The sequence below is a fragment of the Borostomias antarcticus genome, assembly GCF_949987555.1.
Source record: "Borostomias antarcticus genome assembly, chromosome: 2".
Classification (NCBI taxonomy): domain Eukaryota; kingdom Metazoa; phylum Chordata; class Actinopteri; order Stomiiformes; family Stomiidae; genus Borostomias; species Borostomias antarcticus.
In genome coordinates this window covers 16795916-16940094 of record NC_140235.1, presented here as the reverse complement: position 1 = coordinate 16940094, position 144179 = coordinate 16795916, and the positions used below count along the sequence as shown (strand labels likewise).

The 144179-nt window shown below is 44.3% G+C and overlaps 1 protein-coding gene across 10 annotated transcripts; it reads left to right on the top strand.

Moving 5' to 3' along the window:
- Window positions 1-73625: 73625 nt before the first annotated feature.
- Window positions 73626-136127, top strand: LOC311319843 (uncharacterized protein). 10 transcript variants are annotated; one of them, XR_014630833.1, is made up of 10 exons: window positions 73626-73741; window positions 78579-78634; window positions 80239-80346; window positions 83597-83661; window positions 83753-83863; window positions 83978-84305; window positions 84543-84589; window positions 84749-84846; window positions 85074-85148; window positions 85296-88419. XR_014630833.1 is itself a non-coding variant. In XM_084451461.1 (10 exons), the coding sequence occupies exons 5-10, from the start codon at window positions 83984-83986 to the stop codon at window positions 85493-85495; spliced, it is 645 nt and encodes a 214-aa protein (XP_084307587.1). In that variant the 5' UTR covers window positions 74251-74483; window positions 78579-78634; window positions 80239-83661; window positions 83753-83863; window positions 83978-83983; the 3' UTR covers window positions 85496-88419. The 10 variants fall into 10 exon arrangements, 9 of the variants coding, with proteins under 9 accessions (XP_084307587.1, XP_084307581.1, XP_084307586.1 ...); XM_084451461.1 differs by lacking the exon at window positions 73626-73741 and adding an exon at window positions 74251-74483 and having other exon boundaries at window positions 80239-83661; window positions 83978-84085; window positions 84183-84305; XM_084451455.1 differs by lacking the exons at window positions 73626-73741; window positions 80239-80346; window positions 83597-83661; ... (4 more) ...; window positions 85074-85148; window positions 85296-88419 and adding exons at window positions 74251-74483; window positions 132542-133498; window positions 133660-133779; ... (1 more) ...; window positions 134364-134531; window positions 134745-136127.
- Window positions 136128-144179: the final 8052 nt, after the last annotated feature.

Sequence of the window (144179 nt, the reverse complement as noted above, 5' to 3'; positions counted from 1 at the left end):
TGAGGACTTCCTATTTCACCAATAGGTGGCGCTATAAGTATGATGCAATACTGACACATAGATGTATTCAGGACAGAACCGTCATGAAGCGTGAGATATATCGGACGAATTGGATAATGTATGTAGGAGTTATGAGGACTTCCTGTTTCACCAATAGGTGGCGCTATAAGTATGATGCAATACTGACACATAGATGTGTTCAGGACAGAACCGTCATGAAGCGTGAGATATATCGGACAAATTGGATAATGTATGTAGGAGTTATGAGGACGTACTGTTTCACCAATAGGTGGCGCTATAAGTATGACGCAATACTGACACACAGATGTGTTCAGGACAGAACCGTCATGAAGCGTGAGATATATCGGACAAATTGGATAATGTATGTAGGAGTTATGAGGACTTCCTATTTCACCAATAGGTGGCGCTATAAGTATGACGCAATACTGACACATAGATGTGTTCAGGACAGAACCGTCATGAAGCGTGAGAAATATCGGACAAATCGGATAATGTATGTAGGAGTTATGAGGACTTCCTGTTTCACCAATAGGTGGCGCTATAAGTATGATGCAATACTGACACATAGATGTGTTCAGGACAGAACCGTCATGAAGCGTGAGATATATCGGACGAATTGGATAATGTATGTAGGAGTTATGAGGACGTACTGTTTCACCAATAGGTGGCGCTATAAGTATGACGCAATACTGACACATAGATGTGTTCAGGACAGAACCGTCATGAAGCGTGAGATATATCGGACAAATTGGATAATGTATGTAGGAGTTATGAGGACTTCCTATTTCACCAATAGGTGGCGCTATAAGTATGATGCAATACTGACACATAGATGTATTCAGGACAGAACCGTCATGAAGCGTGAGATATATCGGACGAATTGGATAATGTATGTAGGAGTTATGAGGACTTCCTATTTCACCAATAGGTGGCGCTATAAGTATGACGCAATACTGACACATAGATGTGTTCAGGACAGAACCGTCATGAAGCGTGAGATATATCGGACAAATTGGATAATGTATGTAGGAGTTATGAGGACTTCCTGTTTCACCAATAGGTGGCGCTATAAGTATGATGCAATACTGACACATAGATGTGTTCAGGACAGAACCGTCATGAAGCGTGAGATATATCGGACAAATTGGATAATGTATGTAGGAGTTATGAGGTCTTCCTGTTTCACCAATAGGTGGCGCTATAAGTATGATGCAATACTGACACATAGATGTGTTCAGGACAGAACAGTCATGAAGTGTGAGATATATCGGACAAATTGGATAATGTATGTAGGAGTTATGAGGACTTCCTATTTCACCAATAGGTGGCGCTATAAGTATGACGCAATACTGACACAAAGATGTGTTCAGGACAGAACCGTCATGAAGCGTGAGATATATCGGACAAATTGGATAATGTATGGAGGAGTTATGAGGACTTCCTGTTTCACCAATAGGTGGCGCTATAAGTATGACGCAATACTGACACATAGATGTGTTCAGGACAGAACCGTCATGAAGCGTGAGATATATCGGACAAATTGGATAATGTATGTAGGAGTTATGAGGACTTCCTGTTTCACCAATAGGTGGCGCTATAAGTATGATGCAATACTGACACAAAGATGTGTTCAGGACAGAACCGTCATGAAGCGTGAGATATATCGGACAAATTGGATAATGTATGTAGGAGTTATGAGGACTTCCTGTTTCACCAATAGGTGGCGCTATAAGTATGACGCAATACTGACACATAGATGTGTTCAGGACAGAACCGTCATGAAGCGTGAGATATATCGGACAAATTGGATAATGTATGTAGGAGTTATGAGGACTTCCTGTTTCACCAATAGGTGGCGCTATAAGTATGATGCAATACTGACACATAGATGTGTTCAGGACAGAACCGTCATGAAGCGTGAGATATATCGGACAAATTGGATAATGTATGTAGGAGTTATGAGGACTTCCTGTTTCACCAATAGGGGGCGCTATAAGTATGACGCAATACTGACACATAGATGTGTTCAGGACAGAACAGTCATGAAGTGTGAGATATATCGGACAAATTGGATCATGTATGTAGGAGTTATGAGGACTTCCTGTTTCACCAATAGGTGGCGCTATAAGTATGATGCAATACTGACACATAGATGTGTTCAGGACAGAACCGTCATGAAGCGTGAGATATATCGGACAAATTGGATAATGTATGTAGGAGTTATGAGGACGTACTGTTTCACCAATAGGTGGCGCTATAAGTATGACGCAATACTGACACACAGATGTGTTCAGGACAGAACCGTCATGAAGCGTGAGATATATCGGACAAATTGGATAATGTATGTAGGAGTTATGAGGACTTCCTATTTCACCAATAGGTGGCGCTATAAGTATGACGCAATACTGACACATAGATGTGTTCAGGACAGAACCGTCATGAAGCGTGAGAAATATCGGACAAATCGGATAATGTATGTAGGAGTTATGAGGACTTCCTGTTTCACCAATAGGTGGCGCTATAAGTATGATGCAATACTGACACATAGATGTGTTCAGGACAGAACCGTCATGAAGCGTGAGATATATCGGACGAATTGGATAATGTATGTAGGAGTTATGAGGACGTACTGTTTCACCAATAGGTGGCGCTATAAGTATGACGCAATACTGACACATAGATGTGTTCAGGACAGAACCGTCATGAAGCGTGAGATATATCGGACAAATTGGATAATGTATGTAGGAGTTATGAGGACTTCCTATTTCACCAATAGGTGGCGCTATAAGTATGATGCAATACTGACACATAGATGTATTCAGGACAGAACCGTCATGAAGCGTGAGATATATCGGACGAATTGGATAATGTATGTAGGAGTTATGAGGACTTCCTATTTCACCAATAGGTGGCGCTATAAGTATGACGCAATACTGACACATAGATGTGTTCAGGACAGAACCGTCATGAAGCGTGAGATATATCGGACAAATTGGATAATGTATGTAGGAGTTATGAGGACTTCCTGTTTCACCAATAGGTGGCGCTATAAGTATGATGCAATACTGACACATAGATGTGTTCAGGACAGAACCGTCATGAAGCGTGAGATATATCGGACAAATTGGATAATGTATGTAGGAGTTATGAGGTCTTCCTGTTTCACCAATAGGTGGCGCTATAAGTATGATGCAATACTGACACAAAGATGTGTTCAGGACAGAACCGTCATGAAGCGTGAGATATATCGGACAAATTGGATAATGGATGTAGGAGTTATGAGGACTTCCTGTTTCACCAATAGGTGGCGCTATAAGTATGATGCAATACTGACACATAGATGTGTTCAGGACAGAACCGTCATGAAGCGTGACATATATCGGACAAATTGGATAATGTATGTAGGAGTTATGAGGACGTACTGTTTCACCAATAGGGGGCGCTATAAGTATGACGCAATACTGACACATAGATGTGTTCAGGACAGAACAGTCATGAAGTGTGAGATATATCGGACAAATTGGATAATGTATGTAGGAGTTATGAGGACTTCCTATTTCACCAATAGGTGGCGCTATAAGTATGACGCAATACTGACACATAGATGTGTTCAGGACAGAACCGTCATGAAGCGTGAGATATATCGGACAAATTGGATAATGTATGTAGGAGTTATGAGGACTTCCTGTTTCACCAATAGGTGGCGCTATAAGTATGATGCAATACTGACACATAGATGTGTTCAGGACAGAACCGTCATGAAGCGTGAGATATATCGGACAAATTGGATAATGTATGTAGGAGTTATGAGGTCTTCCTGTTTCACCAATAGGTGGCGCTATAAGTATGACGCAATACTGACACAAAGATGTGTTCAGGACAGAACCGTCATGAAGCGTGAGATATATCGGACAAATTGGATAATGTATGTAGGAGTTATGAGGACTTCCTGTTTCACCAATAGGTGGCGCTATAAGTATGATGCAATACTGACACATAGATGTGTTCAGGACAGAACCGTCATGAAGCGTGAGATATATCGGACAAATTGGATAATGTATGTAGGAGTTATGAGGACTTCCTGTTTCACCAATAGGTGGCGCTATAAGTATGATGCAATACTGACACAAAGATGTGTTCAGGACAGAACCGTCATGAAGCGTGAGATATATCGGACAAATTGGATAATGTATGTAGGAGTTATGAGGACTTCCTGTTTCACCAATAGGTGGCGCTATAAGTATGACGCAATACTGACACATAGATGTGTTCAGGACAGAACCGTCATGAAGCGTGAGATATATCGGACAAATTGGATAATGTATGTAGGAGTTATGAGGACTTCCTGTTTCACCAATAGGTGGCGCTATAAGTATGATGCAATACTGACACATAGATGTGTTCAGGACAGAACCGTCATGAAGCGTGAGATATATCGGACAAATTGGATAATGTATGTAGGAGTTATGAGGACTTCCTGTTTCACCAATAGGGGGCGCTATAAGTATGACGCAATACTGACACATAGATGTGTTCAGGACAGAACAGTCATGAAGTGTGAGATATATCGGACAAATTGGATAATGTATGTAGGAGTTATGAGGACTTCCTGTTTCACCAATAGGTGGCGCTATAAGTATGATGCAATACTGACACATAGATGTGTTCAGGACAGAACCGTCATGAAGCGTGAGATATATCGGACAAATTGGATAATGTATGTAGGAGTTATGAGGACGTACTGTTTCACCAATAGGTGGCGCTATAAGTATGACGCAATACTGACACACAGATGTGTTCAGGACAGAACCGTCATGAAGCGTGAGATATATCGGACAAATTGGATAATGTATGTAGGAGTTATGAGGACTTCCTATTTCACCAATAGGTGGCGCTATAAGTATGACGCAATACTGACACATAGATGTGTTCAGGACAGAACCGTCATGAAGCGTGAGAAATATCGGACAAATCGGATAATGTATGTAGGAGTTATGAGGACTTCCTGTTTCACCAATAGGTGGCGCTATAAGTATGATGCAATACTGACACATAGATGTGTTCAGGACAGAACCGTCATGAAGCGTGAGATATATCGGACGAATTGGATAATGTATGTAGGAGTTATGAGGACGTACTGTTTCACCAATAGGTGGCGCTATAAGTATGACGCAATACTGACAAATAGATGTGTTCAGGACAGAACCGTCATGAAGCGTGAGATATATCGGACAAATTGGATAATGTATGTAGGAGTTATGAGGACTTCCTATTTCACCAATAGGTGGCGCTATAAGTATGACGCAATACTGACACATAGATGTGTTCAGGACAGAACCGTCATGAAGCGTGAGATATATCGGACAAATTGGATAATGTATGTAGGAGTTATGAGGACTTCCTGTTTCACCAATAGGTGGCGCTATAAGTATGATGCAATACTGACACATAGATGTGTTCAGGACAGAACCGTCATGAAGCGTGAGATATATCGGACAAATTGGATAATGTATGTAGGAGTTATGAGGTCTTCCTGTTTCACCAATAGGTGGCGCTATAAGTATGATGCAATACTGACACATAGATGTGTTCAGGACAGAACAGTCATGAAGTGTGAGATATATCGGACAAATTGGATAATGTATGTAGGAGTTATGAGGACTTCCTATTTCACCAATAGGTGGCGCTATAAGTATGACGCAATACTGACACAAAGATGTGTTCAGGACAGAACCGTCATGAAGCGTGAGATATATCGGACAAATTGGATAATGTATGGAGGAGTTATGAGGACTTCCTGTTTCACCAATAGGTGGCGCTATAGGTATGACGCAATACTGACACATAGATGTGTTCAGGACAGAACCGTCATGAAGCGTGAGATATATCGGACAAATTGGATAATGTATGTAGGAGTTATGAGGACTTCCTGTTTCACCAATAGGTGGCGCTATAAGTATGATGCAATACTGACACAAAGATGTGTTCAGGACAGAACCGTCATGAAGCGTGAGATATATCGGACAAATTGGATAATGTATGTAGGAGTTATGAGGACTTCCTGTTTCACCAATAGGTGGCGCTATAAGTATGACGCAATACTGACACATAGATGTGTTCAGGACAGAACCGTCATGAAGCGTGAGATATATCGGACAAATTGGATAATGTATGTAGGAGTTATGAGGACTTCCTGTTTCACCAATAGGTGGCGCTATAAGTATGATGCAATACTGACACATAGATGTGTTCAGGACAGAACCGTCATGAAGCGTGAGATATATCGGACAAATTGGATAATGTATGTAGGAGTTATGAGGACTTCCTGTTTCACCAATAGGGGGCGCTATAAGTATGACGCAATACTGACACATAGATGTGTTCAGGACAGAACAGTCATGAAGTGTGAGATATATCGGACAAATTGGATCATGTATGTAGGAGTTATGAGGACTTCCTGTTTCACCAATAGGTGGCGCTATAAGTATGATGCAATACTGACACATAGATGTGTTCAGGACAGAACCGTCATGAAGCGTGAGATATATCGGACAAATTGGATAATGTATGTAGGAGTTATGAGGACGTACTGTTTCACCAATAGGTGGCGCTATAAGTATGACGCAATACTGACACACAGATGTGTTCAGGACAGAACCGTCATGAAGCGTGAGATATATCGGACAAATTGGATAATGTATGTAGGAGTTATGAGGACTTCCTATTTCACCAATAGGTGGCGCTATAAGTATGACGCAATACTGACACATAGATGTGTTCAGGACAGAACCGTCATGAAGCGTGAGAAATATCGGACAAATCGGATAATGTATGTAGGAGTTATGAGGACTTCCTGTTTCACCAATAGGTGGCGCTATAAGTATGATGCAATACTGACACATAGATGTGTTCAGGACAGAACCGTCATGAAGCGTGAGATATATCGGACGAATTGGATAATGTATGTAGGAGTTATGAGGACGTACTGTTTCACCAATAGGTGGCGCTATAAGTATGACGCAATACTGACACATAGATGTGTTCAGGACAGAACCGTCATGAAGCGTGAGATATATCGGACAAATTGGATAATGTATGTAGGAGTTATGAGGACTTCCTATTTCACCAATAGGTGGCGCTATAAGTATGATGCAATACTGACACATAGATGTATTCAGGACAGAACCGTCATGAAGCGTGAGATATATCGGACGAATTGGATAATGTATGTAGGAGTTATGAGGACTTCCTATTTCACCAATAGGTGGCGCTATAAGTATGACGCAATACTGACACATAGATGTGTTCAGGACAGAACCGTCATGAAGCGTGAGATATATCGGACAAATTGGATAATGTATGTAGGAGTTATGAGGACTTCCTGTTTCACCAATAGGTGGCGCTATAAGTATGATGCAATACTGACACATAGATGTGTTCAGGACAGAACCGTCATGAAGCGTGAGATATATCGGACAAATTGGATAATGTATGTAGGAGTTATGAGGTCTTCCTGTTTCACCAATAGGTGGCGCTATAAGTATGATGCAATACTGACACAAAGATGTGTTCAGGACAGAACCGTCATGAAGCGTGAGATATATCGGACAAATTGGATAATGTATGTAGGAGTTATGAGGACTTCCTGTTTCACCAATAGGTGGCGCTATAAGTATGATGCAATACTGACACATAGATGTGTTCAGGACAGAACCGTCATGAAGCGTGACATATATCGGACAAATTGGATAATGTATGTAGGAGTTATGAGGACGTACTGTTTCACCAATAGGGGGCGCTATAAGTATGACGCAATACTGACACATAGATGTGTTCAGGACAGAACAGTCATGAAGTGTGAGATATATCGGACAAATTGGATAATGTATGTAGGAGTTATGAGGACTTCCTATTTCACCAATAGGTGGCGCTATAAGTATGACGCAATACTGACACATAGATGTGTTCAGGACAGAACCGTCATGAAGCGTGAGATATATCGGACAAATTGGATAATGTATGTAGGAGTTATGAGGACTTCCTGTTTCACCAATAGGTGGCGCTATAAGTATGATGCAATACTGACACATAGATGTGTTCAGGACAGAACCGTCATGAAGCGTGAGATATATCGGACAAATTGGATAATGTATGTAGGAGTTATGAGGTCTTCCTGTTTCACCAATAGGTGGCGCTATAAGTATGACGCAATACTGACACAAAGATGTGTTCAGGACAGAACCGTCATGAAGCGTGAGATATATCGGACAAATTGGATAATGTATGTAGGAGTTATGAGGACTTCCTGTTTCACCAATAGGTGGCGCTATAAGTATGATGCAATACTGACACATAGATGTGTTCAGGACAGAACCGTCATGAAGCGTGAGATATATCGGACAAATTGGATAATGTATGTAGGAGTTATGAGGACTTCCTGTTTCACCAATAGGTGGCGCTATAAGTATGATGCAATACTGACACAAAGATGTGTTCAGGACAGAACCGTCATGAAGCGTGAGATATATCGGACAAATTGGATAATGTATGTAGGAGTTATGAGGACTTCCTGTTTCACCAATAGGTGGCGCTATAAGTATGACGCAATACTGACACATAGATGTGTTCAGGACAGAACCGTCATGAAGCGTGAGATATATCGGACAAATTGGATAATGTATGTAGGAGTTATGAGGACTTCCTGTTTCACCAATAGGTGGCGCTATAAGTATGATGCAATACTGACACATAGATGTGTTCAGGACAGAACCGTCATGAAGCGTGAGATATATCGGACAAATTGGATAATGTATGTAGGAGTTATGAGGACTTCCTGTTTCACCAATAGGGGGCGCTATAAGTATGACGCAATACTGACACATAGATGTGTTCAGGACAGAACAGTCATGAAGTGTGAGATATATCGGACAAATTGGATAATGTATGTAGGAGTTATGAGGACTTCCTGTTTCACCAATAGGTGGCGCTATAAGTATGATGCAATACTGACACATAGATGTGTTCAGGACAGAACCGTCATGAAGCGTGAGATATATCGGACAAATTGGATAATGTATGTAGGAGTTATGAGGACGTACTGTTTCACCAATAGGTGGCGCTATAAGTATGACGCAATACTGACACACAGATGTGTTCAGGACAGAACCGTCATGAAGCGTGAGATATATCGGACAAATTGGATAATGTATGTAGGAGTTATGAGGACTTCCTATTTCACCAATAGGTGGCGCTATAAGTATGACGCAATACTGACACATAGATGTGTTCAGGACAGAACCGTCATGAAGCGTGAGAAATATCGGACAAATCGGATAATGTATGTAGGAGTTATGAGGACTTCCTGTTTCACCAATAGGTGGCGCTATAAGTATGATGCAATACTGACACATAGATGTGTTCAGGACAGAACCGTCATGAAGCGTGAGATATATCGGACGAATTGGATAATGTATGTAGGAGTTATGAGGACGTACTGTTTCACCAATAGGTGGCGCTATAAGTATGACGCAATACTGACAAATAGATGTGTTCAGGACAGAACCGTCATGAAGCGTGAGATATATCGGACAAATTGGATAATGTATGTAGGAGTTATGAGGACTTCCTATTTCACCAATAGGTGGCGCTATAAGTATGACGCAATACTGACACATAGATGTGTTCAGGACAGAACCGTCATGAAGCGTGAGATATATCGGACAAATTGGATAATGTATGTAGGAGTTATGAGGACTTCCTGTTTCACCAATAGGTGGCGCTATAAGTATGATGCAATACTGACACATAGATGTGTTCAGGACAGAACCGTCATGAAGCGTGAGATATATCGGACAAATTGGATAATGTATGTAGGAGTTATGAGGTCTTCCTGTTTCACCAATAGGTGGCGCTATAAGTATGATGCAATACTGACACAAAGATGTGTTCAGGACAGAACCGTCATGAAGCGTGAGATATATCGGACAAATTGGATAATGTATGTAGGAGTTATGAGGACTTCCTGTTTCACCAATAGGTGGCGCTATAAGTATGATGCAATACTGACACATAGATGTGTTCAGGACAGAACCGTCATGAAGCGTGAGATATATCGGACAAATTGGATAATGTATGTAGGAGTTATGAGGACTTCCTGTTTCACCAATAGGTGGCGCTATAAGTATGACGCAATACTGACACATAGATGTGTTCAGGACAGAACCGTCATGAAGCGTGAGAAATATCGGACAAATCGGATAATGTATGTAGGAGTTATGCGGACTTCCTGTTTCACCAATAGGTGGCGCTATAAGTATGATGCAATACTGACACAAAGATGTGTTCAGGACAGAACCGTCATGAAGCGTGAGATATATCGGACAAATTGGATAATGTATGTAGGAGTTATGAGGACTTCCTGTTTCACCAATAGGTGGCGCTATAAGTATGATGCAATACTGACACATAGATGTGTTCAGGACAGAACCGTCATGAAGCGTGAGATATATCGGACGAATTGGATAATGTATGTAGGAGTTATGAGGACGTACTGTTTCACCAATAGGTGGCGCTATAAGTATGACGCAATACTGACACATAGATGTGTTCAGGACAGAACCGTCATGAAGCGTGAGATATATCGGACAAATTGGATAATGTATGTAGGAGTTATGAGGACTTCCTATTTCACCAATAGGTGGCGCTATAAGTATGATGCAATACTGACACATAGATGTATTCAGGACAGAACCGTCATGAAGCGTGAGATATATCGGACGAATTGGATAATGTATGTAGGAGTTATGAGGACTTCCTATTTCACCAATAGGTGGCGCTATAAGTATGACGCAATACTGACACATAGATGTGTTCAGGACAGAACCGTCATGAAGCGTGAGATATATCGGACAAATTGGATAATGTATGTAGGAGTTATGAGGACTTCCTGTTTCACCAATAGGTGGCGCTATAAGTATGATGCAATACTGACACATAGATGTGTTCAGGACAGAACCGTCATGAAGCGTGAGATATATCGGACAAATTGGATAATGTATGTAGGAGTTATGAGGTCTTCCTGTTTCACCAATAGGTGGCGCTATAAGTATGATGCAATACTGACACAAAGATGTGTTCAGGACAGAACCGTCATGAAGCGTGAGATATATCGGACAAATTGGATAATGTATGTAGGAGTTATGAGGACTTCCTGTTTCACCAATAGGTGGCGCTATAAGTATGATGCAATACTGACACATAGATGTGTTCAGGACAGAACCGTCATGAAGCGTGAGATATATCGGACAAATTGGATAATGTATGTAGGAGTTATGAGGACGTACTGTTTCACCAATAGGGGGCGCTATAAGTATGACGCAATACTGACACATAGATGTGTTCAGGACAGAACAGTCATGAAGTGTGAGATATATCGGACAAATTGGATAATGTATGTAGGAGTTATGAGGACTTCCTATTTCACCAATAGGTGGCGCTATAAGTATGACGCAATACTGACACATAGATGTGTTCAGGACAGAACCGTCATGAAGCGTGAGATATATCGGACAAATTGGATAATGTATGTAGGAGTTATGAGGACTTCCTGTTTCACCAATAGGTGGCGCTATAAGTATGATGCAATACTGACACATAGATGTGTTCAGGACAGAACCGTCATGAAGCGTGAGATATATCGGACAAATTGGATAATGTATGTAGGAGTTATGAGGTCTTCCTGTTTCACCAATAGGTGGCGCTATAAGTATGACGCAATACTGACACAAAGATGTGTTCAGGACAGAACCGTCATGAAGCGTGAGATATATCGGACGAATTGGATAATGTATGTAGGAGTTATGAGGACTTCCTATTTCACCAATAGGTGGCGCTATAAGTATGACGCAATACTGACACATAGATGTGTTCAGGACAGAACCGTCATGAAGCGTGAGAAATATCGGACAAATCGGATAATGTATGTAGGAGTTATGCGGACTTCCTGTTTCACCAATAGGTGGCGCTATAAGTATGATGCAATACTGACACAAAGATGTGTTCAGGACAGAACCGTCATGAAGCGTGAGATATATCGGACAAATTGGATAATGTATGTAGGAGTTATGAGGACTTCCTGTTTCACCAATAGGTGGCGCTATAAGTATGATGCAATACTGACACATAGATGTGTTCAGGACAGAACCGTCATGAAGCGTGAGATATATCGGACGAATTGGATAATGTATGTAGGAGTTATGAGGACGTACTGTTTCACCAATAGGTGGCGCTATAAGTATGACGCAATACTGACACATAGATGTGTTCAGGACAGAACCGTCATGAAGCGTGAGATATATCGGACAAATTGGATAATGTATGTAGGAGTTATGAGGACTTCCTATTTCACCAATAGGTGGCGCTATAAGTATGATGCAATACTGACACATAGATGTATTCAGGACAGAACCGTCATGAAGCGTGAGATATATCGGACGAATTGGATAATGTATGTAGGAGTTATGAGGACTTCCTATTTCACCAATAGGTGGCGCTATAAGTATGACGCAATACTGACACATAGATGTGTTCAGGACAGAACCGTCATGAAGCGTGAGATATATCGGACAAATTGGATAATGTATGTAGGAGTTATGAGGACTTCCTGTTTCACCAATAGGTGGCGCTATAAGTATGATGCAATACTGACACATAGATGTGTTCAGGACAGAACCGTCATGAAGCGTGAGATATATCGGACAAATTGGATAATGTATGTAGGAGTTATGAGGTCTTCCTGTTTCACCAATAGGTGGCGCTATAAGTATGATGCAATACTGACACAAAGATGTGTTCAGGACAGAACCGTCATGAAGCGTGAGATATATCGGACAAATTGGATAATGTATGTAGGAGTTATGAGGACTTCCTGTTTCACCAATAGGTGGCGCTATAAGTATGATGCAATACTGACACATAGATGTGTTCAGGACAGAACCGTCATGAAGCGTGAGATATATCGGACAAATTGGATAATGTATGTAGGAGTTATGAGGACGTACTGTTTCACCAATAGGGGGCGCTATAAGTATGACGCAATACTGACACATAGATGTGTTCAGGACAGAACAGTCATGAAGTGTGAGATATATCGGACAAATTGGATAATGTATGTAGGAGTTATGAGGACTTCCTATTTCACCAATAGGTGGCGCTATAAGTATGACGCAATACTGACACATAGATGTGTTCAGGACAGAACCGTCATGAAGCGTGAGATATATCGGACAAATTGGATAATGTATGTAGGAGTTATGAGGACTTCCTGTTTCACCAATAGGTGGCGCTATAAGTATGATGCAATACTGACACATAGATGTGTTCAGGACAGAACCGTCATGAAGCGTGAGATATATCGGACAAATTGGATAATGTATGTAGGAGTTATGAGGTCTTCCTGTTTCACCAATAGGTGGCGCTATAAGTATGACGCAATACTGACACAAAGATGTGTTCAGGACAGAACCGTCATGAAGCGTGAGATATATCGGACGAATTGGATAATGTATGTAGGAGTTATGAGGACTTCCTATTTCACCAATAGGTGGCGCTATAAGTATGACGCAATACTGACACATAGATGTGTTCAGGACAGAACCGTCATGAAGCGTGAGATATATCGGACAAATTGGATAATGTATGTAGGAGTTATGAGGACTTCCTGTTTCACCAATAGGTGGCGCTATAAGTATGATGCAATACTGACACATAGATGTGTTCAGGACAGAACCGTCATGAAGCGTGAGATATATCGGACAAATTGGATAATGCATGTAGGAGTTATGAGGTCTTCCTGTTTCACCAATAGGTGGCGCTATAAGTATGATGCAATACTGACACAAAGATGTGTTCAGGACAGAACCGTCATGAAGCGTGAGATATATCGGACAAATTGGATAATGTATGTAGGAGTTATGAGGACTTCCTGTTTCACCAATAGGTGGCGCTATAAGTATGATGCAATACTGACACATAGATGTGTTCAGGACAGAACCGTCATGAAGCGTGAGATATATCGGACAAATTGGATAATGTATGTAGGAGTTATGAGGACGTACTGTTTCACCAATAGGGGGCGCTATAAGTATGACGCAATACTGACACATAGATGTGTTCAGGACAGAACAGTCATGAAGTGTGAGATATATCGGACAAATTGGATAATGTATGTAGGAGTTATGAGGACTTCCTATTTCACCAATAGGTGGCGCTATAAGTATGACGCAATACTGACACATAGATGTGTTCAGGACAGAACCGTCATGAAGCGTGAGATATATCGGACAAATTGGATAATGTATGTAGGAGTTATGAGGACTTCCTGTTTCACCAATAGGTGGCGCTATAAGTATGATGCAATACTGACACATAGATGTGTTCAGGACAGAACCGTCATGAAGCGTGAGATATATCGGACAAATTGGATAATGTATGTAGGAGTTATGAGGTCTTCCTGTTTCACCAATAGGTGGCGCTATAAGTATGACGCAATACTGACACAAAGATGTGTTCAGGACAGAACCGTCATGAAGCGTGAGATATATCGGACAAATTGGATAATGTATGTAGGAGTTATGAGGTCTTCCTGTTTCACCAATAGGTGGCGCTATAAGTATGACGCAATACTGACACAAAGATGTGTTCAGGACAGAACCGTCATGAAGCGTGAGATATATCGGACAAATTGGATAATGTATGTAGGAGTTATGAGGACTTCCTGTTTCACCAATAGGTGGCGCTATAAGTATGATGCAATACTGACACATAGATGTGTTCAGGACAGAACCGTCATGAAGCGTGAGATATATCGGACAAATTGGATAATGTATGTAGGAGTTATGAGGACTTCCTGTTTCACCAATAGGTGGCGCTATAAGTATGATGCAATACTGACACAAAGATGTGTTCAGGACAGAACCGTCATGAAGCGTGAGATATATCGGACAAATTGGATAATGTATGTAGGAGTTATGAGGACTTCCTGTTTCACCAATAGGTGGCGCTATAAGTATGACGCAATACTGACACATAGATGTGTTCAGGACAGAACCGTCATGAAGCGTGAGATATATCGGACAAATTGGATAATGTATGTAGGAGTTATGAGGACTTCCTGTTTCACCAATAGGTGGCGCTATAAGTATGATGCAATACTGACACATAGATGTGTTCAGGACAGAACCGTCATGAAGCGTGAGATATATCGGACAAATTGGATAATGTATGTAGGAGTTATGAGGACTTCCTGTTTCACCAATAGGGGGCGCTATAAGTATGACGCAATACTGACACATAGATGTGTTCAGGACAGAACAGTCATGAAGTGTGAGATATATCGGACAAATTGGATAATGTATGTAGGAGTTATGAGGACTTCCTGTTTCACCAATAGGTGGCGCTATAAGTATGATGCAATACTGACACATAGATGTGTTCAGGACAGAACCGTCATGAAGCGTGAGATATATCGGACAAATTGGATAATGTATGTAGGAGTTATGAGGACGTACTGTTTCACCAATAGGTGGCGCTATAAGTATGACGCAATACTGACACACAGATGTGTTCAGGACAGAACCGTCATGAAGCGTGAGATATATCGGACAAATTGGATAATGTATGTAGGAGTTATGAGGACTTCCTATTTCACCAATAGGTGGCGCTATAAGTATGACGCAATACTGACACATAGATGTGTTCAGGACAGAACCGTCATGAAGCGTGAGAAATATCGGACAAATCGGATAATGTATGTAGGAGTTATGAGGACTTCCTGTTTCACCAATAGGTGGCGCTATAAGTATGATGCAATACTGACACATAGATGTGTTCAGGACAGAACCGTCATGAAGCGTGAGATATATCGGACGAATTGGATAATGTATGTAGGAGTTATGAGGACGTACTGTTTCACCAATAGGTGGCGCTATAAGTATGACGCAATACTGACAAATAGATGTGTTCAGGACAGAACCGTCATGAAGCGTGAGATATATCGGACAAATTGGATAATGTATGTAGGAGTTATGAGGACTTCCTATTTCACCAATAGGTGGCGCTATAAGTATGACGCAATACTGACACATAGATGTGTTCAGGACAGAACCGTCATGAAGCGTGAGATATATCGGACAAATTGGATAATGTATGTAGGAGTTATGAGGACTTCCTGTTTCACCAATAGGTGGCGCTATAAGTATGATGCAATACTGACACATAGATGTGTTCAGGACAGAACCGTCATGAAGCGTGAGATATATCGGACAAATTGGATAATGTATGTAGGAGTTATGAGGTCTTCCTGTTTCACCAATAGGTGGCGCTATAAGTATGATGCAATACTGACACAAAGATGTGTTCAGGACAGAACCGTCATGAAGCGTGAGATATATCGGACAAATTGGATAATGTATGTAGGAGTTATGAGGACTTCCTGTTTCACCAATAGGTGGCGCTATAAGTATGATGCAATACTGACACATAGATGTGTTCAGGACAGAACCGTCATGAAGCGTGAGATATATCGGACAAATTGGATAATGTATGTAGGAGTTATGAGGACTTCCTGTTTCACCAATAGGTGGCGCTATAAGTATGACGCAATACTGACACATAGATGTGTTCAGGACAGAACCGTCATGAAGCGTGAGAAATATCGGACAAATCGGATAATGTATGTAGGAGTTATGCGGACTTCCTGTTTCACCAATAGGTGGCGCTATAAGTATGATGCAATACTGACACAAAGATGTGTTCAGGACAGAACCGTCATGAAGCGTGAGATATATCGGACAAATTGGATAATGTATGTAGGAGTTATGAGGACTTCCTGTTTCACCAATAGGTGGCGCTATAAGTATGATGCAATACTGACACATAGATGTGTTCAGGACAGAACCGTCATGAAGCGTGAGATATATCGGACGAATTGGATAATGTATGTAGGAGTTATGAGGACGTACTGTTTCACCAATAGGTGGCGCTATAAGTATGACGCAATACTGACACATAGATGTGTTCAGGACAGAACCGTCATGAAGCGTGAGATATATCGGACAAATTGGATAATGTATGTAGGAGTTATGAGGACTTCCTATTTCACCAATAGGTGGCGCTATAAGTATGATGCAATACTGACACATAGATGTATTCAGGACAGAACCGTCATGAAGCGTGAGATATATCGGACGAATTGGATAATGTATGTAGGAGTTATGAGGACTTCCTATTTCACCAATAGGTGGCGCTATAAGTATGACGCAATACTGACACATAGATGTGTTCAGGACAGAACCGTCATGAAGCGTGAGATATATCGGACAAATTGGATAATGCATGTAGGAGTTATGAGGTCTTCCTGTTTCACCAATAGGTGGCGCTATAAGTATGATGCAATACTGACACAAAGATGTGTTCAGGACAGAACCGTCATGAAGCGTGAGATATATCGGACAAATTGGATAATGTATGTAGGAGTTATGAGGACTTCCTGTTTCACCAATAGGTGGCGCTATAAGTATGATGCAATACTGACACATAGATGTGTTCAGGACAGAACCGTCATGAAGCGTGAGATATATCGGACAAATTGGATAATGTATGTAGGAGTTATGAGGACGTACTGTTTCACCAATAGGGGGCGCTATAAGTATGACGCAATACTGACACATAGATGTGTTCAGGACAGAACAGTCATGAAGTGTGAGATATATCGGACAAATTGGATAATGTATGTAGGAGTTATGAGGACTTCCTATTTCACAAATAGGTGGCGCTATAAGTATGACGCAATACTGACACATAGATGTGTTCAGGACAGAACCGTCATGAAGCGTGAGATATATCGGACAAATTGGATAATGTATGTAGGAGTTATGAGGACTTCCTGTTTCACCAATAGGTGGCGCTATAAGTATGATGCAATACTGACACATAGATGTGTTCAGGACAGAACCGTCATGAAGCGTGAGATATATCGGACAAATTGGATAATGTATGTAGGAGTTATGAGGTCTTCCTGTTTCACCAATAGGTGGCGCTATAAGTATGACGCAATACTGACACAAAGATGTGTTCAGGACAGAACCGTCATGAAGCGTGAGATATATCGGACAAATTGGATAATGTATGTAGGAGTTATGAGGTCTTCCTGTTTCACCAATAGGTGGCGCTATAAGTATGACGCAATACTGACACAAAGATGTGTTCAGGACAGAACCGTCATGAAGCGTGAGATATATCGGACAAATTGGATAATGTATGTAGGAGTTATGAGGACTTCCTGTTTCACCAATAGGTGGCGCTATAAGTATGATGCAATACTGACACATAGATGTGTTCAGGACAGAACCGTCATGAAGCGTGAGATATATCGGACAAATTGGATAATGTATGTAGGAGTTATGAGGACTTCCTGTTTCACCAATAGGTGGCGCTATAAGTATGATGCAATACTGACACAAAGATGTGTTCAGGACAGAACCGTCATGAAGCGTGAGATATATCGGACAAATTGGATAATGTATGTAGGAGTTATGAGGACTTCCTGTTTCACCAATAGGTGGCGCTATAAGTATGACGCAATACTGACACATAGATGTGTTCAGGACAGAACCGTCATGAAGCGTGAGATATATCGGACAAATTGGATAATGTATGTAGGAGTTATGAGGACTTCCTGTTTCACCAATAGGTGGCGCTATAAGTATGATGCAATACTGACACATAGATGTGTTCAGGACAGAACCGTCATGAAGCGTGAGATATATCGGACAAATTGGATAATGTATGTAGGAGTTATGAGGACTTCCTGTTTCACCAATAGGGGGCGCTATAAGTATGACGCAATACTGACACATAGATGTGTTCAGGACAGAACAGTCATGAAGTGTGAGATATATCGGACAAATTGGATAATGTATGTAGGAGTTATGAGGACTTCCTGTTTCACCAATAGGTGGCGCTATAAGTATGATGCAATACTGACACATAGATGTGTTCAGGACAGAACCGTCATGAAGCGTGAGATATATCGGACAAATTGGATAATGTATGTAGGAGTTATGAGGACGTACTGTTTCACCAATAGGTGGCGCTATAAGTATGACGCAATACTGACACACAGATGTGTTCAGGACAGAACCGTCATGAAGCGTGAGATATATCGGACAAATTGGATAATGTATGTAGGAGTTATGAGGACTTCCTATTTCACCAATAGGTGGCGCTATAAGTATGACGCAATACTGACACATAGATGTGTTCAGGACAGAACCGTCATGAAGCGTGAGAAATATCGGACAAATCGGATAATGTATGTAGGAGTTATGAGGACTTCCTGTTTCACCAATAGGTGGCGCTATAAGTATGATGCAATACTGACACATAGATGTGTTCAGGACAGAACCGTCATGAAGCGTGAGATATATCGGACGAATTGGATAATGTATGTAGGAGTTATGAGGACGTACTGTTTCACCAATAGGTGGCGCTATAAGTATGACGCAATACTGACAAATAGATGTGTTCAGGACAGAACCGTCATGAAGCGTGAGATATATCGGACAAATTGGATAATGTATGTAGGAGTTATGAGGACTTCCTATTTCACCAATAGGTGGCGCTATAAGTATGACGCAATACTGACACATAGATGTGTTCAGGACAGAACCGTCATGAAGCGTGAGATATATCGGACAAATTGGATAATGTATGTAGGAGTTATGAGGACTTCCTGTTTCACCAATAGGTGGCGCTATAAGTATGATGCAATACTGACACATAGATGTGTTCAGGACAGAACCGTCATGAAGCGTGAGATATATCGGACAAATTGGATAATGTATGTAGGAGTTATGAGGTCTTCCTGTTTCACCAATAGGTGGCGCTATAAGTATGATGCAATACTGACACAAAGATGTGTTCAGGACAGAACCGTCATGAAGCGTGAGATATATCGGACAAATTGGATAATGTATGTAGGAGTTATGAGGACTTCCTGTTTCACCAATAGGTGGCGCTATAAGTATGATGCAATACTGACACATAGATGTGTTCAGGACAGAACCGTCATGAAGCGTGAGATATATCGGACAAATTGGATAATGTATGTAGGAGTTATGAGGACTTCCTGTTTCACCAATAGGTGGCGCTATAAGTATGACGCAATACTGACACATAGATGTGTTCAGGACAGAACCGTCATGAAGCGTGAGAAATATCGGACAAATCGGATAATGTATGTAGGAGTTATGCGGACTTCCTGTTTCACCAATAGGTGGCGCTATAAGTATGATGCAATACTGACACAAAGATGTGTTCAGGACAGAACCGTCATGAAGCGTGAGATATATCGGACAAATTGGATAATGTATGTAGGAGTTATGAGGACTTCCTGTTTCACCAATAGGTGGCGCTATAAGTATGATGCAATACTGACACATAGATGTGTTCAGGACAGAACCGTCATGAAGCGTGAGATATATCGGACGAATTGGATAATGTATGTAGGAGTTATGAGGACGTACTGTTTCACCAATAGGTGGCGCTATAAGTATGACGCAATACTGACACATAGATGTGTTCAGGACAGAACCGTCATGAAGCGTGAGATATATCGGACAAATTGGATAATGTATGTAGGAGTTATGAGGACTTCCTATTTCACCAATAGGTGGCGCTATAAGTATGATGCAATACTGACACATAGATGTATTCAGGACAGAACCGTCATGAAGCGTGAGATATATCGGACGAATTGGATAATGTATGTAGGAGTTATGAGGACTTCCTATTTCACCAATAGGTGGCGCTATAAGTATGACGCAATACTGACACATAGATGTGTTCAGGACAGAACCGTCATGAAGCGTGAGATATATCGGACAAATTGGATAATGTATGTAGGAGTTATGAGGACTTCCTGTTTCACCAATAGGTGGCGCTATAAGTATGATGCAATACTGACACATAGATGTGTTCAGGACAGAACCGTCATGAAGCGTGAGATATATCGGACAAATTGGATAATGTATGTAGGAGTTATGAGGTCTTCCTGTTTCACCAATAGGTGGCGCTATAAGTATGATGCAATACTGACACAAAGATGTGTTCAGGACAGAACCGTCATGAAGCGTGAGATATATCGGACAAATTGGATAATGTATGTAGGAGTTATGAGGACTTCCTGTTTCACCAATAGGTGGCGCTATAAGTATGATGCAATACTGACACATAGATGTGTTCAGGACAGAACCGTCATGAAGCGTGAGATATATCGGACAAATTGGATAATGTATGTAGGAGTTATGAGGACGTACTGTTTCACCAATAGGGGGCGCTATAAGTATGACGCAATACTGACACATAGATGTGTTCAGGACAGAACAGTCATGAAGTGTGAGATATATCGGACAAATTGGATAATGTATGTAGGAGTTATGAGGACTTCCTATTTCACCAATAGGTGGCGCTATAAGTATGACGCAATACTGACACATAGATGTGTTCAGGACAGAACCGTCATGAAGCGTGAGATATATCGGACAAATTGGATAATGTATGTAGGAGTTATGAGGACTTCCTGTTTCACCAATAGGTGGCGCTATAAGTATGATGCAATACTGACACATAGATGTGTTCAGGACAGAACCGTCATGAAGCGTGAGATATATCGGACAAATTGGATAATGTATGTAGGAGTTATGAGGTCTTCCTGTTTCACCAATAGGTGGCGCTATAAGTATGACGCAATACTGACACAAAGATGTGTTCAGGACAGAACCGTCATGAAGCGTGAGATATATCGGACGAATTGGATAATGTATGTAGGAGTTATGAGGACTTCCTATTTCACCAATAGGTGGCGCTATAAGTATGACGCAATACTGACACATAGATGTGTTCAGGACAGAACCGTCATGAAGCGTGAGATATATCGGACAAATTGGATAATGTATGTAGGAGTTATGAGGACTTCCTGTTTCACCAATAGGTGGCGCTATAAGTATGATGCAATACTGACACATAGATGTGTTCAGGACAGAACCGTCATGAAGCGTGAGATATATCGGACAAATTGGATAATGCATGTAGGAGTTATGAGGTCTTCCTGTTTCACCAATAGGTGGCGCTATAAGTATGATGCAATACTGACACAAAGATGTGTTCAGGACAGAACCGTCATGAAGCGTGAGATATATCGGACAAATTGGATAATGTATGTAGGAGTTATGAGGACTTCCTGTTTCACCAATAGGTGGCGCTATAAGTATGATGCAATACTGACACATAGATGTGTTCAGGACAGAACCGTCATGAAGCGTGAGATATATCGGACAAATTGGATAATGTATGTAGGAGTTATGAGGACGTACTGTTTCACCAATAGGGGGCGCTATAAGTATGACGCAATACTGACACATAGATGTGTTCAGGACAGAACAGTCATGAAGTGTGAGATATATCGGACAAATTGGATAATGTATGTAGGAGTTATGAGGACTTCCTATTTCACCAATAGGTGGCGCTATAAGTATGACGCAATACTGACACATAGATGTGTTCAGGACAGAACCGTCATGAAGCGTGAGATATATCGGACAAATTGGATAATGTATGTAGGAGTTATGAGGACTTCCTGTTTCACCAATAGGTGGCGCTATAAGTATGATGCAATACTGACACATAGATGTGTTCAGGACAGAACCGTCATGAAGCGTGAGATATATCGGACAAATTGGATAATGTATGTAGGAGTTATGAGGTCTTCCTGTTTCACCAATAGGTGGCGCTATAAGTATGACGCAATACTGACACAAAGATGTGTTCAGGACAGAACCGTCATGAAGCGTGAGATATATCGGACAAATTGGATAATGTATGTAGGAGTTATGAGGACTTCCTGTTTCACCAATAGGTGGCGCTATAAGTATGATGCAATACTGACACATAGATGTGTTCAGGACAGAACCGTCATGAAGCGTGAGATATATCGGACAAATTGGATAATGTATGTAGGAGTTATGAGGACTTCCTGTTTCACCAATAGGTGGCGCTATAAGTATGATGCAATACTGACACAAAGATGTGTTCAGGACAGAACCGTCATGAAGCGTGAGATATATCGGACAAATTGGATAATGTATGTAGGAGTTATGAGGACTTCCTGTTTCACCAATAGGTGGCGCTATAAGTATGACGCAATACTGACACATAGATGTGTTCAGGACAGAACCGTCATGAAGCGTGAGATATATCTGACAAATTGGATAATGTATGTAGGAGTTATGAGGACTTCCTGTTTCACCAATAGGTGGCGCTATAAGTATGATGCAATACTGACACATAGATGTGTTCAGGACAGAACCGTCATGAAGCGTGAGATATATCGGACAAATTGGATAATGTATGTAGGAGTTATGAGGACTTCCTGTTTCACCAATAGGGGGCGCTATAAGTATGACGCAATACTGACACATAGATGTGTTCAGGACAGAACAGTCATGAAGTGTGAGATATATCGGACAAATTGGATAATGTATGTAGGAGTTATGAGGACTTCCTGTTTCACCAATAGGTGGCGCTATAAGTATGATGCAATACTGACACATAGATGTGTTCAGGACAGAACCGTCATGAAGCGTGAGATATATCGGACAAATTGGATAATGTATGTAGGAGTTATGAGGACGTACTGTTTCACCAATAGGTGGCGCTATAAGTATGACGCAATACTGACACACAGATGTGTTCAGGACAGAACCGTCATGAAGCGTGAGATATATCGGACAAATTGGATAATGTATGTAGGAGTTATGAGGACTTCCTATTTCACCAATAGGTGGCGCTATAAGTATGACGCAATACTGACACATAGATGTGTTCAGGACAGAACCGTCATGAAGCGTGAGAAATATCGGACAAATCGGATAATGTATGTAGGAGTTATGAGGACTTCCTGTTTCACCAATAGGTGGCGCTATAAGTATGATGCAATACTGACACATAGATGTGTTCAGGACAGAACCGTCATGAAGCGTGAGATATATCGGACGAATTGGATAATGTATGTAGGAGTTATGAGGACGTACTGTTTCACCAATAGGTGGCGCTATAAGTATGACGCAATACTGACAAATAGATGTGTTCAGGACAGAACCGTCATGAAGCGTGAGATATATCGGACAAATTGGATAATGTATGTAGGAGTTATGAGGACTTCCTATTTCACCAATAGGTGGCGCTATAAGTATGACGCAATACTGACACATAGATGTGTTCAGGACAGAACCGTCATGAAGCGTGAGAAATATCGGACAAATCGGATAATGTATGTAGGAGTTATGAGGACCTCCTGTTTCACCAATAGGTGGCGCTATAAGTATGATGCAATACTGACACATAGATGTGTTCAGGACAGAACCGTCATGAAGCGTGAGATATATCGGACGAATTGGATAATGTATGTAGGAGTTATGAGGACTTCCTGTTTCACCAATAGGTGGCGCTATAGGTATGATGCAATACTGACACAAAGATGTGTTCAGGACAGAACCGTCATGAAGCGTGAGATATATCGGACAAATTGGATAATGTATGTAGGAGTTATGAGGACTTCCTGTTTCACCAATAGGTGGCGCTATAAGTATGATGCAATACTGACAAATAGATGTGTTCAGGACAGAACCGTCATGAAGCGTGAGATATATCGGACAAATTGGATAATGTATGTAGGAGTTATGAGGACTTCCTGTTTCACCAATAGGTGGCGCTATAAGTATGATGCAATACTGACACATAGATGTGTTCAGGACAGAACCGTCATGAAGCGTGAGATATATCGGACAAATTGGATAATGTATGTAGGAGTTATGAGGACTTCCTGTTTCACCAATAGGTGGCGCTATAAGTATGATGCAATACTGACACAAAGATGTGTTCAGGACAGAACCGTCATGAAGCGTGAGATATATCGGACAAATTGGATAATGTATGTAGGAGTTATGAGGACTTCCTTTTTCACAAATAGGTGGCGCTATAAGTATGACGCAATACTGACACATAGATGTGTTCAGGACAGAACCGTCATGAAGCGTGAGATATATCGGACAAATTGGATAATGTATGTAGGAGTTATGAGGACTTCCTGTTTCACCAATAGGTGGCGCTATAAGTATGATGCAATACTGACACAAAGATGTGTTCAGGACAGAACCGTCATGAAGCGTGAGATATATCGGACAAATTGGATAATGTATGTAGGAGTTATGAGGACTTCCTGTTTCACCAATAGGTGGCGCTATAAGTATGACGCAATACTGACACATAGATGTGTTCAGGACAGAACCGTCATGAAGCGTGAGAAATATCGGACAAATCGGATAATGTATGTAGGAGTTATGCGGACTTCCTGTTTCACCAATAGGTGGCGCTATAAGTATGATGCAATACTGACACAAAGATGTGTTCAGGACAGAACCGTCATGAAGCGTGAGATATATCGGACAAATTGGATAATGTATGTAGGAGTTATGAGGACTTCCTGTTTCACCAATAGGTGGCGCTATAAGTATGATGCAATACTGACACATAGATGTGTTCAGGACAGAACCTTCATGAAGCGTGAGATATATCGGACGAATTGGATAATGTATGTAGGAGTTATGAGGACTTCCTGTTTCACCAATAGGTGGCGCTATAAGTACGATGCAATACTGACACATAGATGTGTTCAGGACAGAACCGTCATGAAGCGTGAGATATATCGGACGAATTGGATAATGTATGTATGAGTTATGAGGACTTCCTGTTTCACCAATAGGTGGCGCTATAGGTATGATGCAATACTGACACAAAGATGTGTTCAGGACAGAACCGTCATGAAGCGTGAGATATATCGGACAAATTGGATAATGTATGTAGGAGTTTTGAGGACTTCCTGTTTCACCAATAGGTGGCGCTATGAGTATGATGCAATACTGACACATAGATGTGTTCAGGACAGAACCGTCATGAAGCGTGAGATATATCGGACAAATTGGATAATGTATGTAGGAGTTATGAGGACTGCCTGTTTCACCAATAGGTGGCGCTATAAGTATGACGCAATACTGACACATAGATGTGTTCAGGACAGAACAGTCATGAAGCGTGAGATATATCAGACAAATTGGATAATGTATGCAGGAGTTATGAGGACTTCCTGTTACACCAATAGGTGGCGCTATAAGAATGACGCAATACTGACACATAGATGTGTTCAGGACAGAACCGTCATGAAGCGTGAGATATATCGGACAAATTGGATAATGTATGTAGGAGTTATGAGGACTTCCTGTTTCACCAATAGGTGGCGCTATAAGTATGATGCAATACTGACACAAAGATGTGTTCAGGACAGAACCGTCATGAAGCGTGAGATATATCGGACAAATTGGATAATGTATGTAGGAGTTATGAGGACTTCCTGTTTCGCCAATAGGTGGCGCTATAAGTATGATGCAATACTGACACATAGATGTGTTCAGGACAGAACCGTCATGAAGCGTGCGAAATATCGGACAAATCGGATAATGTATGTAGGAGTTATGAGGACTTCCTGTTTCACCAATAGGTGGCGCTATAAGTATGATGCAATACTGACACATAGATGTGTTCAGGACAGAACCGTCATGAAGCGTGAGATATATCGGACGAATTGGATAATGTATGTAGGAGTTATGAGGACTTCCTGTTTCACCAATAGGTGGCGCTATAGGTATGATGCAATACTGACACAAAGATGTGTTCAGGACAGAACCGTCATGAAGCGTGAGAAATATCGGACAAATCGGATAATGTATGTAGGAGTTATGAGGACTTCCTGTTTCACCAATAGGTGGCGCTATAAGTATGATGCAATACTGACACATAGATGTGTTCAGGACAGAACCGTCATGAAGCGTGAGATATATCGGACGAATTGGATAATGTATGTAGGAGTTATGAGGACTTCCTGTTTCACCAATAGGTGGCGCTATAGGTATGATGCAATACTGACACAAAGATGTGTTCAGGACAGAACCGTCATGAAGCGTGAGATATATCGGACGAATTGGATAATGTATGTAGGAGTTATGAGGACTTCCTGTTTCACCAATAGGTGGCGCTATAGGTATGATGCAATACTGACACAAAGATGTGTTCAGGACAGAACCGTCATGAAGCGTGAGAAATATCGGACAAATCGGATAATGTATGTAGGAGTTATGAGGACTTCCTGTTTCACCAATAGGTGGCGCTATAAGTATGATGCAATACTGACACATAGATGTGTTCAGGACAGAACCGTCATGAAGCGTGAGATATATCGGACGAATTGGATAATGTATGTAGGAGTTATGAGGACTTCCTGTTTCACCAATAGGTGGCGCTATAGGTATGATGCAATACTGACACAAAGATGTGTTCAGGACAGAACCGTCATGAAGCGTGAGATATATCGGACAAATTGGATAATGTATGTAGGAGTTATGAGGACTTCCTGTTTCACCAATAGGTGGCGCTATAAGTATGATGCAATACTGACAAATAGATGTGTTCAGGACAGAACCGTCATGAAGCGTGAGATATATCGGACAAATTGGATAATGTATGTAGGAGTTATGAGGACTTCCTGTTTCACCAATAGGTGGCGCTATAAGTATGATGCAATACTGACACATAGATGTGTTCAGGACAGAACCGTCATGAAGCGTGAGATATATCGGACAAATTGGATAATGTATGTAGGAGTTATGAGGACTTCCTGTTTCACCAATAGGTGGCGCTATAAGTATGATGCAATACTGACACAAAGATGTGTTCAGGACAGAACCGTCATGAAGCGTGAGATATATCGGACAAATTGGATAATGTATGTAGGAGTTATGAGGACTTCCTTTTTCACCAATAGGTGGCGCTATAAGTATGACGCAATACTGACACAAAGATGTGTTCAGGACAGAACCGTCATGAAGCGTGAGATATATTGGACAAATTGGATAATGTATGTAGGAGTTATGAGGACTTCCTGTTTCACCAATAGGTGGCGCTATAAGTATGACGCAATACTGACACATAGATGTGTTCAGGACAGAACCGTCATGAAGCGTGAGAAATATCGGACAAATCGGATAATGTATGTAGGAGTTATGAGGACTTCCTGTTTCACCAATAGGTGGCGCTATAAGTATGATGCAATACTGACACAAAGATGTGTTCAGGACAGAACCGTCATGAAGCGTGAGATATATCGGACAAATTGGATAATGTATGTAGGAGTTATGAGGACTTCCTGTTTCACCAATAGGTGGCGCTATAAGTATGATGCAATACTGACACATAGATGTGTTCAGGACAGAACCGTCATGAAGCGTGAGAAATATCGGACAAATCGGATAATGTATGTAGGAGTTATGAGGACTTCCTGTTTCACCAATAGGTGGCGCTATAAGTATGATGCAATACTGACACATAGATGTGTTCAGGACAGAACCGTCATGAAGCGTGAGATATATCGGACGAATTGGATAATGTATGTAGGAGTTATGAGGACTTCCTGTTTCACCAATAGGTGGCGCTATAGGTATGATGCAATACTGACACAAAGATGTGTTCAGGACAGAACCGTCATGAAGCGTGAGAAATATCGGACAAATCGGATAATGTATGTAGGAGTTATGAGGACTTCCTGTTTCACCAATAGGTGGCGCTATAAGTATGATGCAATACTGACACATAGATGTGTTCAGGACAGAACCGTCATGAAGCGTGAGATATATCGGACGAATTGGATAATGTATGTAGGAGTTATGAGGACTTCCTGTTTCACCAATAGGTGGCGCTATAGGTATGATGCAATACTGACACAAAGATGTGTTCAGGACAGAACCGTCATGAAGCGTGAGATATATCGGACGAATTGGATAATGTATGTAGGAGTTATGAGGACTTCCTGTTTCACCAATAGGTGGCGCTATAGGTATGATGCAATACTGACACAAAGATGTGTTCAGGACAGAACCGTCATGAAGCGTGAGATATATCGGACAAATTGGATAATGTATGTAGGAGTTATGAGGACTTCCTGTTTCACCAATAGGTGGCGCTATAAGTATGATGCAATACTGACAAATAGATGTGTTCAGGACAGAACCGTCATGAAGCGTGAGATATATCGGACAAATTGGATAATGTATGTAGGAGTTATGAGGACTTCCTGTTTCACCAATAGGTGGCGCTATAAGTATGATGCAATACTGACACATAGATGTGTTCAGGACAGAACCGTCATGAAGCGTGAGATATATCGGACAAATTGGATAATGTATGTAGGAGTTATGAGGACTTCCTGTTTCACCAATAGGTGGCGCTATAAGTATGATGCAATACTGACACAAAGATGTGTTCAGGACAGAACCGTCATGAAGCGTGAGATATATCGGACAAATTGGATAATGTATGTAGGAGTTATGAGGACTTCCTTTTTCACCAATAGGTGGCGCTATAAGTATGACGCAATACTGACACATAGATGTGTTCAGGACAGAACCGTCATGAAGCGTGAGATATATCGGACAAATTGGATAATGTATGTAGGAGTTATGAGGACTTCCTGTTTCACCAATAGGTGGCGCTATAAGTATGATGCAATACTGACACAAAGATGTGTTCAGGACAGAACCGTCATGAAGCGTGAGATATATCGGACAAATTGGATAATGTATGTAGGAGTTATGAGGACTTCCTGTTTCACCAATAGGTGGCGCTATAAGTATGACGCAATACTGACACATAGATGTGTTCAGGACAGAACCGTCATGAAGCGTGAGAAATATCGGACAAATCGGATAATGTATGTAGGAGTTATGAGGACTTCCTGTTTCACCAATAGGTGGCGCTATAAGTATGATGCAATACTGACACAAAGATGTGTTCAGGACAGAACCGTCATGAAGCGTGAGATATATCGGACAAATTGGATAATGTATGTAGGAGTTATGAGGACTTCCTGTTTCACCAATAGGTGGCGCTATAAGTATGATGCAATACTGACACATAGATGTGTTCAGGACAGAACCTTCATGAAGCGTGAGATATATCGGACGAATTGGATAATGTATGTAGGAGTTATGAGGACTTCCTGTTTCACCAATAGGTGGCGCTATAGGTATGATGCAATACTGACACAAAGATGTGTTCAGGACAGAACCGTCATGAAGCGTGAGATATATCAGACAAATTGGATAATGTATGTAGGAGTTTTGAGGACTTCCTGTTTCACCAATAGGTGGCGCTATGAGTATGATGCAATACTGACACATAGATGTGTTCAGGACAGAACCGTCATGAAGCGTGAGATATATCAGACAAATTGGATAATGTATGCAGGAGTTATGAGGACTTCCTGTTACACCAATAGGTGGCGCTATAAGTATGACGCAATACTGACACATAGATGTGTTCAGGACAGAACCGTCATGAAGCGTGAGATATATCGGACAAATTGGATAATGTATGCAAGATTTATGAGGACTTACTGTTTCACCAATAGGTGGCGCTATAAGTATGATGCAATACTGACACAAAGATGTGTTCAGGACAGAACCGTCATGAAGCGTGAGATATATCGGACAAATTGGATAATGTATGTAGGAGTTATGAGGACTGCCTGTTTCACCAATAGGTGGCGCTATAAGTATGACGCAATACTGACACATAGATGTGTTCAAGACAGAACAGTCATGAAGCGTGAGATATATCAGACAAATTGGATAATGTATGCAGGAGTTATGAGGACTTCCTGTTACACCAATAGGTGGCGCTATAAGAATGACGCAATACTGACACATAGATGTGTTCAGGACAGAACCGTCATGAAGCGTGAGATATATCGGACAAATTGGATAATGTATGTAGGAGTTATGAGGACTTCCTGTTTCACCAATAGGTGGCGCTATAAGTATGATGCAATACTGACACAAAGATGTGTTCAGGACAGAACCGTCATGAAGCGTGAGATATATCGGACAAATTGGTTAATGTATGTAGGAGTTATGAGGACTTCCTGTTTCACCAATAGGTGGCGCTATAAGTATGATGCAATACTGACACATAGATGTGTTCAGGACAGAACCGTCATGAAGCGTGAGATATATCGGACAAATTGGATAATGTATGTAGGAGTTATGAGGACTAACTATTTCACCAATAGGTGGCGCTATAAGTGTGACGCAATACTGACACATAGATGTGTTCAGGACAGAACCGTCATGAAGCGTGAGAAATATCGGACAAATCGGATAATGTATGCAGGAGTTATGAGGACTTCCTGTTTCACCAATAGGTGGCGCTATAAGTATGATGCAATACTGACACAAAGATGTGTTCAGGACAGAACCGTCATGAAGCGTGAGATATATCGGACAAATTGGATAATGTATGTAGGAGTTATGAGGACTTCCTGTTTCACCAATAGGTGGCGCTATAGGTATGATGCAATATTGACACAAAGATGTGTTCAGGACAGAACCGTCATGAAGCGTGAGATATATCGGACAAATTGGATAATGTATGTAGGAGTTTTGAGGACTTCCTGTTTCACCAATAGGTGGCGCTATGAGTATGATGCAATACTGACACATAGATGTGTTCAGGACAGAACCGTCATGAAGCGTGAGATATATCAGACAAATTGGATAATGTATGCAGGAGTTATGAGGACTTCCTGTTACACCAATAGGTGGCGCTATAAGTATGACGCAATACTGACACATAGATGTGTTCAGGACAGAACCGTCATGAAGCGTGAGATATATCGGACAAATTGGATAATGTATGCAAGAGTTATGAGGACTTCCTGTTTCACCAATAGGTGGCGCTATAAGTATGATGCAATACTGACACAAAGATGTGTTCAGGACAGAACCGTCATGAAGCGTGAGATATATCGGACAAATTGGATAATGTATGTAGGAGTTATGAGGACTTCCTGTTTCACCAATAGGTGGCGCTATAAGTATGACGCAATACTGACACATAGATGTGTTCAGGACAGAACAGTCATGAAGCGTGAGATATATCAGACAAATTGGATAATGTATGCAGGAGTTATGAGGACTTCCTGTTACACCAATAGGTGGCGCTATAAGTATGACGCAATACTGACACATAGATGTGTTCAGGACAGAACCGTCATGAAGCGTGAGATATATTGGACAAATTGGATAATGTATGCAGGAGTTATGAGGACTTCCTGTTTCACCAATAGGTGGCGCTATAAGTATGATGCAATACTGACACAAAGATGTGTTCAGGACAGAACCATCATGAAGCGTGAGATATATCGGACAAATTGGATAATGTATGTAGGAGTTATGAGGACTTCCTGTTTCACCAATAGGTGGCGCTATAAGTATGACGCAATACTGACACATAGGTGTGTTCAGGACAGAACCGTCATGAAGCATGAGATATATCGGACAAATTGGATAATGTATGTAGGAGTTATGAGGACTTCCTGTTTCACCAATAGGTGGCGCTATAAGTATGATGCAATACTGACACAAAGATGTGTTCAGGACAGAACCGTCATGAAGCGTGAGATATATCGGACAAATTGGATAATGTATGTAGGAGTTATGAGGACTTCCTGTTTCACCAATAGGTGGCGCTATAAGTATGATGCAATACTGACACATAGATGTGTTCAGGACAGAACCGTCATGAAGCGTGAGATATATCGGACAAATTGGATAATGTATGTAGGAGTTATGAGGACGTACTGTTTCACCAATAGGTGGCGCTATAAGTATGATGCAATACTGACACATAGATGTGTTCAGGACAGAACCGTCATGAAGCGTGAGATATATCGGACAAATTGGATAATGTATGTAGGAGTTATGAGGACTTCCTATTTCACCAATAGGTGGCGCTATAAGTGTGACGCAATACTGACACATAGATGTGTTCAGGACAGAACCGTCATGAAGCGTGAGAAATATCGGACAAATCGGATAATGTATGTAGGAGTTATGAGGACTTCCTGTTTCACCAATAGGTGGCGCTATAAGTATGATGCAATACTGACACAAAGATGTGTTCAGGACAGAACCGTCATGAAGCGTGAGATATATCGGACAAATTGGATAATGTATGTAGGAGTTATGAGGACTTCCTGTTTCACCAATAGGTGGCGCTATAAGTATGATGCAATACTGACACATAGATGTGTTCAGGACAGAACCGTCATGAAGCGTGAGATATATCGGACGAATTGGATAATGTATGTAGGAGTTATGAGGACTTCCTGTTTCACCAATAGGTGGCGCTATAGGTATGATGCAATACTGACACAAAGATGTGTTCAGGACAGAACCGTCATGAAGCGTGAGAAATATCGGACAAATCGGATAATGTATGTAGGAGTTATGAGGACTTCCTGTTTCACCAATAGGTGGCGCTATAAGTATGATGCAATACTGACACATAGATGTGTTCAGGACAGAACCGTCATGAAGCGTGAGATATATCGGACGAATTGGATAATGTATGTAGGAGTTATGAGGACTTCCTGTTTCACCAATAGGTGGCGCTATAGGTATGATGCAATACTGACACAAAGATGTGTTCAGGACAGAACCGTCATGAAGCGTGAGATATATCGGACGAATTGGATAATGTATGTAGGAGTTATGAGGACTTCCTGTTTCACCAATAGGTGGCGCTATAGGTATGATGCAATACTGACACAAAGATGTGTTCAGGACAGAACCGTCATGAAGCGTGAGAAATATCGGACAAATCGGATAATGTATGTAGGAGTTATGAGGACTTCCTGTTTCACCAATAGGTGGCGCTATAAGTATGATGCAATACTGACACATAGATGTGTTCAGGACAGAACCGTCATGAAGCGTGAGATATATCGGACGAATTGGATAATGTATGTAGGAGTTATGAGGACTTCCTGTTTCACCAATAGGTGGCGCTATAGGTATGATGCAATACTGACACAAAGATGTGTTCAGGACAGAACCGTCATGAAGCGTGAGATATATCGGACAAATTGGATAATGTATGTAGGAGTTATGAGGACTTCCTGTTTCACCAATAGGTGGCGCTATAAGTATGATGCAATACTGACAAATAGATGTGTTCAGGACAGAACCGTCATGAAGCGTGAGATATATCGGACAAATTGGATAATGTATGTAGGAGTTATGAGGACTTCCTGTTTCACCAATAGGTGGCGCTATAAGTATGATGCAATACTGACACATAGATGTGTTCAGGACAGAACCGTCATGAAGCGTGAGATATATCGGACAAATTGGATAATGTATGTAGGAGTTATGAGGACTTCCTGTTTCACCAATAGGTGGCGCTATAAGTATGATGCAATACTGACACATAGATGTGTTCAGGACAGAACCTTCATGAAGCGTGAGATATATCGGACGAATTGGATAATGTATGTAGGAGTTATGAGGACTTCCTGTTTCACCAATAGGTGGCGCTATAGGTATGATGCAATACTGACACAAAGATGTGTTCAGGACAGAACCGTCATGAAGCGTGAGATATATCGGACAAATTGGATAATGTATGTAGGAGTTTTGAGGACTTCCTGTTTCACCAATAGGTGGCGCTATGAGTATGATGCAATACTGACACATAGATGTGTTCAGGACAGAACCGTCATGAAGCGTGAGATATATCAGACAAATTGGATAATGTATGCAGGAGTTATGAGGACTTCCTGTTACACCAATAGGTGGCGCTATAAGTATGACGCAATACTGACACATAGATGTGTTCAGGACAGAACCGTCATGAAGCGTGAGATATATCGGACAAATTGGATAATGTATGCAAGATTTATGAGGACTTACTGTTTCACCAATAGGTGGCGCTATAAGTATGATGCAATACTGACACAAAGATGTGTTCAGGACAGAACCGTCATGAAGCGTGAGATATATCGGACAAATTGGATAATGTATGTAGGAGTTATGAGGACTGCCTGTTTCACCAATAGGTGGCGCTATAAGTATGACGCAATACTGACACATAGATGTGTTCAAGACAGAACAGTCATGAAGCGTGAGATATATCAGACAAATTGGATAATGTATGCAGGAGTTATGAGGACTTCCTGTTACACCAATAGGTGGCGCTATAAGAATGACGCAATACTGACACATAGATGTGTTCAGGACAGAACCGTCATGAAGCGTGAGATATATCGGACAAATTGGATAATGTATGTAGGAGTTATGAGGACTTCCTGTTTCACCAATAGGTGGCGCTATAAGTATGATGCAATACTGACACAAAGATGTGTTCAGGACAGAACCGTCATGAAGCGTGAGATATATCGGACAAATTGGTTAATGTATGTAGGAGTTATGAGGACTTCCTGTTTCACCAATAGGTGGCGCTATAAGTATGATGCAATACTGACACATAGATGTGTTCAGGACAGAACCGTCATGAAGCGTGAGATATATCGGACAAATTGGATAATGTATGTAGGAGTTATGAGGACTAACTATTTCACCAATAGGTGGCGCTATAAGTGTGACGCAATACTGACACATAGATGTGTTCAGGACAGAACCGTCATGAAGCGTGAGAAATATCGGACAAATCGGATAATGTATGCAGGAGTTATGAGGACTTCCTGTTTCACCAATAGGTGGCGCTATAAGTATGATGCAATACTGACACAAAGATGTGTTCAGGACAGAACCGTCATGAAGCGTGAGATATATCGGACAAATTGGATAATGTATGTAGGAGTTATGAGGACTTCCTGTTTCACCAATAGGTGGCGCTATAGGTATGATGCAATACTGACACAAAGATGTGTTCAGGACAGAACCGTCATGAAGCGTGAGATATATCGGACAAATTGGATAATGTATGTAGGAGTTTTGAGGACTTCCTGTTTCACCAATAGGTGGCGCTATGAGTATGATGCAATACTGACACATAGATGTGTTCAGGACAGAACCGTCATGAAGCGTGAGATATATCAGACAAATTGGATAATGTATGCAGGAGTTATGAGGACTTCCTGTTACACCAATAGGTGGCGCTATAAGTATGACGCAATACTGACACATAGATGTGTTCAGGACAGAACCGTCATGAAGCGTGAGATATATCGGACAAATTGGATAATGTATGCAAGAGTTATGAGGACTTCCTGTTTCACCAATAGGTGGCGCTATAAGTATGATGCAATACTGACACAAAGATGTGTTCAGGACAGAACCGTCATGAAGCGTGAGATATATCGGACAAATTGGATAATGTATGTAGGAGTTATGAGGACTTCCTGTTTCACCAATAGGTGGCGCTATAAGTATGACGCAATACTGACACATAGATGTGTTCAGGACAGAACAGTCATGAAGCGTGAGATATATCAGACAAATTGGATAATGTATGCAGGAGTTATGAGGACTTCCTGTTACACCAATAGGTGGCGCTATAAGTATGACGCAATACTGACACATAGATGTGTTCAGGACAGAACCGTCATGAAGCGTGAGATATATTGGACAAATTGGATAATGTATGCAGGAGTTATGAGGACTTCCTGTTTCACCAATAGGTGGCGCTATAAGTATGATGCAATACTGACACAAAGATGTGTTCAGGACAGAACCATCATGAAGCGTGAGATATATCGGACAAATTGGATAATGTATGTAGGAGTTATGAGGACTTCCTGTTTCACCAATAGGTGGCGCTATAAGTATGACGCAATACTGACACATAGGTGTGTTCAGGACAGAACCGTCATGAAGCATGAGATATATCGGACAAATTGGATAATGTATGTAGGAGTTATGAGGACTTCCTGTTTCACCAATAGGTGGCGCTATAAGTATGATGCAATACTGACACAAAGATGTGTTCAGGACAGAACCGTCATGAAGCGTGAGATATATCGGACAAATTGGATAATGTATGTAGGAGTTATGAGGACTTCCTGTTTCACCAATAGGTGGCGCTATAAGTATGATGCAATACTGACACATAGATGTGTTCAGGACAGAACCGTCATGAAGCGTGAGATATATCGGACAAATTGGATAATGTATGTAGGAGTTATGAGGACGTACTGTTTCACCAATAGGTGGCGCTATAAGTATGATGCAATACTGACACATAGATGTGTTCAGGACAGAACCGTCATGAAGCGTGAGATATATCGGACAAATTGGATAATGTATGTAGGAGTTATGAGGACTTCCTATTTCACCAATAGGTGGCGCTATAAGTGTGACGCAATACTGACACATAGATGTGTTCAGGACAGAACCGTCATGAAGCGTGAGAAATATCGGACAAATCGGATAATGTATGTAGGAGTTATGAGGACTTCCTGTTTCACCAATAGGTGGCGCTATAAGTATGATGCAATACTGACACAAAGATGTGTTCAGGACAGAACCGTCATGAAGCGTGAGATATATCGGACAAATTGGATAATGTATGTAGGAGTTATGAGGACTTCCTGTTTCACCAATAGGTGGCGCTATAAGTATGATGCAATACTGACACATAGATGTGTTCAGGACAGAACCGTCATGAAGCGTGAGATATATCGGACGAATTGGATAATGTATGTAGGAGTTATGAGGACTTCCTGTTTCACCAATAGGTGGCGCTATAGGTATGATGCAATACTGACACAAAGATGTGTTCAGGACAGAACCGTCATGAAGCGTGAGAAATATCGGACAAATCGGATAATGTATGTAGGAGTTATGAGGACTTCCTGTTTCACCAATAGGTGGCGCTATAAGTATGATGCAATACTGACACATAGATGTGTTCAGGACAGAACCGTCATGAAGCGTGAGATATATCGGACGAATTGGATAATGTATGTAGGAGTTATGAGGACTTCCTGTTTCACCAATAGGTGGCGCTATAGGTATGATGCAATACTGACACAAAGATGTGTTCAGGACAGAACCGTCATGAAGCGTGAGATATATCGGACGAATTGGATAATGTATGTAGGAGTTATGAGGACTTCCTGTTTCACCAATAGGTGGCGCTATAGGTATGATGCAATACTGACACAAAGATGTGTTCAGGACAGAACCGTCATGAAGCGTGAGAAATATCGGACAAATCGGATAATGTATGTAGGAGTTATGAGGACTTCCTGTTTCACCAATAGGTGGCGCTATAAGTATGATGCAATACTGACACATAGATGTGTTCAGGACAGAACCGTCATGAAGCGTGAGATATATCGGACGAATTGGATAATGTATGTAGGAGTTATGAGGACTTCCTGTTTCACCAATAGGTGGCGCTATAGGTATGATGCAATACTGACACAAAGATGTGTTCAGGACAGAACCGTCATGAAGCGTGAGATATATCGGACAAATTGGATAATGTATGTAGGAGTTATGAGGACTTCCTGTTTCACCAATAGGTGGCGCTATAAGTATGATGCAATACTGACAAATAGATGTGTTCAGGACAGAACCGTCATGAAGCGTGAGATATATCGGACAAATTGGATAATGTATGTAGGAGTTATGAGGACTTCCTGTTTCACCAATAGGTGGCGCTATAAGTATGATGCAATACTGACACATAGATGTGTTCAGGACAGAACCGTCATGAAGCGTGAGATATATCGGACAAATTGGATAATGTATGTAGGAGTTATGAGGACTTCCTGTTTCACCAATAGGTGGCGCTATAAGTATGATGCAATACTGACACAAAGATGTGTTCAGGACAGAACCGTCATGAAGCGTGAGATATATCGGACAAATTGGATAATGTATGTAGGAGTTATGAGGACTTCCTTTTTCACCAATAGGTGGCGCTATAAGTATGACGCAATACTGACACATAGATGTGTTCAGGACAGAACCGTCATGAAGCGTGAGATATATCGGACAAATTGGATAATGTATGTAGGAGTTATGAGGACTTCCTGTTTCACCAATAGGTGGCGCTATAAGTATGATGCAATACTGACACAAAGATGTGTTCAGGACAGAACCGTCATGAAGCGTGAGATATATCGGACAAATTGGATAATGCATGTAGGAGTTATGAGGACTTCCTGTTTCACCAATAGGTGGCGCTATAAGTATGACGCAATACTGACACATAGATGTGTTCAGGACAGAACCGTCATGAAGCGTGAGAAATATCGGACAAATCGGATAATGTATGTAGGAGTTATGAGGACTTCCTGTTTCACCAATAGGTGGCGCTATAAGTATGATGCAATACTGACACAAAGATGTGTTCAGGACAGAACCGTCATGAAGCGTGAGATATATCGGACAAATTGGATAATGTATGTAGGAGTTATGAGGACTTCCTGTTTCACCAATAGGTGGCGCTATAAGTATGATGCAATACTGACACATAGATGTGTTCAGGACAGAACCTTCATGAAGCGTGAGATATATCGGACGAATTGGATAATGTATGTAGGAGTTATGAGGACTTCCTGTTTCACCAATAGGTGGCGCTATAGGTATGATGCAATACTGACACAAAGATGTGTTCAGGACAGAACCGTCATGAAGCGTGAGATATATCGGACAAATTGGATAATGTATGTAGGAGTTTTGAGGACTTCCTGTTTCACCAATAGGTGGCGCTATGAGTATGATGCAATACTGACACATAGATGTGTTCAGGACAGAACCGTCATGAAGCGTGAGATATATCAGACAAATTGGATAATGTATGCAGGAGTTATGAGGACTTCCTGTTACACCAATAGGTGGCGCTATAAGTATGACGCAATACTGACACATAGATGTGTTCAGGACAGAACCGTCATGAAGCGTGAGATATATCGGACAAATTGGATAATGTATGTAGGAGTTATGAGGACTTCCTGTTTCACCAATAGGTGGCGCTATAAGTATGATGCAATACTGACACAAAGATGTGTTCAGGACAGAACCGTCATGAAGCGTGAGATATATCGGACAAATTGGTTAATGTATGTAGGAGTTATGAGGACTTCCTGTTTCACCAATAGGTGGCGCTATAAGTATGATGCAATACTGACACATAGATGTGTTCAGGACAGAACCGTCATGAAGCGTGAGATATATCGGACAAATTGGATAATGTATGTAGGAGTTATGAGGACTAACTATTTCACCAATAGGTGGCGCTATAAGTGTGACGCAATACTGACACATAGATGTGTTCAGGACAGAACCGTCATGAAGCGTGAGAAATATCGGACAAATCGGATAATGTATGCAGGAGTTATGAGGACTTCCTGTTTCACCAATAGGTGGCGCTATAAGTATGATGCAATACTGACACATAGATGTGTTCAGGACAGAACCGTCATGAAGCGTGAGATTCATTCATTCATTTCATTCATCTTCATCCGCTTATCCAGGGTCGGGTCGCGGAGGCAGCAGCTCCAGCAGGGGGCCCCAGACATCCCTTTCCCTAGCAGCATCAACCAGCTCTGCCTGGGGAATCTTTAGCCGCTCACAGGCCAGTGCGGAGATGTAGTCCCGCCACCTGGTCCTGGGTCTACCCCGCGGCCTCCTCCCAGCCGGACACGCCTGGAACACCTCCCTAGGGAGGCGCCCAGGAGGCATCCTCACTAGATGCCCGAACCACCTCAACTGGCTCCTTTCGACGCAAAGGAGCAGCGGCTCTACTCCGAGTCTCTCCCGGATGACTGAACTTCTCACCCGATCTCTCAGGGAGACCCCAGCCACCCTCCGGAGAAAACTCATTTCGGCCGCTTGTATCCGTGATCTCGTTCTTTCGGTCATGACCCATCCTTCATGACCATAGGTGAGGGTGGGGACGAAGATAGACCGGTAGATCGAGAGCTTTGCCTTTTGGCTCAGCTCTCTTTTCGTCACAACAGTGCGGTATAGCGACTGCAGAACCGCACCAGCTGCTCCGATTCTCCGGCCAAACTCCCTCTCCATGGTTCCCTCACTCGTGAACAAGACCCCCAGATACTTGAACTCCTTCACTTGGGGTAAGGACTCATTTCCTACTCGGAGCGGACAGGCCACCGGTTTCCTGCTGAGAACCATGGCCTCAGATTTAGAAGTGCTTATTCTCATCCCAGCCGCTTCACACTCAGTTGCGAACCTATCCAGAGAGTGCTGGAGGTCGCAGGCAGCTGATGCCATCAGGACCACATCATCTGCAAAAAGCAGTGACGTGATCCCCAGCTCACCGAACTGCAAACCCACCTCCCCCCGGCTACGCCTCGATATCCTGTCCATGAAAATCACAAACAGGATTGGTGACAAAGCGCAGCCCTGGCGGAGGCCAACACCCACCGGAAAGGCAGACGACTTACTGCCGAGGACCCGGACACAGATCAAAACATTGACACAATTAGCACTTTTGAGAAAGTCTGATAATTGCTCTACCACCGTTTAGTCATACAATGGATTTGGGTGGGCACCTTGAAAAATCTTTCAAAAACATGTTAAACTCTCAATTTCAAAGACAAGAAACTCAAACCTATTTGTTAAAATTACAACAAATAAGACTAGACACGTTCAATCAACCTATCGCTGCTGTGCTGTGAGATTGTTCATATATATATATATATATATATATATATATACATATGTTACGGTCAATGTGAGAAAACGGGGAATGTGAGCTTTTCCCGGTTATTGCGCACATTCCCCGACCTCGCGGGGAATGTAGGAGAAACATGTGCGTTTCTCACATCTCCCGGGTAATGTGCACATTCCCCGACCTTGCGGGAGATGTGAGAAATTGGTTAGTATTTCTCACATCTCCCGTACGGTCGGAGATTATGCACATTAACCGGGAAATGCTTACAATTCCCGACCTTGCGGTAAATCTAGGAAAGCGCAACCGTATGCAAAACTTCTGCGCAGCCGGGGGGTGGGAGAGGGCTTATGTGACGCCTCAGATGGCGTGCACCATAAGAGGCACCCACGGCAGTTGGGCTAACGTTACTGGCGCACACCTGTGAGAGATTTTTCGTCTTTTCGTCTGTCTTTCGGCTAGCTAACGTGTAGGGTTCCTTTGGAGGTTCCCACCTTCCTGTTGTTGCAATGTTCCTTTTGCGTTTGTTAACTTGATCACCAGTGTAGGCCTATCCTCCTAATACTACTTACACTGTGTGCAGCATAGGCTATATTACTGTTCAAGGTAGACCACAGACTGTTATTAACTGTAGGGGAGGACCGGGACGAATGAAACACTTTTTGGTTTGATCAGATTTACACAGAAATTAATAAAGATGGAGATTACATTTTTTGATGACTAACTAACTAACTTGTACATGTCCTGTACTAACCTATTAGTTGTAAGTTTCGTTCTGTGGTGTAACAGTTCAATTCAAGACGGCCGAGAACAGAAGATGTGCATTGTTTCTCTTGTCCCTGCCGTGCGGGGCGAGTGAAACAGATGAGTGGGACGAGTGAAACAGTGAGATTGTTTTGCTTATTGTGTTGCGTAGCCTCGCGGCTTGTAGGCTAATTATCTTAACTTTCAACACATGTATAATTAGACCTAATTTAATGTTTCCATTAATGCAATTGATGCTATGTATTCGAAAACCATGGGCAAAATGTCAAGCGCCTCTCGTTCTAAGCGCACGAGCCCTCTCCCACCATCCGGCTGCGCAGAGGTTTTGCATACGGTTGGACTTTGCTAGATTTACCGCAAGGTCGGGAATTGTAAGCATTTCCCGGTTAATGTGCACAATCCCCGACCTTGCGGGAGATGTGAGAAATACTAACCAACTCCCGCAAGGTCGGGGAATGTGCACATTACCCGGGAGATGTGAGAAACGCACGTTTCGTGCGTAATAACCGGGAAAAGCTCACATTCCCCGTTTTCTCACATTGACCGTAACATATATATATATATATATTTAATCTTTCTTTTCTTTTTTTTTTCTTTTTTTTTTTTCAAAATGGCGGACCCAGCAGGCTAGCCAAAATGGCGGACCCACGAAATGGTGGACCACGAGGGAAAACAAGAAGTCTCTCACTTTTCTTTTTTCACACAAGCAGCGAAACAGGAAGTCACCACGTGTGCACAAAGGAAAGTTTCGAACAAATAGTTAACCATGCAGATGCACTAGCTAACATGTGGTTGAACAAGCTAGCATGTGGGAGCTAACATTAACAATAGAACAACAAGCTAACATATGGTTGAATAAAGGATTCAACATAGAGGACAGCTAGCATGAACAGAAAAAGAAAATTAGCCAGCATAGAGCGCAGCCAGCATCAAAATTAATCACAGAAACAAACACAAAACAAAGCCAGCATAAAACAAAGAAAGTAGCTAGCATAAACATGGGTTTAACAGTAAACAAAAACAGAAAACACAATCTCAAATCCCAATACAAGACCAACAAATACAGAACGTTTAGCTTTACGGTCCGTGTACAAAGTATATTTGTCATTTCAATTCGTAGTCGCATAAGGAGAATAAGCATGTTTGCTTTCTCATTGTTTGAGTGAAGGACGCTAAAGCAATATCACTGGTGATTTTTTATCTTTCAAATACCAAGTTAGCAAAGGGATCAAGGCAGAGAAGTCGGTTGGCGTGGTTTAGAGTCTGGGCACATTCAATATGCTACAGGACACCGGCCGTCGTCGGCTAGACGGCTACATCAGGTGTGGAACTGCAAAGGCAAGTATTTCAGTATTTTTAGGATGACAAGACGTCCCCACAGTCCCGTTTTAGGTGCCTTGTCCTCTACATGTAGTCATACTTGCAAACATATTCAGCTCGTGCTATATCTGCAACGTTAACATTTGTTGGCAAGCGTTAGCTTTCCACTCATTGACATTTAAGACAGATTAGCCGGGATAGCTAACTGTTCTTTGAGTTTGTGAATTTTGTGCACGTTAGTAGACTCGTTATGCAGGTAGGCCTACAGCAGCACACAGGGGCGGCACATTCATTATCAGTCGGCGGTGCCCAAAGCTGAGTTTATCTCAGGCTACGCATCCTTGCTCTCCCTCAGCTTCCTTGCTCTCACCGAGACATGGATCACACCAGAGAATACTGCCACACCCGCAGCCCTGTCAGATGTGTACTCTTTCTCCCACACTCCCAGAGCTGTGAGGCGAGGTGGTGGTACTGGCCTGCTCATTTCCCCAAAATGGAAATACTCACTCTTGTCACTCTCATAATAGTGGTTATCAATAGGCCAGGAAATAACCACTACAACAAGTCAAAGACTTATTCCAACCAGTCAGGAACTTCAAGAAGGACCCCATTCACAAAGGAATTGACCTCCAACAAGGACCGAATGGGAAATGGAGAGCTGGATGGGAGCTGATTGCCACATGGCTGGAATGTTTGAGAGTAGGTGATGTACCCCTCTACTCCTCTATGAACCTGTCGAACTGTGCTATTGGAAATTGAAAAAGGAAAAGTACTATAGGAGGAAAAGTGCTAAAGGAGGGACTAAGCTGTGAACTCAGTCGAATGTATAAGTATACTATAGGAGTGGATTATTGAATTGTTTGGATAACCTAAAGGAGTAATCAACAAACAAGCATGGCTGATAATGTGAAAACAGGTGAAGAGGAGGAAGCCAAGCTCTCAGACACAGGCTCAGAAGTGGCACCCAAGTTAAAAAATGCCAGGAAAGGAAAACTTTCTCTACTTAACTAGAAGGAAGAAAATTCTGTATGAACTGATGGAAGATGTGTCATGTTTGCAAGAAGTCAAAGAGAATTTTCACAAGTACCAACAGATGTTGGATGACTTTATATCTGTACATAGAGATTATCAAGGATTACTGACAGATGAGGAGGCAAAAATGGATGAATCTTAGTGGGCTGAACCCAAAATGGCTGTAAATTAACTGTTTTCTTTCGATTGTGCCTGAGTGGCTATCCAAGGTAGACAAGGCTGAAACCCTCAAGGAACTCGAAGTTGGCCCTGAGACTGCAACCCCTCAACAACTCACTGAAACTGAGGAGTCAGAAGTTGGCCCTAAGTACAGTGCGTCACAGGTCTCCAGTCACAGGTCAAGTGTTACATCTGAGAGGGTATGTGCAGAAGCGGAAAGAACAGCCCTCATGACCAAGGTGGCATCACTGAGACAACAGCATGACCTGGATAAAGAAATACAACTACTACAGGAAAAACGTGAGGCCTTGGATCTGCAAGCACAATTGGCGGCCTCAACATCCAAATTGGCAGTTCTCAGGTTTGCCAAGGAACAGCGGTGATCCATAGTGTCCACTTCCAAAGCCACAGGCAAGCCGCCTACTCAGGGCCATCAACCCGGCACAGTAGAAAAGCCAGCTAAAACCCCCGACCACACCCCACCAAGTGAAGCAACAGGTGCTATGAGTGCTGGCCAGACATCAATGCAAAGTGACATTTTAGATATTGCGTTTTTTCCTTTGGAGGGGCTTAGTAGAGGCCCGTCCATGTTGCAAACCCCAAGTGTTCGTCACAAAACGGGCGTTCACTTTCTACCCGACTCTGCACTGCCAAAGCTGCCCAGGAGAGAGAGTGTAGGCCAGAAAGGCAGCGCAGCCCAGACATCAAGTCCTCTGAACCCCAAAGCAGCGGGTGTTTCATCTCATGCCTCACATAGAACTGAAAAGGCCCCCGACCAGCCCTTACAGACCTCACAGACCAGTTTGGGCCAGGCAGGCCTAGTAGACATTATCCACCGTCAGAATGATATAACATCTGCATTAGTGAAGCAGCAACAACTGTCTGACCTCCCTCAAAGAGAAATCTCAATGTTCAGTGGTGATGTTATGTTGTATAGGCCATTTATCAGAGCCTTTGAGCATATGATTGAGAAGAAGACTGACAGTAGTGCAGATAGGCTGTACTTCCTCGATCAGTACACTAGTGGACTCCCCAGAGATCTGGTCAGGAGTTGCCTCCACATGAGCCCAGGCAGAACAAGAGCTTTATTGCAGGAACATTATGGCGATGAGTTCAAGATTTATTCTGCTTATATGAAGAAAGCATTAGAATGGCCTTCAGTGAAAGCAGAAGACCCGAAAGCATTGCAGGCCTTTGCAGTATTCCTTGGGAGTTGTTCTAATTTAATGGAAGACATGAGATATTCGCATGAAATTAACTTGTCATCAAATATGAGACTCTTGGTCATGAAGCTTCCCTACAAGCTCAGAGAAAGATGGCGAACCTGTGTTTGTGACTTTCAGGAGAGGCAAAAAGGTAGACCTCAGTTCACAGATTTTGTTTCATTTCTGGAGAGGCAAGTGAGAGTAGTTACTGACCCAGTGTATGGTGACATTCAAGATAGAGCCCCCAGAACAAAGGAAGTGCTGCCCCTTAAGGCCAAACCTGCTAAGTCCGGTGGTAGCAGCAGCTTCGCAACCAGTGTCTCCACTCCGGCTGCATCAACCGCCCGAGAGTAGTCATGTCGAGGTCTCTTGCTCCCTATGCAACAGCAACCACACATTGGAGCGGTGTGGTTTATTTAAGAAAAGAAAGCATAGGGACAAAATAGATTTCCTAAAGGAAAGGGGAATTTGCTTTGGCTGCCTCCAGCAAGGCCACATTGGCAAATACTGTAGAACAAAAACTTATCTGTACAGTGTGTTCAAAACAGCATCCAAGTGTCCTTCATATGGAGCAGAGAGTAAAAGAGAAAAGTGACACCTCTGAGAATGTGAATGCCGTAGTCATGCACCCCAAAGCAGGTGGGCACACTGGGGCCGGTACTGGGGCCGGTAGTGTTCTCTCCGTGGTACCTGTGAAAGTTAAAGCTAGTAAAGGGGAAAAGGTTGTCCCAGTGTATGCTTTCATTGACCCAGGGAGCACAGCAACTTTCTGTACAGAACGCCTCATGTCCAAGCTGAATCTTGACGGCAGAAAATCGAACATCTTACTGCAAACAATGAGTCACGAGACGTCAGTACCAACTTACATAGTGTCAGGCCTAGAAGTTTCTGGAATGGAGGGAAACAATTTTTTGCAGTTGCCAGATGTATTCACCCAAAAGGAGATGCCAGTCAGTGCTGACAACAAAGTCACAAAGCAGGATCTAGCTAGATGGCCATACCTGCAAAAGATTGAGATGCCAGAAATAGACAGCAACATTGAGCTACTGATAGGAACCAATGCCGCAAAGGTTATAGAACCCTGGGAAATTATAAACAGTCAGGGGGAGGGACCGTATGCAGTGAGAACCCTAGTGGGGTGGGTAGTCAATGGGCCATTGAGAGGTGGTGAGTCCAGTCCCAACAATGACTCCGCCCCCGCCACAGTAAATAGAATAACTGTTGTAAACCTAGAAAGGCTGTTAATTAGTCAATACAATCACGACTTCAACGAAAAGGCTTCAGAAGAAGGATTATCGAGGATAAAAGGTTCCTAAAAACGGCAAACAAAGTCACACTAACAGATGGACATTACACCCTTGACTTGCCCTTCAGGAAGGATGATGTGCAGATGACCAGGAACCGCCACATCGCCATGCAACGTCTCCTGAGCCTAAAGAAGAGGCTGAGGAGAAGCAAATCATTCCACAAAGACACAGCCTTTCTCAATGATGTCATCACAAATGGATATGCTGAAATGATCCCACAGGAAGAGGTGAAACGAATGGATGGCAAAACTTGGTACATCCCTCATCATGCAGTTTATCACCCCAAAAAGAACACACTGAGAGTGGTGTTTGACTGTGGTGCTGAGTTTCAGGGCACATCCCTGAACTCTGAACTTTTACGAGGCCCTGACCTTACCAACTCGCTAATCGGTGTCCTGCTCAGGTTTAGACTAGAGCCCATCGCGCTCATGGCAGACATCAAATCAATGTTCCATCAAGTAAGGGTTACAAAGTCAGACACAGACTTCCTGCTCTTTCTGTGGTGGCCAGGGGGAGACATTGAACAGGAGCCAGTAGATCACCGTATGCTGGTTCACCTGTTTGGAGCCGTCTCTTCCCCAAGCTGCTCCAGTTTTGCCCTGCGAAGAACCGCCGAGGACAATCCACACATCAGACCTCAGGTGACTAACACCATAATGACTAATTTTTATGTAGATGACTGTTTGACCTCTCTGCCCACAGTGCAGGAAGCAGTGCAGCTGAGATCAGACTTAGCAGAGCTGTGCAACAAAGGAGGGTTCCAACTGACCAAGTGGGTGAGTAATAGCAGGGATGTGCTTTCTACTATAGAAGAGGAGGACAAAGGGAAGGATATCAGATCCTTGGACCTAGACAAAGACCAACTGCCAACTGACCGTGCACCAGGACTTCAGTGGAGCGTGGAGAACGACACCTTCAAGTTTGAAATCATGGTCACAGAAAAGCCACACACACGGAGAGGGATTTTGTCAGTGGTGAGTTCTGTGTACGATCCACTAGGCATTCTAGCCCCTCTCACACTGCCAGCCAAACAACGGTTGCAAGAGCTCTGTAAGCAAAGCTATTGATGGGATGAGCCGATACCCACAGATAAGTCTAGGCAGTGGAGTAAATGGATGCAAGAACTTCCCAAATTGACTGATTTCAGCGTAGCATGCTGTATCAAGCCCAGTGACTTTGGAAAGCCACGGTCCTTTCAGTTACACCTTTTTGCTGACGCTAGTGAGGCTGGCTATGGAGCAGTAGGCTATCTTAGAATGACAAATGACAGAGATGACCCACATGTTTCCTTCATGCTAGAAGAGGCAAGGGTTGCCCCCTTAAAACACATGACAATACCAAGACTTGAACTGGCAGCTGCAGTGTTATCTGTTAGGATGGATAAGATGCTCAGGTCAGAACTGCAGCTCCCCTTAGAGACTTCCCTGTTTTGGACAGACAGCCAGACAGTGTTAAAGTACATTGCCAGTAACAGTGCTAGTTTTCACACTTATGTGGCAAATAGAGTTTCTGTCATAAGAGAAAACACAGACATCCAGCAGTGGAGATACATTGCCAGTAAGCAAAACCCAGCGGACGACGCCTCCAGAGGGCTAAGTGTGCCCAAGTTCCTTGAGAGCGGGCGTTGGATTCGCGGGCCTGAATTCCTGTGGGAGCCAAAGCACTACTGGCCAGCGGAAACTGTCATTCAGGAGTCCCTACCACAAGAATACCCAGAGGTCAAAGGTTGCCCTGTTGTGTGCAATAGTGTTATTCAAGATGTTTTGAGCCCAACTGACAAACTTCTGTCTTTCTTCTCAGATTGGACCAAGTTAGTGAAAGCTGTGGCCTGGTATCAAAAGCTCGGTGACACCTTATTAATCCTGGCTGCCAATAGGAAGCAGACTGCCCCCAGTGTCAACACATGCTCTTACCAACAGAAGCAGAAAGCCTTCCTCTCATCTCTCAGTGATCAGTATGTATCCCTGAAAGATTTTGACAGGGCCGAGAAGGCAGTAGTATCTTTCACCCAAAAACAGGCGTTCCCAAATTAGTTTGAAACCCTAGAAAGATCTCCTTCTAGTGTTCAGAAAAGGAGCACGATCTGCAAGTTGGACCCAGTCCTGACAGATGAGCTACTGAGAGTAGGGGGATGCTTGTCGAGGTCAAGCATGTCAGAGTCCATGAAGTATCCCATCATCCTTCCTAAACAGTCACACATCTCTAGCTTGTTGCTACGCCACATTCACGAAAGGTATGGGCACTGTGGCAGAAACTACATTCTGGCCCAAATGAGGAGGAGGTATTGGAAAGTCAGTGGCAATAGTGCAGCAAGGAGAATCATATCAAAATGTGTTACTTGCAAGCGTTTGAAAGGCAGGACAGGAGAGCAAAAGATGGCTGACTTGCCAGCCCAAAGAACACAGACGGATCTCCCACCATTCACCAATGTTGGCATGGACTATTTTGGGCCAATAGAGACCAGAAGAGGCAGGAGTATGGTAAAGAGATGGGGAGTGCTTTTTACATGCATGTCTTGCAGGGCCGTTCATCTCGAGGTGGCCTGTGCCCTGGACACGGACTCGTGTATCCACGCCATAAGGAGATGTATGTGCAGATGAGGCCAGGTTAAGCACATTGTGTCTGACAATGGCACCAACTTGGTAGGTGCTGAGAAGGAACTGAAAAGGGCTTTGTCCAGCTTTGACAGCAGCAAAATCCAGAGTACCATGCTTCAGAGGGGAATAAGCTGGAGCTTCAATCCACCAGGAGTTTCTTACCATGATGGAGTGTGGGAGAGACTGATCAGATCGGTAAGATGGGTCCTTAACTCTCTCTTACAACAACAAACCGTAGATGATGAAGGTCTCCAGACGCTATTCTGTGAGGTTGAGGCCATCCTTAACAACCGCCCACTCACCACTACATCCTCTGACCCTTCAGACTTAGAACCCATAAGCCCAAACCACATCCTCCTGCTTAACTCTCAACCTGTTCTCGCTCCTGGTGAGTTTTCCAGAGCCGACTTGTACGCCAGGCGTCGGTGGAAGCACATACAGTACCTGGCTGACATATTCTGGAAGAGATGGACACAAGAATACCTAGTACTCATGCAGGAAAGGCAGAAGTGGTCCAAGGTGAGAGAGAACCTCAAACCCGGAGACATCGTGATGGTTGTGAATCCTTCCTCTCCACGTTCTTCATGGCCCCTGGCAAGAATCCTGGAGACAAAGGCTGATTCCAGAGGACTGGTCTGGTCTGTGAAACTCAGGACAAAGACAGGAGTCTTAGAGCGACCAATCACCAAGCTCTGCCTGCTGTTGGAAGAACAGTAGCCTAAAGATTACTGTACGTATGATTTCCAAATATTTTCTGGCTCCTCCATTACCTGTCTTTTGTAAATGTTTTTTTTGTATGAACTTGAAACATTTAGGGGCCGGATGTGTAGGAGCCAAAAGCCTATTTTACTGTGGAAGTGTCTCATATACTTTTTGTTTGAGTCTACCCCTCCTAGTGGCCAGAATGGGAGATAAAGGAGCAGGTGATTCCACCTGGAGGGTGTGGCTGGAGCAGGAACACAAGTCTTTAGCTGAATCCCAATCTGAGTGCGCAAACCGCACTTGCGGCCCCTCGCACTTGCGGCCTGAGGCCTGAGCACTTAATTGACGTCAGCTGGAAGGGCCAGAGGGTGCAGGGCCGTGAATTAAATGGGACAGCACTTCCAGCGGCGTGCCAAGCCAGTTTCGCTCAATGCCCCTCCCACTTCGTTTTCATTGGCTGCCGCGTCCCTCCGACGCAGAGGCTGCTCTGACGCTCCCCTCAGCTCTCCGCTCGGCTCTGCAAATTGACCGATTGACGTCTGTTTTAATTTAATAATAATTAAAAAAATATGTTGGGTGGGATATGTTTGCCGACTGTGTCACATGAGACGCGGTGGACTGTGGGTATTTTCTGCTCCTAAATCCGCGAAATTGCGGACTTTCGGTAAGTGCGGTTAAAGTGCGCAAAATGACGGCAGTGGCGCACTTGTGGACCTAGCAATTCCGTTTTGGGACTACCCTGAGCCCTTGTGGACTTAGCGGGAACGCGCATGTAAGGCCACAAGGCCGCGAGAGCTCTGCACTTTCGCCTAAGTGAGCGATTTGGGATTCAACTTTTGACCTCATGCTCATGAACCCAAGCCACCACAGAGACTGCTACAATGTTACATCCTATTTTATCTTTGCAATCCGTATTTACTTTACCCATTGACCTTCTAAGCGTTGTAAGAAACTTAATTACCACATTAAATATTGTTTTATTTTTTGGACAACAACCTTCTGTGGACCTTGGATCATTTTGCATTCTGAGTAAGGAGAGTTCAGACCTTTTTTGCTCTGCCACCATATTGGATAGTGGTTATCAATAGGCCAGGAAATAACCACCACAGTCATGTATCCAATCAAGCTCACCATTGCTGTTGTGTATCGCCCTCCAGGTCCTCTTGGTGAATTCCTAGAGGAGCTCGATACACTAGTTTCGCACTTCCCTGACGATGGGTCTGCACTCATCCTTCTCGGCGACTTCAACATCCAGAGTGAGAAATTGGAAACTCTTCTCTTTCCTCTCCTCCTTCGATCTTCACCTCTCTTCTTCTCTTCCTACTCACAAAGCCGGCAACCAGCTGGATCTCATCTTCACTAGACACTGTTCCACCCCTAACCTGTCTGTCACTCCCCTCCATCTCTCTGACCACTATTTCATGTCCTACCCTCTCCATCCCCTCTTCCCCTGTAACTCCTCCTCCTACCCACATGGTTACCACCCGTAGCCATCTCCGCTCGCTCTCCCCTACTGACCTTTCCACTGCCATTAGCTCAGCCCTCCCCGCCCCTGAATCCTTCTCTCTCCTACCCTCTGATACTGCCACTGATCTTCTCCTCTCTACTATTTCCTCTTCTCTGGACAATCTCTGTCCCCTCACCTTCAGGCCTGCACGCCCAACTCCACCTGCCCCATGGCTGTCGGACTCAGTGCGTACTGATAGACGGAGCCTGAGAATAGCTGAGCATAAATGGAGGAAAGGCAAGCTCCCAGAGGACCTTCTTAATTTCCAATCTCTTCTTTCCGCATTCTCCTCCTCCCTGTCTGCTGCTAAAGCTGCTTTCTTCCGCTCTAAAATCCTAACCTCTGCTTCCAATTCTTAAAAACTCTTTGAAACCTTCTCTTCACTACTCCAGCCCCCACCTCCTACTCCCAACTCCTCCCTTCTCCCTGATGATTTCGCCAACTTCTTTGACAAGAAGGTTAACAATATCAGATTATCTTTCCCCCCTCCCCCGGTCAACGCTCCGTGCACAAACCTCACCCCCCCCACCCTCTCTCCCCTCTCCACTCCCCCCCTCCTCTCCACACCCCACCTTATCCCATTTTTCTCCCCTCTTCCCCAACGAGGCCCTCAACCTTGTAACATCTAACCGCCCCACCACGTGCTCCCTAGACCCTGTTCCCTCGACTCTCCTTCAGTTTGATGCACCCGAACTCCTTCCCTTCCTAAACCACCTCATCAACGCATCTCTTGTATCAGGATGCTTTCCCTCCGCTTTCAAAACTGCCAGAGTCACCCCCCTCCTAAAGAAACCATCTCTCGACCCCTCTGATGTCAAAAACTACAGACCGGTTTCCCTTCTATCCTTTCTATCCAAAACACTTGAACGTGCTATCTTTAACCAACTGTCTTCGTACCTCCACCAGAACAACCTCCTAGATCCTCACCAGTCCGGGTTCGAGGCTGGCCACTCGACAGAGACCGCCCTCCTTGCAGTGACGGAGTCACTCCATGCCGCAAGAGCGAAATCACTCTCCCCTGTCCTGATACTCCTAGCCCTATCAGCAGCATTTGATACGGTAGACCACCAGATTCTCCTCTCCACCCTCGAGGAGAAAGGCTTTGCTGGCTCTGCACACTCCCTGTTTGCATCCTACCTGACAGGCCGCTCCTACCAGGTGACATGGAGAGGGTCGATGTCGGAACCGCGTAGTCTGACTACGGGGGTTCCACAAGGGTCTGTCCTGGGTCCTCTCCTGTTTTCCCTCTACACTACATCTCTGGGCTCTGTCATTCGCTCGCATGGCTTCTCCTATCACTGCTGTGCCGATGACACCCAACTGGTCCTGTCATTTCCCCCTTCTAATACACAAGTGGAGACACGCATAGCTGGGTGCTTGGCTGACATCTCAGAGTGGATGATGACACATCACCTCAAGCTCAATCTGAACAAGACTGGGCTGCTGTTCCTCCCGGGGAAGGGCTGCCCACACCGGTAACTGGCCATCACCATTGAAGACACAGTGGTGACCCCGACTCGGACTGCGAGGAATCTGGGTGTGACCCTGGATGACCAACTGTCGTTTTCCGCACATGTCACATCCGTCACACGCTCCTGCAGATTCATGCTCTACAACATCAGGAGGATTCGCCCTTTCCTCACTGATGAAACGGCGCATGTACTCATCCAGGCCCTGGTCATCTCCCGCCTGGACTACTGCAACTCCCTCCTTGCTGGGGCCCCAGCGTCAGCCATTCAACGTCTGGAACTTGTCCAGAAAGCCGCTGCTCGCCTGTTGTTCAGCCACCCCAAGTTCTCCCACACAACTTCCCTCCTCCGTTCCCTACACTGGCTCCCTGTAGCGGCTCGCATCCAGTTTAAAACTCTGGAGCTAACCTACAGGGCAATGAAAAGAACAGCCCCCTCCTACCTCCAGGCCATACAGACATGTGACATGAGAAAAGGCGGTAATTTCTTGGAGACAAAGGGACAAAGGATGGTTATTCTGGAGTAGACAGAGTTCTAGGTGTGTGGACCTCCTGGATGTCATCCTGTAGGTTAGCACAGCTATGTGAACGGTTGAGGGAGGTGGTGAATTACAAAAGGAGAGAGAGGACAAAGGTTTAAGGTGTTTGGAATAGAAAGGTCTTGAGGCCAGTTGTAAATTCTATGACACCCGTCACTCCGAGGCCCCTGCGGTCGATCGACACGGTCACGGCTCTTCTCTGTCCTGGCCCCGCAGTGGTGGACTGAACTGCCCACTGATGTCAGGACAGCAGAGTCGCTGCCCATCTTTTGTCGCAGGCTCAAAACTCATCTCTTCAAGAAGTACTACAACAATCCTCCCTCCTAAGCACTTATTGTATTGTATTGCACTGTACTTTAGATTGCTATTCTTGCACTTTGCCTTCAGCACTAGATTATGCTCTTAGTCACTTGTTTTAGAAAGAAGATGCACTTGTGAGTTCTGGCAAGTAGTAGTACATTGGCTTTTCCTACGTTAAATGCAATTATTGTTAGTCGCTTTGGATAAAAGCGTCTGCTAAATGACTGTAATGTAATGTAATGTAGCACACTCAACAGTTCTGGTAGGCTATCGCTTCAGAAACCTTACAGCAGTTTGCACCTGATTAATTCTGTGTTTAATGCCAGGGAAGGGTACAGTATGATACGCTGTGCTTCTGCCATTGCACAGGAGGGCTAACATTACCAAAAGCAAATGCTAGAGCAAACGTTAGCATGCTAGGATAACTAACACAGCTAGCTAACGTACCTAACATTAGGCTAGGTAACGTCAACATGCTGGAGCAAGACAGATAGCTGGATCAGACAGCTTTTTAAAAAACTGTTGCCAATTACAGCTAACGTTATGGTTTGTTTATACAACCTTAGCTAGATTGGCTACTAATCAGACACAGAGATCATGGCCAATTTGTATGACAACCACAACTACAGTTATAACGTATGTACAAATTATATTAAAATTAGACTGCAACTATTCAATTATTTTCAGTTTTCAGTTTCAGTTTTATTGTCACTTAGATGCACTGGTAAGGTACATACATGTGAAAATCTTTGGCTGGGAAGCTTCTTCATTAAAACTATTTAGACCATTTAAAAAGCATTAAACTATAATTAAAATCAGTAATGATTAAAAACAGTGATATAATTAAATGATAGAAATACATAGTAATCAATACAAACAGTAGGGATAAGAGAGATAAAAGCTACACTTTCCTTTCATTTAGCAGTCTTATTGCCTGGGGGAAAAACTGTTCGCACTGGTGGTCACCTGCTGGTGCGAGCTTTGTGGGTCTTGTAGCCCTTTACTATTTGGGACCGCAGAGGGGAGAACAGGCTTTTGTGGGGGTGGGTGGGGTCTTTGATGATCCTGAGGGATTTGTTGAGGCAGCGCTGGGTATAGAGATCTTCCAGACTGGGCAGTTCACACCCAGTGATTTTTTCAGCCATGCGAACCAGCGTGCCTTGTGGTCCCTGTCGGTGCAGCTGCCGTACCAGGAGGTGAAGCTGCTAGTCAGTAGGCTTTCTATTGTGCCTCTGTAGAAGTCCCTGATAATTTGGGGTCCCAGGCCGAATTTCTTCAGGTGCCTGAGGCCATATAGGCGCTGTTGGGCCTTTTTGATGACTGCGGTTGTGTGGCAGTCCCAAGTCAGGTCCTCCTGGATGTTCACCCCCAGGTATTTGAAGGTGTCCACCCTCTCCACTACAGAGCCATTGATGGTAACCGGTGGGAGGACATCCTTCTTCTTTCTGTAGTCAACAATGACCTCCTTGGTCTTGGAGACATTTAGGGAGAGGTGGCTGTCCCTACACCACTGCTCCAGGTTGGTCACCTCATCCCTGTAGGCCGACTCATCGCCTCCAGAGATCAGTCCCACCACAGCCGTGTCGTCCGTGAACTTAACAATGTGGTTTGATGACTCTGTCGCCTCATCAAGATGAGGAGAAAAGTTTCAGAGCTGGCTTACCGTGTTGGATAGATTGTGAAATGGCGCAAAGACAGCAGGTGTGCGAGCCAGACAAGATTTCTGTTGGGGGCAGGTGTAGGGGAGTGGAGGCGGGTTTTTCAAACTTTAGGGTGACGTTAGTCTGGCTCAACGGATGTAGGTTTTGGCAATAAACCTCGTCATTCGTTGTCACACTGCCCAATCAGTGGCGAGTCTGGCGACACAAATTAATCTGATTCGGCCGAGATTCTCTCGGCACCAATCAGGTTCGATCCAGACTATTTTGCGGACTGTGATTGGTTTAAAGAGTGTTTTTTCCCCCCTATTGCAGAATGGTAATATGTCCAGCCACACCTGTCTCCGGCGCTGGCTATGCGAGACTAGGGTGACGTCAACAATGGGAAAAACGTCACAAATTGGGAGCATTTTCAACCCGAGTCAAATTGGACTGAAAATGTTAAGCTTCCAGTTTCTCCAAAACTACAAAACTGATATATTTAATTAGGGCCCGAGCACTGGCGGTGCGAGGCCCTATTGAAATTGTAAGGATTATTATTCTCCTCCTACGTTCTACTCCCCAAACAAATGCCTTTTTGGTGGCCTAAACATCGATGAAAACGCATGAAAATTTGCGGATGACCCAGTGAAAATTTTGATATTTCATGGGTGACGGAAATGGGCGTGGCAAAACGGCTCAAGAGCGCCCCCTGGAAAATTTTAAATGGCAAGCCCCACCTTTCAGTTTGATGTAGGCGAACAAAATTCGGTGGGCATATGTATTTCATCGAGACACACTAAAATGTCTCTTGGAGCTATACCCAAGATCCAACAGGAAGTCAGCCATTTTGCTCTTAATGTGCCTTGTTTTTACCATTTCCATGCCTCATACTTTAACAAACTCCTCCTACAGATTTACTCCGATCAACTTCATATTCGGTCAGCTTTATCTTAAGACCTTTGTGATCAAAAGTTATTAAAAAAAAATAGATTTACCAAACACCCTTGCCGTGGCGCCCCACCAAATTTTGACATTTCGCCATAAAACAGGAAGTCCTCATAACTCCTACACACATTATCCGATTTGTCCGATATTTCTCCCGCTTCATGAAGGTTCTGTCCTGAACATATCTATGTGTCAGTATTCCATCATACTCATAGCGCCACCTATTGGTGAAACAGGAAGTCCTCAAAACTCCTACATACATTATCCGATTTGCACCAAATTGCTGATGCTTCATGAAGGTCGCATTCTGAACACATCTATGCGTCGCTATTCAGTCACACTTATCGTGCCAGCTACTGGTGAAACAGGAAGTACTCATAACTCCTACATACGTTATCCGATTTACTCCAAATTGCTCAGGGTTGATGAAGGTCGCATCCTGAACACATCTGTGCATCAACATTGAGTCATACTTATAGCGCCACTTACTGCTTACAGGAAGTCCTCATAACTCCTAGATACATTGTCCAATTCACACAACATTTCTCACGCTTCATCAAAGTACCGTCCTGAACACATCTATGCGTTGGTTTGAGTCACGCTTAGAGCGGCACCTACTGGTGACAGGACGTTTCTCTCAGTACTAGACACCAAAATAGCACACCCATTAACGGCGCCGCACCCCGACACGTGTGTGGTGCGAGGGCCCGCTCACTGCTGCTTGCAGCCCTAGTATTTTTATTGTGTTTCTTCAATGTCCTCTTGTGCAAATACCACTTACAAACTCAAAAAAGTGAAAATTACGATGTTATATATTTAAAACCTTTTATATAAGGATTTTCTGAAACGAGTCAGTGTCGTGTTCAGTGAAGAAAGTGAGGCGCTCGTGAGTGGACCGTTGATCTGAATGCCAGTGTGGGTACCCGATGTGACTGCCTACCCAATGTTACTGATTGCTCATTGGAATGAATGGGCAGCCATATTTGAATGCCTTGCACAGTGGCTAACACTACCTTGTGCTTTATTAGGCAGCAGGTCAGTGCTAACAATCTTCCATGTTTACAAGGTGTGTATGTAGCTTAGAAGCGCCGTTGTTATGTTACTTGTGTCACCCTCCCTAAGCTAGTCCAAGTTCACTAGCTGTAGCTAGCTGGTTACAATGATACCTACTGAATAGGCAGATAGTGTTAGTGTGGGAAATAAAGTTTCAGGAGTCTGTTCGTCAATGCCTTTTCTTTTCACACGTTTGGTTCACATTGAATAGAGGCAAGGGCCAGAGGTGCTTTATATTGTAGATATACCGGTAATTTACATGACTAATCAATGGAGAATACATTTCTAGCTTGTTGACACTTCAGCATTGGCTTCATGATCCTTTTTAACAAAAAGACAGACACCACTGTCATAGAAATTGTAGTTTCACACTACCTCGCTCAACCTTTCACATGTAACCACCCTAGCTGTGCTAACCTAATTTACAACAGGATGACATCTCCAGGAGGTCGACACACCTCAGACCTTCAGTCTGGTCTACAGTGACTTTTCTTTGTTCCATTGTCCATGAAACCTATTCAAGATTTTTCGCCCTTTCTAATATCACGTCTCAACTCTTGACCACTGTTGATGACGTATGCCATTTGTTATGATGTGTACAGACATCATTTAAAAAAAAAAAAAAAGAGAGACTTCCTGTTCCCTCTTCTCTTCTTCTTGAGGGTCAACCAATTTGGCTTCTGAAGTCTGCCATTTTGGAAAAAAAATAATATATATAACAGGATAAAAAAACAAACAAGTATCTCTCAGCACAGCAGTAATTTGGTTGACTGAACGTGTTTAGTTTTTTTTCTGTAACTTTTTATTACATTGTTTGTTCTCATATTTTCTTTTAAAATGGGAGCTACTTTTAGTACACGAAAGCATGTGTGTGAGAATAGTGAAGGGACAGATAGGCCCCCTTCCTGTTCTGACCTCCTATCCAAACAAGAGTTTTGTTGTTTCAGGCCACGTCCCTTGTTAAGCAGATGTAAACTGTTTCAACCAACCCCCAATACTGGCCCCCTCCTTGTTCTGACACCTATCCAAACAAGAGTTTTGTTGTTTCAGGCCACGTCCGTTCCTGTCCAAACGTCCCTTCCTGCTGTTCAACCAAATGTCATCTCTACGCCTGCTACATCTCATATAACGCCCTTACCGTTAACTGGTACTATTTTTGGAACCCCCTTACCCCAAACAAGGATGTCTGAAATAACGGCCCCCCTAGGTTATTACTCTTCGGACACACCTCCCTCTGGTTCCTCTTCCATTGACCATATGGTTGCTTCTCCTATTTCATACCCTCCTGCTGTGTCTCACGCTCCAATTGGTCTCTCTGTGACCCCATGTCACCATTTTGACACTTCAGTGTCTCTGCCCCATCCCTTTGTTTCTGCTTCTTACTCACAAGTTGACCGTCCAGGTTCTGCTGATTCTGTTGACTTGCCAATAATCCGTCTGCTAAGTGAACAATGTGAAGCTGAGATAAGAAGGGACTCGGTGAGACTACGAGCTGCACAGTGTAGGTATTTCAACAACATCGCTCGCACTAAGCAACTACCGATGGGGGTACAGAAAAAACAAGATGGAGGCTATGGAGATAATCAGAGATATTCACAACAAAACAGCAGGGTTTACAAATCTAATCAACGTTGTTATTTTTGCAACCGCAAAGGGCATTACCGGAGGGAATGTAGACAATACGCTAAATTTCAAAAGTCTTTTGTTAATACTCCACAGGGTGGTGGATTCTGACTAGATAAGATAGATATTTCAGTAGGGAAAGTCTAGGGAGAGTGAGAGTACGTGACATGGGGGGGGGGGGGAGGGTAAAGGTAAGAGAAAAAAGAAAATATTCATATTTGCCAATATCCTAGTCTGATACATATTGTCTGACAACCCAATTTTGAGAATTTTGTTTTGTTTAAGATTTCATGTTTTACTGATTTCAGATGCACATTCATTGGTTTTGAGTTTTACAGAGAATTGACGTTCCTGGACTACCGGATAAATGCCAAACCGGTTGGAACCGCAAGTATTTTAATAATTTGAAATGACTGCCACTTAAAGTTGTGTTAGATGATGCTAACTTCAAACTCAATTCACTGTATTGTCATGTTAACTTAATATGCTCAGATCTGTTTTGCAAACTAGTTTTCGGAGGTGTGACTCCAACGGGATTGATATCATCCAGCCCTTAGAGGGTTTAACTAATTGGACATATTCTTGAAAAAAAAAAAAAAGAAAAGACATCACTCCAATTTATCAAAACTGCGTTAGGGAGGGGGAGTGGGCACCCCTGGACCTAGCGCATAACAGACGGGGGCGGGACCGCAAGGTCCCAAAATGGCACGTTAAATCTTGATATAGTGCTGGGGAGACGACTGAAGGCCCCCGTGTCTAAGGAAGTATGAATTAACATACTGCTCTGGTACCGTCTAGTCAGCACTGTGTCGCCGTTAAGGGGTTGGCACTGTGTGGTACGTGGACGACAGTCCACACCTAAGCAGAGGGGCGTAAGAGACGACCTCTGTGAATAGGCAAGGCTGGTGAAAACGGTCAAAGTTCTAATATCCATAGCACAAGTGGAATTAGGATCAGACCGTCGGTTCTGAGCTGGGTGACTAACAATCACTACGGTGTCCGGGATCGCTATCGACTGGGTCATTGGCCGGTCGGGTCGCATAGGGCAGTAAGATCACGAGATGGCCGCCGCGCTCGGCTCAATTGCACTGTACTTTAGATTGTGATTCTTGCACTTTGCTTCAGCACTAGATTATGCTCTTAGTCACTTGTTTGTTTTAGAAAGAAGATGCACTTGTGAGTTCTGGCAAGTAGTAGTACATTGGCTCTTCCTACGTTAAATGCAATTATTGTTAGTCGCTTTGGATAAAAGCGTCTGCTAAATGACTGTAATGTAAAATGTAATGTAATGTACAGTCAGGCCACTACAAGCCAAAAGCGAATGCGTTAGTAGGCAAGTAGTGCTTCTGTGATCGGTGGGCTTTCAAAAGAAGACACCGGGAAGCAGAAGGCTGAGCTCTCATTCCAGGGGAGCCTGGCTTGAGGCCTCGGACGGAACGGGGTCTAGCCTGGGACTGCGCCCTGGATGGGAGGTCCGAAAGACTTAAGCGTCTATGATTTATTTTGTTATGTTTATGTGCCTCCGGCGCATAATTTCTAAGACCTGGTGTTACCCACAAGAGTGGTGAGAAATTGAAATGTCTTTTATTTTGTCTGTCTTTCATTTTGTCTGTCTTTTATTTTGTCTGTCTTTTATTGTATGTAAACTGCCCATGCAGCTCTGTCTGTGTGTCTGATGGCCCACAGAGACAGCTGCATGGTAAAACAAATGTGTCACGTATTATTTCTGAAGTTTGTTTACAGAGTAGACACAGGCACGGGACGAGAGATGGAGGCTGCTCCAAGAATTGGATACAACCGGGGTAACCGACTTCCCATTTAGATGGGCTGACACCTTGGTTCGTGGGGACGCTGGTCAAACGCCTCACCCCCACGTTGCCCAACTGACTGTGGGTAAGAGATAGATATGATCTAGGCTAAATTTAAGAATAGTAACCAAGCGGTTGTCAGACCCAAGGAACCATCATGTCCTAAGCGTGCTAATAACTCTCTGTCCTCAAACGCAGAAATGTGGTTATTTGAAATTGAGCTCAACTTATAACACCCCTAGTGTTCTTTTGAGAACGGTTTAGATAATTATATTTGTTCAGGCTTTAAGAACCGCATATGAAGCTATTAATTTAATGTTATTTTGGTTTGAGTAATGCATTTTTTCCATTTGTTCACCCTGATTTAAGGGAATTTTTGCTTTTACCATTAGAGGGCGCTGTTTTACATAATGTGTTGGCGCTCCCCTGTTTAAATGATTATTTTGAATAACAATTTCTTGTTAGAAACAAGGACTCATGGTTTGATGATACGAATATGTTGTTTTATTTTAGGAAATGGCCATAGAATTTCTAAGAACTAAATCTAATTGGTGCGTGAGCAGGTTAATTACCTTGGTCACTTAATAATGATAAATAAACAAATGCACTGCTTGGGACTAGACTACTGCAGAGTCTATCCCTGATTTAGCAGACATAACCCTCATTAGACAAAAGCTAGCTCCACTTGACAAGATTACATGGACTGACGAGCCCGACTGGCTCTAACAATGACTACACCCTGTTTAAGACTTGACTCTGTTAAAAGGACTTGGGTCCTACTTGAAAATCAGTGGCAGCTACCACTGGTGCTGTTTTAGACCTAGTAGCACTGCGCACACTGTTTTGTCCATGTCCGGCATGTTGTGTCTATTCATCTTTTACATCGCACCTACACACAGCGTGGCTGCTGCTTTAATAAGAATGAACTGTTGACCGTACATTTCACAGATGCACTGTTCTTAACTCTGCTTCCTCCTCCAGAAGGCAGAGAGACATGACTCAACATATTGACCGAGATCGATTAAGCCACGCTCAAACCTCTCAGATATTCTCCTCTCACTCTGATTTTGAATGTGGATGAATGCTCATTTCATAGTTAGCATAACCTATACTGCACCTTCCATGCTTTCATTATGTTTTCAAATTAGCACACTGACCAGATCATGTTTCAAAAAAGAGGGGGAGTAAAGGATGTTATCAAGTTAACTGGTTGTTGCTAATGAAACAGACTAGTAGTAGTAGTGAAGAAGGTAATGAAGAAGTTGAATTGAAGGTAGTGAGGAAGTTGAATTGAAGGTAGTGAGGAAGTTGAATTGAAGGTAGTGAGGAAGTTGAATTGAAGGTAGTGAGGAGGTTGAATTGAAGGAAATTAGAAAGTAGTTGAAAGAACAAGATGCAGAGCTGAAGAAGAAACTTAATGTGTAATATTTTAAGATGGTGGCAAAGGCCAAGCTCCTATTGAAACCTCTGATCCTGTGTCCATAGGTAGTATGGCTGCTAACTCCGCTGCTAAAAGCTGTGGTGATATCCTGTTTTGTCTATGCTGTCTCTCATCTGTGGATTCACAGGTCTCTGCCGACCTGAGAGAGCCGACCTGCATCATTTCCAACCAGGCCAATGGGTTGTGAGCAGAGACCTGAAACTAGAGTGCCCGTTGGCTGGGCCCGTACTAGTTCCTGCTGCTAACCCAGACTTAGCAGAGAGGACTTTGCGGGTACACGCCAGCCACTGCAGGCTGGTTCCAAACCAGGACGAGGCACCCGGCCTGAGGATTCAACAACCAAGATGCAATATCCTGTGTCACCACCAGGGCGAAAGCTCACTCTCTGGTCTCCTCAGATGAGAAATCAGAAAAAGAATAACGCACTACTTTTCCTCATTGCTGTCAGGATGACAACTCTGACCACCACTCCAGCAAAACACAATCATGGGCCACCACACTGTGGCTTCCTCTGAGGAGGAGCTATTGAAAGAAGTGACCTTGCCTGTCACCTCCTTCCCAGGATCGTTATGGCAACGGGGACAAGCGTTTGTCCTATTTGAATGTTGCAATCCACTTGACTGTTGGGTCTATACGGTAGACAAAGATGAATGGGAAATACTACATTCTGCATATATAAGATTTGAAAGCAACAGAGATTTCCAGGTTATACTGTTGAAACTGTGACTGGAGTTTAGTTTAGAGTGGGTATAGAAGTATTGAAAATTCATAATTATAAAGTTGATCTTTGTAGAAGCTGTTCCAGACTATTCTCAGGGGACTGTGTTTAACTGTGTTTAACTGCTATGCACCTAACTACATCAACCACGTATTAAAATGAAGCCTAACAGAATTGCATCCACAGGGCTGAACTTGAAAAGCGAGTTAAACAATTTGAAGTGACCTTTTCAATATATCACAGCATGTATTAATATTTTCAGATACAACACATAGATTAGGACAAATTAATGTTTTAAGCAGATTTATGAGATGTGAAATTAAGGTTCAGAGAGCCATTCCAAATGGCGCATTTTTGAGCTATAGGGAAATAGCGTATTCAACTTTAAAGTGCAACAGTGTCATATGAATGTTATCTTGCTCATGTAATGTCCAGGATTAAGAAGATTGATCACACTCAAATGCAGGGAATTCATCAGCAATCAAACTAGACACCATAGAGCTGTCTCTAATTTTCAATTTAGTTTCAGTATATTATTTCTCTCATGAACGCATGACACATGATCGCACAATACCAAGTAATTTCAGCCTTAGCTACAGAAGTAAATTACATGGAAATGATTGTGCTACAAAATAGACTTCCCTTAGAGATAATACTGGCTATATCTGCTGTTCGGTTAGTTCAGATCCAAATGCTACATTGAGTTCCATGAAGCAAACGATAAAGGTATTCAGATCTTAGATAATGTTCCTAAATGGAATGCTTTTGCAAGTCCTGGATATTCTCAAATATGTGTGTTTTCAGTTGTATGTATGTTCTTCATCGTTATTATTTTTTTTTAATATTCTTAAGTGTATGTTTAAATGCTGTTCCAGATATGCCTATGCTGCCTTAATAATGATAGAAAAAGTTACATTTACTATTAATTCAATTCAAGATCTTAATGATGTCTGTGCCATTGACATAGACTATTTGGAATATTTTGATACATAATCTGTCTAATTTGAATTTAAGGGTTTTCCTCTAAAACGAAGAAAGAGGTTTTTTCCCACTCAGTCATGAATATATGATGTCTTAGATTAATAATCATGTTATCTTTTTACCTTGCTTATGCCAAATTAAGGTGAGGAGTTTTGGTACGTGATTGCATATGAGAAGAAAATGATCTTGGTGTGTTAAATAACTTTGAGTTTGTTAAATCTTTATTATGCTCCACCTGGTGGAGAAATAGATTGCTTCCTTTCGATATGTGTAGAATAGGGTTTTTGCCAAAGATGTTGGATTATTTTTATGATAGGCCTATTTTATAATTTGATTTCACATTGTTGATTCTTTCATTTCTATTATAGTTGTGGATATTTAATCCACAAAGTGGGGAATTGTGAATGAATTTCAAGTCTCAACAAAGTGTTCTGTTTTCCCCCTAATCTGTTATTCTAAACTTTGTAGTTCGTTCTCATTGATCAGTCTGTTAGAACTACAAATCCCTCCCTGTGTGACATCACTTCCCTGTCTTCCCCCTGAAACTGTCACTTCCTCTTTCACTGTATAAACCAACGACCCCTCCTCACGTTCTTCACTCTTGCCTGGAATCACTTCCGGTGCGAGGGTCCGACTCTGCAGAATCGTAACATAGAATAAACTATTGTACTTTGTTTAAAACCAGCTTGATCGACCACTCAGCGTGTTCTTTGAAAATCTAACTAAAATAAGGATAAAAATCCTTTCACAGGTATGCAGTCTCTCAGTTGGGGAGGGACCAGCATTGGGGTTTTGTGAGTGTTACATATTACATGTCGTTTTGTTTTTTGGTTATTTCTTGTCATCCACCTACAGCTCCAGAATGTTCATACAGAGAATTGTCATACTTCAGATGTTTTTTTAGTACTAGGGATGTCACATACACGAACCACGTTGTTTCTAGTCAGGCTACAATAGTTTTGATAAGGAATTTTGACGGATTCTGATACCAATAGGCCTAGAACAAACCGGGCAGACACTGTACTCATTAATTGGAACACTAGGGGGCTCAATCACCCTGTAAAACGGAGTAAGGTATTTTCACATTTATCAAAGTTAAGGACAGATATAGAATTGTTGACTTAAACTCATTTGCTTAACAAGGACCATACCAGACTTAAGAGGGGGGGCTTTTCCCAGATTCTACATTTAATGCTAAGTGTAGAGGTGCGGCCATTCTTATCCACAGGAATGTACAATTTTTACAATCTAAGGTTGTCTCAGACAGGGACGGGCGTTTTGTCATAGTGCAAGGTCATCGTTATACTTAACCAGTGGTGCTTGCATGCATCTACGCTCCCAATTGGGATAACGCAAAATTTTTTAGAGACTTTTTCTCTCTCCTACCAGAAGTGAATAGCCATGCACTGATTTTGGGCGGGGACCTGAATTGTGTTCTTGACCCAGCGCTGGATCGCTCCAGGGCCACACCGGGGATGCTAAGTTAATCAGCAGAGACAATTAATTCCTTTCTAGAGGCTTATGGGGTGATTGATGTCTGGAGACATAAGAATCCAGGGTCTAGGCAGTATTCATTTTTTTCACCAGTACATCAAGCATACTCTAGATTAGACTACTTTTTGTTAGACAAGAGACTTCTCCCCTTGCTGAGATCTGTAGAATACGAGGGCTTAGGTATCTCTGATCATAGTCCGGTGAGGATGTCACTTTGCTTTCCAGGTAATGAGTATGCACGGCGCACATGGCGACTTAACCCACATCTTTTAGCTGATGATGATTTTGTTAGCTTCCTATCGACTCAGATTGACTTTTTTCTAGAAATGAAACAGCTGCCAGACACAACCTACTGCAACCTATGGGAAACATTGAAAGCATATTTGCGTGGTCAGATAATATCTTATAATGCCAGTCTAAATAAAAGACGGTCAGCACGCCTTAATGAGCTGATCTCTCTGATTAAGGATCTGGACCACAGACACTCAGTGGCTCCCTCTGCTGACCTCTACAGGGAAAGAATAGCATTGCGGACAGAATTGGATACTCTTTCATCCGGGGCGGCAGAGTAGCTTCACCTTAAATCTCGCCAGGAGTTCTATGAGCGTGGGGAACGGGCCAGTAAACTGTTATGCCACCAGCTGAGGCAATCCTTGGAGGCTGGGTTTATAGCGGAGATTGACACCCCAGATGGAATTACAACAGATCAAAAATGTATAAATGACCAATTTAAGAAGTTTTATGAAGACCTTTACACTACAGAACACTGCGATAGCATGAGCATGGTAAAGTTTTTCGATGGTCTTGAGATGCCGAGCGTGGCCCCCAATGATAGGACAGAACTTGACAATACCATTTCAGCAGTTGAAATAGATCAGGCAATTAGGAAGATGAAGAGCGATAAAGCTCCTGGGCCGGATGGCTTCCCGATTGAGTTCTTTAAAAGATTTGCAAACAAATTAGTCCCTCTCTTAAAGGGGGTTTACTGTGAGGCACTGGAACTCAAATCTCTCCCCCCTACTATGACCCAAGCCACAATTTCAGTCCTTCTCAAAAAAAGAAAAGACCCTCAGAAATGTGAATCGTATCGGCCTGTGAGCCTGCTCTGTTGTGACTATAAGATTTTGACGAAGGTTCTGGCCGGCAGACTGGAGTCGGTCATGCCTAGAGTAATACACCCGGACCAGACCGGTTTTATTATAGGAAGGCAACTTTTTGGTAACCTACGCAGGCTCTTCAATGTTTTGTACTCTCCAGAAACTCCACCTATAGCAGAGGTTGTGCTCTCCCTGGATGCCCACAAGGCGTTTGACCGGATTGAATATGACTACCTTTATAATTGTTTGGATAGATTCGGTTTCGGGCCGACTTTTTGTAACTGGATTAAGGTTTTGTATGCTGCACCGCAGGCCGCAGTTCGTACAAATAGCACTGCCTCAGGGTATTTCCAGGTAGGTAGAGGGACAAGACAAGGCTGTCCGCTAAGCCCACTTCTATTTGACCTAGCCATGGAGCCGCTGGTGGTTGCCTTGAGGGGGGCGGGGGATGTCACAGGCGTAGATAGGGGGGGTCTAACTCACAAATTGTCTTTATATGCAGACGACCTGCTACTTTTTTTATCCAACCCTTTGGTCTCCATCCCCAGGGCATTAGATATCATCTCAAATGTTGGTAACTTCTCAGGATATAGGATTAACCTGGTTAAGAGTTTGCTCTTTCCAGTCAATTACCAAGCCCGACAGATGTCATTTGAAGCATATCCGCTGACTGAAACTCGGGATGCTTTCACATATCTAGGTGTATCAGTAACCCGTAGATACCAAGACCTATTCAAACACAACTTTAAACCAGCCCTTGAGAAGGACAAGCAAGACCTTACTCGTTGGTCAACACTCCCTATATCATTGGCTGGAAGAGTAAATTCCATCAAGATGACAATTATGCCCAGGTTCCTATTCCTGTTCCAGACGGTACCGGTTTTTATCCATAAATCATTTTTTAAGGAGCTAGACAAGTCCATTTCTGCATTTATTTGGAATAAGACTGTTCCACGAATACGTAAGGAGTTTCTGGAGAGACGGAAGGAGGTGGAAGGCTTAGGACTACCAAATTTTATACAATACTATTGGGCGGCTAACATGCATAAGTTGATATACTGGGTGTCGGCGCCACAGGAGGAGGGTGGCGCGGTTTGGGTTGAAATGGAGCAACACTCCACCCACCCTGTATCCCTATCTTCTTTAGTATGTGCTCCGTTGCCTCTCAGTAAACAGCGCCTTACAAATAACCCCATTGTGAGTAACTCTCTTCGAATATGGTCTCAGTTCAGGACCCCCGTTAAGCACAGGCAGGCCTTGTCCTCTCTCCCAATTGTGGCTAATGCACTTTTTCCGCCCTCTCTTATGGACTCTGCTTTTCGGGTGTGGTCCGGGAATGGTCTGGAGCGGGTGAGGGATCTTTTTAAAGACGGGGTTTTTATGTCTTTTGATCAGTTGGTGCGTGGATATAATATTTTCCGATATTTGCAAGTGCATGCTTTTGTTAGGAAGCACTTCCCCTCTTTTCCTTTACCTCCATTAAATAGTTGGATAGACGAATGGCTGGGGTGGGATCCAATGCATAGGGGGGCTGTGAGTAGATTATACAGTGATATCCAGGAGATTACCCCCCCTTCACTTAGTCATATCAAGACAGCGTGGGAGGACCTTGGCTATGACATCTCAGATAGCTCCTGGCAATTTGCGATAGAAAGAATACATTCGACATCTGTCTGTATTAGACATGGTTTGCTTCAATTTAAAGTACTCCATAGGCTTCACCTGTCTAAAATTAGGCTCGCCAGGATATATCCAGATGTTGACCCAACCTGTTCTCGATGTCACCAAGCCCCTGCCACTCTATGTCATATGTTCTGGTCATGTCCAAAATTAGTTACATTTTGGTCCTCTATTTTTGAGACGTTCTCTTATATTTGTGACAAGGAGATCAGCCCTGACCCAGTAACAGCAATTTTTGGTGTGGTCCCTGAGCAGGTAGTGGTGTCTAATGCCCAATCAGATGTTATAGCTTTTTCCTCTTTATTGGCTCGACGCCTTATCTTATTTGAATGGAAGTCGGCCACCGCTCCTACACACAGACGCTGGGTTGGGGATGTGTTGGCACATTTGAAGCTTGAGAAATTGAAATACTCAACCAGAGGATCCGTCCAAAGATTCTTTAAGGTCTGGCAGCCATTTTTAGACTACTTCGCCACAGAATTCCCTACTAGAGATACTGACATGTAAATACTGTGTGACATTCCTTTGAATCTGTAAGTGATATTTCTTTTTGTCATTGGAGCTTTTGGATGTATAATGTTTTTCAGTTGTGCGTTTTTTGTTGTGCGTTTTTGTTTTTTGTTTGTGTTTGTACGTATGGATATTGGTGGATGTGTTTGTCTGAAAATTCAATAAAAATATTTGAATAATAACAACCCAGCTAGCCAGTCAGCCAGCCAGCCAGCCATTCAACCACCCAAGGTACAGTATTTGCATTCCCTGAAGCCCTCCCAGTAGAGCTCTCCCCCTGAAAATGAACTTCGGCATTAGTCTATTAATGCATCACTAAAATGAAATAATGTCATGTTGTTGGAATGGCTCTAATTTTCTGGAGAGCGCTATTGAATCAACTGACCTGAAATTGCTCCACTTGTCATCATGGCTCATCTGTAAAGACTGCCGTGACTGTACACAGCCTTGGGCTCAAGGAAAGAAGGGGAATAACTGTTCCCTCAAATAGACTGAGATAATAGTGGTCCCATTGCAATTATCACAGAGACAATTGAGTGTATACAAAGTTAATGGTGTTCATAAATATATTTGTTTCACATGAGCGACATCCATTAAATATTTATATGAGAGCCTAAATTAGCAGGGGCATCAGAGTAATTATACTGTAAGAGCTGCTTTAAAAGGCTCTCTGAGCACGAGTATACTTTTCTACCATACTTTTAATTAATTCATGCAGGGAGGAAGGGAGGGATAGTCAGAGAGCAAGAGAGTGATAGAGGGAAAGAATCAATCTGTTAGAACACAGGCCCATACCTGTGAAAACTGCATTAAGTCCTTCTGTACGAAAGAGGAACACCGTTTGTCTTTAAAGGACCATACCGGTCTAAATATGATTTGAGCTCCTTAAACTAGTCACCCAACGTATATCACATTACCCCAGTCAATCTTCCGAAGCCAAGCTCACCTTAATGGATATTTGCATTTTCACGTTTTACTTACATTTCAAAAGTTGAACGTGATGGCTTTACGATGTATTTTTAAATTGTTCCCTCGTTGTGCTGACAAAGTCGCCCCAGTTAGTTTCAAATAATTTTAGTAGTTTTATTTTATATTATTTTTGTTTGAATCCATTGAACTCCTGGCTATATTCTCTAATCCACCTATGCTAGATTCTCTACCCAGCGTTCCTAGCAACGGCTACCATGCAAACAGGAAGAAGACAAACCGTTGGCGTAGGCTGTGCAAAGACGGTTAAAACTGAAATAATAACTACTGAAAATTATTGGAAACTAACCGAGGCAAGTTTGTCAGCGCAACGAGGGAACAATTTAAAAATAGGTTTTGAATCACGTTTAACTTTTGAAATGTAAGTAAAACGCGAATATGCTAATATATTTTCATGTGAGCTTTACTTAAGAAAATGGATTGCAGTAATGTGATATAAGTTGGATCAAATAATATTAAGACCGGTATGGTCCTTTAAGTCCCTGTGTGGTCTACATGAAGTGCTGAGGAGCGACCTGAAAGGCCTCTTAAAGTACAACATCTGTTTCCACTTTCTGCATGGTCTGTGGACATGGCCGCCCGTCCTTACCTGACATTGAATGGACTAAATATAGACAGTGCTGGCACCCATATTATTGCAGGGCAGCACAAGTTAAGGCAAATGACAGATACCCAGCATCAGGAGAGGTGTAAGAAGGCCTCATAACAAATCATGGGATGACTTAGCATTGGGAATAGCTGACAAGTTCTTATCGTCCGCCCCCCCTCTCTTCCTTTCTCTCTCTCTTTCTCTCCCATTGTCACAATAGCCCAGCAGCGAGTGTACTGTATGTAAAGGCTATATACAAAACATTGTGATCTGGCTGTAATGAAACCACCTCAGGCAAGCTTTAAACGAAACAAACTACCCCCCAAAAGAATGAGTTCTTACAGTATGTAGATAAACAGAACTTAAAATAGAAATATTGAATCATTAGGATCAATATTATTCATACCTTATTGTAGGATTACAGCCTAATATCTCTAAAGGCAAACAATTCAATACACAATCTTGAACTGTAATATTGGTATTTAAGGTTTTAATAAATTAGGCCTGTGTATTCTGTTAATATGGTCATAAATGTAAAATGTTCACATTTAAACTCCTTTAATCTCCTTGTGAAAAGGCTTTTCAGACAACAGTACAGACGCACATCAAACGCTTCATCTCAGCTCAACATCCCTCCTCGCTGAGAAATTCACTTCCTCACTAATTAAGGTCTCCATTACCTTGAAGAATCTAGGGAGAAATGTCTCTAACATCTACAGAGTATTACTGCTAAGTATTTGATTTCATGTGTTTGTTTGTTTTCACGTGGACACTGTGTAGTCGATAGAGTGAGGGAGACAGCTGATGCTGCTGCTGCTGTGGCCGTTCGGGGTAGTGGGTGTAAAGAGGTCACACTTAGGCCACAGGGGGGGGCTTCTCCTCTGGGGTATCAATGGCACATCTCTATGGGACACTATAAACAGACACAACCCAGACTGACAACCAATGGTGATTAAGACATGTTAGGGTGACAGGCGACACATCTGTATGGTCACTCCTCCACCAATCTAGCTTCACTAGGCCCTAAACGGGCAGGCCTAGGCGTGGGGGGTGGGCCGAGAGAGCACTATTTAACGTCTCAACCAAACCTTGAGACTTTGATTTGGAAACGGTAGGCAACTCAGCCGGACAGATTCGCTGCTCCCAGCAGGCAGACATGCTGATAACACCATGCGGGGAGGGACGTCTAAGGCGTTGACTTCGCGCCACAGCCGCAATCAGCAGAGAAGCAGGGAGAGAGAAAGACTAGGGAAACATCCAAGTGTTCCATGTGATTGTATCTTTGTACAATAAATCTATCATCTGTCGCCACTTCCAACCCCATGTTGGATGATTTCATCAATGACTATCACAACAAGAAAGGCAATTAATATTGTGGTTCATAATTAGATGGTGCTGCATCGTATCAAGGCTTACAAAAAAATACACAACGCAGAGCAACAGAAGAAGAAAACCTCAAAAGTCAACAACCTGGTCTCAAGACCAGACCTGTGGTCTTGAGGTCAATTCCCTGGTCTTGAGATCAGTTCCCTGCTCTCAAGGTCAGGCCTGTGGTCTCGAGGTCAGTCCCTTGGTCTTGAGGTCAAGTTCTGACAGAAATGTTGTGGATCCCAGGTGACCTCAGACCCCAATCACAGCTTTAGAGAGACAGATAGTATATTTAAACTGTTTCGCTGCAGGAGTTGTTTTTGTTGAATGATAGAGAAGAGACCGTCTCTCCAGCCGTACTGCAGTAGGTAATAAAGAGATAACACCTGGCTGCTCCACACTGTTGCTTGGCTACGTCCACTTTGGCCTGTCTTATCCTTGAAAATTAGGTGATGGCTACCCTAGCTCTTTATCTTGTAGAGCTGGCAGCCTCCAGGCCGTTTGCTGCTTCGTCCATAGAAACACTCATTCAGAGGACTCATTCCATGCAATAAAACTGTGACATATTCTTTGTTAATTTGTTCCGAAATTTGACTGTCAGAAGCCATTCTCTGTGAGAGGTGACATCGGTTCAAATAGCAGCACTTGTTCCCAGTAGTGATTAGCGACTGGTACCAGTCTCCAAGTTAATTTGAGAAGAAATATTATATATTACTTTATATTTGACTCCACATCTGTCTGCAGCCCAAATTTCTTCTTATACACAGTAACATTGGCCAAGGCCAAAGACCCCTTATAACCCCATTATATCAACATGTTCTTATTGGAGTACAATTTGGCTTTGTTTGATTAGTTGAAACACTCCAGCCTTAAAGGGCCAGTGTCATAAAATGTCCTTAGATATGTGGATTCCTTATGACCACTCATAATTAGTAGATAATATACATTCTGCATAATTGGGTAAGATTATAACATGTAAATCCTAACCCATTTTGCCAGATCCACAGCATTAAACATTACTCAACCGTACTCAGGGACCTTTAAGGTTGCCAGCAGTTTAATATTTCAATAGCTCATTTTGAGCCACTGCATGAGCAGGATCATTCCTTACACCCATGATGACATTTAAACTCTGCTCAGCACACTGTGGGATGAAAGATGTTTGGTGCACAGGATATTACATTGGACAACGTAGGGCAACCAGCCGGAGAGAGTCAGGTAAGTTCAGCTGTCCATGGCTTCTTACCCGTGTAGAATAACAGTCTGTCTTCATGGAAAACTCATCTTACAGTATAATATGCAATATTGACTAAGGTGAAAGGCTGTGAGTTACAAAATCTTTACATAGAGAATAGTTGGTTGATGATGAGGATGATTATCCCTGAAAATTAAAGGGGTCCACGTTTGCAAAACTAACTTTCATTGTTTTTGCATATACATTTCAGTCTCTAATGGGCCTACTAACACACAAAGTATGAAGTGAAACAACCCAGTCATTTTGTAGTGGTCAGCCGAAATATAATCATTAGAAAAAAAGTCAGTCCCAGCAAGCCATTAAAATCTCCCCTGTCAATTTACGTCAGTCGGGGACCTATTATAATAATCCTGCCCCCAGCTGAACACCTCCAATCACCTGTGTTTGTTTACCTAGCTATAAAGGCTGACCTTATTTGCAGGTCCCGCTAGCTAGCATCATGTCTTTGCACGGAAAATGCTCTGTTCTTGTATGTACTAAGCAGCACAGATCGTCTCCCAAGCTCAGAGGACAGAAGAGCTGAGTGGATAGATTTTATTCTTGATGGCAACGTTCCCACTGAGATTGGCAAAATATTGGCAGTGTGTGCTAGCCATTTTTTGCCCGATTGCTTTTCCAACCTGGGTCAGTACAATGCAGGATTTTCAGATACTCTTTCTGAATGATCAAGCAATACCAACTGTCCGTGGAAATTATGCAGAAACTGTAAGTAATTATGCTGTGTTTGTTTGCATATAGTACTAACACGCTAGCTAGCTAACATGAACAAACTCCCCTATTGCCTCAACCCGGATGCTCGTCTCATTATATGTTAGAGCAACTTAGTGGTATGAAATTCTTCTGAACTTCTAGTTCATCGAGCGGTCATTAAAAATGATTAAATGTTAAGAAGTGGACACCATTGGATTCCCCTCAGCCTACAGAATCTAGCTTTTATTGTTTGTAGTCGAATGGTGTCATATAGCTTGGTGGTGTCTAGCTAGCGAATGTAGCTAGAGGTAACAGCATGCAACCGTGGAGATAACAGGGAATTTGTCACATTTTCATTGCAATTGATACTAGCATGGGCACTATCATGTTAAGTCAGAGAGAGAGGACAATGTCATTTGTCACAGTGGCATCGAGTGTGGATGGTCCAGGCTAGCCAGCTGTATTTGAGGTAGCATAGCGCCGTCAACAGCCCTCGTTCTCTAGCCTGCCGACTTGCTCTTAGCTGAGCTCATTTGCATTTGAAAAAAAAAGTGCTCAATCTGATCTCGTGGTCAACAGAGGGGTATAGAGGCATGCTAGAACGCTTATTCTGAGTGGTATTTTCATCAAAAATACTCACAATAACCCCAAAGACATTAAATTGTTGAACATTAGCATAATAGGACTCCTTTAAAGATTTAATTCACCAGAATAGCATGTACACTAGCTGTGCCAAACAGGAATGGATGGATCATTTTTGAGTAGAAATGTGAAGCTAGGAAAAATGCCACTAAGGACAGGAAGGAAGAAAATGTTTTGATGTGATGGCCATCCTTGCTTTAAAGGTTACAGCTTGATCAATATTACTTATGTCTGCAAAAAGTAGGTGCTTCATCCACCAGGGGACATTTGAGAGGGCCAACTATTACTGGGGTCAAAATTGAGTTTAAAGGCACTGGCATTCTGACTGTTGAGGATAATTAAGAATGGACATAAAATTTTGCTCTGGGCTCTGAGCCACTGACCATTCACCATGACAGCCATTTAATCTCATTTAAAGTGAAAACATGGATAAGATGAACTCCGATCAATGTGAAATTGGGTCGAAACCAAAACCACATAAATGTATCAAACCTACACAGTTCTGTTTGTGATCACTGGCCATAGTTTCATTTGTTACGGTCACGGTCTCAGGAGAAATAGTATTGAATAAAATGACATATTTTTATATAGATTATAACATTTTTGAAACCTTTAGATATGATATTATTTGAATATAGACTTAAGGCACCAGTTAGTGGTGAGGAGTTACTGCCTGTCTCTCCCTCGCTTCTCTTCTTCCCTTACCTCCCTCCTAGTCCCTAGTCAGCAGCTTCTCCTAAACAATTGTACAATTTAAAGTGGCACCAGACCATCTTACACATTAGGGTTAAATCATCCATTTCATTGCGGTCGTCATAATTGGAAATGATTCCAATAATGTCTCTCCAAAATAGCAATTAACAGCCTTAGGCAGAGGGGGAGGGGACCACGATGAGAAAGGGAGGGAAAAAAAGAGAAAGAGGAGAGAATAGGGGAGGGGAGGAGGGGGAGGAGAGGAAAGGAGAGGTGAGGAGGGGAGAGGAGAAAAGAGGAGAGGGGACAGGGAGGAGAATAGAGGAGAAGAAGGGGAGGGTGGAGGAGAGGAGGAGAAAAAAGGAGAGAGGAGGAGGTGAGAGTAGAGGAGAAAAGAGGAGAGGAGTAGAGTGGAGAGAAGAGAAGAAAGGTTTTTAGGGGCCAGCCAAGCAGCATGCGCCTGACACAATTGAACAGTGGAGAGAAGGCGCTGAGCAGATGACAGTGTATCGCTCACAGCGGATGGCCTCGTTCCCACAGCTCAGTCACATCCGTGATTGGCACGGGGTGTAGCAGAGGGTGGACTCTGTGTGGTTACACCTGCAGAAGAAGTTGGGTATCAGAGATGTCGCATTCTATCTGGAACTATACTGCCGCTGCACTGGGAGCCAAAATAGAGCCTCAGCGGTGTTGAGGTGGCACCGTCTGACCTTAAATGTTCCTGGCAGCCGCTCGGTAGGGAGTGGAGGAGGAGGCGGCGGCCAGTGAGGCCCCTAGGGGGGGGTAAGAGAAACATGTGTCATCCATGGCTTACTTAGATGAGAAGGAACTGATTAAAAATGGAAATGTGGCGCCTTGGCATATTGACCTTAAAGTGGCCCTGATACTGTTTGAGATAGCTGGTCAACTCAGAGGAAGGAGAGAGAAAACATAACTACCAACTCAAAATAACAACTCAAGTATGGCTGTTCAAATATATCTACTCAAATATAATTTCATCCTGAGGAAATAGCTACTCAATACACACCATTGTGCAGATTCAATTTTGGGGACCATGTGCATTTAACATGTATATTCTGAATGGACTTGGTGGTGGGAATAGCATCATCAGACCACTGTACAGTCCGATGGTGGTCATCCGTGTTTTCTCTTCTCCTCAGAGGAACAAAACAACTGTAATGCATTATCTTCATCATCATCATCATCATTGTCCACAACTTCTTTCTTTATCTAAGTGTTGACACCTCCAGTCACACTCACCTCCTCGTTGAATTTCGCCGGTTGTCAGCTTGCTCTCTGGGACGGCCTTTTCCCCGACACTTCCCTTTGAGGTGTAATCTGCAATCCAATTTCCAGAGAAGACACGTCCAACCCAGGAGGAGAAATTAACACAGAGTCTATCTTGGGGAAATTGTTGTGTTTTGTCAACATAATATAGGCTCTGTAATATGAGTGTGATGCAGTGGATCTCTAATAGGCAGATGGGTCTAGTGTTCTGGGGATAGAAACAACGGCATGTTTGTTTCCAATATAAACAGATGTGGTTCTTGAAGATGAATTTCACAGTTGCCACAAAGCAATTACTGCAACATGCCTGGGTACCACTGGGAGACCAACTGGAGGTCAATGAGTTTGAATGGAGAGAATGGAAACAGTATGGAGTGCCGTATAGTAAGGGGGCAACAAGGTCAAAGCACATCCCAGCTATACTGTAGATACCTTTGGTGTCAGTGAATGCAGTGCTGTTGAAGGTAGATATGTAGGCATGTTGTGCAGTAGGGTTCAGGGCAAAGAGAAATCCAGATGCTAAGGAAATGTGCTTAATTTTGTGCTTAAATATTATTTCCATTAATGTACTGTGAAAATGTACAGTCAGGTATTCCGTAACATGGACATCTCTGGTAGCTTGGCAGGAAATGACACACCGTCTCTGGTAGCTTGACTGGAGATGGCACACCTGTCATGTACATGTCCATTGAACTGTTAATAAATCAAAAAATCAGAGATGGGGATGGGGAGGAAGAGAGAAAAAGAGAGAGAGAGAGGCAAATGAAGAAGGGACATAGGAGTGAAGTTGGAGCTAACAAGAAGGTACACGGCAGCAGGCCCAATTGACAGGCAGTTCACAGTAAAAATGCCACAGCTTAAAAGAGAACAGATTAGCATGGACATGCTTCCATAATACTGAACGGGGCTATGAAGGTTGAACAGACTCTGTGATTTTTCTTTTGCTGATAAGGCAAATGCGAACACCAAGATGAATGTGGTGTGAGGAGCGCTATTTGATTTGGCCCATCTTGAGACATCCGGCTCGAAGGAAGAATCGAACCATCCCTGGGAGTTAGGGGCAGGGAAGGATTCGTTTTTAAAGAGCAATCAAGATGGCTGCTAAACATGCCTGCCGGGGCCTTTAAACACGGGCACCTGGTGATATTGCCGGATTAAAACGCAGAGGAGGAGCGGGAGCCTGAATGGATGCAGAGATCCAGGGGAAGTGGAGAGATAATTAGACAGGCACCTTGGATTGACAAGGAGACTGCCAGGTAGTGTGTGTGTGTGTGTGAGAGAGACAGAGAGATAGATAGTGTGAGAGAGAGAATAAAATGAGTAAAAGGGGATAAGATAATAAAAGAGATAAGACAGATAAAACAGTTAATAATATACTTTCATAAATAATGTTATAACAGTATATTGATAGAAATCAAAAGATAACGGATATTAGAACCAGTCTGTAAATTCTGTGTTATACAGTAGCTTTATTTTTCTCTGTTCCAGGTGGAGGCAGTTCCTGTTGGAGTCCACGGTCTAAACATCCCTGGGGTGCCGGACAGGTACGTGTGTGTGTGTGAAGGGCCTTTTGAATGAAATCAATCTACTCCTGCCACACTCCACACTAAATTAATGTCAGCAAGAACATAATATTGTGACTTAATGTTTACTGTAGTCATAAAGGGGAAAGTGAAGCCAAATAACAGTTGTTCTTTTTTTCTTTCAATTATTTTGTAAAAGATTTGAAGAGATGAGAGAGATAGGGTGCGTTAAGTAACTGAGCGTCTCAGCTTCGCTCAGAGCGTAGAACGCACTTAACGGGTTGCTCAGTTACGCTCAGACTGATCTGCTCAGAGCGCAAGTGAGCACTTCTAAACTACGATCAGTCTGAGCAAACACAAAAGAAGATTGATCCCAAAAGGATGCTGGTACACCTCTCCAGTGCTGATGGCACACACTAAAGGCATCTGTTTTAGTGACCGAAGAGGAAATTATCGCTGTTTGCCCATTAACATTATTTACAGCAAGCAACAACATCTCCTCCGCTTCCTCCTGGATATTATCCGCCCCTAGTACATTAATAAAATCATTATCGGCCACTGTCTCCTCCACCAAAACATTGAATAACGCACCTACTACTGCTTTTTGCATAGCCATTTTCAGTGAATGTTTTTGACATATGACAGTTGATCAGCGCTCAGAATGAGCAGAACGTCAAGTGTTTTTAAAATGCGCTCAGCGCTCACAGTGAGCATTCTAAGCGTGCGCGCTCAGTTACACCCATAGTGTGTGTGTGTGTGCGTGCGTGCATGTGTGTGTTAAGGCGGTTTAGCCTAAGGGGTGGAGTGGAGGTCAGGTAGTGTTCGAAGGGTTACATTACAGTCATTTTTTCATTACAGTCATTTAGCAGACGCTTTTATCCAAAGCGACTAACAATAATTGCATTTAACGTAGGAAGAGCCAATGTACTACTACTTGCCAGAACTCACAAGTGCATCTTCTTTCTAAAACAAGTGACTAAGAGCATACTCTAGTGCTGAAGGCAAAGTGCAAGAATCACAATCTAAAGTACAGTGCAATATAATACAATAAGTGCTTAGGTGGGAGGATTGTTAGGGTTAGGGTCAGGGGTTGGGTAGAAGAAGACGTACATCTATGGGGGGGGGTTAAGGTGAGGTATGGTAGGGAATGGTATGGTTACGATGAGGATAAGAGGCAGGGGAGGGCATTAGCAGAGGTTAGGGTGGAGGTTAGGAGGCATAAGTGATTGTGAATCAATTTCACCTGCTTTGGTGCAAATGAAAGCAACAATGGAGGAGATGCAACAGCAAGACAGCAGCAAGACAAAAGGAAATAGTTTTACAGGTGGTGGCCTCAGACCATTTCTCTATCCTTATCCTTCCTGACTGTTTTTGTGTGTGGCTGTAAACCAGCGCACCTAGGGAAGCGTTTGTCCGGTTATCACTCCCTCCCTCCGTTGAATGCTGACCTGCATTTCTCTGTTGGCACCAAAAGAGGCAGTAGTCCCAGCACACCAACACACACTGCACAAGTAGAGTAGCGGTGAAAGAAATCGGTGTTCAAGGTGGGGATGATTTTATGGGACTATACCCCAAACCTCCACATGCTCATAATTTCCCTACGACCTTTACCCCTTGCCTTATAGGTCAGATCCTGTCCCAACCCCAACCCTTATTCTAACCCCAACCCACACTAGGGACTGGAAGAAGGACACCAAAACCAACCCGTTGATCTCCACTGCACAAGTACAGATGTGAGAACATAAGAATGTAACTTGACCCGCGTTATTCTAACAGACGCTTTTCGGCATTCCGCACCACCGCTCGCATGCCCATAGAGGGCGCAGTAATACTAGTAATACCCATTGCTGTAGCTCATCTCGCACATTAGATGAGCCTACCTTGTTCTCAAACTGAACTCAAACTCCTTGTTCTCTGTCTGGTTGTAATTTAATTATTACGAACAAAGCCTATCTATCTATAGTATCTATCTCTGTAACTGTCGTCAGGTCTATATCTGTTAACTCGTGTCGGGACAAGTAGAGGTTTAATACAGTAGGCGAGTGTTCTCATATGGAACATGGCATCAGGACGAGTAAGATGGCTAACGGAGCTGACCAGAGATGTGTTTGAAATGGTTCACTCACTCCCTATTCCCTATGTAGTGTTAGTGAACTACATAGGGAATGATTTAACAGTTTTGGGACACTATGTCATTGCGTAGGATATTCATGACGCAATCAAGCAGACGCGCCGATCACTGATGGCAGCAGGTTGAATATAAGGTAGTATTCAGGTTCCATGTTTAGTTGAATGATAAATCCCATATAAATGGTTGGAATTCTAATGATGTGCAAGTGTGATTTTGTCAAGTCTTTAGTGCTGTCTGCTAATAGCAGGCTGTGAAGCTGCACGATAAGACCGTGATAGCAAGTTAGCTCACGACAGCAGCTTCCATAATATTAACGGTAGCTGTCGGTGGCTAAAAAGCAGATAGCTAACTTTACAACGATGATTCCTGTAGCTATTTTGATGCTATTAGTTCCAACTTCTGTTTCTCGGGAAGGAATGGAGACAAACTCGCATTAGCAGCAAAACAGCTAGCTACAGGAATGATCTTAACATTAGCTAACTGCTTTAGCCACTGATAGCTATCGTCTTCTTCACTTCTCCTTCAGTAAAACATGACACCATGGTATTGTGGAGTGCTTAGGCAGAAGCAGGAAGAGAAAACCGTCATGGGACCTTAAATCAGAAAAAATGTGGAATGGTAGTGAACGGCGTGAGAAGCTATTGTAAGCTAGACATTTAACGTAAACAAATACCCACACCTACGTGAACTCAAACTCCTTGTTTTCTGTCTGGTTATAATTGAATTATTACGAACAACGCCTATCTATCTATAGTATCCATCTTTGTAACTGTCGTCTGGTCTATATCTGTTAACTCATATGGAACAAGGTATCGGGACAAGTAGAGGTTTAATACAGTAGGCTAACTAGCTAGCTACCCTACTAACACAGTGGGTTGCAGCAACGTTGCACATAAGTTGTAGTTTGGTAAGTTACAACATTACCATCAGGCTATGTTGTGACAACGTCCATCCATGGTCGAAAATAACTTACCCTCCTTAGACTTTACGGCAACGTTGCTGTAACAGTGAAAACGGTGGTGCCTACAACGTCGTTAAATAACGTTGGAAATAACTCAGTGACGTTGTATTACAGTCCTATATGGAGGGAAAGTGAAAACATTTGTTCCTATTGGAGAGGAGTTTCAATGTAAACTCCATAGACCGGATTTTCTAATAATTACTACGAAGCCATTTCGGGGAAGTTATCAAAACTAAAACTTGTGAGTGTCTTTACAGTAATAACCTACTAACCGTGATAATTTCAAACAGTATTTCACCTTTTTTCAAATTTTCGAAATTGCTCCATTCCAGTCAAAGTCAATGGAATTTAAGAAAAATATTTTCATAATTCGGATAGTGATTGAAAATCAACTATGATCACCAGAATCAATAAAGTTTGTCTCCAAGTATTTGCCGTTTAAGGCATTCTACTAACTTTTCGGTGTCGACCAATATATCATTTTTCAAAAGACGAGTCTATGAGAAACCCCATATCATTCTCTCGTCATTAGGAACGCTACCACTAGGGGGCGATGAGATTACTTTCCCTCCCTATAGACCTTTTACAGCCGTCAGCAGAAGTATGCGCGCGCATTCTTGAAACAGCAGCAAGGGGAGAAAGACGGATTCCGAACAAGGAACCCTAACCCAGAGCAGTATTTTAGTGCAAATAGATTTTATATGCCGTCAAGATGTCTGGCTGTTGCGTCTACGGGTGTACAAATCGGCGCTCTAGTGTATTAAAACTGTATTCGATTCCAAGAGGAAACCGGCCTTTTCAGAGGAACCGGAGGCGAATCCTCAGCCTAAGCATACGGACTGGACTGAGGACATCAGAAATGCCCGCGTTTGCAGTGCCCATTTCATATCAGGTACGTTATTTTGACTATCTGGTTTCACTGGAATGTCGAGAGTAATATCTTAAGTAAACAGAAGTAACTCATAACCTGCACGCTAAACTAAGTTCAGGAATTGGAAGCCTAATGATAGCTAGCTAACGTTAGCTAATGCTAGCTAGCACGCTACCTAGTGTTAGCTAGCTAACTCAAGGCCGGGACTTGGCTAACGTTAGACAATATTGCAAATACTCCGACAAACTATTGCAAACCTTTTTTCTGTTACTGCTGGCTTTGTGTTTGCCACGAACATTTGCAGAAACATAAGCGAACGGTCTGAGCTGGTAGTTTGTGTTGGTTAACGTTACTCAAAAATGGCCGCTGGACTAAGGGAAATGTGAATTGTCTGTTTGACTGCTGAATTTGAGACTCACATTGGGAGTTCGCTCGTGTCAGGCTTTCTAAGGCCATCGCGAATCTTAGGCTACTATTACATAGGTAACAGTGAAGGCGAAGCCAAGATAATGCGTTATATATTTTCCATTTGTCTGGAAAGTCGGAGAGACTGAGAACGATGCCACCCACGAGGTAACCGCGGTACCATAGACAATAATGTTAGCTCGAAACAAAGATGGAGGCAGCTTTGTTTGCCACATCTGTAGTATCGGTGTGTATTGTTTGAGTTCACGAGTCAAAAAAAATGCGTTCCTGTTAAAACTGCGAGTAGAACGCATGATTCACGAGCCTTATACGTTTAATCTGTGCACTGCAGTGGCTAATGCCTAAACTAGCTTCATGTTTCCCACACTGATGATTGACCGCCATTTCCATCTGCGCATCTGCCTGGGCAGACGAGATCATCAAACATCAATGCCACTTGGCTGCCAACTCCCCCTAGTGACGTGTCACTAATTATTTATCGGCTGTAATTACTTGTTGAATTGTTCACTGTTTTATTCGCCTCTTCCCCTCTGAGTACTTTCCCATAGGGTCCTTAAGTGTTTATAACCTTAATATTTTTCGTTTATTGGGCAGAATGTATTGCAGCGTGGAGTTTCTGGAGGCGGGAACTGTATCTTGGCTCTCGAAAAAGGATGGGGGTAAGAACAGTTTGTGTGAACAATGTTTCTGATTGGTGTGCTACTTTTCAATTGTACAGGGAAGCAGGTACTAACATGGTTTCACTCACAGTTGCAGATGTGTTGCTGGCCAATGAACAAAGTCAGCCAACGCATAAAGAACTGTGGAACCAAACCCTGACTGAGCGCTCCAGAGTCTGAGTTTTCCCAAAGTCCATAACTGGTAGGCTTGCATTTTAAGCTGTTAAAAAAATACTGATGGGAAAAAAACACGATTCATTATTTTGAGGAAAAAGGATGGCTGAAATGTATTGATTATGGTACTTTATGCACACAGATCATTATGAAGGTGCCAGGATCATGGCAAAGGTGTTCGAGCAGCAGTCATAAATGGATGAGCGCCAAGATGTTCAAAAGAGATGGCGCAACACGCACTATGATTCCAGTGACGAATATAATATAATAAAGTGCATTCAACAGTCCGAAAAGATTACTACTTTTGAAATTGACTAATCTGAGCTAATTTACTCATATTCCACTAGATATTCCAAGCCCCAGGCAGCCATCGGTCCCCACAACGCAGGCCAAAGCCAGTATGCCAGGTGCCGGAATCGAAAGGCCGCTGCCGGCTGTCCAGTACAATCCACGTGTGCTGTACAATCCAGGTATGCATGTTTGTGTTGTGAACAGTGTTGGGCAGTAACGCGTTACTAGTAACGCGCTACAGTAATAATATTACTTTTTCCAGTAACGAGGGGTGTAGCGAGTTACTAATCACATTTCAGTAATAATATTACAGTTACTTGCCCCCAGAAAGCTCGCTACTGCATTACTTTTGTCATAGGCCTGCTCTGTTTATTTATTTTCGTTTTACAAAGGGTGAAATAAAGTTTTGATTTCAGATTGAAGAACGTTCCGCTCATATCACGTCCCGTCACATTATAACCAGGCAAGCAGCGAGCGAGCGGAGCTATTTGAACATGACGACGTTAACATTCCATGGCTGGAAATACGCACACTATTTCGATTTCCTGGAACTGAAAGACAACAAGAATGTTGTCAAGTGTAAACTGTGTGTAAGTTCTACTAAGACTCTTTCTTGTGCCAGAAACCTCACCTCAAATCTCCTGAAACATTTGCTACGCCAACACAGCAACATGAAGTTGGTGGAAAGAGAACCGGACCGTGATGAGCACGCTGCAAAAGGTAGTCAATATGGAAAGTAATATATTACATAAGTAACTAGTTACTTTTGGCTGGGAGTAATAAGTAAAGTAACGATATTACTTTTAAAAAGGGTAATGAGTAATAAGTAATATATTACATTTTTTGAGTAACGAGCCCAACACTGGTTGTGAAATTTCTATGCCTATTTGCACACTGATAGTTGGACTATTTTTTAGATTTTGAATACCATTTTACTCATCTTGCAGATTTTCCGAGCTCATCCCCTGTGAGCGAAAACCATGCAAGCCCAGGCCCCATGTTTAGCACCCCAGCCAGACCAGGTAAGAGTGGCATGTACTGCTGTGGTGTTGTGATGTGTCTACCTGTTTCATGTCTTCATTTATTTTACTTCAAATGCCAGAAGCCAAAGCATGCTGCCAACACCATAAAGTTTCCTGCTAATCCCCTTTATCCCGTTTGGTTTTCAGTTAGCTCTGTGATGCCATCGCCCAAGAGAACGGCAGCGCACAGCGTGCTGGAGCAACGATTGCGTGCTGTGCGCATGCGTGCTGGAGCAAGTGGGGAAGCTATTTGGTTTCGAAAGACGTTTCTAAAGATCATATTACAGAGGCATGTGAAAAACCACAACAGGCCTATGCTCTATGTAAGCACAACTAGCGATTCATAAAGACAGATTGATGAAAACAACCGTTTCGCGGCAGAAAATAGATTTTTTGAAACTGCATTCTAAGTGCCCCGACCACTGCCATTACATGGATATAGGGGAGAACCGGGTCAAAAGTCGCACTTTTTGGTTTGATTCCATTTACTCCGAAATTAATAGATATAGAGATTTCACATTTTATGACACACAACTTGCACATTTCCTTCACTATTATCAACTGTAATGTTCGTGCTAGGATATAAGAGCTTAACATAAATAGGGCGAGAACGGACCGAGCGCAATGCGACATTTGTCCCTGCCGAGCGGGACAAAAGTCTCATAGGAGAGGGGCAAAAGTCGCACTGCTGCAAAGTGTGTCCTATCTGGTTTTTTTGGCATGTAATTCTCTTTACTTTCAACGAATGTATTATTAGACATACTATCATAATAATATATAGCCTTCAACGACCTCCTGAGCTGCCTGCCTGATGGCCTCAGGGCTAAAGAGGCCGCGCGTCGTTTTCCTCACCCTAACTAGTGGCATGCTGTCAATCAAAGAAAATGCATTGTAAATAAACATGGTTTTAGGCTATTGTGTTTATGTAGGCCTAAAGGTTAAGCTATTTGTGTTCATAAGGTAACGTCATTGTAAACGAAAGTAGCCTATATAATCCAATTGACTGGAACCAGGGGGTTTGACAAAAGTTAAGAGGCAAAATAATTTGTCTTGACTGCATTTAAGATGTATCTTTCACATTAAAACTGCATACAAAGCTGACCAATAGCATTAGAAAGATCTCTTCGAGAGCTTTCATTTCACCTGTTCATTCTGCCCAAATGTCACTCGCGCACCCCTCTGGTTCTAAGCCATCACAATGCTCTGCGGGATGCGACTTCTGTCCCGCCACGGTCTCCTGTCATTTCTCCCTGGCTTGCAGGCACGACTTGCTCGCACGCAATTTGAAAGCTATGCTATCATGTAGCCAGTAGATATGCTAAGAAAATTGCATATGTTTGCAAACTAAAACAAGTGAACACAATTTTACAATCGAAAAATGCTTATGAGACCATTATTTTACTTATATGGGGCAAAAGTGGTTTTCCATCGATATCTCTGTCAAATATGCTGCGATTGCGCCCAAAATTTGAAGGGAGCTCGTACACGGTAATATGTGTAGGCATGTATAACCACATATTTGCAGGTCCAGTCATTCTGGAGAAAATGGGAACGCGACTTTTGTCCCGCGCGACTTTTGACCCTACTGGCTCGCACTGGATTTTAAATTTCTTCTACATGCCTCCGAACTACACCAACTTCACTCATCTCGGTGAGTCAAACGTCTTATAATATGTTGTAAATAAGGTCCAGGTTGTCAAAAACGAGCATTGTCCTTTAATAGGCTCTTTGCACAAGCTCCACTACTTCCTGAAACTCTTTCTTTCCTGTCCTATACGATTGGATGGAAGTGATTGATCAGGTGTGCTGCACACCGGATTCATCGCAATTACCATCCAATAGTATAGGACAGGAAAGAAATATGCCTGTAAATGTAGCCAATGGAAGTGTAGACCACGTTGCAGCAACGTAACAAAGTAATATATAAACATGTATACCACGTTGCAGCCAGGTACGACTACGACGTTACTTCCTGTCCACGTTGCCACAATGGCAACACAACGTGCGAAATATACATCGAAATCATCGCAGAAATCACAACGTTGTGTGCACATAGCAGGCACGTTGTGGGCACGTTGGACATGCACGTTGCAGCAACTTGTGTGCAGATACCGCATTTCCGTTGCATGCACGTTTAACTTGACGTTGAGTGGACCATACAAACGTCTAAATTGCACATTGCTGCAACATTGCTGCAACCGGATTGTGTTTGTAGGGTAGCTGGCTAGCAGAGTATTCATATGCAACGTAAACAAACACCATCCACGTGACACAGGGGTCAGACGTCATGGGTCAGCCAGCTAGCTAACTACTGTACCAGTTAACTAACAACTATGTGGACACAGGCTGATCTACTGTACGAAATTGGACCCAGGAGTGTTCTCATATGGAACCAGGCTAACAGTTGTTTCAAGACCAGCAGTAACGTTAGTGGTTTATGTCCTTCGCTTGGCTATTCTTGTTGGGATGAACTGACCAGCTGCTTCAAATCGCCGGTATAAACAGGAAGAGATTCCCGCTTCTGGATCTACACAGCAAACAAGCATAGCAGTGCGTCATGAAGACAGACGACTTGCTACCTCCTGGAATATCCCACTTAAAGGTCTTTCATATTGAAATTCTCTTGATGGTCTGGGGAGTCGCGGGAATTAAGGGAGTGCATCAGTCGTGATCCTTGACAGTAGGCTACCAGCCATAACGTAGCCTACGCGCTGTGCTCAGCACAAAGTTGGATGAATGGATGGATTTATTGGAATCCTGGAAGATGTTGATTGTGCTCTAAAATCATGAAAGCATAAAGGTAAAAAAATAATAATACAGCAACAGAAGCAGTCTAGATGAGATGGTGGTTTAAATTAATGGCAACACGTAGCCTAGAGGAAAGCATCAATTGAGGCTGGTGATAATGCTGATAATCTACAGTAGGGCCTACCTCTTGCTGAGTTCATGGTTACAACCATTCATCTCTTAACATAGGCCTATACAATACTTGCACAATACTTCGGACGTTAAATCTAGCCATCTATCAATCAACCCAACACCTGCGGAATGGCCGGTCATGGCAAAGCACCCGCTAAAGTAGGCTACCCCCCTGTTTGTATACTGAAGCATTGCTTGTTCTCTTGCACAGACTTGCGCACACTTGCACAGACTGCATTGTTCGAATATTGAATACTGAGCCGAGTACTGTTATTACCTTGAGTATTGAGCTGGGGACTGTTATTACTTTGTTGTACACTTGATCACAATGAACACTATGCACCTTGTTATTACTTTGATAATAAGTATTAACATATACTTATGTTAATACAATAAAGAACGTTAAATTTGAACTTCATCTTATATTGTTCTTAACTGCATTCACAACACAAGATTAATACTGACTCAAAGAGTGTGGGTTCATCAGTGAGAGAGCACCTCACTTGGCAGCCACTCTCAGGTAATACCCCAAGTTGACAGCCACTCTGACAGATAATGACAGATCGTCCAGTGGGGGAGTGGCTGGGGGTGCGGTTACCAGGCTATTGTTCACGCCCATTACCTGGCAGTCAGAGGTGTGAAAATGTTGGAGAACTTTGGAGGGAGATTTCTCAGCTAAGTTGATTTGGCAGTACTAGCATTCAAATAAGCATATCTTCTTCAAATATGTTCAGATTTCAATGTATGAGACCTCATTTGAAAGCTTACAATCTGCACTTTCATAATCTGTAAAAAACTGAAAAATGAAAATGCCTAGTTGAGGACCAAATTACCAGCGGCGGTCACATATGGAACATGGCATCAGGACGAGTAAGATGGCTAACGGAGCTGACCAGAGATGTGTTTGAAATGGTTCACTCACTCCCTATTCCCTATGTAGTGCTACCATGGATGTATTGAGTGCTACTCATAGTGAACTACATAGGGAATGATTTAACAGTTTTGGGACACTACATGGAATGTCATTGCGTAGGATATTCATGACGCAAACAAGCAGACGCGCCGATCACTGATGGCAGCAGGTTGAAATATCAGGTAGTATTCAGGTTCCATGTTTAGTTGAATGATAAATCCCATATAAATGTTTGGAATTCTAATGATGTGAAAGTGTGATTTTGTCAACTTTAGTGCTGTCTGCTAATAACAGGCTGTGAAGCTGCACGATAAGACCGTGATAGCAAGTTAGCTCACGACAGCAGCTTCCATAATATTAACGGTAGCTGTCGGTGGCTAAAAAGCAGATAGCTAACTTTACAACGATGATTCCTGTAGCTATTTTGATTTTGATGCTATTAGTTCAACTTCTGTTTCTCGGGCAGGAACGGAGACGAACTCGCATTAGCAGCAAAGCAGCTACAGGAATGATCTTAACATTAGCTAACTGGTTTAGCCACTGATAGCTACCATCTTCTTCACTTCTCCTTCAGTAAAACATGACACCGTTGTATTGTGGTATTGTGGAGTGCTTAGGCAGAAGCAGGAAGAGAAACCTGTCATGGGACCTTAAATCAGAAAAAATATGGAATGGTAGTGAACGGAGTGAGAAGCTATTGTAAGCTAGACTGCAACGTAATTCACGTGACACGGGACAGACGTCAACTAGCTATGTAACTGTACCAGTTAGCTATGTGAACTCAAACTCCTTGTTCTGTCTGGTTGTAATTTTAATTATTACGAACAAAGCCTATCTATCTATAGTATCTATCTCTGTAACTGTCGTCGGGTCTGTATCTGTTAACTCATATGGAACAAGGTATCGGGACAAGAAGAGGTTTAATACAGTAGGCTAACTAGCTAGCTAGCAGAGTGTTCTCATATGGAACATGGCATCAGGACGAGTAAGCTAGCTAACGGTAACGGGGCTGACTAGAGATGTGTTTGAAATGGTTCACTCACTCCCTATTCCCTATGTAGTGTTACCCATAGTGAACTACATAGGGAATAATTGCTTCGGATATTCATGGAATGTACACACCAGTTAGCTAGCAACTACGTGGACACAGGCTGATCTACTATACGGAATTGGACCGAGGAGTGTTCTCATATGGAACTAGGCTAACACAGTTGTTTCAAGACCAGCAGTAACGTTTGTGGTTTAATTTTTGTCCTTCTCTTGGCTATTCTTGTTGGAGTGAATTGACCAGCTGTTTCAAATCGCCGGACGAGACGCCCGCTTCTATGACTGGATCTACACAGCAAACAAGCATAACAGTGCGTCATGAAGACCGACGACTTGCTACATTAGGCTACCTCCTGGAATACCCCAAGGTCTTTCATATTGAAATTCTCTTGATGGTCTGGGGAGTTGCGAGATGTGTTAAGGGAGTGCATCAGTCGTGAGCCTTGACAGTAGGCTACCAGCCTGCGCTGCGCTCAGCACAAAGTTGGATGAATGGATGGACTTATTGGAATGCTGGAAAATGTTTATTGCGCTCTAAAATCATGAAAGCATAAATGTAAAAATGCAGCAACAGAAGTAGTCTAGATGAGATGATGGTTTAAATGAATGGCAACACGTAGCCTAGAGGAAAGCATAAATTGAGACTGGTGATAATGCTGATAATCTACAGTAGGGCCTACCTCTGGCTGAGTTCATGGTTACAACCATTCATCTCTTACACATGGGCCTACTTGCACAATCTACTTTGGACGTTAAATCCATCTATCTATCAATCAAACTAGCGAATTAAATCCAACACCTGTGGAATGGCCGGTCATGGCAAAGCACCCGCTAACGCAGGCTACCCCCCTCCCCACGATCCAGGGCTAGGAAACCGGTTCATCCAGTTTATTTGAATATAAAAGAATTTGGGGGGGGGGGGGGGGTTACAATAGTCTAGTCCAGGTTCGCTGGCGAGTGGCGAGCTAGTCAGATGGCGCATGCATGCGTGGACATTGAAGGCCTATTCTCTAAAACCTAAAGAATAAAAGTAGGCTACGTTCAACATTCATTGGAGTGGTCCAGTTGGATAGGCTAGTCTAATCTAAATAAATTGAGGATCTGTATTTTCAGTGTTTGCTGGTAGCGAATGACACAGACAGGGAGGAAATCTATTTGTTTCATTGTTTGTGCTCTGTATGCACAAGATAGTTAATGTCCGGATATAATTGGCAGTAGGGCGGGAAAAAACCCTATCAAAGGCCAAGATTAGAAGGGATTTGAAGATGTAATTGGTCATTTTAAATGGGCCTACTTTATCTTTTGATGGCTATTTGAACGGACTGCATCGATCAATACAATGACTCTTTCCATGCTTTTCAGTTTTACCCTTTTCATCAATAAAACATCATTTTTACAACCACGTCTCATTGATTGGGAAGGCATTTAGAGCTGCCGGTCTATTAGCCTACATTCGGACTCAGAGGATGACATAACTGTTTATTGAGAAACAATTGCAGGCTGGGCTATATAAAGAAATACCACAATGCATGTAGTCTAGATATGTTACATTATGGTTAGGCTATAGCCTACACTTTATGGTAGACTGCCCTCTCGCTCGCTAAGCAGGCTACATTGTGGCTGTTTTGTTCATCGCAGAAGCCTATAGCCTAGGCTACACATTAAAAAAAAAAAAAATTGTTATAGGCCTAGAAGGAATCATGTGGAAATTTGATTTTAGCCTATTTTAATAGAATTCACATTGTGCTTAGAGGGAATTATTTTCAACGGACATTATGACCTGAACATCATGCCAACACTAGCCTAACTGATGAAGTCGTGGCCTTCAACTTTGCATGATTTGCATTTGCATTTGTTTTTAATGTTACTAAAAGCAACATATGATTTGTATGTGTCTGTAGGCCTATGACGCCTTTCTCATATTTTTTTGAATAAAGCCTAGGCCGCACTTTAACAAGAATATAGCCTACAATTCACAAAAGGAGAAGAATCGATGAAACGGCTACAAGAACAGCCTTTTGGCCAAGGATCCAAATAAAACAGTAGTCTACTGTACAGATGCAGCATAGAACATAGATACATAATACTTATCTAATTAATAATTATCTAAGTTAATATAGGCCTATGAGAACGCAACGCTTTTTACGGTAGGCTAGGCCTATGCGTCTTGTGATTGTACTGTAGCCTAGGCTACAACTTAAGGCGTATTAGGCCCTATTGAATTCCTTTTATAGCCTACTAGGCTACTCATTATTATCGAATTATCTAGTTGATATATGAATAAAACAATAAGCCGTTTTAATGGCTATGGGCTACTAGTTGTAGCTATACACGAGTTGATGCGCTCTGCTCTTACGCATCTTAAATACACTTCGCACATATCCTCTGCACCTTGGCAGTGCAACTGCCACAGACAGCTATGGTGCACTTCATGCATTGGTAGACAGTTCTGTTCTTGCTGCAGCTTGTCTTCACCATGCAGGTATTTTGGGGGGAGTATTCTTCTGTGGACACTGCGAGGGGCGCCGCCGATGGCTGTTTGGACGCCAGAGCGCGCAGCTCTTCAGCCAACTGGAGGATGTCATGTCTGGGGAGGCTCTGCGTCTCTCCACCAGTCCCCAGCGAGTCCAAGCTCCCCCAATGAATAATACTTATTTATAATAGCCTACATAGCGCGAAACTGTGCATATAATAGGCTGTAGCCAGCGCGAAACTGTGCATTCCCTATAGCCGTTCATTGAACGGCTGGCGGCCAGTATAAATAAATACAAACATACACAATATTTTGTTATTTGAATGATCTGGAATATATATATATTCAAGATCATTCAAATAACAAAATATTGTGTATGTTTTTATAATTTAACAATAGGGGGTGCAACAGAACACAATTTTAGGGAAAGTCATTGACAGGCGGACTTCAATGGTTTATTAAAATATAGTTATGTGCAAATGAAAACCCACAATCGTCCAATGGACGTCTTTGGCGGTTCTAGTGTTAAGACCTTACCCCGATTTTGGAAATCAGATAAAGGCGTTCACAAGACCATTTCAATAATAGCATTATTACAGTTATCGGTTGATCGGCGTAGTGTGCCTGTGAACGCACTCACTGTCAAACCTGCCGCTATGTATGCACAAGATAGTTAATGTCCGGATATGATTGGCAATGAGTGATCTTTACTCATGGCGACTATGTCAATTTTGTATGGATCCACAAGTCGATCAAGCTTATTTTTTCTTTGTATCCTGCTGAAGCCATATAGCCTACTGTGCTCAGACTTTAGGCTACATTAGCTGGTGCCCCGTCTTCAAATTTACTTCCGGGGTTTACGAGTAGCCTATCAGTTGAATGCGTTCCAGAAACAAAACGCAAAACCCCCACGTTCACCACATCTTTACTAACAAATATATTTACAATACTGTTATTTTGCGCATTTGACCTAACAGCCACCACGTCTTGACCCGACGTCAGTTACCGAGATAGATAGGCTACTGTAGGCCTAGATATAGGTGTTCGTAATAATTAAATTACATCCAGATGGAGAAAACATGTGTTTGAGAACAAGGTAATAATAACAATTAAACTTAATTTGTATGGCACCTTTCATACAGATAAATTCAGCTCAAAGTGCTTTACAACAGAGCATTTAAATTAAAGAATGTGAAATTTAATGATGCTTCATTCGTAGACTATAGGAGAAAAACACTGAGCCCAGCCTGCTAAATCTGCTCAAAGACGCCACCTGGCAGGTCTGCATCACTAAAACGAAATAACATCTGAAATCCCACAAGATTTCCAACGGGATTTCCCTGCCAAATACTGTGAAGGTGAAAAGGTACAGCATGTTATATTTCTATCTTCCCACATATGTAGAGTAGTGGTGAGAGCACAGGACTCCCATCCCTTACCTTTGTCCAGAAGCAGAAGTTGAACCAATTGCAGCAAAATAGCTAACGTTACAGGAATCATCAGTGTAACTGCTTTAGCCACTGACCGCTACCATTAATGTTATGGAAGTTGCTGATAGTTGTGAGCTCATGAGCTAACTGGCTATCCCGTTCTTATTGTACTGGATTACATTGGAAGCATTGGAACTGATGTGTCCAGGTGACAAGACCCATCTTAATTTATCAGACATTATTTCATGCCATTTTAATTCAAAGCTATTTCAGTGGCATGACTAGCTTCCGTCCTACCAGTCCTGAACAGAAACAAGCCAGCCACACACATAAGCCAGGCTGGACCTGGCCTGGTTTCTCTAGTTTTGTGTTGTACTAGTGCCCAAGTCACTACTGGTAACATGAGTGCTAGAGAAAAACCTAGAGAAAAATCAGTCAGAAGGTGAACTTAATTCACATTTACGCTTCCTAACTAGACAGATCAATATCCCAGTAGTTTAATTTACCTGGTATTATACTATGATTTTTTGAGCACACACACACACTTTATTTAGTTGGGATTTTGTACCAGTGTTCTCTTTGACTAGAAAGCGTTATTCGATTGTCTTCCCTTGGTCAACATTATACTATGAATCCTTGTTGAAGTCTTATGTAATAGCAAAACCCATTATATATGAATCAATGTTGTCGTGGAATTTTACAACTAGTCTCAAGACTATTCAGATTCTTTTCTTTTCTTTAAAACCTATTCATCCAGTCCCCTGCCTTTTGGTATTGTAAACACCTTAACCCTTTGTTTCTCTCTCTCTTTTGTAATTCCAAACACCTCCTCTCCTCATTTCTTTGTTTAAGTCAGACCCCTGTCTCACCAGGACAGGAAGGGCTCACACCTTCGTCCTTCCCGTCCTGGCTCAGACCTTTTGTTCCTTTGTCTATATTCAAAAGTGTACCGCGCTTTTCTTTTCATCCCTCGACCACTGTTTGATATCCGTCACCTTACGATGACGTATAGACGAATCAGCCAACCAAATGTCGGCTGCACCACATCCTTGTTTTGAGCACATATAAGGGGGTATTCGGCGAGCTTAGGTTTACTTCTGTTCTGATGAACCACTCTGTGTTTTATCTTGAGGTCCTTTTGCAATCGTATTGTTTTCTTAATAAATCTGACTGAACCTTTTTGAGCGAACCTGGGCAAATACTTCATTTTTCGAAACTTCTACTACAATTGGCGACTCAGGACGGGATCGGCTGCTGTGGGGTTCGCCTGGAGTGAACAACGAAGGAAGCAGACGTGCGGAGCATTAGCGAGCTCTGGAAAATCTTCTCTCGTTGCGCCTATCCGCATGGGTTTGGAGGAGTCCGCCTCGTTGTTCCACTCAGCTAAACTCACGGTACGTTGAAAAACGAATCCTGTTATGCTTGGTATTTGCCTTGGTTTCGTTTCAGATTGTGTTGGTCTAGATTGTTGAAAACAGAAACCCCCGGGGTGGGTTTAGTAACTATCTAAGGAGTTGTGACTCAACAGTAGATATATAATATTGTATTGTTCTTTGACTTCGTCCTTGTTTCGTTACTAGGGTATATGCCTTTCAGAAGAAGTGTGATTTTTGGTCTCGTGATTTGTTCCCCTGCAGTTGATGTACAGTTAAGGTTGTTTATCGGTTGCAGTTAGAACGGTTTTGAGTTAATACGCCAAAGTTGGCACAGAACGGGCTTCCCTTTGGCCGGTCGCAGGAGTTGTACCGTTGTTTGTTTTCTCAGCGAAGGTAGCTACGGGGAGTGGTTTGGTACGTAGTCCGACCCGCGTTTCTTGGAGAAGCGTTTGTCCCTTTTGATCCCGGGTGGTTGGCATAACCTAAACGAGTTTTAGCTTTCAACCAAGAGGCTGGTGCAGCCGGGCAAGCATATGTTTTTTTGCTTGTCGTAAACGTGGGCCTGTGTTCGTCCTTTGTGTTCTGTGTCCCTGCACGGGGTTGTTAGTCTTTGTTGTTTACTGTTGGAGTTTCGGCTCTGTCTTGTATGTGTTGTTAAGCGCGCCTATTTTTTTTATCCAGGTAAGTATTGTAAGTATTTTGTACACTGTTTCGACTGTTAAATCCTAACTGCTAGAATCTAGTAGCTGGTCGCCTGGGAGACTCCACTCTCCCGTGATCCGCCATTGAGCCAGAGGGAGAACAAAGGACCAGTTGCTGGGTGAGTTAGCCTACTTAGCGGTTTAATGTGTCTTTGTTTCTTTCGAAATTGTATTCCTTTGTTTATTTCCTGCCTGTTTTAACTATACTTTTCTTTTCACCGTTAGTTTTGAATTATAGGCTGTAGGGTATTGTGTTAATTATGAATACCAATACGAGTTCGCTGTCTGGCCCAGCTAAGATTGTTGCGCAAAGGTTTTGGGATGATGCTTGTATGCAGTTTTTGCTCTGGGCGAGACATTCTGATTTCCCCCTGTCCGGTACACTCAAGGTTAGTGAGTTAGCGAATGTAAGGGCTCAGTTACAGGCGTTTGAGATGACTAGATTAGGAAGGGAGCCTGGAAATGCGATAGATTGGAATGCATTCAGGAAGTGGGAAATAGTCCAACACGAGTGTTTTTTCAAGTCAGAAAGAAGCGTAGCTGAGGAAGTTAATCAGAGAGATGAATATTCAGAGTCCCTTCCCCCTCCTAGTCATTCCGTTTTGAACTCTATCACGCCGACTCGGCACTCAGAGCTCACACATCTTTCCCGAACCATGTCTGTTTCACTCGCTGTTGTAGCTGCTGCCCCGCCTCCCAACTCTGTTTTTCCGTCTGCTCCCAACCAACAACGACCAGAGGGGCGACAGAGAAACAATAGGAAGCGTTCTGGTAGGGTTAGGCGAGGAAAAAGGTATAATCGAAGTGAAGACAGAGACGATTCATGTTTCCATTGTGGACAATATGGTCACTGGATGGCACAGTGTCACAGTTACCGCAAGATTAAAGAAATGGAGAATTCTCAGACCTGGGGTCCAGCGCCACCTGCTGGAGTTCCCTTGAACAACCCACAAGGTAGATTTTAACTAGCCAATATAGACCCATTTTTTAAAGGTAAATAAACAGGACAAGACATATGTAGCTGAGGACGTAAGGTTTGTGCATGATAGTGGGGGGGATAGATAATGTTTGCCAGTGTCTTAATCTGAATACAGCATCTCCTAACCCAATTATATAATTTTAATGTTTATGTTAAATATCTCATGTTTATAGTTTGAGGCACATTCATCGGGTCTGAGTGTTTTTCTGAGTGTTTTTACAGACAACTGTTGTTCCGGGAGTGATGGGTGAATGCCGAACCAGGAGACAGTGGTTCGTGGGATGCAGGGCCAACGCCATGTCACCGACTCACCGTGAGCGACAGATAAGTATGACATAGGGAAGAGACCATTTCGTCCGAAGCGTGCCCAATACTCTGTCCTCAAATGCAAAAGAGGGAAGTTTTAGATATACACTATTTAATAATTAGCTATACAGATAAAGCTTTGATTGATTGATTGATTGATGGGTTTGTTAATTGTAGATGAAGCGAGTTCATTTTAGTGTTATTGATTTGAGTAATGCGTTTTTCTCTATCCCTGTTCACCCTGACTCCAGAGAGTGGTTCGCGTTCACCTTTCAAGGACGGAGTTATACCTGGTGTGTAATGCCTCAAGGATATGTGGACTCTCCAACCATCTTTAATGTCGAGTTGGCACGGAACCTAGAAGGGTTCATCCCGGCAAAAGGCAGCACTCTCATTCAATACATGGATGACCTACTTCTTGCCAGTAGAAACAAGGAGTCATGTATTGAGGATACAAGAGCGCTGTTGTTTTTCCTTGCAGAAAATGGCCACAAGGTTTCTAGAAACAAGATCCAGTTAGTATGTGAGCAGGTCAGATACCTTGGTCACTTAATAACAAAAGATGGCAAGACACTGGGGACTGACCGTGTTAAAGTAATTCTTACACTTCCCCTGCCCACAACCAAAAAACAGATGATGTCACTGCTTGGGACTGTAGGTTACTGCCGAGCTTGGATTCCTGACTTTGCAGAGATAACACAGCCACTATCTGATTTAGCTCATGGACAGAAATTAGCTCCCTCAGACAAAATCACATGGACTGACGAAGCCAGACTGGCTTTAACGACACTTAAACAAAGACTGTCCACAGCACCCTGTCTAGGTATTCCTGACTATGACAAGACCGTCCACCTGTTCACGAACGAGAAGGAAGGTTACATGGCAGCAGTATTAGCACAGAAGCATGGAGATAGGTACAGACCGGTAGCCTATTACTCCAAAAGACTTGACTCTGTTGTTAGAGGACTCGTGTCCTGCTTGAGATCAGTGGCAGCTACTACTGAGGCTGTATTGAGTTCTGTAGACCTAGTAGCACTGCGGCCGCTGGTAGTCCATGTACCGCATGCCGTGTCTGCTCTTCTTTTACAGGCAAAGACATCGCACCTGCACCCAGCAAGATTGTTGCTTTACCAGAATGTACTGTTGACTATGTCTAATCTTACACTTCAAAGATGCACTATACTTAACCCTGCAACTCTGCTTCCGACTCCAGAAGACGGGGAACCGCATGACTGTGTGGCTATAGTAGAGGAGGTCAATAAGCCACGCTCAGACCTCACTGATGTTCCTCTCTCTAACCCTGATTTTTAGCTTTTTGTGGACGGATCAGCCCAGCGGTCGACAACAGGTCAACCACTTGTCGCATATGCAGTCACAACATTAGATGGAGTTTTAGAATCAGCAAAACTCCCACAACACCTTTCAGCGCAAGCAGCTGAATTGTTCGCTCTGACCAGAGCTTGTATAATAGCAAGTGGCAAGTCTGCAACCATTTACACAGACAGTAGTTATGCTTTTGGAGTTGTGCATGGCTTCGGCTCCCTTTGGCAAAACCGTGGGTTCCTCACGTCAACTGGTAAACCTATTGCACACCATGTGTTGATCAACAACCTTCTAGAAGCTATGCTTTTACCATCTAGCCTAGCAGTGTGTAAATGCCAAGCTCATGTTAAAAGCTCTGATCCTGTCTCTGTCGGTAACTCGACTGCTGACCTCGCTGCAAAAGCTGCGGCTGTCTCTGCTTCCTCCCCTGTGCTTTCTATGCTCTCTGTACCATCCACAGACCCTGACAAGACTCCTCCCCTGTCCCTGGCAGACATTTCTGACCTACAAGCATCTGCTCCACCTGCGGAGAAAAAGAAATGGAGGAATAAGTGCACATTCCACAACCAAACTAACCTGTATCTAGGGCCTAATGACAAACCTGTACTACCTCGTTCATGTTTTCATTATGCTTTCAAACTAGCCCACGGGCCAGATCATGTTTCAAAAACAGGGGTGGCGGAGGATGTTAACAGGTATTGGTATGCACCAGGGTTCACGGTTTTTGCAGAACAAAGCTGTGCCAAATGCATCATATATGCATGCAAAACAATGTTGGAAAAGGGATAAAAATGGAACTGTCAGCTGTCGATATAATTTCTTAATACTTGGATTAAGAATAAGAGCACGCGAGTGGTCGATTCAAGCTGGTTAAAAACAAAGACGATAACTTTATTCTCAAATACGTTTGCAAGCGGTCTCTCACACAGGAAGTGATTCCTAGTCAGAGAGCCCCGTCAATAAGACGGGAGAGCCCTTTTAAAGGGGTAGTGTCGTGATAGGGGGTTGTGAGTCGTTGTGCCAGTTGGTCTGGCTAAACAGATTAGGCAGTGGAAATGGAGTTAACTTCTGCTTTCCACAAACATTGTAAAACAATAAACTCAGAGAAAACAGGAACATCAATTGAGTAAGATAACAGAAAAACTATCTTGGAGTGAACACATGGGTGATCAGTTGAAATTCTTTAACAATTCCCCAATCTTGTGGGTAAAACATCCACAACAATAATAATATAAATGAAAGGATCAACCATGTGGAATCAAATTATAAAATATCATAAAAATAGTCAAACAGATTTGGTAAAAACCTAATTCTACACATATGGAAAGGAAGTAATCTATTCTCCACTAGGTGGAGCATAATAAAGATTAATAAACTCAAGGTTATTTAACACACCAAGATTAATTTCTTCCCATATGCAATCACGTACCAAAACTCCTCACTTTAATTTGGCATAAGCAAGGTAAAAAGATAACATGATACTAATCTAATACAGATTTCATATATTCATGAGTGGGGAAAAAAAAAACTCTTTCTTTTGAGAGGAAAAAACTTAACTTCAAGTTTCAAAACAATTCAAAATCCTTATTTCCAATGGCACAGACTTGACTAAGTTCTTGAGTTGAATGAAGGTCTAATTCAACTTCTCCTTTGAACATTAATGCAGTAATGGGCATATCTGTAACAGTATTCAAACACTTTCCAATACACTTAAGAACAATGCCAATAATAATAATAATCAAAATAATAATCATAAAAATGATACCTAGAGATCTGAGAATATTTCCAGAACTTGAAAAAGCATTATCGAAAATTCCCCAAGCATTAAACCCATGGACAGTCTTTAAGATCTGAATACCTTTCATGTTTGATTCATGGAACTCTGTTAATGTGGCATTTGGATCCGAGATGAACGAACAGCATTCTGACCCTACAATCGCGCATGTTCCTCCTTTACTAGCAAGAATTATATCTAAGGCAAACCTATTTTGTAGCACAACTTTCTTCATTTCATTCACTTCCTTAGCTAAGGCTGAAATTACTCTGTCCGATGCATTCAAGTGATCCGCCAAGACAGCGGAGAGAGTCATGAGTTCAGTTTGGGTGTTATACATGCCATAGTTAGGAAAAAATACACCAAAAATAAACTGAAAGGGTGATATAGCACGACGATGTCTATAATTTGATTGATGATGAATTACCTGCATTTCAGCGTGATCCACCTTCCTAATCATGGGAATTAAATGAGCAAGATAGCATCTTCCTACACTGTTGCTATTTAGGGTTGAATAAGCTGTATCGCCACAGACTAAAAATACACCTTTTGGAAGGCCTATCGCTGAACCTGGATATAAGAATTCGTAGATAGGAGCAACGCAGGAGCTAGTGCCTAGATCATTAATTTGTGTCCTAATTTGTGTGTTGTATCTGAAAAGATCAATACAGGCTGTAACCTGTTGAAGAGGTACTACTTTGAATTGGTCAACTTGATTTTGAGGTTCCATTTCTTGAGGATGCAATTTTGTTTGTGCTTTAATGATGCAATCGATAATTTGACATTTTAATCCAGAAATGGTAATTGAATTTCGCCAATTAACTGTAGTAGATACAGCTGTGCAAGCTAACCTAGTACTCGGTGCATGATTGTCTATTTGGACTAATATAACTTGAATATTGTGAACCAATCCCTGTCCAGCTATTTCAGAAAAGTGTGTAACCTTGAACAGAATAAGGCGGGAGAAGTTAGAAGGTCTATGATTCTCATTAACCTCTAGTGTTAATTTGCTTAGAATAACCTCTTCAATCCCTGTATAGGAGTTACCTAGTCTATCTAATCCTACATGAAAATGACAAGCAGAGGATTGTCCAGGAGCAGAAAAAACATGAGTAGCTAAACCTTGCCAGTCATAGTGTGACCATTCTGCTTGGGTTAAAGGAATTGGATAAAATATGGGTGCAGCAGTACTAAGAGGTACATTTTGACAAATCCAACAGTTAGCGTAGTTCATTCTATGTGCAAAGTCTCTGACTATACTAATAGCTTCATTAGGATGCTTCTTTTCCTGTCCAATTGACTTAGCTGATTTGGTTAGGTGCATAGAGCAGTTAAACCCAGTACCTTGAGGATAATCTGGAACAGATCTACAAATGTCAACTCCATAATTCTTTGTTCTTGATACTCGCATAACATCTTTAGTTAAAACATTCCAATAAGGAGAGTCTTTCTCTACATTAACTTCAGTCACAGTTACAACAGTAGAACCTGGAAATCATTTGTTACTTTCAAATCTCACATAAGCAGTATGCAGCATCTTCCATCCATCTTCGTCTACCGTATAGACCCAACAGTCAAGTGGAGTGCAACGCTCAATGGGACAAACGAATACTGGGGTGTGTTCTTGTCTTTTCCTTCGTTCAATGGTTTCAGTTTCAGGAGAGAACTGGTCCGAGTTCTCTTTCAAGGGGGGTGCGAGTAGGTGCGTGAGGGGGAGTGTGGTTGGATTATGATTGGGCGTTGCTGGGGCAGTGGTCAAAGTTGTCATCATGACAGCAATGAGGAAAAGATAGGGTGTGTTATCCTTGGTCTGATTCCTCAGATGAGGAGACCAGAGAGTGAGCTTTCGCCCTGGTGGTGACACCGGGTAATGCATCTTGGTTGTTGGAATCTTTTGGCCGGCTGGCCTCGTCTTGGTTTGGAACCAGCCTGCAGTGGGTGGCGTGTACCCAAGACGTCCTCTCAGCTACTTTTATGGCCGTCTGGGTTGTCAGCAGGATCTGGTATGGGCCCAGCCAACGAGCACTATTCCACGCCTTCCGTTTCAGGTCCCGAATCACCACCCATTGGCCTGGCTGGAGGTGATGCAAGAAACCCTCTCTGGCATCCGGGATGGTCGCCTTCACTCTGTTGAAGAGATCTTTTAGAATGTTGTTGAGTGCCAGACAATACTGTACCATGTCCTGTTCACAGGACATCAGAGTCAGCTTGTTCTGGGGAAAAGGTTTGTTAAACATTCTCATAGGTCTACCAGCAATGATTTCATATGGGGAGAGCCCCGTAGTTTGGTGGGGACGGCCCCTCATGAACATCAAAGCTAAAGGTAAAATTTTCATCCATGACAGATTTGTCTCTGCCATCAGTTTGGTGAGCTTAACCTTCAATGTCTGGTTAGCTCTTTCTACAATCCCAGCTGATGCAGCATGGTAACTGCAGTGCGTTCGGAGTTCAATTTGCAAACTCTTACAAATCTCATTAATCACATTATTCACAAAATGGCTTCCTCTATCAGAGGAAAGTTTCAAAGGCAATCCCCATCTGGGGATTATCTCTCGGAGGAGGCTCCTGGCCACAGCGATTGCTGAGGCATGCCTGCAAGGGAAAACTTCAGTCCACTTAGAAAAAACATCAGTTAAGACAAGGCAATATTTATACCCTTCGCATGGTGTAAGTTCAATAAAATCCATCATCACATGTTCCCACGGAGACTCTGGTCTCGGGTGAGCTGACATTTCATTTTAATACCTTTCCCAATATTGTTTTGCATACAGACGATGCATTTGGCACAACTCTGCTCTGCAAACACAGTGAACTCTGGTGCATACCAATACCTGTTCACGTCATCCACAACTCCTATTTTTGAAATATGATCAGGACCATGCGCTAGTTTGAATGCATACTGGAAACAAGAACGAGGTAAGACTGGTTTGTTATTAGGTCCTAGCCATAACCTGCTTTCATCATTGAATGTGCATTTGGTTTTCCACTTCTTCTTCTCATCAGGAGGAGCAGATTCCTGTAGGTCGGCAATGTCGTTCAGAGACATAGGAGGAGAGACCTGTGAATCCACAGATGAGAGAGGGAGCATAGACAACACAGGAGCGCAAGAGGAGAGTGCCGCCGCTTTAGCAGCTGAGTCAGCAGCCGTATTACCTATGGACACTGGATCAGAGGTTTTAGCATGAGCTTTGCATTTGCATACTGCTAAACTGGATGGCAACAACATTGCTTGCAATAAATGGTTAATCAAAGTATTATGAGCAATGGGTTTACCACTTGAGGTAAGGAACCCACGATTCCTCCATAGCATCGCAAAATCATGGACTGTGCTAAATGCATATGCACTGTCAGTGTGGATAGTAGCAGACTTACCCTTGGCTAAAATACATGCCCTGGTGAGCGCAAATAATTCAGCAGCCTGTGCAGAGAGATGGTTAGGAAGTCTGGCTGATTCCAGCACTGTATCAGCAGTGGTAACCGCATAGGCAACAACAGGCTCACCAGCTTGTGATCGCTGGGCAGAACCATCCACAAAGAGTTCAAAATCAGGGTTAGACAAAGGAACATCAGTGAGGTCAGGGCGTGGCTTACTGACCAAGTCAATAACAGCCACACAATCATGTGGATCTCCGTCATCTGGTGTTGGCAACAGTGTCGCTGGATTCAGGACAGTACATCTCTGGAGAGTAACATTAGACATGGTTAGTAACACATTCTGATAGTGTAACAGTCTCGCTGGATGCAGGTGTGAGGTCTTTGCCTGTAAAAGTAAAGCAGAAACAGCATGTGGAACATTCACGATTAGTGGTCGCATGGCTACCACGTCGACACATCCCAATACTGCTTCAGTGGCCGCCGCCACTGATCTTAGACATGGGATTAACCCTCTAACTACACTATCAAGCCTTTTAGAGTAGTATGCTACCGGTCTGTACCGGTCCCCATGCTTTTGGGTTAAAACGGCGGACATATAACCGTCCTTTTCATTTGTGAAAAGGTGGAAAGGCTTTTCATAGTCAGGGAGACCTAAACAAGGGGCTGTAGACAGCCTCTGTTTAAGGGCCGTTAGAGTCAGTCGTGCTTCGTCAGTCCAGGTGATTCGGTCAGAGGGAGAAAGGTTGCGTCCGTGGGCCAAATCGGACAAGGGTTGTGTGAGTTCAGCGAAATCCGGGACCCAGGCCCGGCAATAGTTTGCAGTTCCTAACAGAGACATCATTTGTTTTTTGGTTGTAGGCATGGGCAGAGCAAGGATAGCCTCCACACGGCTGCTACCTAAAGATTTTCCATGTTTAGAAATAACGTGACCTAGGTATGTAACCTGTTCACGCACCAGATGGATTTTGTGTTTGGAAACCTTATGGCCATTCTCTGCTAAATAGAACAACAATGCGTTTGTGTCTTTGATACATGACTCCTTGTCTGAGCTAGCAACAAGCAAATCATCCATATACTGGACAATGGTGCTATTCTGTGATGGAATAAACCCTTCTAGGCTGTGCGCGAGCTCTGCATTGTAGATAGAAGGACTATCAACAAATCCTTGAGGCATAACATTCCACACATATGTTTTGTTCTTGAACTGGAAAGCAAACCAATATCTGCTATCAGGGTGTACAGGTACAGAAAAAAATGCATTACTGAGATCAATAACACTAAAGAAAGCAGCTGATGAAGGAATGGAGGCAAGGAGGGTTACAGGATTAGGACAAAGAGGAGTCCTAGCAATGACAGCTTCATTAACACAACGCAAATCTTGAACAAAACGCCATTCTCCTGAGGCTTTGCGCACAGGGAGGATTGGAGAATTGACAGGAGAGCTGTCAACCTCAGAAATGGCTTCACGCTCTAACAAAGATGCATGTACCTCTGCAATACCTTCTATAGCCTCTAGAGGGAGCGGGTACTGAGCGCGCTTCGGTCGGAATTAACTTTTAGGGGTAACCACAACAGGATTCACGTTTCGAATTTTCCCTATATCAAATTTGTCCTTTGCCCATAATGAATCTAGAAGTCCTCGTAACACAGATAAATCTTGTGTGTCATCAGATTGTGTCTGGAAGAAACATGATCCTTGGATTCCCCTAGTGACTGGAATAGCCCAGGTGTAAGGAAATGCTCTTACCCCCGTCTTGGCGGAATACCTCATTTGATGAGGATTTCCGACCCAGTCCGTTATTGTCATTATGTCCATCAGCCACGCATCAGCATCCCTCCTATTAACAAACTCAGAAACGGCAAGAGACACATGAGGCACAGAATGACCATCATACAGCTGTTTCTGTGTACCGTTAAGGTCGACAGAAAGAACTGCATGATCCGGTCCAACATACAACACATTACACATCAATGTTTCATCAACTTGAGGCAACATCCAAGTGTCCTCAAACCCATGGTCTTGGCTTAAAAAAGATGTTGATGCGGTACAGAGCAAGTTATCATGAGGGCTGAGCGGAGCATCGTAGCTATAACATGTCCGTACTTTTGAAAACAACTTTTCTAAATGTTGTGATGTATGAGTGTTACAATCAACATACCAATTATAAGACCAATCGGTAGGCGCGTCGTTGTACATGGTTGTCACCTCCGGAGGTGTCATTGTTGATGATCTGAGTATGGTGACACCTTCTGAGGAGCAGGTCATCTGGAAACCTAGCTTACATAACAAGTCACGCCCACAAAGATTCACTGGACAACATTCACTCAAAATGAACTGGTGCGTTAGCTGACAATCATCTACTTCCACTTTCAATGGAACAGTCACTCTTTCAGATTTCACAATGCCTGCAGCACCAACAGTTTTAGCAAGCTCCTCAGTCACTTGAGGACGCTGTGTCACGCTAGCAGTACTAATTACAGAAGAATGAGCACCTGTGTCAGCCAAAAAAAACAATTTTTCCCCATTAACAGTCATAGTTACAGTTGGATTATCAGATGGTTTGGTATGCAGATTAAGGTATTGATGAATATGAATGATTCTCCCCTCCTCACGTACACACTCACTATCCCTAGCTTTCCCTACTGCACTGTCTACCTGTCCTACATCTAGTCAGGAACCACCTCCCTGTGGAGAACTGACAGAGACTCCAGGAGGGGGTGCAGATCCCCATTGGTTAGGAGAAGACTTTTGTACCCTAGCGTATTGTCTACATTCCCTCCGGTAATGCCCTTTGCGGCCACAGTGATGACAACGCTCATCTGAATTGTTAAACCTGCTGTTTTGTTGTGAATTACCCTGATTCCCTCTATTCTCCCTTGATTGTTGACGCTGTCCATTTCTCTGCTGTGGCTCTGTGCGAGCATTGGTGTTGAAGTACCTAACCTGTGCAGCCTGCAGCTTCACGTCAAAGTCCTTCTTTTCAGCAGCCTCCCGTTGTTCCTTTAGTAGAGTGAAACGTTCTGCAAATCTGAACACACCCACGACCTGTTCTAGCGGTTGTGTCTCCCAGTTTACACACGAAGTCCTGACTTGGTCACTGAGGGCAGGGAGAGCATTGTTCATTAATTGTTGTTTCAACACAGTTTTGTAGTCATTGGCATGTTTGTTCATGCCCGAGTGGAGAGAAAAGGTTTTCTCCAGGCGTTTATAAAAATCATTGAAAGATTCATTCAGCTTCTGTTTACAGGAGGAGATCAGGTCCCAGTTAGTTTGTGGAGGGAACCGGAGCCTGATTCTCTGCAGCAGCTGTATCACCTGAGCAGCAAATCCAGGATCATCAAAAGTCACTTTATCATCAAAATTACCCCTTAGATCAGCCCATTTGAGACGTAGCGCAAGCCTCATTACAGCCTCAAGTTCCTCAGAGTGCAGTCTGTACATCTGAATGGCAGCATTCACATCTCTCTCAAAACTGTCAATGTCCTTAGCAGGATCAGGTAATGAGGAAGCAAGCTCCCGCAGCTCATCACAACGGAAAGGTCTGTAGACATCAGAAAAAGGGCTCCATGTGGCGTGACCTGGTTGGCCCAGAGGTGGTTGAGGTACAGGATTAATGCATCTAATCATTGGCAGTAGCAGCTTGCCTAATGCAGAAGAGAGTTGTTGTTCTTGAACTTGACCAGTAGACCTAAGACTATAATGTGGATGGCCCTCTAATGTTTCAAGAGCAGGGGGAGAAGTTTCAAGAGCAGGGGGATGAGTAGTAACAGGGGGAGTCAATAAAGAAGGTGAGACTTTGGCTGAGGTGTCATCAGGAGTCATAGAGTCAGTCAATGAAGGGGATGGGCCAGCAGAAAGGGAAGTTCCAGGGAAGGAAATAGCCAATTTAGACTGAATGTCACCATCACTAAAAGAGGTCCCTGCAGGAGTATTGCTATGAGAATAATAACCTGGAGGGGGCGACATCTGAGACAACCAAGGAGTTTGGGAGTGGGCTCCAAAAGGAGTGCCAGTTAAGGATGAGGGAGAAGGGAGAAGTGAAACCTGAGAGGGGACAAGCTGAGAGGGGACAGGTGACGGACCAGCAATAGGGGTCGTAAACCGTAACAATGCAGGAGCAGGGGGGGTGTGGTGAACCATGGAGGTTGGCTGAAGTGTCGGGACTAGAGGAGGGGGGGGCAGCACATGGCCCTGAGGAGGGACGATGACCTGCTGACTAGGGGCAGGAACTAAACCTGGCTGAGCCTGAGGGACAGGAATATTTGGATCAGGATATAGACGACACGGTTCTAAAAGGTCCTCGTTGTCCGAAGGAGGAATTAATTTCTTAACATAAACAGCTTTAGCAGTGACAGAGTTCTTCCTAGCCTCCCTTTTGTTGCGGGCAGTTTCAGCTCTATCAATTGAGTCATTTGCAGTCGTCTCCCAGGCAAGAAAGTGAGACCAGTTAATGGCATTCTCTGGCTTTTTTCCTAGCTTAGTTAATTGAAACATCTTAAGCTGTCCCTTAACTTTTCCTAGCAACTTAACAGACAGTGTACCAGAGACAGGAGGAAAATCACTATATTTAGCCCATAAATTAATTTGCTCACACACACTCGGATCATACTTTAATGCCACTATCTTGGCAGCGCCCAGAAAAGGTTCCCGTTTTGGTGTACTAGCAGTAGTTCCCATTTTACAAATACAAACAATGTCAAATGTACAGTAAAAACCAATAACTGCTGTGTTGAGAGCTCTTTTTTTTTTTTTTTCCTGTAACTTTTTTTTTCTTCTCCAAAATGGCAGACTTCAGAAACCAAAATGGTGGATCCTCAAAATGGTTGAGGAAAAACAGGACGTCTCTCTCTTTTTTTTTTTTTTCACAAGCAGCAAAACAGGAAGTCAACCACGTGTGCACAAAGTTAGCTAATCACGTGGGCTAATCAACATGTGGAATCAACATGTGGATGAACTAGCCAGCACAGGGAAGCTTAGCATTGAAACAATAGGACAAAAAAACCACAGCTAACAGAAATACAAGATACGTAGCTTGGAGCAGAATTAAAAGAACAAAGGATGAACACAGAGTGCCGTAGAAATCCCAAAATAACCCCAACACTTAACACAAAACAAAGCCAGCACAACAGACACTTAAATGCAAAACCAAACCGTAGCTAGCATGTACAGAAGTTCAACACTAAACAAAAACCCAGAAAACAGGATCTGAAATCCCAAGACAAGACAAACAAAATGAAACAAAACAAGGCCTTCACGACTTACTTAGCAAAAAGCAAATCACCCGGGGTTTAAAAGTTCTCGAAGTGTAACAGCCAACTCCGTGTCATGCCCTTCACAACAGGAGTACAAAACCAAAATAACGAGCCTTAAAACAACAAAAGCCCCGTCGAGTCGCGGCAACCCCCGCAACGCGGATCCCAAAACCAAAAATTCAAAAGAGAAGGCTTTTCAAGAGTAATAACGTTGTGTAGTACTCCACCATTTAGTACTGAAACGTTGTAAATGCGTCGCTAACAAAAACCTAACCCTGGTTAAGTTATATAGGCTTTTAAGCGGGCATGCGGTTCAACAACCGGCTTTAAGGACAACAACCAGGAAATACATGTACAACAACCGGTGCGAATAAAACTATGGTCAATGTCTCCAGCTGAAAAACACAACGTACCACTATGATTAAGATTCACAACGTACCAGTCCTTTAGCGAGCTGCAGAGGTGAAGGGCTTCGAGAAAACTAGCCAACAGTCTACGCTGGCTGCTCGGAGTTGACTCCACAAGTCAAACTTGCCGCGGATCCACGCTTCGCCTCCGGAGCACGCGAAAAAACCTGCAGTTGTCCCAAAAACCGCAATTCGGTCTAAATACACGTCGCCATATTGTCGATATAATTTCTTAATACTTGGATTAAGAATAAGAGCACGCGAGTGGTCGATTCAAGCTGGTTAAAAACAAAGACGATAACTTTATTCTCAAATACGTTTGCAAGCGGTCTCTCACACAGGAAGTGATTCCTAGTCAGAGAGCCCCGTCAATAAGACGGGAGAGCCCTTTTAAAGGGGTAGTGTCGTGATAGGGGGTTGTGAGTCGTTGTGCCAGTTGGTCTGGCTAAACAGATTAGGCAGTGGAAATGGAGTTAACTTCTGCTTTCCACAAACATTGTAAAACAATAAACTCAGAGAAAACAGGAACATCAATTGAGTAAGATAACAGAAAAACTATCTTGGAGTGAACACATGGGTGATCAGTTGAAATTCTTTAACACAGCACATCCTCGGCCAAGTGGGCCATGGGAACATGTTATGATGGATTTTATTGAACTCTCTCCATGCCAGGGGTACAAATATTGCCTAGTGTTAACTGATGTTTTCTCCAAATGGACTGAGGTATTTCCTTGCAGGCATGCCTCAGCGTTGTCAGTGGCAAAGAGTCTCCTGAGAGAGATCATTCCGAGATGGGGCCTGCCAACCAAACTTTCTTCAGATCGAGGGAGCCATTTTGTAAATAGTGTCATTCAAGAAATCTGCAATAGCCTACAGATTGACCTTAGAACGCATTGTAGCTATCATCCAGCAAGTGCTGGAATAGTGGAGAGAGCTAATCAAACTCTGAAAGTAAAGCTCAACAAGCTGATGGCAGAGACAGGTCTGTCATGGATGAAAGTTCTACCTCTGGCACTCATGTACATGAGAGGGAGACCGCACCAGACCACAGGGCTGGCTCCATATGAAGTCCTTACTGGTCGACCTATGAAAATGACTAACACACCGTTTCCCCAAAATAAGATTAGTCTCATGTCATGTGAAGATTATATGATACAATATTGTCTTGCACTGAATAACATTCTAAAAGATGTCTTCAACAGAGTGAGGACCTCCATTCCTGAGGCTAAGGAGGGGTTCCTGCATCACATCTCTCCTGGGGATTGGGTCCTGGTCCGCGACCACAGACGAAGGAGCTGGAACTCGCCGAGGTGGCTCGGGCCGTACCAGGTTCTACTCACCACGCAGACGGCGGTCAAAGTAGCTGAGAGGACTTTGTGGATCCATGCAAGCCATTGCCGACGGGTCCAAGCAGCAGAGGACGGTCCACCAGGGGATCGCCAACACCAGGAGATCAAGGATGCAGCTGAACCAGAGGGCTCAGAGGCCAAAGCCATGGGCCGCCACACTGTCCTCTCCTCTGATGAGGAATCGGAGGAAAAATGACCTTGCTGGTCACCTCCTTCTCATGGTCGTTATGATGGCAACATGGAGAAACTCCACAGCCATGACCTCACAAGATGCACCACACACGCACACACACCTGCACACACTGCAACTAACATTGAACATAACTGATTCAAACAACGCGACATAGAAGTTGCGATCTAGAAGAGAAGACGCCTTGCATTCCCCAATGACATTCTATTGCCCAAAAGAGAAGTGTCACCTAAATGACTGTTGGATATACACTGTGAACAAGAATGACTGGACTCTGTTACGCTCTACAGATGTCAAAATCCAAGACGATGAGAAGTTCCTTGGATCTACCCTGGTGACTCTGACCAATGCTGATGAAAAGAGTTGGGAAATGCCATATTGTGTGTTTTAAGCAGAGATGTGATTAATGTAGCTCGAAGCAAGAACTATGGTGCTGATATTTGCAAACCTGTCCCAGATTATCCCTCTACTATGGTAGTTAATTGTAACAAGTATTTAACCAGGTCATCTAACTCAGATCGGAAGACCCATCCTAACACTGCTATAAGTATGGTACGGGAATTTGCATCAAAAATGGATTATGATGATTGTTGGATTTGTCAACAGGTCCCGGCTAGTACATCATCACCTACCCTATATCCAATTCCCTTAACACAAGCTGAGTGGTTACAATATGACTGGCAAGGGTTAGCAACCCATACATTCTCCACTAGGGAACAAGTCTCATCTTGTCAATTTCATGCAGGAGTAGATAGGTTAATTAATTCCTATGACGGTATAGAGAATAGCATTTTAACACAGTTAACTATGCAGGTCAATCAAAACCAGAAACCAAGAGAATTTACTCGACTAGAACTAGCTAGAGTTATACATTTTTCCAGAGTACCTGGACCCCAGTTAATTCATAATATTCAAGCTGTCTTCACACAGGTATATACAGTTCCTTTAACTGCACAGTTAGCGTGTACTGGCTTATCCACAACTGTAGAATGGAGAAATTCAATTGTATTTTCCGGGTTAAAATGTCAGATTATTGATTGTTTTGTCCAGTCTCAGAGAAAACTATTCAACCAAACTAATCTTAGAGTTCAAACAAACACTGATCAATTCAAAGTCGTACCTCTCCAGAAGGTAACAGGTTGTATTGATGTTTTTAGGAAGAACTTAGACTCAGCCATTACTGATTTAGGAACCAGCTCTTGTATAGACCCAGTCTATGAGTATCTGTATCGAGGCAAGGAAATAGAACTCCCTGAAGGCATTTTCCTAGTCTGTGGAAACACTGCCTACTCTAAACTACCTGAGGATAGTATGGGACGTTGTTATTTAGCTCATTTAATTCCTATGATCAGGAAAGTTACTCAGGAAGAGATGAAAGTACTCCATAAACAAACTACTATTAGACATCGTAGGGATCTCGCAATTTTCAATGCGGCACTAGGAATGATGATTCCTAGTTATGGCTTTCTTCAGAATAATGCTGAAATACAGATTTTATCGTATGTCCTACAAGATCACATAAATGCATCTGATAGTTATTTCTGCCCTTGCCCAAGAGGTAAATGAAATGAAGAAAGTCGTTCTCCAGAATAGGTTCGCATTAGATACAATCCTAGCCTCTCAAGGAGGTACATGTGCAATCGTAGGGAGTGAATGCTGTTCGTACATTTCTGATCCGAACGTCACACTAGCTGAATTTCATGAAGCAAACAAAAGAGGACTTGAGACCTTAAACAAATTACATACCCGGGATATTTGGGGACAGGTTGATAATGCATTTTCAGGTTTTGGTAATATTTTTAGGACTATTATTATTGTTCTTGTGTGTATTATTTTTGGGTTCGTTATCATTTCAGTGATTATCAAATGTGCTACAAAGTGTTTAGTGGATATTCCAGCTAAAGCACTAATGGTCCAGACTTCAGTACCGAGCGGAGAAGTAGATAACCCCTTTGAAAATTATCTCGACGAAATGCATAATATCTACTTACAGGATTTATAATGTTTTGAAACATGAGCTGATAGATGGATTTGAAGTTTTACTTCTTTGGGTTTTTTCCTAAAAAATTTGACCAATAGTTTTTTTTTCCCTTTTCAGAACGTTAACCTTTAAACTGGTAACCATGTCATTTTTAGGGCCCGAGCACTGGCGGTGCGAGGCCCTATTGTATTTCGAAGGATTATTATTATTCTCCTACCTTCTTCTTCCAAAACAAATGCCTTTTTAGCGGCCTAAACATCGATGAAAACGGATGAAACTTTGCAGATACGTCAGTCCGGGTGAAAATTTGATAATTCATGGGTGACGGAAATGGGAGTGGCAAAACGGCTCAAGAGCGCCCCCTGGAAAATTTAAAATGGCGAGCCCCACCTTTCAGTTTGATGTAGGCGAACGAAATTCGGTGGGCATATGTAGTTCATCGAGACACACTTAAATGTCTCTTGGAGCTATACCCAACATGCAACAGGAAGTCCGCCATTTTGCTTTTAATGTGCCATTTTGTCCTTGTTTTGACCATTTCCATGCCTCGTACTTCGACGAACTCCTCCTACAGATTTCATCCGATCAACTTCATATCGGGTCAGCTTCATCTTAAGACCTTTGTGATCAAAAGTTATCAAAAAAATTGAGTTTTCACCAAACACCCTTGCCGTGGCGCCCCGCCAAAGTTTGACATTTCGCCATAAAACACGAAGTCCTCATAACTCCTCCATACATTATCCAATTTGTCCGATATATCTCACGCTTCATGAAGGTTCTGTCCTGAACACATCTATGTGTCAGTATTGCGTCATACTTATAGCGCCACCTATTGGTGAAACAGGAAGTCCTCATAACTCCTACATACATTATCCAATTCGTCCGATATATCTCACGCTTCATGAAGGTTCTGTCCTGAACACATCTATGTGTCAGTATTGCGTCATACTTATAGCGCCACCTATTGGTGAAACAGGAAGTCCTCATAACTCCTCCATACATTATCCAATTTCTCCGATATATCTCACGCTTCATGAAGGTTCTGTCCTGAACACATCTATGTGTCAGTATTGCGTCATACTTATAGCGCCACCTATTGGTGAAACAGGAAGTCCTCATAACTCCTACATACATTATCCAATTTGTCCGATATATCTCACGCTTCATGACGGTTCTGTCCTGAACACATCTATCTGTCAGTATTGCGTCATACTCATAGCGCCACCTATTGGTGAAACAGGAAGTCCTCATAACTCCTCCATACATTATCCAATTTGTCCGATATATCTCACGCTTCATGACGGTTCTGTCCTGAACACATCTATGTGTCAGTATTGCGTCATACTTATAGCGCCACCTATTGGTGAAACAGGAAGTCCTCATAACTCCTCCATACATTATCCAATTTGTCCGATATATCTCACGCTTCATGACGGTTCTGTCCTGAACACATCTATGTGTCAGTATTGCGTCATACTTATAGCGCCACCTATTGGTGAAACAGGAAGTCCTCATAACTCCTCCATACATTATCCAATTTGTCCGATATATCTCACGCTTCATGACGGTTCTGTCCTGAACACATCTATGTGTCAGTATTGCGTCATACTTATAGCGCCACCTATTGGTGAAACAGGAAGTCCTCATAACTCCTCCATACATTATCCAATTTGTCCGATATATCTCACGCTTCAAGACGGTTCTGTCCTGAACATCTATGTGTCAGTATTGCGTCATACTTATAGCGCCACCTATTGGTGAAACAGGAAGTCCTCATAACTCCTCCATACATTATCCAATTTGTCCGATATATCTCACGCTTCATGACGGTTCTGTCCTGAACACATCTATGTGTCAGTATTGCGTCATACTTATAGCGCCACCTATTGGTGAAACAGGAAGTCCTCATAACTCCTCCATACATTATCCAATTTGTCCGATATATCTCACGCTTCATGACGGTTCTGTCCTGAACACATCTATGTGTCAGTATTGCGTCATACTTATAGCGCCACCTATTGGTGAAACAGGAAGTCCTCATAACTCCTCCATACATTATCCAATTTGTCCGATATATCTCACGCTTCATGACGGTTCTGTCCTGAACACATCTATGTGTCAGTATTGCGTCATACTTATAGCGCCACCTATTGGTGAAACAGGAAGTCCTCATAACTCCTCCATACATTATCCAATTTGTCCGATATATCTCACGCTTCAAGACGGTTCTGTCCTGAACATCTATGTGTCAGTATTGCGTCATACTTATAGCGCCACCTATTGGTGAAACAGGAAGTCCTCATAACTCCTCCATACATTATCCAATTTGTCCGATATATCTCACGCTTCATTACGGTTCTGTCCTGAACACATCTATGTGTCAGTATTGCGTCATACTTATAGCGCCACCTATTGGTGAAACAGGAAGTCCTCATAACTCCTCCATACATTATCCAATTTGTCCGATATATCTCACGCTTCATGACGGTTCTACATCGTGGAGCTACGCCCCATAGGGGGGCGCTAGCGCTCCTATTGGTAACCCATGTTGGCATGCCAACAACCAATCTGAAGATAAAAACATGTACTCTTATCGTCCTAACCAATCACAGACCCCCCACCTACTATAAAGGTGGCTAAACCCCAGCAATCTCCTCTCCCATTTTCAGACGAGCTTTCAAGCAGCTGAAGGAAATCTTTCTAAGATGAAGAAGACTAAGAAGAGCGAGAAGAGCGGCGGCGACCTACCTCTGAGGGACTCCGGCGCTGGATCCCCGATGGACGTCCCCGCCCCTCATCTTCTGGAAGAAGATGCCCCGCGGGTCGAGGACTGCGGCTGTGGTGCCTTGGACCCGGAGGACCGCCACGACCGGTGTGTGGCGTGCCTGGGGAAGAGCCACGCCGAAGAGGGAGTTTCTCCCAACCCGCCGTGCTCCCAGTGCGCGCTGCTGCCCTCTGAATTCAGGCGTGCCCGCCTGGACTTCTGGCGCGCACGGAGTGCCGTCCCCTGTCCTCTCCCCTCCTGCGAGTCCGAGTCTTCCGACGACGACTCTGGGGATTGTAGTGACTCGGAGGACAGTGGGGAGTTGCCCGCCTCTCAGGGCCCCTCCCCACGCACGGGCTCATCTGTGTCTGGCTCCGAGCCCCCCGCCGGCGGCGAGGGCGGCCCCCCAGACGATGAGCCCCGGGATTCCGGTGGGGCCAAGCCGCTCGTATTCCGGAGGGTGTTCCCCGGTATACTTGAGCGCGCGGCGGTCTCCATCGGAATTCCCCTCCCGTCAGAGCCTGAGGCGAATTGCACCAACCTCTGGGGCATTTCTTGCTTCGAGCTCTCGACGCGGAAAATCAAGCGGCCCCTCCCGGTCATGGAACATATCGACAAGTTTGTCGAGAGTACCTGGGTGGCGCCCCTCGAGCAGGCTAAGGCCCCGGTTCGCGCCTGGATTGAAGCCACGCGTGTGGCCGGCTATGAACGCGACATCTCCGGTGGCGTCCCGGCGCTCGAGCCCTCCTTTGCCGCCCACTTCGCTCCTGGTGCGGCGGCGTGGAGCAATACCAAGAAGCCTCAGCTTCCCGGGGCGCGAGACCGACAGGCGGCTACCCTCTCGGACCGCATGTATGTCCTCGCTGCCCAGGCCACGGCCGCCGTCTCCTCCATCTCCATCCTGGTCACTACCCTGGCATCGGAGTTGAGCAGCGGCGCCTCGCCATCGCCCGAACGGGTTCCCGACCTCCAGGCTGCGGCTGGAGCGGCCATGCAGCTCTGCCAGGCTGCCGCGATCTGCACTGGCCGCGTCATGGCTAACGCTGTCGTGCACCATCGCCTGCTGTGGCTGGGCGTCTCCTCGGTGAACGACACAGCTCGCACGGCTCTGCTGAACGCCCCCATCTACCGGTCCGGGCTGTTCGGCTCTGCCGCCGGCGAAACCCTGGAACGCCTCGGCAGGGTTGAGGAGCAGTCCAAGCTGGTGGCCAGGCATCTCGGGGTCCAGAGGTCCCAGTCTGCTGCCTCCCGTGCCCCCGTAAAGAGGAGGAAGAGGACGGCGAGGTCCGCCCCTCCGAGGGCTGCCCCCGGTCCCCCTCCCGCGAGCCAGCGGTCCGCTCAGGCTCCCCATGCTCCTTCCACCGCTCGCCAAGGTCCTGCTCCGCGGTGGAAGAGGAAGAAGCCCGGCGCTAATGCGTGACAATTAACGTCTGCTCAGGCTGCTATTGTTCACGATGGCCCTCCCCTCACGTTAGAGGCTGGTTGTGGTCCCTGTATTAGGGGTTCGCACAATAAAGAGCGTGTTCATTTGTACACCGGTGGTCACTTGTGTCATTTCCATGCTCGACAGTCTGATGCTATGATTAATGTGTCTCTGGGTTCTGGTTCTGAGATGGTTGCGCCTGCCCCTCCGCTCTCTGCCGAGAGAATTAAGTCGGTGGTGGGTAGCGCTGTTCTGCCCCGTTATCACTCAAGTAGACTACGGGCCAGTTCATCCACTCAGTTGGCTAGCGCTAGCCTGGCTACTCTTCCTACCCCGGCGGGGATATCAAGGAAGTTTGTCGGGCAGCCTTCCCCCTCTACGGGTCAGCTTTCGGTAGCTAGACTTTCCGTTTCCAAGAGGAGGGCTCGACATAGAGTTAATCCTGTGTCTCGCTTGGTGTGTAATACTGGGAAGGCGTTCTCTGCTACTTCTACGGTGAGCGCAGGTATTCGCGTACCGCACCATCGTGAACGGCTGGGAAATGAAGCCCCTGTGTCTCATTCGACTAAGCTACTCTCGCACACAGCCCGAGAGACGGTTGATGTCGTTAGGACCGTTGAGCGAACTTCGTTTGAAATTGAGCGCTCGCTCTGCTATATTTCAAATTTGAATGCTCGTACGTCATTGGTTTCCCCCGTTGCGCTGCATCGGGATGGGTCGTCTGCCTCATTTGCATATGGGAGCAAGATTCCCCGACTTTTCTCGGCAAGTTCAAAGGCGTCTGCCTCCACACAGCCTGAGTCTATGTCGGCGGCGGCCTCATTTGCATACAATGACAGGGCTCCGCTACTTCAGCCGTCTGCCTCATTTGCATATGAGAGCGATGCTCCCTTTCCTTGCGTTGTGAGCGATACAAGGGCTACCGCTGCACAGGTTAAGTCGGTGGCCTCTTCGTGTGCATGCACTAACGCGGCCCCACTGTCTGCAGAGATGCTAGTTGGTTTTCACAACAGCTCTCGGGCTACTTTCGGGCTTACGTCTCCGGGCTCTGGAGGACGTTTACACTGTACTGACATTGATGTTGCCCCCACTTCGAGTAAGTCGGTGTGTGATGTCAGTGTCTGCGGTTCGCCTCCCTTTCATATGCGGCCCCCCTTGGACTGCGGCAGCCCCCACGGGTGGGGAGGTGCCAGCGGTGGCGGTCGGGGCCGTTCTAGAATACGATCGCTTTCTGGCGAACGTCCCGCGCACGGCGGCGGGCCCTCTCTCGCTATGCAGAGTGGCGTGGATGCGGTTGCCATGCCTCCCTCGCTGGCTGTTTCGCATCCTGTCATCGGGGTATGCGATTCAGTTTATCGCCCACCCTCCGTCCTTCACCGGGGTGGTGGAGACTGTGGTCTCGGGTCCGCGGCAGGAGAGCGCTCTCCAGTCGGAGATAGCGGAGCTCCTATCCAAGGAGGCGATAGCGGTGGTTCCACCGAGCCGCTCGGGGGCGGGATTTTACTCTCGTTACTTCCTCGTTCCGAAGCGGACAGGGGGGATGCGCCCCATCCTCGACCTGCGCCTTCTGAACAAATGCGTAGCCAAACGGCATTTTCGTATGCTCACAGTGAGGCACCTGTTGGACTCCGTTCTCCAGGGAGACTTCTTCACAAGCATAGATCTGAAGGACGCATACTTTCATGTTCCCATCAGAGAGGGTCACAGAAAGTTTCTGCGTTTTGCCGTCCAGGGTGTGGCTTACGAGTACACCAGGCTCCCGTTCGGTTATGCGCTGGCTCCTCTGGTGTTTTCCAAGTGCCTGGAAACGGCGATTCTACCGCTGAGGCGCGAGGGCATCAGAGTGCTCGCCTACCTGGACGACCTTCTGATCCTCGCCTCGTCGGCCGCTCAGGCCAGGTCGCACACCTCCCGGCTTGTGACTCATCTCACAGGCTTGGGTTTCGCCATCAACTGGGAAAAGAGCACGCCGCGCCCGTCTCAGTCTGTGATTTATCTGGGTCTCAGCTTGGACTCTGTCTCGATGCGCGCGTCCCTGGCGGCGCCGAGGCGCGATGCTCTGGCCCGGGCACTCTCTATCTGCCTGCCAGGGAGGGTGGTCACGGCTCTGACGGTGATGCGTTTGCTGGGCTGAATGTCATCGGCCCACGCGGTGGTTCCGCTGGGCCTCCTGCACATGCGTGGCTTACAACGTTGGTTCGCACGTCTTCATCTGAATGTCAGCAGGGACAAATTCAAGATGGTGACGTTGCCCGGGTCCCTGGCTACGGACCTGGTTTCCTGGAGGAACCCGCGCATCATCGCGCGTGGTGTCCCTCTAGGCAGGGTGTCGTTCCGCGTACCGATTTTCACGGACGCTTCCCTCTCCGGCTGGGGAGGGACGTGCCTGTCCCAAGCCGTGGGGGGCCGTTGGCCTCCTGGCGAGAACAGGCACATCAATCTCCTGGAGCTGGAGACTGTGTTGCTGGTTCTTCGGCACTTTGCACCTGCGCTGAGGGGGCTCCCTGTGCTAGTGCGCTCGGACAACCGTGCCACGGTAGCCTACATCAACCGTCAGGGTGGTGTCCGCTCAGTGGCTCTTCATCGCGCGGCGGTGAGGTTGTGGCTGTGGGCGAGCTCCAATTTGAGCTCCCTCCAGGCTCAGCACATTCCGGGCCACTTGAATGTCGGCGCCGACCTCCTGTCGAGGGGCGGGCCGCGCCACGACGAGTGGAGGCTGCATCCTCAGATTGTGTCACATCTTTGGGCGCGCTTCGGTCGTGCGAAGGTGGACCTGTTCGCCACAAGGGAGAATGCTCACTGTCCTCTTTGGTTCTCTCTGAGTCGGACGGACAGCCCCCCGCTGGGAGTGGACGCCTTTGCGCACACCCCTTGGCCGGAGGGCCTGCTCTATGCCTTCCCCCCAGTGGCGATCATTCCTATGCTGTTGACCAGAATACGGTCCGAGCGTCGGACAGTGATCCTGGTTGCGCCAGACCGTCCCAGTGCGCGATGGTTCGCGGAACTGATGGCTCTGGTTCAGGTTCGCCCTTGGCTCATTCCGTACGGGCGGGATGCCCTGTCCCAGGCGGGCGGCACGATACAGGCCCCCCCGGTTCTGGGTCAGCGCTTGGTGGCCTGGTTACTGAACGGCGCAGATTAGCTCGGAGGGGTCTCTCCGCGGCTGTGATCAGCACTATTCAGAGCGCGCGTGCTGGCTCTACTTCTAAGCTGTACGCTGGGAAGTGGGAGTCTTTCGTGCGTTGGTGTGATGGGGATGATGTAGACCCGGAGACCTGCTCAGTTGAGGCAGTGCTCTCCTACCTGCAACATCTGCTGGACCTGGGGCTTGCTGCCTCCACCATTAGGGTGTATGCGGCTGCTATTTCGGCATGCCATGAGGGGTTTGCTAGGACTACGGTCTTTGCTCACCCTCTGGTCAGGCGTTTTTTGACGGGTGTGGTCCGGCTTAGGCCACCTGTCAGAGCCTTGGCCCCCCAGTGGGATCTGTCTCTGGTTTTGGACGCACTGTGCAAGGTGCCGTTCGAGCCTTTGGAGCAGGTTGATCTCAGATGGATGTCTATCAAAACGGCATTGCTCCTCGCATTATCCTCGGGTAAGCGAGTGAGTGATCTGTGTGCGCTGTCGACGCAGCCGGGCTGCCTCACCATCACTGGGGACGGCAGTAAGGCCGTTCTGAGGCCCAACCCGGTTTTCCTGCCCAAGGTGGTTAGGCACTCTTATAGTGCTAGGCCTCTGGAGCTGCGCGCCTTTTCTCCTCCTCCGCACTGCTCGGTGGAGGGCGCCCGGTTGCATCTCTTGTGCCCGGTCCGTGCGCTCTCTGTTTACATCAGGCGCACGGCCTCGTTCAGGACCACGCCTCAGCTGCTCGTATGCTACGGTGCGGGCAAGCTGGGCTCCCCCCTTTCCAAGCAGCGCCTCTCTCGCTGGCTTTGTGAGGGCATCTCTGCTGCGTATACCGCGGCAGGTCGCCCTTTGCCTGGCCGGGTGCGCGCGCACTCCACTAGAGGTGTTGCCGCTTCGGTTGCGCTCTTTCAAGGGGTGTGTGTGGAGGATATCTGTGCGGCGGCGTCCTGGGCGTCGCCGTCGCCTTTTATCCGCTTCTATCTACTGGATGTGCCATCTAGCTCCCTGGCGGACTCTGTCCTGAGTTTCGCTGCTAGGGCCACGCCCTGAGATGGCGTGGCTGTGTTGGTCGGTACTCCCGGCCAGTTTTACTTGCATGTTTATGCGGCTTGACCATTGTTCCGCCCCCTGTCCGGGGTGCGCGGCCTTTGGTTTTGAGCTCCTGGTGGACACCAGGGGACCCTTGCGTTCCGTTTGTGGTCCTTTGCCTCGTCCGCCCGTCTTATTGCCTGACCGGCCCTCCGTTGGGGTTCGGGTGGAGGGAGTTGCACTTTACTACTGTGTGGTGCTTGTGTACTCCCTTGCCTCCAGTGGGTTGATGTTTTTATGTCGGCCTGGCCCGCGTACATTGTGGGCATCGCTGGAGCTCCGCCTGTTACCAATAGGAGCGCTAGCGCCCCCCTATGGGGCGTAGCTCCACGATGTAGAACGAAGGTTACGTATTGTAACCCCAGTTCTACGAGTGGAGCGGAGCCCCATAGGGTTTTTTTCCGGGCCCTGCCTCTAGCTTTCTAGCTCGTCTGACTTAGTGTGGGAGAGCAGATTTCTGGGGTTTAGCCACCTTTATAGTAGGTGGGGGGTCTGTGATTGGTTAGGACGATAAGAGTACATGTTTTTATCTTCAGATTGGTTGTTGGCATGCCAACATGGGTTACCAATAGGAGCGCTAGCGCCCCCCTATGGGGCTCCGCTCCACTCGTAGAACTGGGGTTACAATACGTAACCTTCGTTCTGTCCTGAACACATCTATGTGTCAGTATTGCGTCATACTTATAGCGCCACCTATTGGTGAAACAGGAAGTCCTCATAACTCCTCCATACATTATCCAATTTGTCCGATATATCTCACGCTTCATGACGGTTCTGTCCTGAACACATCTATGTGTCAGTATTGCGTCATACTTATAGCGCCACCTATTGGTGAAACAGGAAGTCCTCATAACTCATCCATACATTATCCAATTTGTCCGATATATCTCACGCTTCATGACGGTTCTGTCCTGAACACATCTATGTGTCAGTATTGCGTCATACTTATAGCGCCACCTATTGGTGAAACAGGAAGTCCTCATAACTCCTCCATACATTATCCAATTTGTCCGATATATCTCACGCTTCATGACGGTTCTGTCCTGAACACATCTATGTGTCAGTATTGCGTCATACTTATAGCGCCACCTATTGGTGAAACAGGAAGTCCTCATAACTCCTCCATACATTATCCAATTTGTCCGATATATCTCACGCTTCATGACGGTTCTGTCCTGAACACATCTATGTGTCAGTATTGCGTCATACTTATAGCGCCACCTATTGGTGAAACAGGAAGTCCTCATAACTACTACATACATTATCCAATTTGTCTGATATATCTCACGCTTCATGACGGTTCTCTCCTGAACACATCTATGTGTCAGTATTGCGTCATACTTATAGCGCCACCTATTGGTGAAACAGTACGTCCTCATAACTCCTCCAAACATTATCCGATTTGTCCGATATGTCTCACGCTTCATGTCAGTTCTGTCCTGAACACATCTATGTGTCAGCCTGCGTCATACTTATAGCGCCACCTATTGGTGAAACAGTACGTCCTCATAACTCCTCCATACATTATCCGATTTGTCCGATATATCTCACGCTTCATGACGGTTCTGTCCTGAACACATCTATGTGTCAGTATTGCGTCATACTTATAGCGCCACCTATTGGTGAAACAGGAAGTCCTCATAACTCCTCCATTCATTATCCAATGTGTCCGATATAGCTCACACTTCATGACGGTTCTGTCCTGAACACATCTATGTGTCAGTATTGCGTCATACGTATAGCGCCACCTATTGGTGAAACAGGAAGTCCTCATAACTCCTGCATACATCATCCGATTTGCACCAAATTGCTGACGCTTCATGAAGGTGGCCTTCTGAACCCATCTATGTGTCGGTATTGAGTCACACTTACAGCGCCACCTACTGGTGAAACAGGAAGTCCTCATAAATCCTACATATGCTATCCGATTTACTCAACATTTCTCACGCTTCATCAAGGTACCGTCCTGAACACATCTATGCTTCGGTATTGAGTCACGCCTAGAGCGCCACCTACTGGTGACAGGAAGTTTCTCTCAGTACTGCACACCGAAATAGCACAGCCTTTAACGGCGCAGCACCCCGACACACGTGGGGTGCGAGGTAACGTAAAATGTAACGTTCTTTATTGTCACATATATAGATATAAAGTACAAGCATAGGTAGTAAAGTGTACAAAAAAAGGCAACAGTCTAAGTGTTAAAGTGTACAGTCAGTTGTCTGTTTTATAGACAAGGTGCATAGTGTTCATTGTGATCAAGTGTACAACAAAGTAATAACAGTCCCCAGCTCAATCATCATCATCATCTTCATCCGCTTATCCAGGGTCGGGTCGCGGAGGCAGCAGCTCCAGCAGGGGGCCCCAGACATCCCTTTCCCTAGCAGCATCAACCAGCTCTGCCTGGGGAATCTTTAGCCGCTCACAGGCCAGTGCGGAGATGTAGTCCCGCCACCTAGTCCTGGGTCTACCCCGCGGCCTCCTCCCAGCCGGACACGCCTGGAACACCTCCCTAGGGAGGCGCCCAGGAGGCATCCTCACTAGATGCCCGAACCACCTCAACTGGCTCCTTTCGACGCAAAGGAGCAGCGGCTCTACTCCGAGTCTCTCCCGGATGACTGAACTTCTCACCCGATCTCTCAGGGAGACCCCAGCCACCCTCCGGAGAAAACTCATTTCGGCCGCTTGTATCCGTGATCTCGTTCTTTCGGTCATGACCCATCCTTCATGACCATAGGTGAGGGTGGGGACGAAGATAGACCGGTAGATCGAGAGCTTTGCCTTTTGGCTCAGCTCTCTTTTCGTCACAACAGTGCGGTAAAGCGACTGCAGAACCGCACCAGCTGCTCCAATTCTCCGGCCAAACTCCCTCTCCATGGTTCCCTCACTCGTGAACAAGACCCCCAGATACTTGAACTCCTTCACTTGGGGTAAGGACTCATTTCCTACTCGGAGCGGACAGGCCACCGGTTTCCTGCTGAGAACCATGGCCTCAGATTTAGAAGTGCTTATTCTCATCCCAGCCGCTTCACACTCAGTTGCGAACCTATCCAGAGAGTGCTGGAGGTCGCAGGCAGCTGATGCCATCAGGACCACATCATCTGCAAAAAGCAGTGACGTGATCCCCAGCTCACCGAACTGCAAACCCACCTCCCCCCGGCTACGCCTCGATATCCTGTCCATGAAAATCACAAACAGGATTGGTGACAAAGCGCAGCCCTGGCGGAGGCCAACACCCACCGGAAAGGAAGACGACTTACTGCCGAGGACCCGGACACAGCTCTCGCTCTGGGTGTACAGGGGTTGGATGGCCCTAAGTAGGGACCCCCTCACCCCATACTCCCGCATAACCCTCCACAAGACCTCTCGAGGGACCCGGTCGTAAGCCTTCTCCAAGTCCACAAAACACATGTAGACAGGTTGGGCAAACTCCCAAGCTCCTCCAAGATCCTTGCGAGAGTGAAGAGCTGGTCGGTAGTTCCACGACCAGGACGAAATCCGCATTGTTCCTCTTCGATCTGAGGTTCGACTATCGGCCGGACCCTCCTTTCAAGCACCTTGGAGTAAACTTTCCCTGGGAGGCTGAGTAATGTGATGCCTCTATAATTCGCACACACCCTCTGGTCCCCTTTTTTGAATATGGGGACCACCACCCCAGTCTGCCACTCCTTCGGCACTGACCCAGACTTCCACGCAATGTTACAGAGGCGTGTCAACCAAGACAGCCCCTCTACACCCAGCGCCTTCAGCATTTCTGGACGGATCTCATCAGTCCCTGGGGCTCTGCCACTGTGGAGTTGTTTGACTACCTCAGTGACCTCCTCCAAGGACATTGACGACCCCCCATCATCTTCCGGCTCTGCCTCGTTCGTAGAGGGTGGATTAGTCGGGTTCAGGAGTTCATCAAAGTGCTCCTTCCAAAGCTCAACAACCTCCTCAGTTGAGGTCAGCAGTGTCCCCTCCTTGCTGTATACAGCTTGGATGGTCCCCCGCTTTCCCTTCCTGAGGTGTCTGATGGTCTTCCAGAAACACTTTGGTGCCGACCGAAAGTCCTTCTCCATGGTTTCTCCGAACTCCTCCCACACCCGCTGCTTTGCCTTGGTCACGGCCGAAGCCGCAGCCCTCCGGGCCAGTCGATACCCTGCAACTGTTTCTGGGGTCTCCCGGGCTAACATATCCCGGAAGGCCTCCTTCTTCAGTCGGACGGCTTCCCTGACCACCGCTGTCCACCACGGTGTCCGAGGGTTACCGCCCCTTGAGGTACCTATGGCCCTCAGGCCACAGCTCCCAGCCGCAGCTTCAGCAATGGAGGCTTTGAACACCGACCACTCATGCTCGATGTCCCCAACCTCCACAGGGATGCCTGAGAAGCTCTGCCGGAGGTGGCAATTGAAATCTCTCCGGACAGGCTCTTCCTCCAGACGTTCCCAGTTCACCCTTACTACACGCTTGGGTTTTCCAGGTCTGTCCAGAAGTTTCCCCCGCCATCGAAAACAGCTCACCACCAGATGGTGATCAGTGGACAGCTCTGCCCCTCTCTTTACCCGAGTGTCCAAAACGCATGGCCTCAGATCAGATGATACGATAACGAAATCGATCATCGACCTTCGGCCTAAGGTGTTCTGATGCCAGGTGTACTTGTGGGCATCCTTGTGTTCGAACATGGTGTTTGTTATGGACAAACCGTGACTAGCACAGAAGTCCAACAACAAAACACCACTCGGGTTCAGATCGTGGTGGCCATGCCTCCCAATCACGCCCCTCCAAGTTTCTCCATCATTGCCTACGTGTGCATTGAAGTCCCCCAGTAGGACACTGGAGTCCCCTGCAGGAGCCCCCAAAAGGACTCCACTCAGGGTCTGCAGGAAGACTGAGTACTCTGAACTGCTGTTCGGTGCATAAGCACAAACCACAGAGTCCCCCCCCCCACAGTCCTGAGGCGCAGGGAGGCGACCCTCTCGTCCACTGGGGTGAACTCCAGCACAGAGGCGCTCAGCTGGGGGCTAGCTAGTATAGCCACACCTGCCTTACGCCTCATACCGTGAGCAACTCCGGAGAAGAACAGGGTCCAACCCCTATCCAGGAGTTTGGTTCCGGCGCCGGTGCTGTGCGTGGAGGTTAGCCCCACCAGGTGTAATTGGTATCGCTCCACCTCCCTCACAAGCTCCGGCTCCTTCCCCCCCAGCGAGGTCACGTTCCATGTCCCCAGAGCCAGCCTTTGCTGCCCGGGTCCGGTCAATCGGTGCCCCCCGCCTTCACCGCCACCTAGTTGGCAGCGCACCCGACCCCGACAATTCCTCCCGCGGGTGGTGGGTCCACGGGACGATGGAGGAGGAGATGGTGCTTCCACATTGCTTATTCGGGCTGGGCCCGGCTGGGCTCCGTGGTAAGCCCGGCCACCAGGCGCTCGCATGCGGGCCCTCCGTCTGGGCCTGGCTCCAGACGAGGGCCCCGGGCTTCCTCCGGGCCGGGTCTCTCTTCCTTTTTGGTGTAATGTCATCAGGGTTTTTTTCCTGTAACCCCAGGTAGGGGGGCTAGGGGGTACTACCACTTGCCCAAGGTGGACCCCCAGACTAGTGGAGGGAAGGAGGCGTCTTACTTCTCCATTCTAGTTTTGCAACTAGCCACTGCCGCACCCCAGCTCAATACTCAAGGTAATAACAACAGTACTCAGCTCAGTATTCAATATTCTAACAATGCAGTCTGTGCAAGTGTGGGCAAGTCTGTGCAAGAGAACAAGCAACGCTTCAGTATACAAACAGGAAAAGGCTGTGGCCTTTCTCCTGCAGTGCTGTCCGTCCTGATGATCTGCAGTGAATCTACAAGCGGACAGTCTTGTTCTGAGCTGCTGTGGAGTTTGGCGGGGGATATGTGACGTCTCGTCCCTCATCAGAACAGAACTCTCTGATCTTGTCAAAGAGATACGTCTGTCTGGCCATGTCCAGTCCGGGTGGGGCTTGCACAAGAAGACCTTCTCTGGGGGGCAGGACATCAGGCTTGCGCAGCAGCTGAAACTCAACTGCCGGTGCATCACGGTGTTCTCTGGCCACAACCATGCCAGGTCTCTCAGCATCAAAACTGCAATAGAATAGAAGGAAGAAAGTACATTAAACTATTGCCCACAGTACTGGCACTCCATATAGATAAAATAGTACCAGAAAGTGTTGATTAAATAGACTAGCTAATGCATGATAGGATGAACGTATTCTCACCTGTTGTGCAAAATCAAAGCTGTAGTGTATAGTGATCTTCTTGCTGGCTGGTATGGAGGGGCCCAGGGAGAGCCGCAAATCCTCACAGGCCTGGAGCTTTGCTCATCCTGTAACCAAAACAAAAAACAAAGGTGTCAGACTACCATACCTCTCATGCTCTCTCATTCTGTTTCTCTCTTTAATATAGCTACCTAGCTAGATATAAGCTGCCTCGCTGGCTAGTTTAGGAACAAAGGGCTAGCTCACTAGCTAGCCATGTCCCTGTGCTAGGCAGCTGGCTGGATATTAGCTGCCTCGCTAGCTAGTTTAGGAACAAAGGGCTTGCTCACTAGCTAGCCATGTCCCTGTGCTAGGCAGCTGGCTGGATATTAGCTGCCTCGCTAGCTAGTTTAGGAACAAAGGGCTTGCTCACTAGCTAGCCATGTCCCTGTGCTAGGCAGCTGGCTGGATATTAGCTGCCTTGCTGGCTAGTTAAGGAACAAAGGGATAGCTCACTAGCTATAGCCATGTCCCTGTGCTAGGTAGCTGGCTAGTTTAGGAACGAAGGGACAGCTCAGCTATCTAGCATGTTAGCTAACGTTAGCTAGCTAGCCTTTGTTAGTTAGTGCTAGTGCCTTTGTTATGCTAGCTGGACTTAGTCACTTGTTTAGAAAGGAGCTACTGCTAAACGACTAACGATAATGTAATGTAAAGATACATTACACAGATAGTATAAAGATAGCTTACCCCAAAGCAAAGCCGAATGCTTGGCGGCAGACAACAGTGTTGTGAATTGCTTTGTTGATACATTCATCTCTGTATCACAGTTCATCAAGAATACAACTCCGTGTACGAACGAGTCCTGCTCTGCTGGAGTTTTAGCTGCTCTTAAAACTCTTTCCATGTCCTGGATGCCATCCCCGTCTTCCTCTTTAGCAAAAGCTGTAGCATCCATGGTTAAACTTGGGACTGAATGTAAACAAAGCCGGCGTGTTGGGGAAGGGTGGGGGGCGGAGAACCCGGAAGCAATAGCCAATGAAACCAAATCATGCTAATCGATCTGCCCGCCCCCAAACCTGACTCGAAATCAGCTAAAAACTAGCTTAGTTTGCAGACTAATTATACGTATTTCGTGAACCTAAAACTGTTGTCTGTTATAGTAAGTGGGTTCTTCACAACTTCAACTTTGGTAATACAAAAAAAAAAAAAAAACGAAAAAAAACTTTTTTCTTTTATTTTGCCCCCTAGCGCATTTCGGGGTTTGCCGAGTTACGGACCAAATCACCAGCCGCTGTCACATTTGTTTGGACTCTATGTGCTCCAGCCAATGTACCGAATGTGATAATGTCATTTGTACTAATGTCCTCCCAATGTGTTGGTAATGACATCGGATTAAAACATATCCTGAAAATCAGTTTCTCAGATCCCCCAAGGGAGGGGTCAAGAATGTTCTGGCCACAACGGGCCAATCAGTCAGCTGGGGTCACAAGCCCCCAACCCTCGGCAAGCCACAGGTATTTAATCTGTGAGACTCCATCTTGTCAATTATCTTGTGTTTCAGCTGTTTTAAACATCACGGATCCCGTGTGCAGTTACAAGCCAGTAACTGTCTCAGTGGAACTCGGAAGACCAGGCCGTAGGTACATGCGAGTCGACGCACTTTGTAACTACTGAAAATCAACCAATCCACAACTGTTCCTCGGATCCAACTCTCGGCAAGAGCGGGAGTGGAGCAGTGAGACTTTGCAACTTAATTCTGAACCGTTTCGGTTGGCTGTACACCAAACAGTGCTGGAATAGACTATACTACTCTGTAAAATCTGAGTGTCAAGCCTGAACCTTGGATCGCTGCGTCTCACAAGGTCAACAACAGCAAAACCGCGAAGCAACAAGCCGGCGGACGGTGTCCATCAACCAACCCAACAACGCTGATCACGTGGGTCTTCGAGACTGCACCGAGGGCTGTCCAGTCGAAGCGAGCCGCGCGTTACACAAACCGTAAGGTCCAGGCGAATGCTGCTCGGTTGATGTGTTTGTGGTTGCTTATGTGTTGTGAGTTTAGATATTAGGACAGGCTGCACTCACCTATCATCTATTCCCTTCCTGCTTTGTTTCCATCCTGCCACATTTGTGTTCCCATATTAATTGTGTGTTTTCATATTATCTTGATAATTGATTAGTATATTTCAGTGCGTTGATCACGTCGTTGTAGCGTCATCAACAGATCTTTAGTAGTGTTGTCACGATACCAAAGTTATGACTTTGATATGATACCTGCCCAAAATATCTCGATACCGAAACGATACCACGGCGAAAATCTAAAACATAAGGTTTTAGAGACATAAGGTTTTAACGTAATGGAATAATAGATGACAGAACATGGACTGTTAAATTGTTGGCTTTTTTTAGTGCCCTGTTCAGTCTTTTTGCATCTTTTAAGTCCTCATCATATTTCCTGTAGCTTTCAAACACAGCTGGAAGGGAAGGCTGCCTCGACTGGGTGGTTTGGGATTGTGCTGGCATGTTTGTTTGTCTATGGGGTGAGAGATCAATACATTATGCCTATGTTGTTACAAACTGTGAGAGAATCAGCAGAACTTGAAAAGCTTATTATACTAATTATTATTATTTATTAACACAGGCCTATTGAAGCATTTTCGCTATTCCAAATTATCAGAAGAGATATCCGTCTCACTGTTCTCGCTCTAGGCGGTCGGAGCAGGTATTGATTTTTTTTGTCACACGTGCGCTAGGCAGAGAACTAGGCTTGCATCCAGGCTGCAGCTATGCTAGCTAAAAGTCTCATGCTACGGATGAAAATGAGCTTCTTTAGCTATTATCTGGTGCAATAAATGTATTGTGCATTCCCCCTGACAAATACAACTAAACTAATCATAAGGTAGGCTAAATATCCTTCGGTTGTATTCAGTACTGGTGTTGCTGTCCAGCTGTTGTGTGTATCTTATCTTCTATCACATTCGCTAACCTGTCGCTCTTTGAATTCTTTGTGTAAGTCGGCATGTCTGTCTGCAAGATGCTTTGCAAGATTGGTCGTATTGGCTCCCTTGGTTTGTATAGATTTGTAGCATCGTTTACAGGTGGGCTTTGTAATGTCCGTGGGCTTGCCCTCACTGTCGGCTCTGTAAGCAAAATAATGCCAGATTTCGCTGCGCGCATCAGCTTTATAGACAAGCTGTGGAGTCTGGACAGTCGATATTTGTAGGGGAGAACCGGGTCAAAAGTTGCACTTTTTGGTTTGATTCCATTTACTCCGAAATTAATAGAGATAGAGATTCCAAATTTTATGACACACAACTAGCACATGTCCTTCACTATTATCAACTGTAATGTTCGTGCTAGGATATAAGAGCTTAACAAAAATAGGGCGAGAACGGACCGAGTGCAATGCGACTTTTGTCCCTGCCGAGCGGGACAGAAGTTTCATAGGAGAGGGGCAAAAGTCGCACGGCTGCAAAATGTGTCCTATCTCTGTTTTTTGGGCATGTAATTCTCTTTACTTTCAACGAATGTATTATTAGACATAATATCATGTTTGTATCAAAGTAAGCAATGTTATAGGTTCAAAATCCATAGAAATAATGCGGGGTTAACAGCAATGTTTGGCGATAGGATAGCCTATCGGCAGGAAATTAATTTATTAGGCGAAAGGTTAGTCTGCACTAGTCATTTCCTTGTCTCGTTTCCACTTGAATATAACAGCCTATAAGCTGTCTTTCTTCCAGGAATTTAACAGCCTATCAGCTATCATCCTTTCAGGAAAGACCACCCCTAGTTTACCTCACTTATCCAGGTGCGCGCGGAGACCCTTGCCAGTGCGTTCGCTCGAAGTGAAATGTCAATTTATCACATCAAGTTGCGTCTGCTTCTCCACAACATCTAGGCCAGTGGTTCTTAACCTTGTTGGAGGTACTGAACCCCACCAGTTCCATATGCGCATTCACCGAACCCTTCTTAATTGGAAAAATAAAATATGATTTTTTCAAATTCAAAACATACTGTAGGTATATATTTTACTGGTGCACAAAATGAACCGTGCATCAACATCACTGTGTTCAAAGAACAAAACCATCAAAACATGATTTTCACACAAAAACAAAAGCATAATAATGAATATTTACTGCAAATCAGTGTGACTTCTGCTGTTGCCTTTCAGAGACCAGTTCAGACCTTGGCAAGTGCCACTCTCATGTCATTTTCGCAACAAAGTCTGTTCCTTTCACAATCACACGACGTACCATCACGACAGTCACAAGTCGACTACTGAGCGCACCAAATTCCCTGCAGCACAGATAGGCCAAGCGATGTAGCGTGATCACCTGCAGCCAATGATGGTTAAGCGGGGCGTGTCATCACGAATCATATGAGTCGGGTGTGTGTCTTGACCTCCGCCGAACCCCTGAGACTGACTCACCGAACCCCTGGGGTTCGATCGAACCCAGGTTAAGAACCACTGATCTAGGCTATAGGTAAGTGATAATCTATTAGGTCTAGGCCTATATTTCCTATATTAAATCTAGGCCTATATTTCCTATATTAAATTGAATAATAGGCTAGCCTAGCTGTTGGTAGCTTGACTAATTTTTTTAATATTTTTTTTAAATAACATAAGGCTCTGTCGGTTGATTGCGTCGGTTGATTGATTGACTCACTGCATAGGTGGAATCAAATTGTAAAATGCATGCCATATCCAATTTACCTCGATGAAGACCAATGTCAGCATATGTGTTGGTAATTTTAATAAATTGCCATGTAGGCTAGCCTAGAATAAAGGAATTTAGTTGGGGTTTTAGCCCTTCACATGCAATTAGCATGGCGCATCTGGAGAGCACATGTTGAAACAAGTGATTAGCATACGCAAAGACCCAGCATGCTTCTAGCTTAAGCTTCTCCATGGTCTTCATGTCAGTTCATTTTGGCAACATACAATCAACTAATGTTAAAGGAGACAAACCTTTTCTTGTTGTTTTTTTTGTTTTTTTACTACAGGATGAATCAGCCTGAACTCGGAGACACATTAATAAAATGGTAGGCTACACATTAACAACATAGGACATCTTTTTTGCCTTTATTTAGACAGGCTAATCTCATTGAGATTCAAAATATCATTAACTTAAATTATGTATAAGGTGAGGCCATCTCCTTCTCCTCACAATGGTGGCAAATATAATTGTCTTCACCATCTGTGCAAATGACCATGGACCATCCGCAGAAGAGACACTGCACCCATTCCTCCCCAGGTAAGGATGCAGAGAAGAACTCTCCACAGACAAGACATGCTGTATCTCTGTCTGTTTGTCTTGTCCTTCCTGCTGAAGGCCTTGGGATGGTGTGGCCCCCCTGCACACACACAGGTAAGCACACATGTAAACAAACTCTCTCTATCTCTCTCACACACACACACACACACACACACACACACCTTCATGGCCTCGTCCCGAGAAGGCAGGGCCTTGTCCAGGTCACTCTGGCTATTCTCAGCCATGGGGTTCTCACTCACATTCTAGAGAGAGTACACACACACACACTTGGATTTGTAAACACTCACAGAGACACGTGTGTACACGTACGTGTGTTTACGCATTTTTGGCCATTGCCTTTTTTTTTCTGCCTCCAGGGCTTGCTTGACTGGCGTGTCTGTTAATATGGCAGTTGTCCTCCGCTTCCTCCCTTTGGCCTGGGCTTTTCTGGGCTCAGCCTTCGGGAAAGGCCTTACTGCCACAGGGCTGAAGAGCTCGTTGGGGAGGAGGCGACCTGGAGGAGACCCGGCGTTGGGGAGGAGGCGACCTGGAGGTGACCCGGCGTTGGAGAGGAGGTCACCTGGCTGACCACACTCTTCATATGCTGAAGGACTCGGGATGGTGTGCTCCTGCTGCCCAGGACAGACAGGGCCCCACACCTCCAACTGCTCCACCTGGTGGACTACCACTGGCTCTTGGCGAGGAGGTGAGACCCACGCTGCTGCTAGATAGATGGATAGATAGATAGATAGATAGATAATACTTTAATCATCTCCTAGGGGAAATTTCATGCAACATGTAGCTCACACAAGGACAGTTATTAGACTTTAGAAAATGATAACATACATGATGCTGTCTCTCTTGCAGGAGGTGAGGCCCACGCTGCAGCTGCTGGCTCACGGGCAGGAGGTGAGGCCCACGCTGCAGCTGCTGGCTCACGGGCAGGAGGTGAGGTCCACGCTGCAGCTGCTGGCTCACGGGCAGGAGGTGAGGCCCACGCTGCTGCTAGATAGATGGATTGATAGACACATGATACTTTTATCATTCCCTAGAGGAAATTTCATGGACCATGTAGCTCACACAAGGACAGAATTATTAGACTTGATAAGTTGATAACACATTAGTTTAGACAGGTTGATGTAATTTCCTGCAAAGCATTTCTGCTTGTCACACCTCTGCTGGTGCCAGGATACCAGCTGCAAAATTCCTCTCTGGCAGGAATGGGGACCCTCACTGCAGCTGCTCTCTCTGGTAGGAGGGGGGACCCACGCTGCAGCTGCTGACTCACGGGCAGGAGGTGAGGCCCACGCTGCAGCTGCTGGCTCACGGGCAGGAGGTGAGGCCCACGCTGCAGCCGCTGGCTCATGGGCAGGAGGTGAGGCCCACGCTGCAGCTGCTGGCTCACGGGCAGGAGGTGAGGCCCACGCTGCAGCTAGATAGATAGATAGATACATGATACTTTTATCATCCACTTGTGGACATTTCATGTACCACGTAGCTTACACAAGGACAAGGAGTAGACTTGTCAAAAGGATAAATTGATAACACACATGATGCTGGCTCTCTGGCAGGTGAGGCCCATGCTGGGGAAGAGGCAGCTGGCTCGGTGACAGGAGGTGCAGGGCGGTCTGTCACAAATGACGGGGAGAAATCTGCCTCTGTGAAGATGGCTGGATTAAAGGGCCATATCCCTGTGCACTTGAACCCAGCGATGATATTTAAATTCGTTGCAGCCAGAGGTAAGGCTGCGGCAAAAATATCTGCATAACAAGGAATGACATCGTCTTCCCTGGGTGGGCCTTCATCCACCAGTCTATGGTCGTATTAACGTAGTGTTTCAACGGACCATAGACACTGCGGTCCAGGGGCTGCAGCTTGTGGGAGCAATGGGGTGGGAAGGAGAGGAGGATCACCCCATTGGCTCGGCAGTAATCAATTGCCTCCATTGAAAGGTGGGATGCATGGTTGTCCAGGAGCAGGAGCTGGGGGAACTCTGGCGAAGCCCTGGAATGATGGACAAAGTGGCGGAGGAAGACCAGGAAGTCCTGCTCCTGCATCCACCCCGAGCCACTGGCTGTCCCCACGCAGCCGGTGGGACCGTCGCGGATTAAGTGGTCCTGGAACTTCTTCCGGGGGAACACAAACTGTGGGGGAGTGCTGTTGCCCTGGGCATTGACAGCCATGGCCAGGGTAACCAGCGTCCCCCTCTCTGCAGAGGTCATCGCTCCCACCTGCTTTTTCACCTTGGCGGCGATGATTTTTTCAGGCACCTGTAAATATGTATATAGTTAAGTTATTTATTGTAGATGTATTTATTTATTTATATGAAATACTGTAGTTCATTGTTGTGTATATAGTTCATGTATATATTGTATATAGTTCATGTATATATTGTATATAGTTCATATATTGTATATAGTTCATGTATATAGTTCATTGTACTGTATATAGTTCATGTATATAGTTCATTGTATATAATTCATGTATATAGTTCATTGTATATAGTTCATGTATATAGTTCATTATATTGTATATAGTTCTAGGCCTTTTTGTCACCTGGACTGTGGTGGTACCAGTCTCGTCCATATTCCACACTTGGTGGGCTTCCAGCAGGTAACGAGAGTACACAGAGGCCAGGTTATTGTAGAAGTCTGTCACGTTCTTGCGGTTGAAGGAGGTTGAACGTGACAGACTCGTTGCCTGGGGTCTGCGGATGGAGAGCGCCAGGTGTCGTTTCATGAAGGACGTGAACCAGTCCTTCCCGGCCATTTCAGTCCTGGCCCACACTTCTGGGAACTGGCACTGGAATGTCACAGCCAGTTGATAGGCAAACCTGCGGACCTGTAATGTGTATATAATGTATTTATAGTTAATTGTATTTATTTATTTATTTATGTATTTATTGTAGACTTTAATTATTTATGCGAACTAATGCATTGTGTTATTTATACTGTTTTAACCTATCAATCAATTAGCCTATTATTGCATAGGCTAGCCTACCTCTTTGGGGCTTAGTCCATAATAAATCTCTGCTGCCCTCAATAGATACTCCTCAAGGCTTTTCTCCTGCTGAACAGTGAACACCCTATTGGGTGCCCTGTAGCCTGGCAGCCTGACCTCTTCCTGACTGCTCTTGATTCGATTCACATAGCGGCCTAATGTGCGGTCACATAAGCCTTGCCGCTTGGCACTGGCCCGCACAGAGAGGCGGCCTTCAATGACATCCTGAGCTGCCTTCCTGATGGTCTCGGGGCTAAAGAGACCGCGCGTTGTTTTTCGCACCCTAACTCTTGGCATGCTGTCAATAAAAGAAATGCATTGTAAATAAACAGCTATATGTATTTATAACATAACGTCACTGTAAATGAGAGTAGCCTAGCTAATAATCCAACACTGGAACCAGGGGGGTTGAAAGTTACGAGGCAAAATAATTTTTCTTTACTGCATTTAAGATTTATCTTTCACATTAAAACTGCATACAAAGTTGGTCAATAGCATTAGAAAGATCTTTAAGAGAGCTTTCATTTGACCTGTTCATTCTGCCCAAATGTCACTCGCGCACCCCTCTGGTTCTAAGCCATCACAACGCGACTTCTGTCCCTCTACGGGATGCGACTTCTGTCCCGCCACGGTCTCCTGTCATTTCTCCCTGGCTTGCAGGCACGACTTGATCGCACAAAACTTGAAACCTATGCTATCATGTAGCCAGCAGATGTGCTAAGAAAAGTGCATATGTTTGCAAACTAATACAAGTGAACACAATTTTACAATCGAAAAATGCTTATGAGACCATTATTTTACTTACATGGGGCAAAAGTGGTTTTCCGTCGTTCTCTCCGTCAAATATGCTGCGATCGCGCCCAAAATTTGAACGGAGCTCGTACACGGTAATATGCGCAGGCATGTATAACCACGTGATTGCAGGTCCAGTCATTCTGGAGAAAATGGCAACGCGACTTTGGTCCCGCGCGACTTTTCACCCGGTTCTCCCCTACTTATAGCCATCTCAGGTTAGCTACCATCCTCTCGAAGATGCTGCGTGCACGCGCACACACACACATACTGCCCCGCGACTCGAGGATCTTGGGAGAGAGAAACAGAGCGCTATTAGCCTACAAACAAACACGGCTTCACTGTCGCATGAACGCAACTCAATATATACAGCTCTTAATAAAACACTGTCTTTCTTAAGGGGAGACACCCCAGGTGAATAGGAAAAAAGAAATCCTTAATAGGTATCACCATCAAACCCCCCCAGTTTGTTAGGTACATTAAGGAGCATCTTTTTTGTATTACAAGTTTTCTGAAATCTTATGGATTAATATGCAAATTATGCATTATATGCGCTAAATATGCGCTAATTTGCATAATTTCGGGACATCCATTTTTTTAATTGGTTCAAGCCAGATTCAAAATTCTTGTTTCATTTTGTTCACATATCCCTATTCAAAACTTTGTCCAAGGGGGATTTTTGATATCTCTTTTCTTCACTTCAGAAATCAGAAAATACTGTCAACAGTCATAAAAAGACCAATTTTCGCCATGTTTTAGGGATAAACTGTTATATAAATCAGGCTATGAATGAAATTTAAAAAAAATCCCCCTTGGCCAAACCCTTCACAATATGGATTGGAACAAAACTGGAAAGTTACGTGATTGTAGGTGCTACTCAAGTGGTGGTTTTGATGTCCCAAAGATGAGAAATAACTCATTTTGAGAAAACGGGCTTTGAAAATTTGTATTGTAAAAAAACATACATTTGCATTGTAAACCAATATTTACAAACACAATATCCAATCACATCATTAGTAACAACATTACACAACATCTGAAAACCCATAGAAACTGAAATCTGAATAACACAGCATGTTGTGGATTCAGAATAGTCCAGGAATAGACATTTTGTATAGAGAAGCAAGACCTGTTTAGTTGGAAGCCCACTCACCACGTCAAGGTACAGCCCATGAGTGGGATGTTGGTAAAACGAGACTAGAAACGAGACAATGTTAGTAGGGAAGAGAACATTCCCTTTTAGAAAGCTTGTATTATTTTGTTAAAGTATTGATACTTTAAATTTGGGTATTGTACCGTTTTTGACAACAGAGTATCGCGGTACTTTTCTAGTATCGATACACCGTGCAACACTTATCTCTAGGTCACTTAATTGAGTCAAAGACTTCCTTTCAGACTGAGATTGATATTACATTAGACTATTGATAGGCTGTTTCCCTGTCATAAGGGTGGTGCCCCATACGAGTTGATTTTGTATAGTTAAATCCATTTTCCTTCATAGTTGTGATAGCCACGGTATAATCATAAATTATACCAAGTGATAGTCATATTTCCATAAAGCTATAAGCTCCTAAACTGCTACATCCTAAAATAATTATATAAAATAAAATCCTAAAATTAAAAAATAAAAAGCTGTTAAAGGCTACAAAAAAGGTCAAAATGTCCACAGTTCCCGAGCTAAACTTCCCATGGTAAATTTCCGGAAATTCTCCGCCCCTTTGCAACCCTACTTGTGTCTTATAGAGTCTAACTGTGGCCTGTACTCAGTTTCAGTCAGTCAGGATCAGCAGGGTCCACTGTAGCACCAGCCTCTGGCCTCATTCTACTTCATTCTGCTAAAATGACATCAGCTAATCAGCTTTCCTCAGCTAAACTAGAAGGGGGCTAGGGATCGCTGTCTCTCAATTGACTTCATATCAAAGTCCATTACATCTTTATCCCAATCCCCGCACAGTGTTTGCATAATCTGTGATGTTTCGAATCAATTTGCCATGGTGGAAGTTGAGGTAAAAGCGTGCTGCCAGCAAGCCTGGTGGCGTGTTGGAGAATGGGTTGAGAATGGTAATTTGGACACTGCTTGCCTCTCTGTTACTGTATGGGGGGGAAAAATGGGCATGTTTGTGACAGGACCCAGCCAGCAGCTGCCAAGACAATCAGAGGGACAGGGTGGAGGACAAGACCGCAGCCTGGACTCCCGGCCCGAGCTGACAGCAGGGTGTCACACACATTCTGCTAGACATAGGAAATAGGTGCGTGTGTGTGCACGTGAGTGTGCGCACACCCACTCTATGTTGTTTGTGTTATGGTTCGGGCCGGGTCCGCCCCGACTCACCCCCTGCTCCCAGTCTGGACCCTCGTCCCTGCCCCGGACCCCTGGTCCACTGTGCTCGCTCCCGGTCCAGACCCTCGCCCCTGCCTCGGACCCCTGGGTCGTTCTGCTCACCCCCTGCTCCCAGTCCAGACCCTCGCCCTTGCCCCGGACCCCTGGTTCGCCCTGCTCACCCCCTGTTCTCGGCCTGGATTCCTCACCCTGAGCCCCTCGACCCTCCTGGACCCTGAGCACCTCCCCTCCCAGTGACTGCCCCTGCACTACCCCCAGAGACTATTGTACACTTTGTCCACATTGTCACTTTTTGTTCCGTTTTGTTCTACCTCCTTGTGTGTTTTGTCTTGTGTTCGTTGTCTTGTCTTCTATGTTGGTTTGTGTCCTCCCAGCCCCAGCTCTAGACACCTGTCCCCTCACTAGTCTCACGTCACTCCAGTCCCTCCTCTCCTGGCCCTTTAGTTCCCCCCTCTAGTTTTCTGCCCAGTCCCTTTCCCTGTCCCAGCCTCGTTCCCTGTTCCCTTCCCTTGTGTCCTTGTTCCTGTGTCCTTGTGTTGGTGTCTTGTTGGAATCCCTCCATGTCCTTGTCTGGGTGATTGTCTGCATCTGTGTCTCGTTATGTCTTGTTGCACACCTGTACGTTGCTCCTTGATTGTTCTCCCAGAGTATATATGCCCTCCTGTTTCCTTTGTTCTCTGTCGGTTCATTGTCAATGTTAGTGCGTGTTTCCCCTGCGTTCCTCACGGTGTTATTTTGGATATTAAAACCTATATTTTGAACCTGAGCTGCTTGCCTGCCGTCTGCTTTTGGGTCCTACCTCCACCAGCCTCAAACCCTAACAGTTTGTGTGAAAAAGGAATCTCAAGCTGTTTCATTTTACTCTATTACAGTATTACAGTACCCTTAACCTTCTGTTAGATTACAGAACAGGAGGGAGATCTGGCTCATGAATCACAGAACACCCACTAGAGTATAGATGATATATATATGCTCATCCACCAATGAGGATGGAACACACACACTCGCACACAAACACACAAGTGCCTTAGCGTCTGCATCCAATCCAAGGTTATGTTAGCCCCCAGGGCCTACTCACAATTATTTACCACAGAGTCAATAGCATAACAAATTAACCAACCATCGGGTGCACTTGGTCTGCTGCCACGTGTGAGCAACCCTTGGGGAGCAGGGCGGAGGCTCCCAGCTGAGGCACAGAGACCTGGGTTTAGTAAACCGCACCTCCGAACAGATGAATGATTTACGGGGCTACCCAACCACGGCTATAATCTCTGATACCACTGAAGCCACGTGTGTCTCATAAAAAAAGTATTGCCGGCTTTATGGAGGGATCGGTCGTGGCACTTGGCTCTGGGGGGCGAGGATGCAGCAACCAAGCCTGGGCATTATGGCCCATCTAACTGTTTGAGACGGGGTAAGTCCAGAGGGTTCTCGTTTGTTTGCCTACTCCTGCAACACAGGTTGATTTACCTCAAGATAGACATGGTGTGTGTGTGTGTGTGTATGTGTGTAAGAGGCCAAGGGAACCAGACAGGTATGTTCTCGTTGATTACCCTGGGCCCAGTGTCGAACCCTCAGCTGTGACAGGGCGGTATTGATTTCTGTAATCACTTCTGAGGTAATTATGCAGGAATCCGCTGAATGGGCACCTTGGGGGTCTCTCTGGACGCCCTGTGCAGCGCTGCTGTGTGATGGTAACTCCCCGGCCGGCCCCAGCCAGCCCTGCGCCACAGCCACAGAAAGCCCTGACTCAACACATTACATATGGGCATAGGCCGAAGGGCATCAATTACAGACGGTGCCTATATTACAAGCCTGCATCGGCTTTAAAGTTTACTTTTTGTTCGCGTGCAGGGTGGGGGGGTGGGGACGGTTGGCGGTACAGCTGACAGGAAGGAAGATTGAGTAGCACGCTGAACATACTTGAGCTACAGCATAAGCACAGAATCATAGTGCGGTGAACATACAGTACGCGTACTACAGTAGGCAGGGACAGCCAGAGAATAGCTTAGTATGACAAATTATGATTGATTAAATCGGTGATGGTAAATTAGGTTTAATTAGTAGAAGAACATAAATAGCAAAGTTCTGGAGAGCGTTGTGTGCAACTGAGGGCCGGTGGATTGACCACGCCTTCAGCCAATCAGCGTAGAGGTGGAAAAACCCATGACATCGACAGAGCCATCTGAACTGATGGAGGGGTGTGGCCTTGACACTTCAGCCACCCCTGAGCCGAGTGAATGGGAGGGAGGCATGTAATATGGTGAGGAAAGCACGTGGTGTGTGGTGGTGAGGAAAGATCATCAGAGACTGTACCACCTCAGACAACTGAGTACAGAGAGTGATACGGTCAGCTGGATGTACCCTGGGGGGGCCACTCCCTGGGGGGGCCACTCCCCTACCTCGAGGACATCTACACCAGAAGGTGCAAGACCAAGGCCAACAGGATCCTGAGAGACCCCAGCCACCCAGGCAACAGACTGTTCTTTCCATGGGCGTCGGAACCATTATAAGTGAGTATAACTCACTTTTTAGGTCCAATGATATTGGACCCACCCACTTTTACATTTTCATCTGAGTCTAGACAACGTATACCCGAGCAGAGTAGAGAGTCGACCAACTGAGAAAAGGTAGATTCAACAATACAGCTACATCATAGCTAGTTTAGCCATAAAACAGTTAAAATAGCCTTAAAATGCATCATTGGGGCTTTTACCCTGCCATTTACTTCAGCATTATGCATTGATGGAGCGTACCGTCATAGCTAACTGTTAGCTAGCTAACGTTAGCGCCAGATAATGCTGTGTAGGCTAGGGATATCATGACTGGGCCAGTAGGCTAGATCTGCCATGGTCCGAGTTAACGCTGGATCTTTCCCTTACTTTGAGCAGCACTGTAATGTAGCTACATTTTCAGCTGGTCTTTCTGAGTGAGATCGTTGGAAGCACGTTTTCGGAGTGGGTCTCTGTGTCCCGGCTGCATTTGTCATCCGACTCGTTGTGCCAACAAATTAATGGCCCATAGCCTATTATGGCTCACTCCTTTGGCGCCATCTGTTGATTTGCATTTGTAAATCTCTAAGACAACTCGTCATTAATACGTTTTTCTATGAATTAAAGCACAAAGAATCATATGACTGCAGAGCATAGCCTAAAATTTCAGTGATCACAGTTTGCAGTCAAGCAAATGCAGGTTGTACACAGCTTGTAGCCTAGCTGTTGCTGGTATAAGAATATAGTTGACAAATGCTAATGCCTGGCTCTAATGTTCACATTACTTGGAGAATAACTAACCTGCAAAGTGTGTTTGTGTGTGTGTGTGCACACGTAGCGTCAGCCAGCCATCATGGCAGAAAAAAGAAAAATGGACATAACTTCTTTTTTTTTTTGCACCAAAATGCAAAGAAAGAATATTATGTAATAAAATACTACCTAAAAGAATAACTGGTTAATGTTCACACAAGAAATGTGAAATTATGTGAAATGTGGAAACACTAATATGGAAATGTTATTACAGTAGGACCCCACTCATCCGAACATCAGAGATCCGAACCTCCCGGTCTACTGGACAGGCTTAAAAAACTTTAAACTTTTTTTTTGAGCCTGCTATCTGGTTACTGGTGGGATTTTCATTACAGTACTGTAGGCGTACTTGCATTTAAATCGGTCATAATAAACATGTAGGCTACTGTATCCTACTGTGAATAAAAACAGAACTGTATGTAGACCTACATGTTGCCTGTAGGCTGTAGCCTACTATCACGTTTAATTTCTTTGTTACTTTAATGTTGATCGTGTCATGGAATGTTACACCTAGTCTCAAGACTATTCAGATTCATATCTTTTCTTTCAATACCTATTCATCCAGTCCCCTGCCTTTTGCTATTGTAAACACCTCCTCTACCTCGCTCTTCCTCATCTCTTTGTTTAAGTCAGAAGGGCCACACCTTCGTCCTTCCCGTCCTGGCTCAGACCTTTTGTTTTCTTTGTTTATATTCAAAGTGCGTTTCATCCCTCGACCACTGTTTGATATCCGTCACCTTACGATGACGTATAGACGACTCAGCCAATCAAATGTCGGCTGCACCACATCCTTGTTTTGAGCAGATATAAGGAGGATATCTGGCGAGCTCATTTGACTTCTGTTGGTGAACCACTCTGTTTTATCTTGAGGTCCGTTTGCAATCGTATTGTTTTCTTAATAAATCTGACTGAACCTATTTTTGAGCGAACCTGGGCTTTGGCAAATACTTCATTTTTCGAAATCTCAACTACAATTGGCGACGGGGATGGGATCGACTGCCGTGAGATTCGCCTGGAGTGGAAGCAAAGGAAGCAGACGTGCGGAGCAGTAGCGGCTCTGGAAATCTTCTCTCTTTGCGCTATTGCATTGGTTCGGAGAAGTCCGCCGTTGGTTCCACTCAGCTAAACTCACGGTACGTTGAAAAACGAATCCTTTTATGCGTGGTATTTGCCTTGGTTTCGTTTCAGATTGTGTTGGTCTAGATTATTGAAAACAGAAACCCCGGCGTGTTTTGTTTTTTTTAGTAACTATCTAAGGAGTTGTGAACAATAGATATATTTATATTGTATTGTCCTTTGACTTCGTCCTTGTTTCGTTACGAGGGTATATGCCGTTCAGAAGAAGTGTGAGTTTGGTCTCGTGAATTTGTTCCCCTGCAGTTGATGTACAGTTAAGGTTGTTTATCGGTTGCAGCTTAGAATGGTTTTTGAGTTAATACGCCAAAGAGTTGGCACAGAACGGGCTTCCCTTTGACCGGTCGTAGGAGTTGTACCGTTGTATTTTTTCTCAGCGAAGGTTGTACCGTTGTATTTTTTTCTCAGCGAAGGTAGCTACGGGAGTGGTTTGGTAGTAGTCCGACCCGCGTTTCTGGTAGAAGCGTTTGTCCCTTTGATCCCGGGTGGTTTGGTAAACCTAAACGGGTTTTAGCTTTGACCAAAGGCTGGTGCAGCCGGGCAAGCATATGGGTTTTTGCTTGTCGTAAACGTGGGCCTGTGTGTTCGTCCTGTGTTCGTCCTGGGTTCGTCCTGTGTTCGTCCTGTGTTCGTCCTGGGTTCGTCCTGTGTTCGTCCTCTTTGTTCGTTCTTTGTGTTGCGTCCCTGCACGGGTTTGTTAGTCTGCTGTTTTACTGTTGGAGTTTCGGCTCTGTCTTGTATTGTTTGTTAAGCGCGCCATTGATCCAGGTAAAGTATTGTAAGTATTTTGTACACTGTTTCTTTGTTTCTTTCGAAAT

Bases quoted from the DNA above. Each gene is read 5' to 3' on its own strand.
- LOC311319843 (XM_084451455.1), top strand. From the start codon at position 133,394: ATGCTGAAGGACTCGGGATGGTGTGCTCCTGCTGCCCAGGACAGACAG. The intron at 133,499-133,659 runs GTGAGACCCACG...TCTCTCTTGCAG, and splicing joins CACTGGCTCTTGGCGAGGAG to GAGGTGAGGCCCACGCTGCA. The intron at 134,207-134,363 runs GTGAGGCCCACG...GCTCTCTGGCAG, and splicing joins TGCTGGCTCACGGGCAGGAG to GTGAGGCCCATGCTGGGGAA.